General features: G+C 44.3%; 4 protein-coding genes and 1 long non-coding RNA gene across 10 annotated transcripts; 1 reads left to right on the plus strand and 4 right to left on the minus strand.

Annotated features, from left to right (window-relative positions):
• Positions 1-26427: 26427 nt before the first annotated feature.
• On the minus strand, positions 26428-44712 carry ZNF621 (zinc finger protein 621). 4 transcript variants are annotated; one of them, XM_027097163.1, is made up of 5 exons: positions 44194-44712; positions 42385-42470; positions 31455-31639; positions 30768-30875; positions 26428-28681 (listed from the first exon to the last, which is right to left on the minus strand). In XM_027097163.1, exons 1-5 carry the CDS (start codon positions 44293-44295, stop codon positions 27621-27623), a joined length of 1542 nt encoding a protein of 513 aa, XP_026952964.1. In that variant the 5' UTR covers positions 44296-44712; the 3' UTR covers positions 26428-27620. The 4 variants fall into 4 exon arrangements, with proteins under 4 accessions (XP_026952964.1, XP_026952965.1, XP_026952966.1 ...); XM_027097164.1 differs by having other exon boundaries at positions 30768-30872; positions 44194-44697; XM_027097165.1 differs by lacking the exon at positions 44194-44712 and having other exon boundaries at positions 31455-31581; positions 42385-42518.
• On the minus strand, positions 30768-58140 carry ZNF620 (zinc finger protein 620). The gene is given in 11 exon segments (XM_027097167.1): positions 30768-30872; positions 42385-43317; positions 44194-44245; positions 45907-45940; positions 48345-48465; positions 48467-49158; positions 51405-51518; positions 51991-52117; positions 53647-53720; positions 53918-55987; positions 56737-58140. Coding segments are annotated over 6 exon segments (1104 nt in total). The 5' UTR covers positions 53671-53720; positions 53918-55987; positions 56737-58140; the 3' UTR covers positions 30768-30872; positions 42385-43317; positions 44194-44245; positions 45907-45914.
• Positions 58141-61959: 3819 nt separating this feature from the next.
• Positions 61960-73023, minus strand: ZNF619 (zinc finger protein 619). Of its 3 annotated transcripts, XM_027097162.1 has the most exons (5): positions 72819-73023; positions 72185-72267; positions 67120-67233; positions 62715-63529; positions 61960-62546 (listed from the first exon to the last, which is right to left on the minus strand). In XM_027097162.1, the coding sequence occupies exons 2-5, from the start codon at positions 72192-72194 to the stop codon at positions 62085-62087; spliced, it is 1401 nt and encodes a 466-aa protein (XP_026952963.1). In that variant the 5' UTR covers positions 72195-72267; positions 72819-73023; the 3' UTR covers positions 61960-62084. The 3 variants fall into 3 exon arrangements, with proteins under 3 accessions (XP_026952963.1, XP_026952962.1, XP_026952961.1); XM_027097161.1 differs by having other exon boundaries at positions 61960-63529; positions 72828-73023; XM_027097160.1 differs by having other exon boundaries at positions 61960-63529.
• Positions 73024-75483: 2460 nt separating this feature from the next.
• Positions 75484-78907, minus strand: RPL14 (ribosomal protein L14). Its single transcript, XM_027097153.1, has 6 exons — positions 78841-78907; positions 78232-78333; positions 77543-77637; positions 76166-76265; positions 76025-76078; positions 75484-75812 (listed from the first exon to the last, which is right to left on the minus strand). The coding sequence occupies exons 1-6, from the start codon at positions 78841-78843 to the stop codon at positions 75531-75533; spliced, it is 636 nt and encodes a 211-aa protein (XP_026952954.1). The 5' UTR covers positions 78844-78907; the 3' UTR covers positions 75484-75530.
• Positions 78908-83241: 4334 nt separating this feature from the next.
• Positions 83242-87612, plus strand: LOC113615095 (uncharacterized). Its single transcript, XR_003430907.1, has 2 exons — positions 83242-84066; positions 85937-87612. It is a non-coding gene; the product is annotated as an uncharacterized LOC113615095 (long non-coding RNA).
• Positions 87613-111382: the final 23770 nt, after the last annotated feature.

Here is a 111382-nt window from a genome sequence, read left to right on the forward strand (position 1 = left end):
TCCTTCACCTGCTTTCTGGCTGGAATCCTGGAAAAGCCTCTTCTGCCTCCTTCAGATGACCCCTCACCACAAAACAAATGGCTCTGGGAGCAACTCTGCCTCACTCCAGGGAAAATGAAATAAAATTGAAGCCATAGACCAGAGGTTGGCAATTTTTTCTGTAAAGAGCCCGATAGTAAATACCTTAGGCTTCACAGGCCGTGTGGCCTCCGTCACAACTACTCGGTTCTGCTGTTGCCTTGCAAAAGCAGCCCCAGACGGTACGCAAATGATGGGTTTGGCTGCGTGCCCATTAAGCTTTACTTAGAAAAACAGGCCACTGCGGGCAGCCGTTCGCTGACCCCTGCCACAGGCTCTTTGAACTGGGAGTTTAGCAAACATCAGATCCAGCCCCGGATGGCAAGACGAGGACCAGCGCAGACGGTGGGAGGGATTTGTCCAAGGTCCCCCGGGGAGCTAGTGGCAGTGAGACTAGAAATGGATGGCCCACTCCTTGTTTCTACCCCGTGGTTCAGAACTGAAACGTATATGGGTAGGGCTGGATCCTGAGGGCTTCTGTGACTGTTGAAGATAGAGGGTGACATGCTGCCCCAGGAGGAGAAGGAAAGGGGCAGAGCCAAGAGCCAGGCATGGAGACAGTTGTCAGCATTCCCACCTGAGGTCAGCCTCTGAGGAGGCACAATGAGGGGCAACCGAAGGCAGAAGATGGCGCTGACCCATGAGCTCTGGGACCCCATTGTTCTTCAAAGGAAAATGAAAGACGGGCCCCTCCCACTGCCAAGGCCAAGGTGAGGGGCTGAGGGGAGAGGAGGCCCAGTGGCTGAGTGTGCAGAGAATAGCTGAGGAGAGACCCTGGGATCACACCTCCATGATCGGACTGCTTACCTGCACAGGTGTGACCCAATCCTTGCTCTCACAGGCCTCTGCTTTAGGCCTGAAGCCTATTTTGAGCCTCCTTTTTTTTTTTTGGCCACGCCACACGGCTTGTGGGATCTTAGTTCCCCAACCACGGATCGAACCCGGGCCCCGGCAGTGGAAGCGCGGAGTCCTAACCATCAGACTGCCAGAGAAGTCCCATATTTTAAGCCTATTTTGAGACAAACCAGCTGCACACACTCTGACCTGTGGCTTCACATTTTGCAGCCTCTAGGAGAAGTAGGGCCACAGGCCCCAGGAGAAGGTAAGGGGGACTTGGAGCCGTCAGGACCTGTGGCCTCCTCTCTCTCTCAGTGCCCCACTGTCTCGACTCTGCTGCCACATACCACTGGGTTCAGATGGGGACCTCTCAACAGATGCAGGGAAGGGGCACCTCGTTCACAGCAATGACCTTCTGAGAGCTGAGAGACTCCCTCTGGCCCCCAGAGTCTCCTTAGAGCCCCTCAGAATCCTGGGCCCACTCGGCAGCCTCCATCCTTACAATCTCCCAAGTCAAAGCCTCAAGTTTTCAAGAAAGAAATGTTCAGGTTTGGAAAGAGAAGGCAATAGGGACCTTTGGGCCCTAGCAGAGGACTGATTCTATTTGGAATACTGTAACCACCTCAAGGCCAAGGAAAAAGGACCCAAGCATATGACCGGGACCCGAGATGCAGATTTTTTTTAACTCTTGGTATCAACAAGATTTTGGTCTTCAGTCCTCTCAAATTGAATAAAACCTAAGCAGCAGGAGTTATTGTAGATACGTAGAGTAAAGAAAGAAGGGGAAGAAAGAGCTTTGCATCACGTGAATTTTTTGCCACAGAAACTTAATGAGAAACACACCACGTTTCCAGAACCCTCTTTCTAGTCAGGGCTCCCGCTGAGATAAAAGGTCACAAGAAGAGAAGGAGGGAGAGCAGGCGGGAGCTGGGGCTGGGAGCAGGCAGGCACTTTTACTGGAAAACAGGCCCAAATTTCATACACGCTGCTATCGGCCTGAGAGTCTAGACTGATGATTTTCTTTGGATGCCAGATGTGAAGGGCTTTCATAAAGGAATCTCAAACATAACGCATTTAAAAACAAATCGACCCAAGCTGCATTCACTGATGCAATGGAGAACTTTCTATCCCAGACAGCAGGGAAAACACACAGCCTGGTGGGGAAGAGTCCTGAACTCGGCTGTGCATCACATTGCTTCCCCCTGCAGGCCACGAGCGGCAGGGCACCCGGAAGCCAGCCAAGGCTGGGGACCCTGGGCTGAGCCACGCCTCCGCCAGCTGATGGAGACTTTCTGACCATCTGGCCCAAGGTGGCTGGAGAATGGTCCTCTGCAAGGTGCCAGATCATGGCTGGAAGGACTGTGCTGGGCCTGCACCTCGGCATTACATACACCAATCAATCTCATTCAATCTCTAACCTGGCAAGGTGGAGATGTTGCCCCTGTAAAGTACAGGGTCCAAGAAGTTGAGTCATTTGCCCAGTGGGTGCAATTGGTTTATTCAGTACTGGCATTTGACACCAGTGCCCCTTCCCTGACCCTGTGTGCTGAGGCCATCACTGCCGGGATGCCCCTTCTCAGGGAAGATGGAATGATGTAACTGGACCTCCGTCATCCAAACCTGATCAGACCAGCGAGGAGGAAGCTCTGCCTGTGAGGCCCGCAGGGCCAGGCTGGGGGGCTGCACGTCCTGCGGCCTCAGGCTGGGAGTGGCCCAGGATGCTATTCCTGCCTAAGGCTGGAGGTGGGCTCCTTGACCGCACACCCAGCCAGGGCTCAGGGAGGGTTTGTAGAGCAAGGAGTGTCCCGGCCACCCTCTAGCCTCTGGAATCTCCCAACAGCCCTGCACTTCTACTATCTTGGCTGTCTTGGGCTGCTACCCACCCCCCTGCCTTTACACAGGGACTGACTCTGTAAACATCACCCTGAGATTACCCCTGACCAGAGACATCCCACTTGGCGGCAGCTACAAATCACGATGCCAGACACTCGGGATCAGTGACCTTTAGAAGAGGCCGGGCGTGGCAAGGACCCCACAAGTGACTCACGTTTTATCTAGTGTGAAGGACCTCTGCCCCCACCGCCCGCAGGCAGCGCAGCCCTGCTCCGCCCTGCTCCACGCCCTCTGGCTTGCCCGATCCCCGCAGTCATGGGACTAGACACGATGCTCTGGGGAGTGTTTGGTTTCCTGCCAGTGCTGTTGACTCAAGACACTGTGTGGACCCTTGGGCACTCCTTGCTTTTCTGAATCCTCCTAAAGTGGTCCAGTCACCTCTCTGGCCCCATCTCTCCACAGGGCTTCTTCTCTCAAAGGCAGGGCTGCTTGTTGAGCCCAAGACACCCCTGGGCTTTTGCACAAGCCGCTCCTCTGCCTAGAAGCCCTTCTAGCCCTTCATCACTTGCCCGACTCGGGCTTCTTCCCTCCTCTCCTTCCCTTACCCCTTGGGCGGAGCACACACACACACACACACACACACACACACACTCTGAGCTCCACCATGCCACCTCCCCTCGCCTTCCTCTGCTGGCAACATCACCATGCAGTCACCTGACCACTGGTTCGTCTTCCTGTTTCTAGAGGCCGGCTGGAAAGCCCTTAGCAAATATTTGGTGGATTCCCTAATCTCTTTGCATCTGGATGTCACTGCCCTTATGTTCAGGGACCAACCTGCTGAATTGCAAACTGGGACTTGGGACCTGACCATGGACTAAATATTTGCCTTTGGAGTTGTCCTCCAAAGGAGAAGAGGTTTCTTTCCCGGTCCACTCCCTCCCCAGGGCACTTGGGCGGCAGGGAGAGGGGGCCAACTTTATCATCCCTCTATCACTTGACCAGAGGTGCCTGTCGGGTCTGAGGGGGAGCAGCCACTCCAGGGAGGTGTCCCTGAGCCACAGTTCCAGGTCCACCCCTGGCCCGGCTGACCCTTTCGAGCCACCTCTTCCCAGAAGGCTTGGCTGGGGTTATTAGAATGTGCCTCTGGGAGCTGAGGATGGAATGTGCCACAGCGGTGCAGCTCCTTTTGTTTGCTCCTGGAACTGCTGTCTGGAGAATCTGACTGAGAGAGGCCTTGTTCACAGTTCCTGCATAAAATCTAAGGAGAGCTGTATAACGTATCAGTCATTTACACCTTAATGAAAACAAATGAATGCAATCTGGTCATTGAATCCCAGAACCTGAGGATCAAAGGGAGCCTTCAACCAGCACCCTTTCTGTCCACCCTTCTGTCCAGCTGGCTTCCATCCTGTCCATCAGTGCTGCTGCCGTAACTTGATACATTTATAAAACACATCCCCTACCCCCCCCCTTCTCACACCCTTTGCTCTTTCTTAATGAGTTGAAAATTAAAATGCTAACCATGATCCTTGTTAATACAGGTATCTCTCCGTGAAATTACAAAAAACTGAAAAGGCACCAGGTCCAATGAGACCCTCCCTCATCTCCTAGACGAAGCCCTGTGACCTGGGAGGCTGGAAAGGCTGGAGTCTTCCAGGCTCCCAGACCCCCTGGGGTCTTTCAGAGAAGAGAAAGGAGAGAGGGTCCACCTCACTGGCCCACGGTGGGAGGTAACAGCTCTGAGGTGATGAGGAGGCCATCCGCCTCAGGAAGAATGTCCTGTATTTTCTAATTCTCCATGCCCAGAATGACTGCAGTCAACAGGGCCCAAACAGGTCACTGACAAGCATACCTGGAAATGTCACCATCCCTAAAGAGGCCAAGTGGTGCATGGAGGTGGGGAGACCCCTCACCTCATCCACCCTCCCTACAGCAGGACACACACAGAGCAGGGCTCTCCCACCCTGCCTTTCCAGCTCTCCTGCCACCCTCCTCTCTTCCCTTCCATCCCAGGAGGGAGAAGCAGATGGGAGTGAAGTACAGCTGAGCCCAAAGAGGAGTCTTGAGGCTGCAAGTGTGTATAAACAGAGGCGAGAACCACAGGGGAAACTACTTTGAAGTCTCCATCTGGTAACAAATGAAACTGTGGAAGATAAGGCACATGGTTTCCCACTGCAGCAATTTGTCTTTGATCGGAAGAGGCCATCTCGCTTATTGGGGAGGGGGCTAGGTCTTGAAGCCACAAGCCTGGGTTTGAAGACTCCTTCTGCCACTAACTAGCCTGCTGGGGGTCTAGAAGCACTGCCTCACAGGCTATGGGGAGATTTTTGAATGATGAAACACTTAGCACCATGCCTGGCACATGATAAATGCTATCGAGGAGCAGGAAGAAGAGTAAAGAGTGTAACGAAGACTTGGCGCCATAGGTAGAGCTGCAGGAAGCATATGGAGCACCTTATGGTCTGCAAAGCTCTCTGGGTTCTGTTCTTTCACCTGATGCTCCAGGAGGCTCAAGCTGTAATCATCCCCACAGCACAGAGGAGAAAACTGAGGTTTCAAAGTGCCAAGAGACTTGCTTGTCATCCACATGGATTGCCCAATGGAAAGCAAAACAGAACACCAGAAAAGGAGAGTAGGTCTGATAAGGCCATGCAGAATTTCGCCAGCAGAAAATCTAGAAAGCCATTCCTTGCCTATTTGCACCATGCACATTTGGAGTCTTGTGGGTGCAGCGTTGTGTTTACACATCAGGGGTACCATGATCTTTCCAGAGTCCGACTCCAGCTGCGTGTGCTGCGCCCGCCCCCCTGCCGCAGATAAATGCGGACAGGGCAGGTAGGAGAGCCTACGCACGTACTTCCCGTTTCCCTGCTAGTTTCAGGGCATTCAGACCTCATGAGGCCAACTGGACATTCAGCCCAGGGCTTGACAATGCAACAAGGCAGATCTTGGCAGGCCCGCACGTGGATATCACCGTCTTTCATGTGTCCAGGTCTCCCCACCCCCATCACGTTTTCGGTTAGAGATACCAGTACATTCGCGTACCCTCGGTGCAAGCGCAGCCACCGCAAACGCTTCGAGTTGCCCGTTTATGCCTGCATCCGAGCTCCACCTAGTGGCAGGTGTTGGACATGGCGTCCAAGTGTGCATTTTCTTCCGGAGCCATTTGCCTACACTGAGTCATTGAGTGCTAAGTGGACACTTTGAACTCGGCACCCCTGAGGCCCTGGTCCTCTGCGACCCTGTCCATGTAACCTGCCCTGTGCCAACCCCTTAGCTTTAACCATGCCGGGAAGCCTCAAGGCACTAACTGGCTAATTATAAACCCTGTCCAAGACTGCTCAGAGCATCCTCCCTCTTGCTCTCAAAGCCCACAGAGCTCTGTGATGTCCCAAAGGCCTGGCCAGAGCTGAAGTGGCAGCCACCTGACATAGTAGAAAGTATATAAAAGTAAGCATCCAAAGACCTGAGTTCTAATTTCACTGTCTTCACCTGAGAGCTAGGTGGACCCGATAAGTCATCCAAGTGCTTCAAATCCACCTGTCCCCTTCTGTGTAACTAGGATAAGACTCAGCCTCAAGATCACATCAAGTCATGGTGAATGTGCTGAACAAACATATGATATTTCTCTGCAAGAATCCAACAAACAAGCCAAGTGAATTTCTACATGTTTTAAAGAAATAGGTGGCAATCCTTATGCCCTGTTTTTCCTTGCCTTTGTAGATGCTGGTTTCTCAGCCTGGCATGCTCTTTGCCCCACTCCTCTTAGCTAATCCCTCCCTCATACACCCATCACCTCCTCCAGTAAGCCCTCCCTCCTCCCTCCCCTGAACTGAGTACCTCCATCTCTAGCTCGCACAGCACACTGCTATGGCTCTCGTAACACTTAGTTGTCGTCATCTGTTCCTTTTCTCTTCACTTGACTAAACTGCATGCTCTTTCAGCGAGGGGACTGTCTTCTTTACTCTTGTATCCTTGCTGCCCAGCACAGAGTCCAGTATACAGTAGGCTCTCAATCCCGCTTTGTCTTGAATGACTGAAAAAACTGAACGAAATAAACAAATGGGTCATGAGGATGTTCTCTGTAATCCTCCAGAGGCCTTTATGTTTTAGATCTGAAATCCACCTGCCTTTTTATGTATATGTGAGGTAGAGGTAAAGATAGACTTTTTCCCATATAGATATGAGGTTGACCCAATACTTTTATTAAAAAAGACCATCTTGTCCTCACTACATGGCAGGGTCACCTTTGTTATAAATCAGGTGACTGTATATGCGTGCGTCAGTTTCTAGACTTTATTCTGTCCCATTGGTCAGTTATTCAACCAGGTTCCTGAGGCAAAGACCCCATTATAGACATTTTCTATGCAAATAAATAACAAAGTTTATGCCAATGACAATTTTAAGCAGTGCCAGGCCCACTTGGGAGCCCAAGGGGTGGACAGAGCCAGAGGAAGTGGCCAGGCTGTGAGCTCAGGGTAGGTTACAGCCAGCTCTGAGAGTCTGTGCACCTCATGGAACCAAACAAGGGGTGGATTGTCCCTGTAAAAAGAGGGGAAGCAGAAAGGCAAGCCAGGGCCCCAAGTCAGGAGGAACCAGGCATCACCTAAAATCCATGACAAGAGCCGAGGGAATGTATGCACCGCCTGGGGCCGAGTCCACTGGTACCTGCTGCTATGGCATCTGGCTCTCGGCCCTGCAGGCAGCTTTTAGGAAGGCTCTCCTACAGAGCAGCTCAGGGCATCAAGAGGCTTCTGACAGGTGGGGCTGCGAAGGCTGCAGAGAATCAGGGAGGGGAGGATATTGAGAAAGGCCCCAGTTCCTCTTTGACTTCACTTGGGAATCTCAAATGAGTGAAGAGGCTGAGGGGAAGGGAGGGGAGGGGAGGGGAGGGGAGGAGAGGGGGGATCTAATAGCAGGGCACTTGGCCCTCCTAAAGTAGCGGTGCTGCCACAGCGGAATGGGGCCCAGAGTTGCCAGCTCTTCCAGTTTTCCAAGAGAAGCTGAAAATCCAAACTTGCACGCCAGATTTTTAACTATTAGCAGCTAATTATTTTTAATTGTAAACACCGTGAGCGACATAAAACACACCTGCAGGCCATATTTGATCGTATCTGATTGGTATCTGATTGGTTTCTTTGAAATCAATAGAGGAAGAAACAAATTACTTTATCCTTGAGTCCTGGGTATTGTTCAGATATCAGGAGAGTGTGGAGGTGGTGTCCCCTACACACTGAGAAAATTTATTGTGAAAATAAGAAAAATAAATAAATAAACGTGCCCCCCCCTGCTGTGTTACTTTTCCAAGTATAATTGCATTTTAATAATCTGGGGCTAATTTTGAAGGTAATAATTGTTTGATTCTCACTTTGGGTTTGTGTTGATTATTTTAGAAAATGTGTTGAAGCATATTTTATTTTCCAGTCTTGTACCACTTCAATGAAAATTCGTTACCAACAGAGCTTTCTGAACTGAAAAGGAAGAAATCAAACTGTAGGTAAATAAAGTAAACAGGCATGCTAAATAAATAAATTCTTTGTACATGAGGTACCTGGCCCATACTGATGAAATACAAATAAGGGAATATTTCAGCCTTAGAAATAGAACAAAAAACTATGGAAAGAATAAGTAAATGAAATGATACTATGTCAAGGATCATTTGGGACAGCTATGGTGCAGGAGAGAAAGCATTAGAATCATAAGATCTGGTTTAAGTCCAGACTCTGCCCTTCTGGATAAATTACTTAACTTCTGGGTGATAAGATTATATATTCCTGCCCTGTTGGAGTCATTCCTCTGGCCAGTAAAAAGAGCAGAATCGAGTACATTTACACGTAGCTGAAGCTTCAAGAGCTTGTGAAAGCTTTTCTGTGCTTTTCTTTCCTTTTTTTTTTTTTTTTTTTTTTTTGCGATACTCGGGCCTCTCAATGTTGTGGCCTCTCCCGTTGCGGGGCAACAGGCTCCGGACGCGCAGGCTCAGCTGCCATAGCTCACGGGCGCAACCGCTCCGCGGCACGTGGGATCTTCCTGGACCGGGGCACGAACCCGTGTCCCCTGCATCGGCAGGCGGACTCTCAACCACTGCGCCACCAGGGAAGCCCTTCTTTCCTTTTGATACAGTGATCAGCAACATTCCAGGTGGCGGATACTCCATCACCAGAGTTCTATCATGAAAACAATGATGCAGAAGAGGGTCTCAGAGCAACCCACCATGGACTTGAATATGAGCAAGAAATAAACCTTTATTGTCTTAAGCCATTGAAATAGGGTGGGCTACTTGTTACTGCAGCACATTGTACCCCATCTCCACCCCAGTCTGTAAACAGAATCCTTATCTTTAAAGGAAATTTTAAAATACCTACCTTAGAGCATAGTGATGCATGTTACCTCACCCAGCAATGAGGACCCTGAATTACTCATTTTTCTAAGTATACCACATACCTCATGTCCTCTACTCCCCATTATATATTTTACATATAATTATATGTTGATATTTTTGTTATATTGTGTTTCCTGAAGACAGGAATCCTGTCTTTTCATCTATAGATCTCAAATAACAACAACAAAAATCAAGCCATTTCAAGTCGGGCTTTTGCACCCAAAGCAAAATACATCATTCAAGGCACCATAAGAAAGACATCCTAAGCTCATCTTCCTGCTACAGAAAGAGACGGCATTTGGTGGGGGCCGGAAAGAGGCCAAACGCTGAACCGCCCAACCGCAGTGCAGAACTGCAGCCCAGCTTGAAGGGCCAGATGCGAAGGGGAGACCAAAATGAAAGCTATCAACAGAATAAAAGAACACACAGGCAGGAAAACAGCAGGAGGGCTGCAGAGAGAGAGAGAGAGAGAGAGAGAGAGAGAGAGAGGCAGGCACAGGGAAACAGACCAAGAACATGAAATGTGCTATCACTGATTCGCATGTTGGACTGGGCCGATACACACCATTTTTGGAGTAGAAAATGAGAAAGCATGTTTTTTAATGAACAAGAGAAGAGAGTGTGCCGGCAGATTCACGGTAACCTGGGAACAGGGCCAATCTCTTCCAGCCAAAATTAAATCCCCACAAAAAGAGGGGTGGGTATGTGAATAAAGACCCATTTTATTTCTTTATAATTTTATTTTTTATTTTTGTCTGCGTTGGGTGTTCGTTGCTACGCGCAGGCTTTCTCTAGTTGCGGCGAGCAGGGGCTACTCTTTGTTGTGGGGCACGGGCTTCTCACTGCAGTGGCTTCTCTTGTTGTGGAGCACGGGCTCTAGGCGCAGGGGACGTGGGCTCAGTAGTTGTGGCTCGCAGGCTCTAGAGCATGTGGGCTTCTGTAGTTGCAGTGCACGGGCTTAGTAGTTGTGGCACACAAGCTTTGTTGCTCCACGGCATGCATGTAGGATCTCCCTGGGCCAGGGATCGAACCCGTGTCCTGTGCCTTGACAGGCGGATTCTTAAACACTGCGCCACCAGGGAAGTCCTAAAGACCCATCTTAAACAAAGAGAAGAAAAGGTATTTGGGGTTGAGAGATACCGTGTGTCCTAAGGCAGGCTCGTTGAATCTTTAAGCCTAATAAACACACATAAGGAGAATAAATGCTTCTTAACGTATATGGTTCAGCGGCTGGAAGCCCAAGAACAAAAGGCAGAAGGAGCAGAAAACAGGGCATTTTTGCCATCCCAGGTCACTGATGTTGTCACTCATTTATTCCATGTACATTTAGCAAGCCCCAGGCCCCTGGCGTTCATGACCCAACTTGGACCACGGGATGATGTCACCCTCCCTACCTCATTCGTTGTGCCTTTTCTTCCGCAGCACCTCACTAAGGGTTCATAAATGCTTTCCTTCCACTCTGTACCCCTCTGCCTTGGGCAAGCGCCCAACCCCTGTGTTCCTGACCCAGCCTGAACCACAACCCCCAACATGCCCCCCAAGACAGAGGATCAGAAGTATGTCAGAGCATTTGTGTTGATTTCTTTTAGAAGTGATAATATAGGGTCTTTTTAAACTACTTATCTTTTAGAGTTCCCTACTGAAATATTTATTAATGGAATGATATATTTGGAATTTGCTTCAAAATAATATTGGATAATATTACATAGCGATTTTTAAAAACAAACAAATGGATGAATTTCACAGACAATATTGAGTCAAGAAACTACACCCCAAAAGAGTATGATTACCTCTAGATGAAGATCAAAAACAGTCAAAAACAACCTTTTGAGAAACAAGTTAGAATAGTGGTTAGAATGCCTTGCAGGAGATGGGAATAAAGACACAGACCTACTAGAGCATGGACTTGAGGATATGGGGAGGGGAAGGATAAGCTGTGACAAAGTGAGAGAGTGGCATGGACATATATACACCACCAAACGTAAAATAGCTAGCTAGCGGGAAGCAGCCGCATAGCACAGGGAGATCAGCTCGGTGCTTTGTGACCACCTAGAGGGGTGGGATAGGGTGGGTGGGAGGGAGGGAGACGCAAGAGGGAAGAGATATGGGAACATATGTATATGTATAACTGATTCACTTTGTTATAAAGCAGAAATTAACACACCATTGTAAAGCAATTCTACTCCAATAAAGATGTTAAAAAAAAATGCCTTTCAGGGAGTGATGGTGATAGAACTCAGAATAGTACCTACTTCTGGGTGGTGGGTATTGACTGGAAGGGGACAGGAGGGAACTTTCTGGGATGATTGAAATGTTCTACATCTTGTCTTGCTGATGGTACACAGGTGTAGATAATTGTCAAAATTCATCAAGTGCTCAAGATATGTGCTTTTCATTATATACTAATTATATTTCAATAAAAGTAGGTTTTAGTCTCTTGCTATCATAATAGTTATTTTTTAGCTTAAAGAACACTTACTCTGGCCATCGGTTTTCTTCATGACTAACGCTATGGACATTCTCTTTGTACATAAATCTCTGTGCAAGCACACAGGCATTTAATTTTCCTTACCTGTGAAGAAATGAATGAAAATAACTGTACTGTTATTTAGCTATGAGAATAATTCTCTCCAAGAGCCAGAGAAACTTGGAAAAACCCCGCAGGAGTTTGTCACTAACAAATCATCCATTTAGGGATTTTCATTCTGAATTACCACTTTTTCTCATGAGGTATGTCAATGATCCATAACACAGAGGACCAATGAATATAAAATGAATGTTCTCATTTGAGGGGCCAAAATGCACCATATGCAGTGAGCTAGAGAAAGCCCAAACCCAGCTGTCTAGGTGAAGCCAGGGACCTCTCTGCCCTTCACTGTCAGGCACTGGAGGGCATTAGGGTGGAGGTGACCCACACACACCCCTCACAAGTCTAAGGGTTCTTCATGAAGAAATGAAGCTGTTCCCCAGGAAAGAACTTGAGCCTTGGAAGCTAAGCACATTTTGAAAATAAACATTCAGTAACTCAACAGAGAGAAGGAGGATCTTCCCAGTCCTAAGAATAATGTTGGATCACCTAGAGGGTCACCTAAGTCAAGGTTAGCCTGGCTCTGAGTAGGAGACTGAAGACCTAGAAGCTCCGGTCTCAGCCTGAATTTATTCCTTCTTCCTCTGGTGTTGTTTATAGTTTTAAAATATATGGCAGTTGGGACTTCCCTGGTGGCGCAGTGGTTGAGAATCCACCTACTAATGCAAGGGACACGGGTTCGAGCCCTGGTCCAGGAAGATCCCACATGCCATGGAGCAGCAGAGCCTATGCTCCACAACTACTGAGCCTGTGCTCTAGAGCCCGTGAGCCACAACTACTGAGCCCACGTGCCACAACTACTGAAGCCCACATGCCTAGAGCCCGTGCTCCGCAACAAGAGAAGGCACCACAGTGAGAAGACTGTGCACCGCAACGAAGAGTAGCCCCCGCTCGCCGCAACTAAAGGAAGCCCACGCGCAGCAACAAAGACCCAACACAGTAAAAAATAAGTAAATTTTAAAAAAAAATAAGTAAATAAATAAATAAATTTAGTTAAAAAAAATATCTGGCAGCTTTCACCTGATTGGCGTTTTTGTCAGTCTACTGAATTAATTCAGTCTACTGAAGTTTGCTGGCATTCTGCAGCCATTTCACCTGCTGAGGATAATTCAGTAGAATTATAAAACTTGATTCACATTCTGTCTTGTGCTCCACAGATTATACATAGAGAGAGAGATTAAAGATTAGGGAGACGATTCAGGCAAGAAGGGAACAGCATATTTACATAAACCCAAAATATCTCCCACAAAAGTACATATTAACTACAAAAGGAAAAACAGGAATTTAATGGTGGAAAAACCTGACGGACACCACCTTAACCAAATGATCGACATTCATAGCATCAATAATGAAATCAACCCACAATGTATGCCTCATAAGATACACTGAGAAGGACACAATATCAATTCTGGGATATTCTTGGCCAAAATGCATAATCTGAATCTAGTAGCGAGGAAAAGTCATAGAAACCCAAGTTATATGTCAAAGTCATGAGAGACAAAGAAAGGCTGAGGAAGTGTTCCAAATTAAAGGACCCCTGAGAGACATGAAAACTAAATGCAATGTGTGATCCTGGGTTAGAATAAAAATAACTATAAACAACATTAATGGGATAATTGGCGATACTGGAATGTAGACCATAAATTGGAAAATAGTATTGGATCAATGTTAAATTTCCTGAATTTGACAACTATGTTGAGGTTACATAAGAAAATATTCTTGCTCTTGGATATTCCCATGGAAGTGTTTAAGGGACAGGAGGCCTTCAATTTACTCACAAATGGTTCAGAAAAAAAAAGTGTGTGTACACATGTATGTATACACACACACACACACACACACACACACACACACACACACATATACATATGGAGAGAGAGGATGATAAACCAAATATGGAAACTGTTAATACATCATTGGTGAATCTGTGTGAATCTTTTTTCAAATGGGGTAAAAATGAGGGTGGAGATCTGAACAAGGCTCATCCCCTCTCTGGACCACTCTCATACCAGAAAAAGTCAGAAGAATTCTCAGTTGATCCCAATAGCCACAAATTGAACTGGTTTTTGGGTCTATGTGTGTCCAGCTAGAGGACCTAAAATGACTCAGATCACCTTCGTTTTTTTCCCTTTGTTTCCATGGTTAATGTCCTCTCTCACATAACAGTACCACTTTTTTCTTAGAAATGTCACATGCTTAAAATCTAGGCACAAGTAAAATAAAGTTGTAAACAATGCCAAATTTTGCTCCCTTCCTCATCAATAAGGAAAGATTAAACGTGCTACTTCTCACGTTGTTCATTTCCCTTTTGCTTATAACAAGCACTCATCTACTAAGATACATTTGCTTTTTTTTTGGCTGCGTTGGGTCTTCATTGCTGCACGCAGGCTCTCTAGTTGCGGTGAGCAGAGGCTACTCTTCGTTGCGGTGTGCAGGTATCTCATTGCTGTGGCTTCTCTTGGTGCAGAGCACAGGCTGTGGGCGTGCGGGCTTCAGTAGTTGTGGTGCACGGGCTTAGTTCCTCCGCAGCACGTGGGATCTTCCTGGACCAGGGCTCTCAAACCCATGTCCCCTGCATTGGCAGGCGTATTCTTAACGACTGCGCCACCAGGGAAGTCCCTGCTTAATGTTTTAAGATAATCTTTTCTGCATGTCCTTATAGTAATCCTATCATTGTGGGAGCAGTTTGTTCAATATGTAAACAAACTAGGATCTGTAGATATTATTTGTATTTTAATACGTAGTGAGGGCTGTTTTACAATTTATAGCTCATGAATCTCTATATATTTACTGCTTGGTCTTCTGGTGACATTAAGTTACAGCTTGAATTAGGATAAGGGTAATAACTACTTATACAAAGATGCTTTAGTAACTTATTTCTTCATAAAGCACTTATAGAGGGACTTCCCTGGTGGTGCGGTGGTTAAGAATCCACCTGCCAATGCAGGGGACACGGGTTCGATCACTGGTCCAGGAAGATCCCACATGCTGTGGAGCAACTAAGCCCATGCGCCACAACTACTAAGCCTGCACTCTAGAGCCCGCGAGCCACAACTACTGAGCCCTCATGCCACAACTACTGAAGCCCGTGCGCCTAGAGCCCATGCTGTGCAACAAGAGAAGCCACCGCAATGAGAAGCCCGCACACCGCAATGAAGAGTAGCCCCCACTCACCACAACTAGAGAAAGTCCACGTGCAGCAATGAAGACCCAACGCAGCCAAAAATTAATTAATTTTAAAAAATCCTTTATCTAAAAAAAAAAAGCACTTATTGAAAGCCTTCAACATGTCAGGCACTCTGTCAGTTATTTGGAATAAGATAGCTGTACAAGTTAGACATGTCAGCCAATCATGGATTATTTACTTTTCTTATACTAAAAACAAAACAAAACAAAACAAAAAAACACCACAATGGCTGCAAGTTCAAATGAGAAACAACAATTGATGCCTCCTGATCACCATCTTTCAGCACCAGGTTCACAGAGATCTAATCATTCAGTTTGGGTTTCCATGTGAAGAGTGAGTTGGAAAGCCAGAAAAAAGTCCAACAGTCCCACAGCCAAGAACTAGACTAAATATATCAAATCCCAGCCTTGGACAATTCATGGTCAAGCTAACACAGTAGCTCCCAGCTCTCAGTTTGTAAATAATCTTCCCCAAACCAGGGCTCCTTGGAGAAATGGTTGATATCAGGGCTGGGGATGGGAATTATCAGCCAGAAAACACAAAAATGATTAAAGACTAATTAGGACATGGCCAGAGGACACAAAAGCCAGATTGAAAGGGCTCCCAGTGGCCAAATGCGGGATAATTTAAGAATAATAAGAGGAAGAACTATAATTGATTATAATACATTGAATGATAATTTTGTAAAAAAGCATGAGTCCACAGTGATACTTAGAGTAAAAGGGGATAAAAAGATATTTTTTTTTTGGCCACACTGCGTGGCTTGCAGGATCTTAGTTCCCCTACCAAGAAATGAACCTGGGCCATGGCAGTGAAAGCGTGGAGTCCTAAGTACTGGACTGCCAGGGAATTCCCTAAAAAGATTTTCTTTACAGAGGAATACTGGCTAATAAACATAGAAGAAATGATAGAACTGGAAAAGTACTCTCTTGAAATCCCCAGTGACCGATTCAGGAAAAAAATCATTAATGGATTCTAAAACGATTACACAAAAGGTTGTTGGGGAATAAGAAATTTCCATGATGCTGAAGTATCATGCCATAAATTATATAGTGATTTCAACAAGAAAGGTACTTTTACAATGGAAAGATCTAGTGGTCACCACCTTAGTCAAATGGTCAAACTTAGGGTCATTAGTAGTAGGGAGTCTTGGCATTTAGTGCCTCCTGAAATGCAGCATGAAAGACACAACATCACCATCCCAAGTTTTTGCCAGAAATGTTTGCCAGAACCTAATCAAACCTCTAGACAAACTTCCGGGATACAGGAAATAGAGAAGAGAGGAACAAGTCAATCCCCAGAGGAACTAACCATACAAATCAAGACTAGGGGATATTTTACAAGACAATGTTTTTTTTTAAATTAACTACCCTTGTATTAGCACAAAACAAACCAACCCAGCAGCCCCAGGGCCCAAGAATAAGTTAAGACACAGACAGGCAAGGAGTGATTTTCCCAGGCCCAGGTATGGCGCCCCAGGCCTGCGTGGCACAAACTTCCTGAGCAAACTCCCAAGGGGACTGCAAGTTCAAGGATGCTGGAGGGGAGGGTAATGGAGCAAGGTGTGGGTCCAAAAGGGGCCCGCTGTGAACATGAGGACACTAGATCCTGTCTGGCGGCCTTGCCCGGCCATCCCGCCAGTGGCTTACCTCCACAAGTAGGGCCCTTGATGGCAGAGTAGATGAAGCTCACATTAGATTCCTGGGACCAATCACAGGAATCCAGGCAGGAAGAAGGTGGTGCTGGAGACACCTGGAGATGGGCCGCCTCCAGGCCCACACCAGTCAGGATCAGCACTCTTAATTGTGATTTCATAAGGAGGAGAAAATAAACCTGCCCTGGAACTGCTTAAAGCAGACACGGAATAAATGGAAGCTGTTCCTCTCCTGCTCCCCAGTCCCAAGAGCAGGAGCAGGAAGGAGGCCAGCACCACCTGGGGGCTCTTCTGCATCAAAGAGTGTTGAGGTTTCTCTCTAAGAAACAGCTAGCGTTTTAGGTTCGGGTCAGTTGATGTTCCCTGGAGGTCTCTGCCAGCTTGTTTCTCAATGTCTCCATAACAGACCTAGGCTTGGGGGTAGGTAGAAAAATCAAATAGAATGAGCATGTCATCTTTCTGGGGGGATATATGTTGTAAAGAACAGGGTAAATCAGTCAAGGACAAGGCGGAAGACATGATGCAAAGGTTCATCTAATGACTTATCAGAGCTTACTGCGGCATCTTGTGGATGTGGGAGGGTGATTAAGAAAGCGGCTTGTGATTTGCGGTTTTTTTTAGTTTTGTTCTGCTGCTGTCAATCATCAAGAAGTGATGATAATTGTTTTTTCTCTCCCAGGAGAGTAGCCAGGTATCTCACAAACTAAAATCTGGATTTTTCTCTCCTTATGGGTGCAGTTAATAAGTGTTTTTCTTAAAAAAAAAAAAAAAAAAAAAAAAAAAGGAAGAAAAACAAAGAAAAAAAAGAACTGCAAATCGGGAGTTTAGCATGAAAACAATATCTAAAAAAATAGGCATTTGCTGTTAAAAGCATAAATTTGTTGAGGGCATTAACTAGACTGGGGAGAGGATGCAATGCAGGCTTTGTGCTTTTCTGGTTGGAAGGGAAATCTAGAATGAAGATAATTGTTCCCCCAGGATTGGAAAGAGAAATGGTAGGCATGGGGACATGAGTCGTGCATATTCAGAGAGTCTGAGGTGGCAGGACTGCAGGTGAGTTTGTCCACTGGTCCTTGGGAGGACTGAGCCGTAAGCCCTGCAGTGTGGCAATCTCTGGGGATGGCACAAGGTAATGTGTTTACGAAGTCCTCTGGATCATTTTTTTTTTTTTTTTTTTTTTTTTGCGGTACGCAGGCCTCTCACTGTTGTGGCCTCTCCTGTTGTGGAGCACAGGCTCCGGACGCGCAGGCTCAGCGGCCGTGGCTCACGAGCCTAGCCACTCCGTGGCATGTGGGATCTTCCCAGACCGGGGCACGAACCCGTGTCCCCTGCATCGGCAGGCGGACTCTCAACCACTGCGCCACCAGGGAAGCCCCCTCTGGATCATTTTTAACACGTTCAAGTTTGAGAAGAACTGGTCTATAGTATAATTCCATTGGGGGTTTAAAAAACTGTGAGCAAGTACGTGTATACACACTCATACATACGTACGTATATTAAAAAATCATCAGCTAGAATTACAGCACATTGCCATGCCCTGGCTGGTTAAAAAAAAAAAAAAAAGGGGTATGGGCCCAGCATGATCAACTTGTACCAAGCAGCATTTACTCCTTGGAGATGCCCCCTGCTACATGTGGCCAGTGGAAGTAGGGAATGCTGAACAAAATCTGGGTAGAAGGAAGAAAGGGATTGGCTGTTTTTAGGCACCCAACAGTAGCTGCCACATATGTTTATACTGCTCTTCACAGAGTTATTAATTTTAGATAGAATCTGTTGTGTTCTATCTGGTTGTGTTCATTGAGGATGTAATTTTTTACATCTCATTATACTCCCTCATTCTCCCAATATAATTATAACACAAATTTTGGTTATAAAAAACTGTAGTATTTATTTATCATGACTGTAAATATTGTTACTTGATAAGCCAAGGTGTGTTTTATGATTTATGACTACATTTTCTTACTCAACTTTTTGCTTTTCCTGTACTTCACAGTTGCCTGGATTTTTTTTTCTTTTGTAATTTGCTTTGTTTTGTATTACCCCTTATTATTTTTTTCCAAATTGTCTCACAGATCTGTGAAACAATATTTTTTCTGAACACTCAAACACTTCAAGTAATCTATTAGCTCCTTTTTTTTTTTTCCTGGCCATGCCATGCCTCATGTGGCATCTTAGTTCCCCAAGCACGGAATGAACCCGTGCCCCCTGCAGTGGAAGCAGAGTCTTAGCCACTAGACTGCCAGGGAAGTCCCTATCAGTTCCTTTTTTGTTTGTTTGTTTTTCACCTCTCTCTCCCACAATGCTTTATCCTTCTATTCCAGTCTGGACTGGTTACTGTTGCCTTCTTGGGGCTTCCTTTCTCCTTCTCTTGTGCTGGATTTCCAATTTCCTAGATCTTCTATACTCTTTCTACATCACTTTCTCATTTTTCTGAAGCACACATATTCTTGTAACATGATGGTTAAATTACTTAGTCCTTGAATATCCAAAAATACATTTATATTACTTTTTTTATATTTCAAATTTATAGAATGTTTGTAAGAATAAGAATAGTACATAAAACCTGTTACCTTTTACCTACATTCACCTACTATTAACATTTTGCTCCATTTTCTTTAGTATTTGCTTTTTCTTTCTCTCCCTCCTTCTCTCTCTCTCTCTCTCTCTCTCTCGTGGGTGGGTGGGTGGATGGATGGATGGACAGAGATAGATAGATGATCATTTTTTTCTGAAATATTTAAGAGTAATTTGCATACATTGTGGCCCTTTATCCATAAATACTTCAGTGGGTATATTTCCTCAGAATATTCTCTTACATAATAACAATACTTTTATCTTTAGTAAATTTAATATTTTTAAAATTTATTTATTTATTTATTTTTGGCTGCGTTGGGTCTTTGTTACCGTGCACAGGCTTTCTCTAGTTGCGGCGAGCGGGCGCTACTCTTCGTTGCGGTGTTGCTGAAAAATGGGATAGACTAATAACCCACAGAGACAAAGAGAGAATTAGAGTACGTGATTGCACACGGCATAACTGTCTCCTGCCTCTCTGGGACAACAGCACAGACGTCAACTTTTTCAAATGTGAAAAGCAGTGCCATTTACTATTTATAGATTAGCTCCGGAAAAATAATAGAACAGCAAAATAGAACAAAAGGTATAATAGGGGCAGGGTGGGCACATGGCTGTTAGTGCAGGGCTGTTAGCGAACAACCGTTAGCGGTCCCGCTCGGCCATTGGTTGGCATCGCAGGGGCCCCCTCCCCCTCCTCTGTGTAAAAGGAGCCCGAATTCTGACTGAAGGAAGATGGTTCTTTGTCACACTAGTCTGCCATCTTCCCGGTCTGCTAGCTTTCCCATTAAAGCCATTATTCCTTGCATCAACAACTCATCTCCCGATTTATTGGCCTGTTGTGCAGCAAGCTGGACGAGCTTGGACTCAGTATCAAAGGAACCCTTAATTTATGAGAAATGTTCTATTTCTTTTATTTAAAAAAACTGTAGACATCAGCTAAAAAATAATAAATCATGACTGTGTCAACCATGTATGTAGTAGGTGTTCATCAAAGTATTTAAAGCGATTCAAAATGGAAATATCCTAAATGTTCATTAATAAGAGACTGGGTCCATGAAGAAATCCATGCAGTGCAATATTATGTAGCTATTAAACATGACATTATAGATCATTTGTCGACTAGGACATGTGCATGGTATTCTGCTAACTGAAAAAAGGAGTCTATGATACAATATGCATATTACAGAATGCACATTCATTGTGTGTGCTTGTGTGTTTGTGTGTTCACCAAAGTATTAAAAGTGGTGAAATTCAGGCCTAGATACTCTTCTAGGCTAGATTTTTGCTCAAAACATGTATTTCTAATTAGAAAAAAAACTTAAAAAAATTTAAAAGCCATTTTATATGATCAAGAGATTAAAAGTGGAAATAATGTAGACACCTCTTCTCAACTGCTTATAATCAGACGTCTTGTTTATGGGAAATGAGAGAGCTGAGAAGGTACAAGAAAACTGCCCTGTCCCAGCACAGCAGTGGCTATAAAGAGAACCTCCTTCTCTGGAACGGACACAATTTGGCTTCACATTTCTGCTACCTATACATTTGAGACTCAATATTTGCACTTTTGCAATCTAATGGACATCACTCCTTCCATAATTAACCAATTTGCTACTAGTCACTGAAGAACAAATTGCAACTAAGCTGCTAATACTGCCTGCAAAACAACAGCAAGAAAAATATAATCTATCCCATGTAAGTAATTACTTGATACACTGAAAACTCCTGCTATACTTGAGACTGTTTTTCTTAGAAAGTTAAAATCAGAGCTGAAAGGGGGCATCGAAATGCTTCAGTTCTGTCTCTAGCCACTGTGTCCCTTAAGCAAGATCATTTACCATCTCTGGAGTTTCTTTTTATACAAACCTGAGATAGAAAATCTAACTTGGGGACTTCCCTGGTGGTGCAGTGGTTCAGAATCCGCCTGCCAATGCAGGGGACATGGGTTCGATCCCTGGTCCAGGAAGATCCCACATGCCGTGGAGCAACTAAGCCCGTGCGTCACAACTACTGAAGTCCGTGTGCCTAGAGCCCGTGCTCTGCAACAAGCCACTGCAATTAGAAGCCTGTGCACCACAATGAAGAGTGGCAACTACAGAAACACGCGCACAGCAACACAGACCTAACACAGCCAAAAATAAATAAATTTTACAAAAAGATAATCTAACTTGCAGTGCATTGTGCTTTAATATTGCATGGTAAACAGCATGGGGAAAGTATATATTTTTATCATTAGTAAAATCCAAGGTGTCCTTGAGTAGGTGGCAAAGGTGTAAATTGAAAATTCTGACCAACCGAAATTTCCTATAACACCACAAATCTATTGTAACTAGTAGGTAGATTGGTAGAAATGAAATAACATTCATTACTGATTCATTTATGAGAAATATATGAGCCAGCCTTATAATTGGGCTTCATGTAATAAAAGTTTCAAAATGTTTTCTTTAAGCAATATATTCTTTTCTATATTATCTAGCTTTTAAAACAATGTATTTAGGTTACAGCAAATCACATAATTTCTTTCTGGACAGCCATAAAATATTCGTACTGATCTACTTATACGGGTGTTAAGAGAACACATTTTGTAAAGTACTTTGAGAATCATTAATTCAAGATATTTTAGAAACAAAATATCTACTATTGTTTTCAGCAAACAGGGGGTGCTGGACCACTGGTGGGCAGCATTTGGGACTGAGTTCCTGGCATCTGGGACAGAATGAGAGAAGCAGTAAGAGGAGAATAAAGGAGGAAGGAGGGGAGAGGAATAGAAGTATATTTTCTCAGCCTGTGCCACTGATGCTTGATCACACTACACTTTATTTCTCTATAATTCTGTATTTTGTATACATGTGTATAATTTTGCATAAAATGTATTTATTTCTAAACAGTATATTGTTGCTTTAATTCATATAAATCATATTACAGTGTACCTTAGGTTCTGGGGGATTTTGCTTTGTTTTGTTGTTTTGAAGATCAATATATTTAATATCTGGTTGCACAAAATCTCCCACCTTCTTCAAAATTGTCTTAGCTACTGCCCTTTACTCTTCTGTATAAATTTTAGAATCAATTTGTAAGGTTGCATGTGCGTGCGCACACGCACACGCACACGCACGCACACACACACAAACCCCCTAGTAATTTTGATTGGAACTTTTTTTTTTTTTTTTTCGATACTAGGGCCTCTCACTGTTGTAGCCTCTCCCGTTGCGGAGCACAGGCTCCGGACGCGCAGGCCCAGCGGCCGTGGCTCACGGGCCCAGCCGCTCCGCGGCATGTGGGATCTTCCCGGACCGGGGCACGAACCCGTGTCCCCTGCATCGGCAGGCAGACTCTCAACCACTGCGCCACCAGGGAAGCCTGGAACTGCTTTTAATGTATAAATTCACTTGGCAAAAATTGTAATCTTGATATTGACCTTCTCTACGCATGAATATAGTGCATTCTTCAGAGATTTCGGTCATTTTCTATGCCTGTGATGACTATCTGCTACTTTATAGCTGCCCAAAATATTTTGAAAATCCCTTCCCCATTTTAGGATTTCCCCACATTATGAATCTCACTTTCCCAGGTAGAATCCAAAAACTATTTCCCAGAAGCCCTTGCTACTTAGATGTACACATACAACCAATTTCCACTGAGCAGGTACAGCTTCTCAAAAGATGGAAATAAAGGTCATGAGACCATACAGTCAGTATCCTACCAAAATGGTTGTGGGTGTACTTGCTTTTTCTCAGAATATGTAGCAAACCTCCTGGAGGTCTAGCCTCTCTTTTCAGTGGGGTGGGGTGGCAGTCTAGTAGCAGGCACCAGCAGCTGCTGGGTTTCCACTGGAGCCTCTTGGTACTGACCCTCGTCATTTTTCTTGGCATCTATGTGGCATCCCAGCTTGTTTCCTTTTTGGAAATTCTGTAAGCTACCTAGTGGTAGGCAGGAAATCCCTTTCTGCTTAAACGTGTTAAAATGGATTCTGGGGAATTCCCTGGTGGTCCAGTGGATAGGACTCCGTGCTTTCACTGCTATGGGGCTGAGTTCAGTCCCTGGTCGGGGAAACTAAGATCCCACAAACCACATGGTAAGGCCAAAAAAAAAAGAAAAAGATTAATGTTGAACAGAGTGACAGCAGGCCACAAGATAACATCTTCAAGCAACAAGGGCATGTGACCCAGAGGTTCCAGCCTGATGACATAAGATTCAAAGATGGAGGTTTTGGCGAAAAGGGAGAGGTGGAGAATGGCCTGAACCTGGCACAGAGAGAAAGAGGAGGACCCAAGCTATGTGATATTAGGAATGTGGAAGAAATATAACCACCATTTCAGAGGGTGCCTGGGAAGAAACAGCACCCTCAAGGGATGAGGTTTTGATTACAGCGAGAAGGTAAAGGCAATGTTCAGGGATGCTGAGCACGAAGGGACTTTCACTACCAATGGGCCGCCAGCTTCAGAGAGTAGAGTGAAGTTTTCAGGAGTTGGAGAAAGGTAACGCACGAAGACAAAAAGGGGAATTGCAGAGATGTAGAGGATTACATTTGCAAGAGGTGGAGGTTACCCTTGAGTTCCGGGTTCCTTGTGGTGACTGAGATAAACACATAGTACGTGCTGAGAATGTTCTGACAGTCTCAGGACTGTTAACAATGGGAAGGCTGAGACTGCAGGATGGTGGTGGGGTCTGGACCCCTAGGGAGCGAGGCTCTTACTTCATTCCTGCCGCCTGAGGCCTGAGGACAGGGTAGTCTTACTCCAATACGTGGGGCCTCCTCTTAATACGGGCTGATGAAGGCACAAAGCCCTAGACTTCGATTCTGGGAAATCTCCTTGAAGTACTGACATTTCTTTTATGACTTCCTCCTCTCCCATGTCTCTATTCCTCTCTTTACTGCCTACTTAACTATTAGGTCACCTATCCTGGACCTCTTTTTACCACTTTCACCTCTTCTTCTTATACTTTCTGGGTGATTCCCTTGACTTTATTTTCCAATGCTGACACTGAGTGTCTCATTTCTGATATCAACTTTGTTTTCAAGAGTTCTTTTTTGTTCTCTGAATTTTCCTTTTTTTCAGCAATCTATTGTCTCAGGGTTAGTTGCAAACATCTTCTGTAACCTTAGGATGCTAAATTTTCTTCTTACTGCATAGTCTCTTTCAATAGGGCTTTTTCCCCCCCTGCTTCAGCCTTTTTCATATCCTTGGCTTTTTTTCTTATATTTAAAAATGGAGCGTCAAAAAGCTGGTGAGAAGTTCTGCGTGCACAGTTGGCACTTCTGTGTGGAGCTATTTTACTGAGGAATCACTGGTCTCTTCACTTGACTTGATCAGATCTCCCAAAGAAAGTTCTGATTTCCAGCCTAGAAGGTGCACAAGTCTATTAGCAGGTTCTGGATAGAACCAGGAGTAGGTGAGGGGGTGACAGAGAAGGACCTAACATTCAGTGTGGTTCCCCAACATTCAAAATTCCTGCTACACTGCTCCAGAGAAGAGAGAGGTGGGGAAGTGATCGGGAATCTAAGTTCTTCTTAAAGACTTTTAGCCAATTTTCCTGTTCTTCACCCCACCAGCATCCCCTTCTTCCAGAGGTTTCTGAATCTTCAGTTCCTAAGCCTTTCTGGGAATTCTGCCACATGGGGGTGCTGCTCAGCTTCCTGCAATGTGGCTTAGGATTTACCTTTCAGAGCTCTGCTAAAAGTCACAACTCTTTCACCTGATTTTGAGCTTCCATAATGTTGTCATCAGCTTATTTTCATTGTTCTTCTGAGTTTATGCTTTTTAATTTTTAAACTCTTTACTATCTTAGTGGAGTTTCAGGAGGGTGTAAATGCTAACATGTTCAACTGCCATCTTTGCCAAACCCTGGGGACTTCCCTGGTGGTCCAGTGGGAAAGAATCCGCCTTACAACGCAGGGGATGCAGGTTCAATCCCTGGTCAGGGAACTAAGATCCCACATGCCGCGGGGCAACTAGGCCCGTGCGCCACAACTATTGAGCTCGTGCGCCTCAACTAGAGAGCGTGCGTGCTGCAAACTACAGAGCCCACGCGCTCTGGACCCTGCACACCACAACTACAGAGCTCACGCGCCCTGGAGCCTGCACACCGCAACTAGAGAAGAGAAAACCCACATGCCACAACTAGAGAGAAGCCCGTGCCACAACGAAAGATCCCGCCTGCCTCAATGAAGATCCTGTATGCCACAACTAAGACCCAATGCAGCCAAAAATAAATTAAGTAAATAAATAAATAAACAAACACCAAACTCTGCTGTGTATCTTATTTCTAAGTTTATTGGGAAGGGGGCTGGTGGTCTGTTTGCTTGGTTTTTAGTTTTTGGTTAATTTTTTTTGTTTCCCACCACCATCCCGCTGCCCACCCCAACATTCTGAATTGCAAGCCTTCAAACTCACTTTCTAAAGAATGCATCCAAGACTGTAAACATTGCTCCAAGTACCACCTTTCGCCACATCCCCTAGACCCTGCTATGATCTATTCTTACTGTTGTTCAGTTCTAAATCATCTGCAGCTTTCACTTTGCGCTCTCTTTAACCCAAGAGCTAGTTTGAAGTGTACTAACTTTATATAAGAAAAAAATTTTCCTCATTCTTTCATCCAACATGCAAATAAAGCACAAAAACAGCAAAAGGTAACCAATGTCAACCCCACGAACCTTCTGGCAGTGGAGACCTCAAGAACTCTTCATAAGCTACATCAGTTCTCTTTGCCCCTTTTTTTTCCCTACAGAACAAATTTCACTTACTTTTCTCTTTTCTTCTAAAACTCTCACCACCTAAACTACTTTTAGAGGTTTCTCTCCTGAAGATCACTGTGAAATAGGGCAAGCCCTTTATCAAGGTACACCCCCCAGGCATATGCTGCTCAAGGTACCTCTCTCAAAGTGTGGTCCACACTAAAGGTCTGGGCATCACCATGGATATCCAAAATCAGAATCTCTGAGAGTTTGGCCAGAAAATTACTCTTTTTACACCAGCTTATTCGGACACATGGTAAAGTTTAAGAACCACTAATGTAAAGGTTTTTCTGTTAACTGCAATGGAGACACATGTAGACAGCAAAAGCAACTTTAAAAAAATGTTATGGCCCCTTCCATCAACATTTAAGGATTTACTTTATATTAGCGCTAATACAGGCAGACCTCAGAGATACTTCTGGTTCAGTTCCAGACCACCACAATAAAGCAAATATAGCAAGAAAGCAAGCCACACAAATATTTTGGTTTCCCAGTGCATATAAAAGTTGTTTACACTATAGTCTATGAAATATGTAATAGCATTGTCTAAAAAAAAGAACATACCTTAATTAAAAAATACTTTATTGCTAAAAACTCTTAACCATTATCCAACAATGCAGTTTTGTCACAAACCTTCAATTTGTAAAAAACAAGTGATCTGCGAAATGGATAAAGTGAAGCGCAATAAAACAAGGTGTGCCTGTAATGCATAACTCAAGTTCTTTTTCCAGGAATTACTTCACACAGTCCTTTGCACAGTTATAAAAGATTCTCACCTAAGGTCAAAAGCAAGAGCAATCCAAAATTCCACTTCACTAACCTGTCACGTAAGCTTAACCACTGACCCGTTACATAGCCCTCTTTATTCCTAAAATACAATTTTGCAGGCATATTCAGATTTCCCCCAAATCGGCTGCTCCTATTTCTTTAGTAATTTGCCAAAGTTCATGTTTACAATTTGGAGAAAAGTCAATGTAGAAACCAGTGCTTGCAAACAGGAAACCAGAATGCACACCAAGAAAAATTTATGCAACAGATGGAGCAAAGATGAATGCCTTGGTGTATATTTACTTAGGAAACCAAAGTTACAAGGAAACATCTAGATATCAGAGCAAAACCAAAGATTAAAAACTTCATGTTTAAAGACATGATTGCTATTCATCATATAAATGATTGTTATCACTGTATGTTTTCTTTTTTTTTAAACTGGTTATTTCAAATGATCTTTTGCAGAGACGTACAAGATCCTCAATGATCTGTGTCAATGGCAACCCAACTTCAACTGCATGAATACACCACACCTTCACCCACTGAACAATCTGCATTCATTTCTAAAGGCCATGGTTGGAAGCTCATTCCAATTCTCAACTCTGACAGGTCTTAAATGCCTCCTCTGTTTCTCCCAGGCTGCTTCTCTCTAATCACAGGGGCCTAATACAGGGATGTCCTCTCTCTCAAACGTCCCTAATTCACCAAAGCGTCCTATTAGCACTTCGACCACCAGCAGCCCCACAATGCAGACACAGCCGTTACTGTTCAAGTCTGAAAGGGACCAAAATGAAGGTCAAGTATTTCCATTTTCTACCCAGAAATAAACAGAAAATATCATACAAGCACAGTCTTTAAATATATCTCGATTACAATGGCGCTTATGCCAAAACAGCCGTAACACATGTACGGTGTAAAAGCCACAAATCAAGCTTAAGTTAGGTTGGAGATCTGCTGTGTGTAACAGCCAGAGAAGTGCCAAGACAGAGCTCACGAGGGGTGAAGAGAAGGGGTCAGAATAACTGGGGAAGGCTTCACAGTGGGAGGAAAACCCTGGAAGACTCGTACTATTTGGACAGGAGAAGAAGGGACTCCAGAGGCAGGCAGCAGCATTAACACGGGCCTAGAGGCAGGAATGAGGACGGCGTGTGGCAAGGCCAGTGAAGGCATGGCCACAGCCGGAGCAGAGCAGGGACCCTGGAAAGGCATGTTAGCTAAGGCTGAAGAGGGGCCCTGGGGACACAGCAGGGATGGCCCGAGAGCCTTGCCAGGCTTCTTCTCCCCGGGGTGCAATTTCTGATGCTGAACAAAGCTGCCATACCACTTGAAGGCTTTCCCACATGCCTGACACTCATAAGGCTTCTCTCCGGTGTGAACTCTCTGATGTTGAATGGAAGCAATCTTCTGGGTGAACGCCTTGCCACACTCCTTACACTGGTAGGGTTTCTCCCCGGTGTGAATTCTCTGGTGGGCGATAAACAGTGACCTACACCCAAAAGCTTTCCAACATTCCTTACATTTATAGAGTTTCTCCCCAGTGTGTAGCCTGTGATGCTGAAGGTAGGCTGCGCTCCGACGGAAGGCCTTGCCGCACTCCTTACACTCATAGGGCTTCTCACCCGTGTGGATCCGCTGATGCTGGGTCAAGGCTGTGTTGGAGCTCAGACCTTTGCCACACTCCTTACATTCATAGGGTCCTGCGCCAATGTGATTTTTCTCGTGTACGATACAGTCATAGCTGGACTTGAAAGCTTTGCCACATTCCTTACATTTGAAGGGCTTCTCCCCAGTGTGGCTCATCTGATGCCGAATGAGCTTTGAGTTATATCTGAAGATCTTCCCACATTCTTTACACTCGTAGAACTTCATTCCACCTCGAAGTATTAGATTGGGATTCAGACTGAAAGTCTGCCATGGTGCCTTGCTTTTAAAATCAAAGTGCTGAGACACGTTTCTGAAAAGCCCTCCCACTGGCATGCTGTGCACCTCTGTTTCTTCAGGGGCTTCCTGCTTTACCACTGGCTCTTCTGTCTTAGTCCAGGACTCACCACCTGACCAAAGAAACCACAAGTGTTCCTCGTTACTGAACTGGAAGGGAAACAGGATCCAGTGTTCCTGATTTTCTCTCGTAGGAAGTGATTTTTAAAAAACATACCAATAAGATGGCTACAAGCATCCATAAAGGAGGATGAGAGAGAAAAAGAAAAACAATAACATATAACTGGAGAAGTGACGACACTGGAACCAGTCCAGGAAGTGCCTCTTATAAGGAAGGGCTGGGGAATGAACCAGGGCAGGTGAAATGTGCAGAATGAGAATGGGAAGGGGACTTCCCTGGCTGTCCAGTGGTTAGGACGCCATGCTTCCACTGCAGGGGGCTCAGATTCAATCCCTGGTTGGGGAACTAAGGTCCCGCAAGCGATGCGGCACAGCCAGTTAAAAAAGGGGATGGGGGTAAGGAAAAGAGGCAGGAGGGGAAAAAAAGAAAAAAGAGTGGGAGAGGTGAGAGGAATCAGCAAGAAATGGAAACAGGTTTTAAAAGAGAGAGAGGGAGATCTCGAAGAAGGGAAAAGACACCCATTAGATGAGCGGCTGAGCAGTGCGGTAACACACACAGAGAAACAATGGATCCCAATGCCCCACCTGGAAGCCAGGAAACCACCCATATTCCGAATTCTAAATAATGGCCTGATAATTCTACTTTTTTTTTTTTTTTTTGCGGTACGCGGGCCTCTCACTGTTGTGGCCTCTCCCGTTGCAGAGCACAGGCTCCAGACGCGCAGGCTGAGCGGCCAGGGCTCACGGGCCCAGCCGCTCCACAGCATGTGGGATCTTCCCGGACCGGGGCACGAACCCATGTCCCCTGCATCGGCAGGCAGACTCTCAACTACTGCGCCACCAGGGAAGCCCTGATAATTCTACTTTTAAATATTCCACATAGGTGTTCCAGTGGTTAGGACTCTGTGTTCTCACTGCTGAGGGCCAAGGTTCAGTCCCTGGTCGGGGAACTAAGATCCCACAAGCCACACAGCACGGCCAAAAAAAAAAAAAAAAATCCACATAATATTCTGGGATAAAACATTAGTTCTTTCAGAAAGTCAGCCAGAACACAAGTTGATCGAAGAGCTGTAGGCTACTGTGGTATTACTGCTAAAGGAACCACTATTTACAACGTTGCAGTATGTGTGAGAAATGAGGCCTGGAAACTTTCTTCCTAAAAGAAAGAAAATCCAAGTAAACAAAAGCTCCCAGGACTGGTAAGCAGTCTCTGGGAAATTTTAGGGTGGGTGGGTGTATTGGGTGTGGTATTGGGGGAATATTCTTGCCCTTTCCTCTATAGCCCTATAGAAAACAAATACATCGTAAACCTCACGATTATGACATCAGGAACTTTTAAATACTAAACATGATTTAAACACTAAAGAGGCAAATAAAATCACAGCTATGGCACAGATAAATCAGTTTGACCCACAGAATAATATTTTCCTTAAAAGTATGGATGAAACCCTACTTCTTTGCCATGAAAACTGGCATAGGGCTTCCCTGGTGGCGCAGTGGTTGAGCATCTGCCTGCCGATGCAGAGGACACGGGTTCGAGCCCTGGTCTGGGAAGATCCCACATGCCGCGGAGCAACTGGGCCCGTGAGCCACAACTACTGAGCCTGCGCATCTGGAGCTTGTGCTCCACAACAAGAGAGGCCGCGATAGTGAGAGGCCCGCGCACCGCGATGAAGAGTGGCCCCCGCTCGCCACAACTAGAGAAAGCCCGCGAAAAGAAACGAAGACCCAACACAGCCAAAAATAAATAAATAAATAAATAAATAAAAAAAAAAAAAAAAAAAAAAAACTGGCATAAAATTAAATATTTTCCCTGGTAAAGTGAGAAAAGAGGTGGTTTCAGAGGTAGTGGGTCACAGCTTTTCCGTGGGAGGATAGCCATGTGGATGTGGACAGCGTGCAGCTATGCACTCCTAGGGACTGGTCCTTCCGGGCTCAGAGCGGGAGCTCAACAGAGGTCAGAGAGTGTACTGAGTACTACCTTATAAAAACTACAGGGAGCTTTGTTCTCTGCTGCAGGAGAAATATTTCTAGTAAACCAGGAAGGCAAACCAGAAAGCACTAGGTCCTCTTACTCACCTGGACAGATGCCTCTCAAAATCTCTGCTTCCCAGGGATCTGGGCCCCATGGTGCTTCCCCTCTCTCCAGCTGGGAGATCAGAACAGGTGTAGGGAATGGAAGTGCTTCTCCAGCAAGAAAGAGAGAGAGACAAATTGAGGGGAGACATCCAGAGCTGTTCCTGAGATCTCTCTGCCCACCCCATCGTGGGCTAGTTGGGGAGGGGAGAAGTGGACTGCCCAGGGGACCAATGGGCCACCAGGGGTTCTGAGGAAGGGGTCCAAACTGTGCTCCAAGGTATGGCCAGGGAGACAGTGATTCTCCTCAGGGAGAAAGTGCAAGCTCACCCTGACTCAGAAGAAAGGAAATCCCTCCAGGAAGGATGTATGTACTGATATCCTGGGAGGCTCCTCCACACAGGAGAGGGCCCACATCCCACAACACTGGAAGGATGGAGGAACAGAGGTCTCCCGGGGGTACCCGGGAGAATCCTCTCCCTTAGGGTCCAGAACCACGCTCTTCCCTGGGAAGTAATGAAGTCCAATTTCAAAGCCAAAGGGAACCTGAGATTTCCCCACTCAGCATCTCCAAAGGCTGATGAGTGCAGAACTCCCCTCTGGAGCCATCAAACCTAAGGACTACTAGAATCCCCAAGATATCTGAGAAGACGTAAAACTATCACAGAGGGCCAATGAGAGAGACCTTACCCAGGGAAGCCACATTTGCATAATTCTCCAGCATCACCTCCCTGTACAGGGCCTTCTGCACAGGCTCCAGGCTGGCCCACTGGTTCTGGGTAAAGTACACGGCCACATCCTCAAAGGTCACTGGCTCCTGAAACAACAGGTTCCTGCTGAAGCCTTGAGCGAGGGCCAGAAGGGGGCAGTCTGAGCTGCAGGGAAGAGATGGACCTGCCAGGGTCTGTGACTCTGAGCCCCGTGGAAGGTTTGCTCTATGGACAAGAGCATTCAGCACCCCAGCCAGAGGCCAGCCCTCAGCCAGTGTTCCCACCTCCAAACTCAGAACACCAATGCTCTCCCACCTACTCAGCTCTGGGGCTCCAAACTGTCATCCTAACCTCATAACTTGGCATCTGGGGCTCTCCTGCCTGGTAACTGCATCAACCCCTATGTTCATTTCTCCATGGATCTGTCCCTCTAGCACCTGCTGCCCTCATGTACTCTTAACCTGTCACCTAATTTTCTGTACACCAACCACTCTCTGTCTCCCCTCAGCCGAAGTACATATGCATGGCCGCATGTACTCCCTGCCCCAGCTTCTCCTGGCCTTCCCCAACAGCTTCCACTACGCGCAGAGGAGCCACTCCTTAGGAATAGTCCCAGTGCAGCTACATGTAAAAAAGTGAAATTAGAACATTCTTTAACACCATACACTAAAATAAACTCAAAATGGATTAAAGACCTAAATGTAAGACCAGATACTATAAAACTCTTAGAGGAAAACATAGGCAGAACACTCTCTGACATAAATCACAGCAAGATCTTTTCTGATCGTCTCCTGAAGTAATGGAAATAAAAACAAAAATAAACAAATGAGACCTAACTAAACTCAAAAGCTTTTGCACAGCAAAGGAAACCATAAACAAAACAAAAAGACAACCCACAGAATGGGAGAAAATATTTGCAAACGATGTGACCAACAAGGGATTAATCTCCAAAATTTACAAAAAGCTCATGAAACTCAATGTTAAAAAAACAAACAACCCAATCCAAAAATGGGCAAAAGACCTAAATAGACATTTCTCCAAAGAAGACATACAGATGGCCAAGAGGCACATGAAAAGATGCTCAGCACCTCTGATTATTAGAGAAACGCAAATCAATACTACAATGAGATTCACCTCATACCAATCAGAATGGCCATTAACAAAAAATCTACTAACAATAAATGCTGAAGAGGGTGTGGACAGAAAGGAACCCACTACACTGCTGGTGGGAATGTAAATTTGTAACAGCCACTATGGAGAACAGTATGGAGGTTCCTTAAAAAACTAAAAATAGAGCTACCAATGATCCAGCAATCCCACTCCTGGGCATATCTGGAGAAAAACATGGTTCGAAAGGACACATGCACCCCAATGTTCACTGCAGCACTGTTTACAATAGCCAAGACATGGAAGCAATCTAAATGTCCATTGAGAGAAGAATGAATAAAGAACATGTGGTACATATATACAATGGAATATTACTCAGCCATTAAAAAGAATGAAATAGTGCCATTTGCAGCAACATGGATGGACCTGGAGATTATCATACTAAGTGAAGTAAGTTAGACAGAGAAAGCCAAATACCATATGATATTGCTTATATGCAGAATCTAAAAAAAAAAAAAGATACAAATTAACTTATTTACAAAACAGAAACAGACTCACAGACTTAGAGAATGAACTTATGGTTACCAGGGGACTGGCAGTGGGGGGAAGGGATGGATTGGGAGTTTGGGATTGACATGTACACACTGCTATATTTAAAACAGATATCCAACAAGGACCCAATGTATAGCACAGGGAACTCTGCTCAATATTCTGTAATAACCTAAATGCGAAAAGAATTTGAAAAGGAAAAGATACTTGTATATGTATAACAGAATCACTTTGCTGTACACCTGAAACTAACACAACATCGTTAATCAACTATACTCCATAATAAAATAAAAATTAGGAAGCATCAGGAAGATGGTGGTGTGGGAAGATGCAGAGTTTGCCTCCCCCCACAACTAGGGCGCCTGCCAGACGCTGGTGGGGGACCCTGATGCCCAAGGAGATGGGAATAAGCCCCAAGTGAACCGGTAGGACGTGGGGGTACTGAGCGGGAAGGAGAGGTGGAGGCTAGATAGGACCGGCAGCCCTGAGGGTGGCTGAGAGGCGGGAGGGGGTCCCATGACTAGTGGGACCCTCAGGGGCTCGGATCATGGGGAGCACACCCAGCATTTCCCCTGCCCAATCTCCAGGACCAGAGGAGCAAGAGAGGGGCGAAGGGCGTTTGCACCACCCACTCGGGCCCACGGAGACTGCTAAGTTCCCAGGCTGATTCCCCAGCCCTCCAAAGCCCACTCCAGGCCGCATCGGTCCTGGGGAGGGAGACCAGGGAGAACAGGAGAGGCAGGCGGGAGGGGCCCTCTGGGTCTGGAGGAGCAGGAGAGGAGCGAGGACATTTGTCCTGCCCACTCGGGCCCAGGATGCCTGCTGAGCTCCCAAGCGGGGTCACCCACCCTCTGAAACCAGAGGTGGGGGGTACACCTGGGCCCCTTCCGTTCTGTTGAGCCTAAGCCCCACCCCCCACCTCTGTCAGGGCCTTTTCCAGCCCTGTGGGTCCTAAGCATAGGCCCTGCCCACCACCCAAACCTCGCCCCTGCTTAGGCCATGCCTTCCAGAGCCAAGGCCTTTTCCATCTTTTTTTTTTTCCTACACCTTGTTTTTACTATTATGGTTCTGTTTTACCTTCTGGTTGTTGTTTCATCTATATTTTTATTTTTATATTTTTTCTAACATATCTGTTAGCTTCCTAGTTTAATTTTATTTTTTACTTTGTTACTGTTCTTTTTCTTTTTTCTTTTTTTTTTTTTTTTTGCAGCACCCTGCACAGCTTGCGGGATCTTGCTTCACGAGCTGGGGGTCGGGCTGAAGCTCCTGCGGTGGGAGCTCCGAGTCTGAACCACTGGGCTAACAGAGAACCTCAGACCCCAGGGAATAGTCATCGCAGTGAGGTCTCCCAGAGGTCCTCATCTTGGCACCAAGACCCAGCTCTACCTAACAGCCTACAAACTCCAGTGTTGGAAGCCTCAGGCCAAACGACCAGTGAGACAGGAACACAATTCCACTCACAAAAAAAAAGGAAAATAAAAAAAGGAGATGGCAGAAAAATATGTCACACATGAAGGAACAATGTAAAAACCTACAAGACCAAATAAATGAAGAGGAAATAGGCAATCTACCTGAAAAAGAATTCAGAGTAATGATAGTAAAGATGATCCAGAATCTCAGAAATAGAATGGAGGCAAGGACTGAGAAAATACAAGAACTGTTTAACAAAGATCTAGAACAACTAAAGAACAAACAAACAGAGGTGAACAACACAATAACTGAAATTAAAAATACACTAAAAGGAATCAATAACAGAATAACTGAGGCAGAAGAATGAATAAGTGAGCTGGAAGACAAAATGGTGGAAATAAACTGCCAAGGAGCACAATAAAGAAAAAAGAATGAAAAGAATTGAAGACAATCTCAGAGACTTCTAGGACAACACTAAACACACCAACATTCGAATTATAGGGGTCCCAGAAGAAGAAGAGGAAAAGAAAGGGTCTGAGAAAATATTTGAAGAGATTATAGTCAAAAACTTCCCTAACATGGGAAAGGAAATAGTCACCCAAGTCCAGGAAGCAGAGAGTCCCATACAGGATAAACCCTAGGAAAAATACACCAAGACACATATTAATCAAACTAACAAAAATTAAATTCAAAGAAAAAAAAATTAAAAGCAGCAAGGGAAAAGCAACAAATAACATACAAGGGAATCACCATAAGGTTATCAACTGATTTTTCAGCAGAAACTCTGCAGACCAGAAGAGAGTGGCACGATAAACTTAAAGTGATGAAAGAGAAAAATCTACAACCAAGATTACTCTACTCAGCAAGGAACTCATTCAGATTCGACAGAGAAATCAAAAGCTTTTCAGACAAGCAAAAGCTAGGAGAATTCAGTACCACCAAACCAACTTTACAACAAATGCTAAAGAAACTTCTCTAGGCGGGAAACACAAGAGGAGAATAAGACCCACAGGACAGAAAGCCCAGAGTTAAGCCCAAGCACATATGGTCACTTAATTTATGACAAAGGAGGCAAGAACATACAATGGAGAAAAGACAGCCTCTTCAATAAGTGGTGCTGGGAAAACTGGACAGCTACATGTAAAAGAATGAAATTAGGACACTCCCTAACACCATACACAACAATAAACTCCAAATGGATTAAAGACTTAAATGCAAGACCGGACACTATAAAACTCTTAGAGGAAAACATAGGAAAAACACTCCGACATAAACCACAGCAAGATCTTTTTTGACCCACCTCCTAGAGTAATGGAAAGAAAAACAAAAATAAACAAAATGGGACCTAATTAAACTTAAAAGGTTTGGCACAGTGGTGCCACACAGTGGCACAGTGGTGCCACACAGTGTGCCACACTTCCCTGGTGGCACAGTGGTTGAGAGTCCACCTGCCGATGCAGGGGACATGGGTTCGTACCCCGGTCTGGGAAGATCCCACATGCCACGGAGCGGCTGGGCCCGTGAGCCATGGCCACTGAGCCTGCGCGTCCGGAGCCTGTGCTCCGCAACGGGAGAGGCCACAACAGTGAGAGGCCCGTGTACTGCAAAAAAAAAAAAAAAGGTTTTGCACAGCAAAGGAACCCATAAACAAGATGAAAAGACAACCCTCCAAATGGGAGAAAATATTTGCAAACGAAACAATGGACAAAGGATTAATCTCCAAAATATACAAACAGCTCATGGAGCTCAATATCAAAAAAACAAACAATTCAATTAAAAAATGGGCAGAAGACCTAAGTAGATATTTCACCAAAGAAGACATACAGATGGCCTAGAGACACATGAAAAGATGCTCAACATTACTAATTATTAGAGAAATGCAAATCAAAACTCCAATGAGGTATCACCTCACACTGGTCAGAATGGCCATTATCAAAAACTCTAGAAACAATAAATGCTGGAAAGTGGCTTCTCTTGTTGTGGAGCACAGGCTCTAGGCACATGGGCTTCAGTTGTGGCACGTGGGCTCAGGAGTTGTGGCTTGCAGGCTCTAGAGTGCAGGCTCAGTAGTTGTGGCGCATGGGCTTAGGTACTCCGTGACATGTGGGATCTTCCCGGACCAGGGCTCGAACCCGTGTCCCCTGCACTGGCAGGCGGATTCTTAATCACTGCGCCACCAGGAAGCCCCATTGGGTGGGTACTTTTAAATCTTGTCTTTGGGACTTCCCTGGTGGTCTAGTGGTTAAGACTTCGCCTTCCAACGCAGTGAGTGTGGGTTCAATCCCTGGTCAGGGAGCTAAAATCCAACAAGCCTCATGGCCAGAAAACCAAAAACATAAAACAGAAGCAATATTGTAACAAATTCAATAAAGACTTTAAAAATGGTCCACATCAAAAAAATCTTGTCTTTCATTTACTCTTTACAACATATATATGAAGTCAGAGTTGTTACTCCCGTTTTTCAAAGGATGAAACTAAGATTCAGAAAAATTCATTACTTTGCCCAAGATCACACAGCCAGGAAGTGACACAGCTGGGACTTCAACCCAAACCTGTCAAACAGCAAACCTGGGCTCTTCCCACATAGCATGCTGCCTCCGACACGGGGCTCATGAACTTCTTCGAACACATAGCTAACCCCTGAACCTCATCATAACCTGCTGTTGCCCCATCTTTGGAGAACACCTTTTCAAACCCAACTTCCAAAATTACCTATCAAGCCATCTTTACTGTGCTCCCTCCAGGCCACGTGGGGCCCCTCCCCCAATCTACACTGAGGGATCAGCTAGCTATTTCAAAACCGCACACACCATCCTAGAAGCCAGAGCCTCTGCATCTTCCATGAGATGTAGGAGCAGTTTCTAACGGTGTCCACTGGCTACCTTCTCTGCTTCTATAGACAGCACAATGCAGACCACAGAGATTGGGCTCAGCCTGGAGGGGTTTCCTGCCTTCTGCACCTTCTCACCTTCATGACCCCACAGATGATTCCGTCTCCTAGGAGATTCTCACCACCCTATGCAGTCCAATGAAAAGGAAGACACCTACCCACAGGGGCTCAGCTAAGCCCCTTACTCTTTGAGTGTCCCAGTCTCTCCTGGCAGCCTGTGCAATGGAGTCAGCAGAGGGGACAGGGAGAAGGGAATGCTCTCACAACTGCTCCTGGGGGAAGCAGGGAAGAAACATACCCCAAGCATAAATGCTGGCAACTTAAACTGCTCCCAGCCACTCTACTGGCACTACACTCAGGTCTTTCTTAGGGGGTCCTTTTTAAACAAAAACTAAGGAACTCAGTTCAAAAGGAAACGTTGAGAGAAGAACAAATTTAGAAACTTCTCAAAGGGAGAGTTGACCCTTAAGCTGGGCAATGACGAGGCTCAAAGGGCCCCCCAAATAGCTTGAGCCCCAAATCCAAACATCAGACAGAACCATGATGTCCTGTGAGTAATCACTGCTTCAACAACAAGGCATTAAAGGGCTTCTGACGACAGCGACCACAGGCTCACAGGTAAACCAAAGTTCACCTCTGCGTGCAAGCAAGTCAAACCTCACTCCCTCACATCTTCAGAGCTGTTCTCACAACTTTCTCCACCCAGTACCATCTTCCTCCCCAAATTGTTCTTCCCATCTGCTGTCAAATAACCCCAGGTATCATGAGTCCAAAAAAATGCCTATTATTAAAGGAGAACTTACTTTTTCAAGACAGTTAGGTTGTTGATACATTCTTCTTCCTCCTATGGATGGTCCCTATGTACCTCAACTTATTTTAATTTTCTCCACAGTATTTTTCATCATCTGACAAATTATACTTTTATTGTCTATCTCCCCCCACCAGGTTGTAAGTCATGAGGCAAGGATTCTGTTTTGTTCATTATTGGTTTACTAGCACACAGTACATTTGCCTGGCAGATGCAAGATGATTAATATGAATTTGCTTAAAGAATTAATTTCAAAAATGGTTTGATCACCAATAAAAATTTTTATACTTATGAAGAAGGTCAGAAAACAACAGCAAATACCACCTTAACAGTGAAGTGCCAGAGCACATCCATTAAAGTTGATAATTTACCAGGCACTGAGGTTCTACTTTCTGTGAAAGACTGGAGGAGGAGCATAAATATAGGAAAGAAACATAAACATCTTTGCCTGCAGATGAAATAGCTATCTGCCTAAAAAATATCCAAGACGCAGGAGAATAAACAAAAAACATTTAAAACTGACAAAATAATTCATTAAGTTAGTTAGATATAGGATAAGTGAACAAAAAAGATTACCTTTCCTAAATACCACCATAAACAATTAGAAGACAAAAAAAGAGAAAATAAGACGCCATTCATATGAAAAGAGCTAAGAACCAACCTAACAAAAACCTGCAAAACCAAGACAAGATAACTAAATGTTTATTAAAATAAATAAAAGAGGAACTGAATAAATTGAAACATACAGTGTTTCTGAATGGGAAGAATCAAACTTGTAAAGAAGTCAATTACCCCAATTTTGCCTAGGAATTCAAAACAATCCACTCCCCCACCAAAAAATCAATGAGATTTATACAGGGGTAGGGGATCATTTTGAGTAATCTGAAAAAAGTAAGTGTGAAAGACTAGCTGAGAAGGTTTTGAAGGAAATACATTTTTGAAAGAAATGATGAGGGGGAATTAAACCCTACCTTAAAAGGACAATACTTCAAGAAAACGAGACTACAAGCCATAGATAGTGAGAAAATATTTTAAAAGACATAATAAAGGACTATTATCCCAAGTATATAGAAAACTCTTAAAACTCAATAAGAAAATGAACAACCCGATTCAAAAAATGGGCAAAAGACCTGAACAGATAACTCACCAAAGAAGTTATACAGATGGCAAACAGGTATATGAAAAGATGCTATACAACAGCGGTCCCTAACCAGGGACCAGCTTCGTGGAAGACAATTTTTCCACAGACTGGACGGGGGTGTTGGGGGTGGTTCAGGCGGTAATGTGAGCGATGGGGAGCAGCCGATGAAGCTTCGCTTGATCGCCGCTTACCTTCTGCTGTGCAGCCTGGTTCCTAACAGGACCAGTCCAGTACCGGTCCTTGGCCTCAGGGTTGGGGACCCCTGCTCTACAACATATGTCTTCAGGCAAATGCAAATTAAATCAATGAGATACCACTACACATCTAGTAGAATGGCCAAAATCCAAGACACTGACAATACCAAATGCTGACAAGGATGTGGAGCAACATAAACGCTCATTCATTGCTGGCAGGAATACAAACTGGTGTGGCCACTCTGGAAGACGTTTAACAGCTTCTTACAAAACTAAACATACTCTTACCATATGATCCAGCAATCATGCTCCTTGGTATCTTCCCAATGAGTTGAAAACTTACGTCCACACAAAAACCTGCACAAGGATGTTTATAGCAGCTTTATTCATAATTGCCAAAACGTGGAAGCAACCAAGATGTCCTTCAGTAGGTGAATGGAGAAATAAACTGTGGTACAATCAGTCAATGGAATATTACTCAGCACTAAAACGAAATAAGCTATCAAGCCATGAAAAGTCACACAAGACCTTAAATGAATACTGCTAAATGAATAAAACCAAAATGAAAAGGTATGATACCAACTACACAACATTCTGGAAAAGGCAAAAAGATCAATAGTTGCCAGGAAGGGAGGGCAGAACACAGAGGATTTTTAGAGCCTTTGAAGAGGCTCTGTATGATACTACAATAATAGTAGGGGACATGGGTTCGAGCCCTGGCCAGGAAGATCTCTCATGCCGTGGAGCAACTAAGCCCGTGCGCCACAACCACTGAGCCTGCACTCTAGAGCCCACGAGCCACAACTATTGAAGGCCGTCTGCCACAACTACTGAAGCTTGTGCTCCTACAGCCTGTGCTCCAAAACAAGAGAAGCCACTGCAATGAGAAGGCCTCGCACTGCAACAAAGAGTAGCCCCCACTCACTGCAACTAGAGAAAGCCCGCGTGCAGCAATGAAGACCCAACGCAGCCAAAGAATAAATTAAATAAATAAACTAAATCTACTAAAAAAAAGAGTGAACCCTAATGCAAGCTACGGACTTTATGTGACTATGATGTGTCAATGTAGGATCATCAATTGTAACTAATGTACCACTCTGATAATGATGGAGGCTCTGCATGTGTGGAGCCAGGAAGCATATGGGGACTCTGTGCTTTTTGCTCAATTTTGCTATGAACCTAAAACTTCTCTAAAAAAATAAAGTCTACTAAAAAAGAAAGGGAAAGGGGCAGGGAGCGCAATACTTAATCTCTTACCTGGACTGCAACATCATCCTGACTCACACTCTTCGGCAACCAATGCACCACTACAGGCTGAAAACCTTTTTAATATATAAATCCATCCCTTTCAACTCCCCTGCTTAAAATCCTTTAGTGTCTTTCTACTGAACCCAGAATAGAAACCAAAATCTTCACAGTGACCTCCAAGCCATGTGCCTAGCTGTCCCACCTCACAATGAACTACTTCCTCTGACCTCTCCCTGTCTCCAGAGTACACCCAGCTTTCTCTCCCAGCCCAGGGCCGATGCATTTGCTGTCCTCTCTGGAAAGTTCTTCTTTACTTCTTTCTCCAGTAGTTTCCAAGACTATTTCTACCTCATCCTTGAGGTCTCAACGTCATGTGACCACTTCCATGAGGGCGTCCCTGACCACTACCTTCAAAGGTAGCTTCTTTGGGGCTTCTCAAATTTGAGAAGGTGCGTAAGAATCACCTGGAGAGCTTGTTACAACAGATTCCTGACCCCACTTACCCTACCCTCCTCACCAATCTGACTCCAAGTCTAGAGTGGGACTAACAATTTGCAATTCTAATGAGCACCCAGGTGATCCTGATGCTGCCCACCTATGGACCACACTTTTACGAAGCACTGTACTTTAGCAACAGGTAATTATGGTAACTTATTTGTTTTTGGTAAAAGTACCCTCCATGAGAAAAGGGAACCTGTCTGCATTATTCAGTACTATGCACCTAGCATTTAGAAAGCACATATGGAAAAAACAATGCTGGTCTCTCTGGGATACATCTACTACTTGTGGAGCAATCTCTTCAATAAAGAATTTCTCTGGGGCTTCCCTGGTGGCACAGCGGTTAAGAATCCGCCTGCCAATGCAGGGGACACGGGTTCGAGCCCTGGTCCGGTAAGATCCCACATGTCGCGGAGCAGCTGAGCCCGTGCGCCACAACTACTGAGCCTGCGCTCTAGAGCCTGTGAGCCACAACTACTGAGCCCACGTGCCACAACTACTGAAGCCCGTGCACTTAGAGCCCATGCTTCGCAACAAGAGAGGCCACTGCAATGAGAAGCCCGCGCACCACAACGAAGAGTAGCCCCCACTCGACGCGACTAAAGAAAGCCCGCACACAGCAACGATGACCCAACGCAGCCAAAAATAAATTATTTATTTATTTATTAAAAAAAAAAAGAATTTCTCTGATCTCGGCAGGCAACCTTTTTTTTTTTAAATCCCACATTCCTAATTTATCCCCCACCCCAACTCATTTCCCCTTTGGAAGGCTGTTTCCTGTATCTGTGCTGGCAACTTTTATTTGTAGAACATGATCTGGATTTCCACATTCAAGGGGAATTTCTTGGCTTGGGTCCCCCTTTTTCCACTTAAACCTATTCATCCAAACTCATCACTCTGTACACACAAGACTCTTATTTCCTCCACCACGTATTTACAACCATAGCCCTTGGGATGGACTCAAGAGGGAAACCATAGCCTGGCCAAGTTAGGCCTTCTTGGTCCTTTCCTGATTACCTGATAGCTAATGTGATTTTTAAAAGACTGAAAAGAAGCTCAGCTCACCTGAGGCCAAGTGGTTTGGAGCATGGCTGATGTTCCCTGGCTCCGTGCACTGTCTTCTGGGTTTGGAAGAGCAAGAACCTTAAAAGCTAAGAGAAGAAGAGCCATGAGTGCAATAGGCCCTGTGCTACGTCACCCACAGCCGCCTACAGTCTTCCGTCTTTTCCTTTCGAGCACTGGCAGGAGGCTCTATCAGCCCTGCTCTGGCTGATCGCCCCAAACCCTCATAAATTGCACTGCCTGGTCCTCGGGACAATCCATCACCTGCCTGCTCTGCCCAAGAGCGTTCCGGGGCCCTTTCACATTGAGCGGACCTAGGGATCCAAGACGAATCCCGTCCCTACAGTGCTGGGTCTGAACAAACAGAAACCTAAAAAAGCGCTTAGAGGGACCATGACATTGACCCCAAAAAGGGTGCCTTTGGAGAAAGGAGACGGGGTAGCTGGATCTGGATTGAGCTAAAATACTCAAGTGTTCCAGTGGGTGACAATGACAGGAGACCCCAACGGGTTCTCCACCCAAGGAAGCAGGAGACCCCAAATATCAGAAACTTCGGTACCGGGCACGGGAGGCAGTTGGGCCAACTTCTTTAGGACAAAAAAGAGGATCACGCCTCGGTGGGCAAGGGACTTGACCAGGGCTCTAGGAGGCCCTGCAGCCACCTCGGCGGCTGCTGCGAGGCCCAGACACCCGAGCACCGGGTCAGAGAGGCGAGTTCAGGGGCGGGGTGCTGACGAATCGCTAAGGAAAGCGAGGAAGCTGGCGCCGGACGAGACTAGCAGGAAGAACTCGCCTGAACCAAGCCTGTTACCCTCAAAACCCCAAGAGGTGAGTCTCCGAAAGCCGATACGGAACCGAGCACGGGCGTCGAACGCCCCTCTAGGCCGTCCGGAAGCAGCCCATCTCTGTGGTCCCCGCGGCGCGGCCTCACGTGACCTTAGGGGGCGGGAATAAGGGCGGGCTCTTGCCCGTGACGTCGTTTGCGGGCGCCGCACCGCTGTGCTAGCGGCGGGTGCCTCCGCCCCTGTGCTTCAATCGCTGAGCCGATTGAGGGCGGGCTGTGAGGGTGCAGATGTCACTTTGCTCTACTCAGATCTCGGCCTCTAGACCTAGGTGGGGCCCCAGTTAACCGACTGCCCCATCAGCTGTCGGCCGCCTTTATTCCCTGGGTCACGTGGAGCCTGGGCTGTGCAGGGGTGGGGAGAATGGCTTCTGTTGTGTCATCTCCTAGAGGCCCACGCCAGGCATCCTGCTTGGGTTCTAGGCTGGGCAGCCATTAGGAGAACCATGGTTCCCATCTACCTTTTTTTTTTTTTTTTTTTTTTCTCGGTACGCGGGCCTCTCACTGTTGTGGCCTTTCCCGTTGCGGAGCACAGGCTCCGGACGCGTAGGCTCACCGGCCATGGCTCACGGGCCTAGCCGCTCCGCGGCATGTGGGATCTTCCCGCACCGGGGCATGAACCCGTGTCCCCTGCATCGGCAGGCGGACTCTCAACCACTGCGCCACCAGGGAAGCCCCCATCTACCTTTTTAAGGCCCTCTCCCTTCCTAGGACCTAGGCGTGTGTGGGACCTTTTAGGGCAGATTCATTTAACAACCAAAATAACAGTGACTTAAGGTTGCCAGGCATCCTGTATATACAAGTCCTATATTAAATGATTTTGTCCTGTATTGACTTTGGCAGGATGCCCTAAATGTCCTGTGTTTAGCTTTTTTCAATCGAGTACAAAAATTCTGTAGTTGACAGCTATTCCGCCTAGTTAACTGGCAAGTAACTTAAATTTCAACACTGGCTGAAAAAAACAATCATACCTCCACAAATGAAGATCTGGATAATCCCTTACAGTCTCTCCGGCAGGTTTGTCTGAGGAAAGGAAGTGGGGGGGGGGGAGCGGCGGCTGAGAATTGAAACATTAAAAGGACTGTTTTTCAGATTCAAGAAACGAAAAGACTGTTCTTTTACCAAAGTTCCAAGCCACGAACGAGTAATTGCCCTTAAGACAGCCAATGACAGTGACAGTCTCACTTTGGTGACCCCTGCAACTATGCTTCTGAGAGTTATCAAATCAATGGCAGCCCCAATCTTCAGAACATGAGCCAATCAGTGACAAATGCCCTTGAAAGCTAGCCAATCAATGACAGTCCTACCCACTGGACAACAGCTAATTAGCAAATGCCTCACTACAGTGACGATGCTTCTGAAAATCAATGCGTCAACAGTAGCCTTACTTTAGTGACCACTTCTTGCCAGTGTGGTTGCCAACATGAACAGACTTTTTCTTTGACCACTGATAGGTCTACTGAACACAGTTCCATATATATGGTTCCTACTCACCAAGCACTTCAGAGCTAAAAGGCGAAATTGGCCTCCCACTGCTAGAAGACAGAATGACCCTAGATATCTGTATACATGACTCTATCCCAGGAGTTACTTACTATACAGTAAAAATTACAAGATATTGTTGAAATTAATAAAAATCTAAATAAATGGAGAGATTTACCATGTTCACAAATCAAAAGAGTCTATATAATTAAGATGTCAATTATACCAAAATTGATCTATAGATTCAATACAATCTCAATCAAAATCCCAGGATATATTTTGTAGAAATTGACAAACTGATTCTAACATTCATATGGAAATGCAAAGGACCTGGAAATGCCAAAACAACAGAAAACAAAGTAGGAGGACTAACAATGTATGACTTTGATACTTAGAAAAACTATAGTAATTAATGCAGTGTGTTAATGGCAACAAGATGGACAAACAGATCAACAAACAGGAACAAAACAGAATCTAGAACTAGACCCACACATATATGGACAATGGTGCTGGAAAGGAAGGGAGCGTGAGAGAGAGGGAGGAAGGAACTTGGATCCATACCTCATGCCCTATACAAAGTTTAATTGAAAATAGATGACAGAACTAAATGTAAAATCTAAAACTACAAAACTCCTAGAAGGAAAAATAGGAAAAAGCCTTTGTAAAATTGGGCAAGGCAAAGATTTCTTTAAAATGCCACTAAAAGCACAATCCATAAAGGAACAAACTGATAAATTAGACCTCATCAATATCAAAAGCTTCTGCTCTTCAAAAGATATTGTTAAGAGAATGAAAAGGCAGACCACAGGCTGGAAGAAAATGTTTGGAAATCACATATATGAAAAAGGACCTGTATCTATAATATATAAAAACCTCTCAAAGATCAATAAAAAGAAAAGCCAGTAAAAACATAGGCAAAACATATAAACAGAGACTTTACCAAAGAAGACAAAATGGAAGGCAAATAAGCACATGAAAACATGCTCAACATCAATAGTCATTAGGGAAAGCAAATTAAAACCTTAATGAGATAGCATTACACACTTATTATAATAGCTAAAATTAAAAATGCTAACAATCTCAAGTGTAGGCAAAGATGTATTAGAAATGGAACTCTCACACAATGCTGGTAGGAAGGTAAAGTGGCACAACTTCTTGGTAAAACAATCTGAAGATACTTAAAAAGTTAAATATACACATACCTTATGACTCAGCCATTCCACTTCTGGTGTTTACCTAAGAGAAATAAAAGTGTACATCCTTACAAAGACTTGAACACAAATGTTCACAGCAGCTTTATTTGTAATAGCCAAAAACTGGAAATAACCCAAATGCCCATCAAGAGGTGAACGGACAAATAGATGGTGGTATATCAATAGTAGACTACTACTCAGCAATAGAAAGGAATGAACCACTGATATTATGCAACATGGATGAATCTCAAAATAATTATACTGAGTGGAGTTCCCTTAAGGTCTAGTGGTTAGGATTTGGAAAAAAAAAAAAAAAATGCTGAGAAAGACACCAGACCAAAAAGAATACATACAAGGTGTTAACATTTGTATAAAATCCTAGAAAAGGAAAGCTAATCCAAAGTGACAGAAGGAATTCCCTGGATGTCTGGTGGTTAGGACTCCATGCTTTCACTGCCAAGGGCCCAAGTTCAATCCCTGGTCATGGAACTAAGATCCCACAAGCCGCAAGGCACAGACAAAGCAAGAAACAGGAACAAAAAACCCCCACAGTGACAGAAAGCAGATCAGTGTTTGCTTGGGGAGAGCCAAGAGGGAGGGATTACAAAGGGGCATAAGAGAAGTTTCGGGTGTTATGGCTATGTTTATTATCTTGATTGTGGTGATTGTTTCACTGGTATATACATAAGTCAAAACTTATCAACGACATTATGATAACACTTTTGTTTATTATGCTCCAGTCACTGTTCTAACTACTTCTATGTGTATTAATGCAGTTAATCCTCAGCACAATCCTGTGAGGTAGACGGTCATCCCTATTTTACAGATAAGGAAATTAGCGCAGTTTCCGTAACTTAACCAAGGTCACACGCCTGCGTTCATACCAAAGTTGGCCTGGCTCCGAATGATTAACCACTACCCTCTGCTTCCTGCAGTGGGCAAAGTCAAGCTGTCTGCACGAGTGGATGGTACAACAGAACATATTTACTTCTCTTGTAACCACAGGTAACAGAAAATAATGGTGGCTTCTTCCAGATCATAAAAAATAACCAGATGAAATTGCAAGGGAATGTTTGCTGATGGGTGGTCACTTGGAACAGTAATGAGATGGTCAAATTTAAGACAAATAGGGCCTTGCATCTCATTCAAAGGGTACAAACACCCCATTTTTGCAAAGGCATAGACTACAACTGAGTAGCAAAGAGTCACTGCAGAGTCAGAAGTAGTGAGGGTGGGCACTGTACCCAAGGTAGGTCTCTGGAAGTCTGCACCCTATTAGGACTGTCCTTCCAAGATGCAGATGGCTCCACACAGACAGGGCCCCTCTGTTTTTGTGTTTAAGAGACTTCCAATATACAGATTTTAATAGAGGGTCCACATAACTTGCCTTTTCTTAACACTTGTTTAGGGTTGCACATCTGAGAAAGGATGCAGGGGAGATAAAATTTTAAGAGGTACAAGGTCTGAAATGTCTTTATTCTATAACCACACTTGAGGGTATAAAATTCTGGCGGAAATCATTTCCCTTAGAATGTCAAAGGCATACACCATTGTCATCTAACTGTCAAGGTTGCTGTTGAGAAATCCAATGCTATTCTTACTCCTGATCTTTTGTTTTCCCTCTCTAGAAACGTTTTAACATCTTCTCTTTAAACCTGGTGCTTTGATCATTCACAGTGATGGTCTTTGATGTAGGTTTCCCCCCAATCCATCTTGCTGGGCACTTGGTGTATCCTTTCAATCTGAAAACCTTCCTTTGATGTTTTTAAGTTTGGGGGTTTGTTTCTTGTCTTTTCTAACTGTAAAGAGAGTTCATCTTGGGGAAACAAGGGTTAAGAGAACCTGAGGAAAGTTTCATGATGCAAGCTGAGAGTCTGAATTAAACATCTTAGTGGGACAGGCCAGAGGAGCACGCGTTGCAGTTATGCAGAGAGAAGCAGCATATGTTTAAGAATTAGCACAGTTAGGGACTTCCCTGGTGGTCCAGTGGTTAGGAATCCACCTTCCAACGCAGGGGAAGCGGGTTCGATCCCTGGTCAGGGAACAAAGATCCCACATGCCACAGGGCAACTAAGCCTGTGAGCTACAACTAATGAGCCCGCACACTCTGGAGCCCACGCCACAACTAGAGAGAAGCTGGTGCGACACAACGAAAGATCCTGCATGCTGCAATTAAGACCCCATGCAGCCATAAATAAATAAATAAATAAATAAATAAATAAATAAATAAATAAATAAATAGAATTAGCACAGTTCAGAAAATGCAGTGATGACACTGATCAAAGGCATGAAGATGGGGAGAAACAAGAAGAGGCACTGTGAGCCTAGCTGTGGAGAGTGCTACTCTTGGACAGATGTCTTCTGCACGTGGAGTTTCTGATGCAGGATGAACCTTCCACACCAGCTAAAGGTTTTCCCACACACCTTACACTCATAAGGTTTCTCACCAGTGCGGCCACGCTCAAGCTGAACCAGGGTGATTTTCTGATTGAACGCCTTCCCACACTCCTTACATTTAAAAGGTTTCTCCCCAGTGTGCATTCGCTGATGGAGGATGAAACTTGAGCTAACAGCTGGAAGTTTTCCAACATTCGTCGCACTCATGGAGCTTCTCTCCAGTGTGGAACCTCTGGTGCTGGAGGAAGACGGGGCTGCAGCTGAAGGCCTTGCCGCACTCCCGACACTCATAAGGCTTTTCTCCAGTGTGGATTCTCTGATGCTGAATCAAGGCCATGTCTGAACTGAGACCTTTCCCACATTCTTTGCATTTAAATGGTTTCTTCCCAGTGTGGATTACCTGATGCCGGATAAGTAAGGAATTATATCTGAAGTATTTTCCACATTCTTTGCATTCAAAAGACTTTTCACCAGTGTGACATCTCTGATGTCTGTGGAAGTCTGCCATCTGAATGAAGCATCTGTCACATTTTCCACACTTATAAGATAGCTGACCGCTAGAAATTGTCTGATTTGTAGTGAGTTGTGTGCTAACACTAATGTATTTTCCCAGTTTCTCACACTTCTCCCCGCTCTCCACAGCACAGGCCTCCTGATGCCTGGTTGACCCATCTGTGAAATCTCTCCTCTTTGACTTTGTCCTCTTCACCATCCCGTGGCTGTGCTGTTCTAGGTGGCTCCTGAAGCCAAGGTGCTGGGGAACATTCCCTGGCAGCCCTCCTAATGTCAGTCCGTGGGACTCTGCTTCTTTGGAAATGTGTTCTTTTGGCGTTGATTCTTCCTTGTCATTTCTGGTCTCCCCGCCTGATATCATAAAAAGAAAATACAAGTGTCAGCCCCCAATATCACAAAAAGAAAATACTTATGCTAAAGAGGGAATAGGTTCAAGTGGTTCTGATTTGCCCTGAGTAAGGGGATATTTTCCAATATGTACACCAAATGATCAAAGACCACCACGCAGCAGAGCCCCACAAGTGGAACTCTGTGAAAGAGGCCAGGGAGGCCAGCAAGGCCAGGAGCATTCCCGTAAAGAGCGTGAAGACTGGAAAACAGCAGAGTCTGTTCACTAGGGCAGAAGGACCAATTGCTGTCTCCCAAGTGGATCGGATGGATCAGTGCAGATGTAAAGAAGTGATGAATGGAGAGCCCGAGGTGAGAGACCACTGAGAGTGGAGAAGAAGGGGCAGTCGAACAGCTCAAGTCCCACAAAAGGTCCCACAGGCTGAAATTCCTTAAGAGCTGCTTATTTTTTTAAATGTTATCCATGTCATAATCTTTGAGAGAGACCCAACCTCTGTCATCAAGTTGGCTCTAGTAAAGCAGCAGGCTCCTAGGCAGTGGCTGAGGGGACCATGCAGGGCAAACACCACAGCATCCAGAGGAAGGGGAAGATGTGCAGGCTTGCCTCTAAAAGAAAAGAGCACTGGACATGTGAAGAACCCTTCCAAGGATGGACATCAGTCCTAGAGACAACCATGTAACGATCGTTGTCCTTTTTCCTAAAACTCTATACAGGATGCACATACAGTCTAACACAACAATATGGAATGTGAAATCCTAAACTAACTAAAAAAGAAAAACTAATATAATCATCAGCACTGGGCCAGAGAAAAACCTCATGTGTTTACAAGCAAACTGTTTAGAAAATATTTTTTAACCCAGACAACCTGAAGTCTTGGGGTCATATCCAGAAAAGCACACAAGGCTGGAGCGGGGAGGCGGTGGGGAGCGATGTGCATTATTTTTTTTTAATATTTATTTATTTGGCAGCACCGGGTCTTAGTTGTGGCACACGGGATCTTGGTTGCGGCATGCGAGATCTTTTAGTTGCAGCATGCGGGATGTTTAGTTGTGGCATGCAAACTCTTAGTTGCGGCATGTGGGATCTAGTTCCCTGAGCAGGGATCAAACCCAGGCCCCCTGCATTGGGAGCACGGAGTCTTAGCCACTGGACCACGAGGGAAGTCCTGCGATGTGCATTATTAATGGACATTTTCTGTAAAGAGTCTGAAGAGCACAGGAAATTTTAACAGGCAGAGAATGGGTGAAGCAGAATAACAAAGGCAAAAAAAAAAAATATATATATATATATATATACACATACATATATATATATATATATATACTATGTTGTTATTTCTAATTTTCATATCAATACCTCTCAAAATGAGGAAGCCATTCACCTTTCATTTACAAGTTTTGCTTCAAAAGTTCATCTATTAAAAAATTCATATATATATATATATATATATATATATATTTATTTTTATTTATTTAGGCAGCACTGGGTCTTAGTTGCGGCACGGGGGATCTTCATTGCGTCATGCAGACTTCTTAGTTGCGGCATGCGGACTCTTAATTGCGGCATGCATGTGGGATCTAGTTCCCCAACCAGGGGTCTAACCGAGGCCCCCTGCATTGGGAGTGCGGAGTCTTACCCACTGGATCACCAGGGAGGTATCCATATACTTTTAAGTGTCCATGGAGGGAAGATGAAACAAGAACGGCAGGATATAGGTGGACTTTTGAGGTGAGGGGTACACTGGGTGCATTTGGCTGGTGTCTACATATGTGTGAAAATTTCCATTATAAAAATAAATTTTTAATATTTGTTAAGTTAGTGTTTGGGAACACATACTTCAATTTCCCATACAAATAATGTACCCTATGCATACGTAGATTGCCAGACAGGCCCCCAGAAGTCTATTTTCCTCATAAGGTGGCTGACATCCTCATCTTTGCAAAAACAAACTGATGGAAAAATAAAATGTTTCCACATGACAGGGATGATAAGAGCTGCTCAGACAGTGTCCCTTGGCAGTGAGGTGGAGAGGCAAATGTGAACACGCAAAGAAATCTTGCAGCCACACCCTTTTTGGAAGAGAAGGGCCCTTCCTCACTTGAGGGAGGCAACCACTATAAATGCAGAACACCACATGTAACGATTCCAGAGGAATGAAAACAGTCTCACAAGAGAAGAAACACTGTGAATATTGAAATGTGAAAACAAGAAAGCAGGCTACGCAAAAAAGGTAGGGTCTCATACTCACCTGGACAGACTCCTCTGAGGGCCTCCCTGCCCACGGGTTCTCAGGGATCGAGGCCCCATGGCAGTTCCCCTCACTCCAGCTGAGAGACCAGAACAGGTCTGGTGAACGAAAAAGCTGCCCAGGGAGAAAGAAACAGGAAAACAAAGGTAGAGGAAATCATGAAGCAAGGTCACCTCTCAGCCCTCTTTTTCTCCAGTGAGCCAGGTGGGGAGAAACAAAGTGAAGTCAGCCTGTGCATCTTAGAGGACAGAAAATTCCCACAACGCAGGGCAGAGTCTTGGAATAATCCTCTACTCAAGTTCCGAATATTCAGAGAACTTGAAGACGGAGGCAAAGGCTCTGGTGAGCTCCTGACAGCTCTTCATTTCCCTCCATGCATGGGGCAGAGTCCCTCCCACGGTTAGAGGATAGTGATTTCAAAACCTGGGAACCCAGGGCTCTCCCAACCCAGTAGCCTCTGGGGAGCTCAGCCTCCAGAGCAACTGCCCACAAGGGTTATTAGAGACCCCACAAAGTCAAAGTAAGAAAGAAGGCAGGATGCTCAAAGGGCAGAGGCAGAGAAGAGCAGGGAGAAAAGATATCTCACCCAGGGAAGCCACATTTGCATAATTCTCCAGCATCACCTCCCTGTACAAGGCCCTCTGCACAGGATCCAGGATGACCCATTCATTCTGGGTGAAGTACACAGTCACATCCTCAAAGGTCACTGGCTCCTGAAACAAGAGGTTCTTGCTCCAGCCCTGTGTGAGGGCAGAGGAGCCTAAGTAAAGGGCAGAGACTCACTGGGGCTGGTTTTATTGCCGAGGACAGCTGTCCAGTGCTCAAGCCCCCTACACCCCTCTCCGCAGGGGCCAGCCCTCAGCCAGCATTGCCCTCATCAATAGGGAAGCCCTAGACTCACTGCATCCCTTGTGGTCATCCCCAGCGAACAGCCCTTCCTTCACCTGCTGATCTCTGTGTCGACTCTGCTGTGTCCTGCTCTGTGTGCCTATGGTCCCTCTGGCTCCTCTCCCCTACGTGGGTTTTGTGTGAACATGCACAGGGGAAATCTGTATAAACACAGCCCACAGAACTTTTGTACTGATCTCTACTCCCTCCCTAATCCCGCTAAGGTCACTGGAACACAAAGGCCCAAAAGGAGAAGAGTCAAATCAGACTAGAGGTATTAACAGAATTTTGAAAGGCAGAGAAAGGATAAATGGTAACTGACACAGAAGAGAAGGGAAAGCTGAATCTTAACTGCTGGTGCAGGAGGAAGCAAACAAAAAGGAGCCTGATTCACACCACAGAACAAAGGATGAGCTCTGGATATTTTTAAAGTGTGAACTGCTTTTTTGTAACTTGGCAAAATATTCTTTTTTCTTTGAGTTTTTATTTATTTAAAAGGAAGTTTGTTTTTTGTTTGGGGTTTTTTTTTTTTTTTCTGATTGAAGTATAGTTGATTTATAACTTGGTAACACATTCTGTTTCAAAGCACCAGGGAGGAGAGAGGACCCCCAGAGTATATAGGGAATGAATGAAAAATACCTACACAAAAGCACATCACTGAGAAGCCTCAGAAAAAGAGACTTAAAAAAAGATCCTAAAGGCTTTCAGAGAAGGAAAACAACACACACATGAAGACTTGGGAGTCGAGATGGCAAAGTAAAACGAGTCATGTTTTTTAAATGCTGAGGAAAAACTTGCACTTCTTATCTAGATGGAGTCAAAGAGAACAGATTTATACTCCTGCCTGAACCAAAATAAGACAAATTACATAAAACAATGGTTTTCAAGATACTGGGTATGAGGCAATGAAGGACAGCAATTCCTGAGAGATGGGAAGCAGAGAGGTGAGCCCTGGGATTCTACAAAAACACTACTGGAATTGCTTTATCCAAGCAAAGACTTTTTCAAACTTGTGGACAGAAGTGAAAAGGGTCTTCCTTGTATGCTGTGATGCAGATTTCCACTTTTTAGTTTATTTCCATTTTTCAGCCCAAACTGCCAAATCTATCCCAATCAATCCCCCACACTCACTTGTTTTTTCCATCTTGATTATGTCTTAGTTTGGGAATTCTCATTTCTCCACTCCCCTTAACTCCTCCCCTTCCCCAAACACACCCGACAATGACAGATGCACAACGGAAGCCACAGGCCTGGACCTGGATCTGGGTGCAGAGCTGACACCTGCTCTCTTGACATCAAAAGGGTGAGAGGGCAGGGAAGGGGAGCCACAGAGGCTGAAAAGATGCTCGCTCACTGGGCGCCAGGTGATCTGGAGCATGGCAGGCGTCTCTGCTTCGCACACTGCCCTCCAGGTCCTGAGATGTGACACTGAAAGGAAAATACAGAGGTACGGGTAAGAGTGATGCTGCCTCGCACCCTGCAAATACCTTCTGTCCGCCTCGGCCCCTTTCCATTCCGCTACCCCCTCACCACAAAGGCAAAGGGTTTGGAGAACCCGGTACCACACCCGGGAAAGCGAATCTGTTACCCGGACACCGGCACCCGCATCCCAGGAAGCCACTAACCCCGCACAGTGCAAGCGAAGAGAAAGCATGGGACTGCAGCCAGCCTCTGGGAAAGCTTCCAACAGGTTCAGTGGCAAGTGCGGTAACCGTCTCCCCTCCTCTCTAGGAACCTGGGAAATTTCCCATCTCTGTGGTTCCCTATCGCAGCCGCAGCCATCCAGCCCCTACTTTGGGAGATGGCAAAGGACAGAGCTGCTGGCCGGAGGCTCGGGTCCCGCAGCGGCCCCATTCGGTAGCTCCTCCGGGGGATGTAGGCCGGCTGGCTCAAGCCACAGAATGGTTTCAATCCTGGGAATTACCTAGGGTTCTCTGGCGTTCACTACTTCTGGTTGCCCTTCCAGGTACTGAGGGGACCATTGCTCCACATATGCCCAAGAGGCCTGGGTTCTGTGGCTACACCAATGTGGGAGGATTGGAAATTGGAAGAGTGGAGCCCATCACTTCAACCGCCAGATGTGTATGGGTTGAGAGCATAGAGCACCTGGTCCAAAAACCTGGCCGCTGTACCACTTACTAGCTGTGGGACCAGCAGCAAGTTGCCTTGCCTGTTTCATTGTTAAATGGGTATGATGGAGGTACCAACCACAAAGGGCTGTTGAAGTATAATAATTAAATGAATTCATGGACTGACAAAGTGTTCACAGTAGTGCCTGGCACGTAATAAGTGCTTACAAGTTTGTGTTGTTTATAGAGATACAAGTGCTGCTTGGGCTCCAATGTGTGACACAGTGTAGGGAAACAGCTATTAACATTTAGCCTTAGAGCCCTTTCCCACCATATACCCGGATGTGTGTGCCAGGCCCAACCTGGAGAAATTCAGTGCTTCTACCCAGAAAGGTTTTAATTACAAAGGCATCTTCAATTAGTTCAACTACATGACAGAGGGCCTGCACAGTAACAGGAATGGCTTCTCTTCTGTGACCACAGGTGCTACAGTATCCAGAGACTTTCCTCTGCTGTCTCAAATGCCCAATGATGGGGGCCTTTCACACACCGTGTAACCAGTCTCCTGCACTTAGGCATCTGCTGCACATTGCTCCAGCCCAGCTCCCTTTTGTAACTATACATATAAATAGATATTGAAACCAAACAGAATCATCTAGACAGCAACCGCAATCCAAAAGGAAGAACTAATATTTTTTTAAATACATTAAACAAATGTATTACTTTGTTGCAATCAATTCATATTCATTAATTAAACTTCCTTGCACTAGTCACTTAAATAGTCTTTATATAATAGCTAAGATTTATGGGAGCTTAATAGGTGCTAGAAACTGTGCTAAGGCTCTGTAAGCATCATCACTTTTCATTTTCACTTCTGAGACTGGTACTGTTACTTTCCTCATTTTACAACTGAGGAAACTGAAGCCAAAGAGGTTTAGAAGTAATCCGAGGCCACACAGCTAGAAAAGCCCATTAACCAATACCCGTGCAGTTTCTCCTGGGAGCTGGGAAGCATTTTAAACACCATGGAAACATGACACAGAATTCTCTGGCTCCACACCCCACAGCCTCTGCTGCACTACTCAGTCCTCCTTTATTTCCCCAATAATTGTTGGAACTGCCTAATGTCATCGGTTTTGCAGTCCTCCTCCTGCCCCTCCTAGATTCATGCCCTACTCATCTAGCATCCCCAGGGTGTCTTCCAAATTCTTCTAAGTTCCATGGCCTCCAAGGACAGTTGCAAACTACTAGCACAGGAGACCTGCCTCTTGGTAGACTTCATCTGTAGAAACTGATGTGGATTTGTAGCTCCCAGAAAATTTTACTGGCAGTGCTTCCAACGCATGCAATTAAATGGATCTTCTGAAAATCATGTCCTCTCTGTAGACAAAGGTAACTCCCACTGGGGATAATCTCATCTCACCTCAAACCACTTTTCCCCAAACACACCCTCACCCGCATAGACACACATCCACAGCTGCCTGGCAAAGGGGAACCCAAGTCAGGCCCGAGTCTGGCATAGACTTCTCTGAGAGCTGATCTAAGAAAAGCTGTCAGGAAGCCGGCTCACCTGGGACCACGCTGTCTGAAGCATGGCTGCCGTCCCCTGGCTTCCTGCACTGCTCTCTGATTTCGGAAGAGGAAGAGTCTCAGATCTAAGGAGAAAAGAGCTCCAAGGGAAACTGCCCCTCTCTCGCAGCCCGTACATGCATTACTCCCCTTCACATCTCTCACCACCATCCCTGGGCTCCCTTAACTCTTAGGACAATGACTGCCCTACCACTCCATGGCAGCCCGGCCCCTCCCCTCACCCACAGAGTTATAACTGCTCCATCCACTTGCTGGCAAGGCACAAGGCTTCTCAAAATATACCACAACACTACATTATCCAGAACTGAGTCTCGGCTAGAGGAGAATCCTGGCCTCAGTGACTGCTTGGGTTGAAACAGAAAATTTTTACTGAATATGTCCTGTGACCCTGACCAGTAACAAAGATTCTGTCCTTGACCAGACTCTTGCCAGGCTCCCCTGAGCCCCTTCTCTGCTAGGCCTTCAAACACTGGCCTATGAAGACATGAACAAGACATTAACATCGTCTCTAACAGTTCAAGGCCACATCCCTAGGATGACCCTACCCCCTCTTAGAGGGTCTGCTTGAGAAAATTCAAGGTTGTCTAAAGAATATAGTGCTTGTTCCACCCAACTCCTGAAGATAGGGCCTCTGTCTCCCAGTCTCTGTGGGAGGGGGTAGGAGCCTAACATCCATAAGCGCCAGTTAGCAAACCCAGACGGGTTTCACTTGACTTCCCTGCTTTACTGAGTCTCCACTCGCCCCCTCTCTACTCTCTCATTCTCCCTTTCAAAGACCGGGTCACCTCTGTACAAGTCGAAGCTGAGTTCAGTTCACCCTGGACACTTTGACACGATGACCAAGAGAGGTCTCCTCTGGAAAGAAAGGGGGCGCCTGGACCGAGAGGGGCTACAGCACAAAATGCTGGTGGAGGCTTGGCAGCGGGTCAAACAGGAAAAAGAGATGCTCAAGTGGACCGGTGGGTGATGCTGGGCGCACGCCCGCTCGGAGCGGCGGGAAGCAGGCGACGCCAACATCTCCAGCCGCCAACGAAGAAGGCGGGCACAGAAAGCCCTTCGGAGGAAGACGAACGAACCCGTCACCGCGGGCAGGGGCGCGGGCCTCTTCGGCCAGGCTCTTCCAGGTCAAGGCTCTCAAGCCAGCCAAGACCACGAATGCGCCGAGCCACCTCGCCTCCGAGGCCGGGATCACCCCGGCGGAGGGTTAGCACAACGGTCCACTCTCCCGCCGGAGGGCGGGCTCCCCCAGCCAGCGCCGAGCCGGAAGGACGGCGGGAGCCCACCCTCCGCTCTAGGAAGCCCGGAGGTTTCCTCTCGGTGGTGCCGGTCCAGGGCGCTTACGTGACCCTCCCGCTTCGCCGGGCCCTATCTCCGCAAGTTGGAGATGGCCAGTGGCGGCAGCGACGGTCTTGTGGCAACCCTGCCTGCCTAGATCTCAGCGGCTGGCTGCAGATGGGGCCGCAGCAGGGCTGGTGCAACTGTGATCGAAAAGCGGGGATTCTTGGCCTCCAGGATGTGACATCATATATGGAAACAAATGTTTGTATCTCTTCTTAATCCCTCCCTATTCCTGGGACACAGTCCAAGGGTGGACTGGTAAAGATTAACCTAACAGTCTGAAGTTGGCTCAATCGCTGTTCCTTCTAACTTGATAACAAGGCAAAATTTCACATACTAAGTGCTAACTTTCCCGGAGAAGGCTAGAAACTAGAGAATTAGCTCGATTTCACACTATAAATGCTGAGGACTGTCAGCGGAGCGCATTACAATTTAAACTGAACCGTAGGAGCAGACAGAAGTTTGCCTCACAGCTTGCCTAATCTCTGTTATGTGTAGGGTACAGGAAGTGCACAGAATGAGATCTCCCTGGAGGTGCTGCTTAGAAGTCTCAGCTTGGCGGGATGAGGGCAGGGGCGGGGGCAGTTAAGGGAGATGCAGGGAATACCCTGCTGGAGGCTTATTCCTTCAGGAGGTGTGGCAGTGGTAGCTAGATTAAGGGAGAAATCACGCAGCCACATTGTTTTTCTGATCAACAACCCAGCTTCCACTCTGGAGTGACTGTGAACAGAGAAGGAAAAGTGGGAGAACTATAACCAGAAATGAACTAGATGGAGAGCTATAACCAGGGAGCCAGCCTTGCCACTGCTGGGTCAACTACACACATACACCCCAAAGGAAAAGGCCCAAGAGCCACAGAGATTCACCCTCACTCAACCCATGGCCAGAAGTACCTGTCTACCCCAAACACAGAGCACAGAGGAAATCAGAGGGGTTATCACTTCACATAACCCCACCAGCAAATCCACCCCCAAACTAGCCAGTCACAAGCCAACAACACACGAAAGTCTGAATGCACAGACCGAGCTTACTGTGAGCCAGGAAACGTTAATGGAGGATGATCAACACATCCAATGGAAGACTAGCAAAGATAAATTGCCCAGGGCTTCCCTGGTGGCCCAGTGGTTGAGAGTCCGCCTGCCGATGCAGGGGACACGGGTTCGTGCCCCGGTCTGGGAAGATCCCACATGCCGCGGAGCGGCTGGGCCCGTGAGCCGTGGCCGCTGAGCCTGCGCGTCCGGAGCCTGTGCTCCGCAACGGGAGAGGCTACAGCAGTGAGAGGCCCGCGTACCGAAAAAAAAATAAATAAATAAATTGCCCAAAGATTCCAGGCTGTAGGGAAAAAAATATCCTGAAGTTATGTTCATTGCCAGGAGACATGGAGCAATAGAAATGAGGGAAAAGATCGTAATCGAAGAAGTCAGCAACAGATACCTTTTGGATATTTGCCCCCTTACCACAGGGTGGGGCCCCAGCAGCCTCATTACACTGTATGAACCACCCCCCCAACCCCCCACCAGAGGAGAGTAGGCCAGAAGTGAACACCGAAACTGGGCAATTCAGACTCTCCTAGGAATTTGGAATTAAATCTGGGAGAGTCTCAATTCGGGCAGGTCCCTGGAGTGGAGTTGTAAACTGTGGGACCTGTGGCAACTTCTGCCTTGTGCCTGGGGGTGAAGAAAATAGGAATTCCAAGAGGGGAGAGGAGATGGGAAGCGAGGAGCCTGCTGACACTGAGCCCGACTGTGCCGCCTGTGGTTCTGATTGCTTGGGTTTCCAGCCCCCGGACCTCCTGGCTGCAATCTTGCCCTCGGATGTCAGGATGCACACAGGAGTCCTTATAATAAATTAAGTATATTTTAGTTAATTCAAGTAGGTCTCTGCTATTCTGAAACAGAGTCCTACATAACGTACTAAGCCAAGTCACTGGTAAAGGTAAAAGTTTCAAAACTGAATTAACTCAGGTAAAATGACACCCACATACCTTTCCAGAGGGAAGCAGGCAGTCCTCATGCAAATTGGGGGGCGTGGGGCAGTCAGCTGGTTATAATGTTATTTCACTTTCAGAGAAAATAGAAACTCCTGAAAGAATACTAAGTTATTTTTTTTAATTTATTTAATTTACTTTTGGCTGCATTGGGTCTTCATTGCTGTGCATGGGCTTTCTCTAGTTGCGGTGAGGTCTACTCTTCGTTGCGCTGTGCGGGTTTCTCAGTGTGGTGACTTCTCTTTTTGTGGAGCACGGGCTCTAGGCATCCAGCCTCAGTAGTTGTGGTGCACGGGCTTAGTTGCTCTGTGGCATGTGGGATCTTCCCGGACCAGGGCTAGAACCTGTGTCCCCTGCATTGGCAGACGGATTCTTAACCACTACACCACCAGGGAAGCCCCAGAACACTAAGTTATGTGTGAGTTTATTTTTACACGTGTCCTTTCTGTGAGCTACATTATGGCCCTTTTCAAAAAAACTCCTGAGTGTCTAATTAAGTGCCAGACACCTGGCAATGCTGGTCCCTGCATCAGAAAGGACAGCACATCGCTCACCTTTCAGCACCTAGTAGGTCCTGTGGAGGCTGTGTAATAACATTCAATTAACAACAGGAAAAAGCTCTAAATGCCTGTTGAATTAATGAATAAAGGAAGAAATAAATGAGAAAATAAAAGTCACCAAAGTCAGAAACCCATAAATCTCTTTGTTGTGAGCACTCAAAAGCCACTTTCAGCCCAGAGCAGATCTGTTTACTTTTCCCTCACTCCTTGTTTTCTTCTCATAGTATAATCTGCTCCCTTCCAAACTATATTTAGAAGTTCCCCTTTTCTGAAGTTTGGCTAGTTTAGAGTCTCTCACCCCCACCCTTCCTTGCTATAATCCTCCCAGGTGCCCTTCCTTGCTATAATCCTCCCAGGTGCCCTTCCTTGCTATAATCCTCCCAGGAGCCCCTTCCTGTTTAATGGTGTTTTAGGAAAATAAATAGGACAAAATTTACATAGTTACCCACATATATATACACACATACATATACACACATATTACATATAAATATATATTATTATGTTTTTGACACACACATATATATGTGTGCATGTGTCAGAAATATGTGTGATAAAGAAACCACAGTTATTGTCATTTTCCTATATTTTGACTGCTTTTCGTAACAATGATTCTGGATGAGGCATCTTTGCATATTCTGGAAGCTCTGACCACAGCTGGGTAAGTAAGTTTGGTTTCTGCCTTTTAGTCTGCTGAATTCTATGTATTGCACAAACTTTATCAAGGAATGAAAATAAAGAAAATATTCTTAACATCCTGCCAACCTTTTAACTTTCTCCCTGTGCTGAGGGAGCTTTTTGGGGTAATAGAACTTTTCTGTATCTTGGTTACACAAATGTATTCAGTTGTCAAAACTCACCAAACTGTGTACTTTAAAAGGGTGAATTTTACTGTCTATAAAGTATATCTCAATAAGCCTGACCAAAACCAAAACCAAAACCAAAACCACCCTTCTTTGCCCTCCCTTAGAGACAATTTTATGGTGTTATAATGACAATGTATATATCCTTTTCTTAGTACTTATCCCCATGTAATTATTTAAAGTACCCTTCCACGTCACTACACTGTCCTGAAGCAGTGATTCTGAGAAAGGTCAGGGCCTCTAACCACTGGATGGACAGTGTGGCCAAGCCAGTGAGATCATAACATCTGGTAAGATTAGCGACCTTTAAACTCTTCTCTCTGGTGTTACCAAAGTCGTTCATTAGGAAATTAATTCAAAAGCACCAGCCCTCACAAATGAATGATAGGGGACGTGGAGTAGGTGTGATAACAGGCTGAGGCACGCATGGTAACTGATCAGGAATGAGCTCTCTTCTAAGGCAGGAGCTACAGCAAGTCACTGTTGGGTTTCTCTTCTCCTTCCCTCTGGTGTTCCCCAGAGTGATGCCAACAGCATCACCCCATGTATAATTTAGATATACACCCAGGCACCTGCCCTCAATTGCACAAGCCCAAGTCACTTTTTGTACCTACATAGTTGAGTGGACACTAAAAGTAAACAATGATATGGATGAGAACAGCAAAGAAACCCAAACAGAAAAAGCACATCCCCTTTCAATCATATTCTTGTCGCTGATTATTTCCTTGCACTATAGCTTAGTTACACAAGATCCTCATAATGGTCATTATCAAGGTAATAGAAAACCCAAGGCTCAGATTCCCCACAACGAAATTTGCTACTGGCCCCACCAAATGGCCCTCCTTAAATACTGAAGGTAATCATTGGATACTTTTTCTGATTACTTCCTCCCACAGACTCTGCGTTTTCCCTACTTGTTGAATTAGTATGGCTCATCTCATTGTAATGACATCCTCCTAAAGCCCAAAATGTTCTGCCAACTCTTCCAACCCTAGTAACCCCAGAAGGCAGGAGCAGACTGATGGTAGGCCAAAACTGGGCATGATAAAGAGCAAATACTACAAGGAGTTCCCTGGTGGGCTAGGGGTTAGGATTCCTGGCTTTCACTGCTGTGGTCCGGGTTCAATCCCTGGTCAGGGAACTGAGATCCTGCAAACTGTGAGGCATGCCCCCCCCCCCAAAAATATATATATACTACCGTTTGCTACCTGGGGGATAGAAGAGGGTAATCAAACACGGTCCTTATGCATGAAACTTAAATGGAGCTGGGAAAACAATAATGATTTACTTATGGAAGACCAGAAGAGTATCATTAAAGACATGACCAGGAGACCAGAGGAAAGTCTGCTACCCTAGGGACAATGGAGTTGAGAACATGAGGGAGCTCAGGGGGAATGAGATAAAGGGTTCAGGCTATGAGGGGATGACTTCCCAGGAGAAGCAAGATCCTGAAAGAAATGAATGATTTGGACAGGTGAAGACTTGGCCATTTCAGATGAGGGGAGCAGCATGAAGAGAGGCACAGAGGAAGGAAGCAGCACTGCACATGGAGAAGACGGGGGAGACCCTGGCATGGCTGGGGCAGGGCTCGCATGTTGGGGAGGTGGAGCAGAGAGGACTGAAGTGGGGCAGTGGGGCTTAACAAGGGACGGCCCTGTAACTTGGGCAGGTTTCTTCCTAGTATGCAGTTTCTGATGCTGAATGAAACTTGCGCTCCATTTGAAAGATTTCCCGCACACCTTACACTCGTAAGGTTTCTCCCCAGTGTGAACTCGCTGGTGCTGAACCAGGGTGATTTTCTGATTGAACGCCTTCCCACACTCCTGGCATTCATAAGGTTTCTCCCCGGTGTGGATTCTCTGATGTATTATAAAGCGTGAGCTACAACTGAAAGTTTTCCAACATTCATGACACTTATAGAGTTTTTCCCCAGTGTGGAACCTCTGGTGTTGGAGAAATACCGAACCCTGGCAGAAAGCCTTGCCGCACTCTTTACATTTGTAAGGTTTCTCCCCAGTGTGGATTCTCTGATGCTGAATCAGGACTGAATTCGAGCTGAAGCTTTTCCCACACTCCTTACATTCGTACGGCTTCTCCCCAATGTGGACTCGCTCATGGATGATGCAGTCATAGCTACACTGAAAGGCCTTCCCACATTCCTTATATTTAAAGGGTTTCTCCCCAGTGTGGATTCGATGATGCCGGATAAGTTTTGAGTTGTAGCTGAAGGTTTTCCCACAGTCCCTACATTCATAGGGTTTCTCTCCCCCATGGAGTTTCTGATGCTGAAGGAGGTGGGAGTTTTGACTGAAGCCTTGTCCACATTCCTGGCACGGGTACGGTTTCTCCCCAGTGTGGATTTTCTGGTGCCGTGACAGTTTTGAGTTATATCTGAAGGCTTTCCCACATTCTTTGCATTTGTAGGGCTTCTCATTCGTGTGAATTCTCTGATGCTGGTGAAGGTCTGAACGTTGGTTGAAATATCTGCCACACTCACCACATTTATAAAATACCTGTTCTCCAGGGCGGCCCTGCTTTGCAATGAGATGTGTGTGGACACCACATCTTCCTTCCAGTTGTCTGGCTATTTCTCCTCTTTCAACAGTGGAAGATGTATGATCCTGGACTGGCAAATCTGTGAAATCGCCATTCTTTGAGTTCGTTTTCTTCCCCATGTCATACAGCTTCAGCTTCTCTAAGCTGTTCTCAAAGTGAGGGTGCTGGGGAACATCCACCAGCACTACCTCCATTATCGGTCTGTGTGACTCTGGTCCTTTAGAAATGCTCAGCTCTGGAGTTTGCCCTCCATTCTCAGTCTTGGTTTTACAACCTAGCATGATAAAAAGAAAACATAATATAACTGAATCACATTGCTGTACACCTGAAACTAACACAACATTGTTAATCAACTATACTCCAATATAAAGTAAAAATTAAAATAAATAAATACACACACACACACAGAGAAAGTGAAGGGATGGAAAAAGATATTCCATGCAAATGGAAACAAAAAGAAAGCTGAAGTAGCAATACTCATACCAGCTGGAGTAGCAATACTCATACCAGAGAGAATATAGTTTAAAACAAAGACTGACAAAAAAACAAAGAAGGGCATTACATAAAGATAAAGGTATCAAAGAAAAAAAAAGAAAAGAAAAAAGAAAACATAACAGTCACTTATTTATGCTAGAAGGAGAAAGGGATTAAGCAGTACTAGCTTGCCCGGGACATATATACTTTTTGGAGGGAGACATAGCCTCCTGATGGTGCCCTGAAGTAACAGTTAAAAATACTGGAGGTGGGGCTTCCCTGGTGGCGCAGTGGTTGAGAGTCCGCCTGCCGATGCAGGGGACACGGGTTCGTGTCCCAGTCCGGGAAGATCCCACATGCCGCGGAGTGGCTAGGCCCGTGAGCCATGGCCGCTGAGCCTGCGCGTCTGGAGCCTGTGCTCCGCAACGGGAGAGGCTACAACAGTGAGAGGCCCACATACCGAAAAAAAAAAAAAAAATACTGGAGGTGGAGAAGTAAAGCAATGCCATTAAGACAACAAAACCAGTGCAGACAGCAGAAACTGTTAATGGAGACGAATGGAAGAAGAAAAATGGGAATGGGGTGGAGAAATTGCTGGAATGGAAAGGAATTAAGAAAAGTAGAGGGAGGGAATTCCCTGGTGGTTCAGTAGTTAGAACTCAGCGCTTTCACTGCTGTGGGCCTGGGTTCAATCCCTTGGTTAGGGAACTAAGATCCTGCAAGCCACACAGAGCAGCCAAAAAAAAAGGGAAAGCAGAGAGAGCTGAGGTAGAGGAAGGACATATTTGAATTACAGCAAAGAGCGCTGGGTAAGCAGCTCTCATGCCACACAGCATCCAGAGGGCTGGGAGATGCTGTCCACAACAGTGGATCTCAAGGCCCTGTCAGGGCAAGAAAGTCCAAATGCTTTAGAGTATTCTGTAATCTTTAAGGAGATGTGCTCTATAGCAAGTCTGACTGGGGCAAAAACGGTTTGTAACACTGCCGGTTGTGAGGGGTTCATAAAAGGACCGCAGTTTCAAAACCTATGTGCTGTCCTCTGGGAGAGAGACTTACCCATGAAAGGAAAAAAGACATGGCTAGTCAAGACCCTTCTAGGACTGGAGAAGGCAACTGGCGGGCAAGGGGGACCCACACTCTCACTGGTGGCACTACAACAGGGAAGCCGTTTTTGCCTTTTCAGGCACCAAAAGTGAAACTTCTAGCTTAGTGTTTCTTGAGTTATTTTGATCATGACTCACTCAGTACACACATGCTTCCACACAAAAACGTATACACTCGTAGAAAACTGAAACAGAAACAAAAGTTTCGCAGAATGATACCCTTAAGAGTAATGAACGTATGACAGATTTTATACAAGCTTGGTCTATTTTATTTAAGCCTAGCACAGTCTAGTCTAATTTTTAAATGCTGAGCACAACTCATTGAGGAGTTGCAACCCAGAATTTTAAAAACACAGTTCAAGATTCTCAAGAACAGTGGTCCTCAAAGTGTGGTTCCAGGACCATCATTATCTGGGAGCTTGTTATAAATTCAGATTCTCAGGCCCTACCCCAATCTGCCAAATTAGGCTCTCTGGAGGTGGTGTCCAGCAGTCTGTGTTTTAACAAGCCCTGCAAGTGATTCTGATGCACACTAGGGTTTGAAACCCACTGATCTAGAAACTAAAAGAGGCAGTTGGAGGCTGTTTTTTCATGGTTTTAGGCTGTACTGTCTGATTAGGTGGTCACTAGCCACATGTGGCTACCTAAATTTAAATTAATTAAAATGGAACGAAATTAAAAATTCAGTTCCTCAGCTGCATTAGCCATATTTCAGGTGCTCATGTGGCTAATGGCTACCATATTGGAGAGTGCAGATATGTAACACTTGCATCACTGTAGAAAGCTTTACTGGACAATGCTGGTTTAAAGCTGCTGGCAGGCGAACTAAATAATGTGTAGCTGTGGTAAAGGGAGACACTGACAATTGCAGGTGGGTCCCTGGGAAAGGGTTTCATCAAGGTGACCTGAAGTGCTGGAGTCAACCTAAAGGTACTGATGAAAACAGAGTGTGGGTGAGTAATAAAGGGGCATTTGGTTTACAGAGGTTCTGAATAGCATTAGCGATTGAGAGAGTATAAGAACAGGGCCAATTGAATGAGAAAGGCTATACACCAAATCTCTGGATGGTTCTTTACATTTACTTCAATTCAATATCTTTCAAGAAAGGAAACCACTCATTCCCAATCATGCTTTCTGCAAACCAACCAATACTTCAAATTAATAGAATGAAAGAAGAGAATTGTATGATCATCTCAATAGATATAGAAAAAGCATTTCACAAAATTCAACATCCATACACGATAAAAACTCTTAACAAATTAGGCACAGAAAGAACATATCTCAACATAATAAATGCCATAAATGACATGCCCACAGCTAACATCATATTCAAGGGTGAAACGTTGAAAGCTTTTCCTCTAAGATCAGGAATAAGACAAGGGTGCCCACTCTCACCACTCCTATTCAATACAATACTGGAAATCCTAGCTAGAGAAAACAGGCAAGAAAAAGAAATAAAAGGTACCAGAAATGGAAAGGAAGAAACAAAATTGTCTCTATTTGCAGATAACATGATTTTATATATAGAAAATTCTAAAGACTCAACAAAAAATTGTTAGATCTAATCAATGAATTCAGTAAAGTTGCAGGATATAAAATTAACATACAAAAATCTGAATAATTTCTATACACTAACAATTAGTTTTCTGAGAAATAACGGAATTGATCCCATTTACAACAGCATCAAAAACAATAAAATACTTAGGAACAAATTTAACCAAGGGAGTGAAAGATATCTACTCGGAAAACTACAAGATATTGAGGGAAAAAAAATCAAAGAAGACACAAATAAATGGAAAGATATCCTGTGTTCATGAACTGGAAGAACTAATATTGTTAAAATGTCAATACTACCAAAAGTCATCTATAGACTCAATGCAATCCCTATCAAGATGCCAATAGCATTTTTTACAGAAGTAGAAAAAACACTCCCCAAAATAAACAGGCTTTCTTCCAAAAGCTAATTTATAACTTAGTGTTCAGGAATTCATAAACATTCCGTTCTCCTGTACAGTTTCACACACACCCATATAAAATATTCCTACAGAAACAAGTTCTTACTATATTCTGTTTATATTCTTACGTTGACCAATAGAAACTTATTTTCACTACAAAAGGTTTGAAATCCTTTAGTTTTACAAAGAAAAATGACAGAAAATGAAATGTTTGGACTCGTCTTTTCCAGTTTGGGTCTGAAGCTCCAGCAAGGGAACCTTTTTCATGTTAAATCATTAAAAGACCGAAGGAGGCAAAGCTGAAGAGGAACATGGTAGGTTCTCCTGCTTACCTGTGCAGACACCTCTCACCTCTCTCCTGATGGGTGTCCAGGGATCCAGGCCCCCTGGTGCTTCCCCTCGCTCCAGCTGGAATATCAGATCTGGTTTGGGGAACGGAAATGTTGCTGAAGGAGAAAGAAAAGGAACAGGAAGCTGAGGAGAGTCTCCTCTGACCCCTTTCAGCCCACCCTCTGCTTTGCCAGGTGGAAAAAGAAGTGATGTCCTAGGAGATGAAGTGAGGCAAGTATGGAGAGATTCTGGGGTGTAAGGAGGGCTCAAACTGTTTTGCTCAGGAGGAAGTTTATTCTGGCTCTGAGAACAAAGGAAGTTCCCACTGTCATTGGAAGTGTGTATGGGGGAGCCCCAGGAGACTCTCACACAGAGGAGATGGGGTCAGAGTCTCCTCCAGGGAACTGAAAGAGTGAAGGAACAAACATGGAACCTTCTCAGTGCTCTGTGCCCAGAGCAAAGCCCCTCCCAGGAGAGTTCCCACAGGGAAAGGGGGGAAGTCTTTTTTTGGCCACACCTTGCAGCTTGTGGGAATCTTAGTTTCCTGACCAGGGGCTGAACCCGTGCCCTCAGCAGTAAAAGCGTGGAGTCCTAACCACTGGACCGCCAGGGAATTCCCGAGAAGTCTCGTTTAAAACCAAAGTGGCGACTTCCCTGGTGGTCCAGTAGCTAGGACTCCACGCTCCCAATGCAGGGGGCCTGGGTTCGGTCCCTGTTCAGGGAACTAGATCCCACATGCTGCAACTAAGAGTTCACATGTCACAACTGAAGATTTCACGTGCAACTAAAGATCACGCATGCTGCAACTAAAGATCCTGCATGCCACAACTGAAGATCTCGCATGCCGCAACTAAGACCTGGCACAGACAAATAAATAATAATTAAAAAAAAAAAAAAAACCAAAGTAAACCCAGATCTTTCTCCAGCAGCTACTCCTACAACTGGGGATTGGGGAGCTCAGCTCATGGAGCATCAATCCTGGTAGTATTAGAGATCCCAGATCCATTAAGGAGGAAACCAGGAGCCCACAATGGCAAAAGCTGAGTTTTAGGAAGGAAGGAGGACTCACCCAAGGAAGATACGTTTGCATAATTCTCCAGCATCACCTCCCTATACAGGGTCCTCTGCACAGAGTCCAGGCTGGCCCATTGGTTCTGGGTGAAGTACACGGCCACGTCCTCAAAGCTCACTGATTCCTGAAACAACAGGTTCCTGCTCAAGCCCTGGATGGGACAGAGGGAGTGGCCTGAACTCCAGGGAAGGGAGGAATCTCCTGGAGTCCCTGGCTCTGAGCCCTAGGGAGGGTGTGTACTGGAAAGAAGAGCCACACAGCACCCCAGTCAGGCACAGCCCTCAGCCAGCATCCCCATTTTCAATGTGCTTGCCTCTGGGGTCCCACTACTGTCATCCCAAGCACACAGTGCAGCACCTACTGTTGTCTGCCTGGTGATCACAGCAACCCTGCGTCTGGTTCCATGGGCTGGGTCCATCTTTCTGGCATGTTTTCTAAAATGACCACAGCAGGTATCTTTTGCCCAGGCTCCACCCATTCTGAAGCCCCCATCAGGGCCTCCCACTCAGTTCCTCTCTGGACGGCCCCCTCCATATCTTTTAGTATAGACAGAGGGGCGATTCTTCCTCTTCCCAACATCTTGCCTTATTAGGAAGCTGTTTGTCCTATGAAGGCAATGTCACCTTCTCCTTTCCTAACACATCTGACTCCAGGGACAGAAAGGCAGTCTCCATTCTTCAACATGGACCTGTCCCTGATCACCTAAGCTCTGTCCGACCTGCCAACACTGTCCTCTTCACCAGGTGTGTCTCTTCCTGCCTCTCACTGGGGCCGTTTCCACCTTCCCAAGGTAGAAGGAAAGTCATAGCTTGTTTAGGCCATTGTGCCTTGTCCCGTGTCAGTTACTTTCACATCAATGAGCTCAATCCTTAGAACACATCTGTGAAGTCAGAATTATTATTCCCATTTCTAGATGATGCGGATCAGTGATAGTAAGCACTTTCAAATAGACAAAAGTGAGACCTCTTTATCTGAGTATTTATTACAAGGCTGAATAAGGAAGCAAAAATTTCAAAAGGAACTGACCACTTACATAAATTAGTCCTACTATAATATCTCTCCCTGAATCACACTGTCCCCTATCCCAGTCTGTCATGACAACAACCGTCTCTTTGTTCTTAGTCCCTTATGGGTGGAAGAAATAACCAAAGAAGTATCGGAGCCATCCGATACTTTACACGCCATCATTGTAAAGATTGGTTCAGACAAGAACCATCGCTGGATGCTAAATCTAGGCGGAAATTTTGATGAGAAGCAGGATATGTGCATGCTCTTAAATGTTTCCCAACGGATTTATCAGTTGCAAGGGGAAAATAATAACTGTACAGTGAAGAAATCAGATAACACCTTGACCGGGAAATCTCAACATGGCTAGTGTGACTGATGAACTGGATTTCTCATTTTAATTTAAATAGGCACCTGTAGCTAGTGGCTCCCTTACTGAACCGTGGAGAGAACAGACACTTTGCTGATCCTGAATGTAATATTCTGTCTTTACTTCCTTGAGAGTCAACAGCTGAGACCATGGTCCTGACCTTCTTCCTTCACATTATGGCTTCCACCCTCCTCTCCTCTCTAATTATCGACGCATCCTTCGTTCTTTGTTCTCTGCAACATTCAGCTTCTCAACATCCGGCTCCATCTCTCATCACTCTGCTTTGGTCCTTTGCTAGTACTTCCTCCTTCTCCATTATTAAATCAACAGCGTTGCAGATTCCTCTCTGTGGGAAGCAGATAACAGAGCAGCACAGCATAACGGCTAACAGCACAGACTTTAGAGCTGTGCTTCTCAATGGGGGGCGGGGTGGGGGTGCTACTGTGCTCAACAGGGAATATGTGGCAATGTCTGGAGATGGATTTAGTTGTCACAACTGTCGGGTGGTGGTGATGCTACTGGCACCTAGTGGGTAGAGGCCAGGGACGGATGTTACTGTGGGGGACACAGGAGGGTCCCCCACAGCAAAGGGTTACCTGGCCCAAAATGTCAACAGTGCTGAGGTTGACAAACCCTGCTCTAGAGCCAGACTCCCTAGGTTCAAATCCCATCCCTACAGCCATTAACTGTATGAACTTAGATGAGACACTTAACTTTTTGTGCCTCAGTTTCTTCATTTGGAAAACTGGGATAATAGCAGTACCTAGCTTATGGGGCTTTTGTAAGGATGGAATGAATTAATATGTGTAAAGCAAACATCACCTGGCACATGATGTTATATAAATCTCAGCACTTATTACAACCACAGATGAGATTAGGGGAACTTCCTAAAAGATTCCAAATAACAAATGTTTCTCATAGAGACTGGAGCAAAGGCTGACAGTTATAACTATCCATCTATCTATCTATCTATCTCACATCTGAGAGGTCCTAAAAGAGAGCAACTCAGCTGAGAGGTTTGAGTTTTTAGCATCTCTTCTAGCTGGAATGCACATGACAGCTGGAAATCAAGCGGCCACCTTGGATCATGAAGTAACCTTTGGCATGAGAGCCAGTGCTAGGACAGTGGAGCAGAAAGACGGAAAGAACATGGAGGACTTCCCTGGTGGCACAGTGGTTAAGAATCTGCCTGCCAATGCAGGGGACATGGGTTCGAGCCCTGGTCTGGGAAGATCCCACCTGCTGCCGAGCAACTAAGCCCGTGACCCACAACTACTGAGCCTGCACTCGAGAGCCTGCGAGCCAGAACTACTGAGCCTACATGCCACAACTACTGAAGCCTGCGTGCCTAGAGCCCGTGCTCTGCAACAAGAGAAGCCACCGCAATGAGAAGCCCGCACACCACAACGAAGAATAGTCCCCACTCGCTGCAACTAGAGAAAGCCCGCACGCAGCAAGGAGGAACCAGCACAACCGAAAATAAATAATTAATTTTAAAAACGAAAGTAATTTATTAAAAAAATAAAGGACCTGGATGTGTGATGACAATGGAGCTGCCACACTAGCCCTAGGCTGCCTCTCCCAGACTTCTTTGCTGTGAGAGAGAAGCTTCTATCTTGTTTAAGCGACTATCGCTTGGGGTTCTCTTAGTGGAACATAATCCCCCATGACTACTATAGTCCAGATAAAGCACTTGGAGAGAACAGACTGTCCCCAAAGATGTTTAAACATTTCCTGACACAGAACTAATGTTGGCTTAAGTGCTGAAACAGAAGTGGATGGTCCAGTGTCCAGAAAAATGAACCAAGTACACATTGCTCTTAAATTTCTGGGATGGACCTTTCTCATTATATGATACATCCATTACATGATATACCCAGCTTTCTCATTACATGATGTAGGACTCTGGAGAAAAATTTACTGAAATTATCCTGTACCACTAAGAAAACTCTGGAGGGAAAACTTCCTCCAATGCTGCATGAATTTGTGCCAACAATGGATACAGCCTCTTACGCAGGTTAAGCTGCAGTCTTTGCAATGGGCTAGAGGCACTGGCTTCAGCTCCAAACTCAGCATTCCTCCAAGAATTCACCTCCTTCATCGATCCACACCCTCCAATGCTCCCTGTTTGGGCTTCATTGTACCCTGACTCCGTGGTCTGCAGAGTAAACTCCTCTTATGGGCGTGCCTGTTTAATCTTAGGAGGCAGCCTTCCTCTGTGTATTGTCATGCAGACTGGCACTCCTCAAATTTTAACTTGCCCATTAATTCCCCAGATTGTACAAATGTATCTTCTGATTCAGGAGATCTGAGGTTCTGCCTTTCTAATGAGCCCCCCAGTGAGACCAAAGCTGCTCATCTGTGCACCGTACTTGCAGTTTGCATGGACATAGATTCTCAGTTTCTAGGAGAATTTCTTGGCCGGTGCTCCCCTCTTTCCCAACCTGATCCTCCCAAGTTTATCCTACTCTCCCTCATCAACTCCCGTAACACACTCCTTTGCCATACTCTTTGATGGATGCAAAGCTAAGCACAGGACTGTCCAAGGCAGGCTATGGGTCCTGCAAAGCCCTTTCATATCTGTTTTGAATATGGAAAGCTGGAAGAAAGCTCAGCTCACTTGGGACCATTTCTGGAGCATGGCTGATGACCCCTGGCTTCGTGCGGTGCCCTCTCTGTTTGGAAAAGCAAGAACCTGCAGAGCTAAGAGGGGAAAGAACCACAATGAGACTGACCCTGTGTTGTTTCCCACACTTGCCACCTCTTCCTCCCTCAGTCTCCTCGCCACTATCCTTGGAAACATACTCTTAGGACACTGTGGATGGCCTCACTGCACCCTTGCTAGGGATTCATTGTGTGCTGCAACTGCTCCTTTGTACACTCTACAAATTTGCCTGGTGAGGATGTAAATTCCTAGAAAGAATCTCTGAAGCAAGAGTCAAGGACTGCAGTGTATTCATGGTTTTTAAGAATATCCCTGACCCACTGTGAATGCATTATTAAGTAGTCTGCACTGAATGCTTCTACTGATCATGAATGGCAGACTCTAAACAAGCTCCTGGAGAGAAAGTAGGGTAAAAGGGGTCCGTGGACCTCTGCACCGGCTGCGGAAAAAAATGCAAGGGGTGTTCTGACCCCGGGAGGAAAAGCTAAGACGCTCAACGTCCCAGTGGGCGATGCGGACCGGAGACCACATCCACATCTGGACACTCCACCCTGGGAAGCAGGCGACCCCAAACGTCACCTGACCCCACCTTGAGTACCGCGAATCAGAGGAGATCCGGCCGGCTCTTCGAGGCAGGAAGGTCTATCGCGCCTCTCCAGCAGAAGGCTGGGACCAGGCTCGTGGCGCCCCGAGGGCCCCTCCGCAGCGAGTGCCAGGCCCTGACGCCCGAGCTCCGGATGGGGAGGGCTGGGCCACTAGGGAGCAGGGTCACGTAATCCCCAGACGCTCGCTGAGCGCCGGCAGCCCAGCCGAACAGAGCCAAGGCGGAAGCGCTCCCGGCCGGCGCCCTGGGCGCCTCTCTAGGAAGCCGGGAGGCTGGCCCTTCTCCATGGTTCCCCCAAGCCAGACCTCAGCCGCTGCTCCCGCAGCGCCTCTTCCCTATGGCTGCTCACCCCAAGTTGACGATCACTTACTTCCTCAAGGAGTTACCACTTGTGATGACATTATATTTCTTGTGATGCTTCGAGTTCTGGCGCTAAGATTTGCTAGCAGCAACTTAACCTAATGAATGTAAAGCCCCATTCTCCCACTTTAGTGGCTGATGGCCTGGACTGTGACCTAAAGTCATGAAGTCAGGGGTCTGACTATCCAGGTTCAAATCCTGTCTCCACCATTTATTCACTGTATGGCCTTGTGCGAATTACTAACCTTTTCGTCAGTTTTTCAGTTGAGAATGGTAATAGTTTCAAACTCATAAATTCAATGGATTAACTGAGTCAATTCATGCAAAGCATAACAACTTCTGGTTCTAAACTATCACACAGATACAGGCTGTAATACTGTGATTTAAGAAATACATATTTGGGGAATTCCCTGGTGGTCCAGTGGTTACGACTCCTCGCTTCCACTGCAGGGGCGCAGGTTCATCCCTCATTGGGGAACTAAGATACCACATGCCACGCGGCCAAAAAATTTAAAAATTAAACAAATTAAATTAAAAAAAAGAAATGTTTGGTCTTCACTTCTGACACAAGAAGTTTCTAAAATCCTTGGAGTCTCCGGAGTAGTGAGACTGCCTTTGTGTTTGCTGGTAAGTCAGCAGCTGGGGGCTCCTAACTTCGGGGGTGACAGTTGGGGGGTCCTCGTCACCAGAGGAATCCACCAGGGGATTGGGACCACGTGGCTTGAATGCTAACCCCTACCGCCTGGAGCAGAGAGGGGCTGGAGATCTAGCTAATCACCAATGGCCAATATTTTAACAAACATGCCTACCTAATGAACCTCCATAAAAACTCTCAAGGGATGGGGGGCTCAGAGAGCGTCCAGGATGAATACATGAAGGTGCTGGCGGGGTGGTAAGCTAGTGAGGGCAGGGAAGCTGTATGCCCCTTCCTCCCACACCTTGACCCATGCACTTCCACTTGGCTGTTCCCTAGTTTTATCTTTTGTGACAAACTGGTAACGTATTTCCCAGTTCTGCAATGAGCCTTAGCTCTAATAAACTGTTAAAACCTAAGGAAGGAGTCATGGGAACTCCAATTTTCAGCTGCACAGTGAGAAGTACAGGAGGCCTGGGACTTGCAATTGACGTCTGAAGTCGGGGCAGACCCCTTAACCTGAGGCTCACCTGGGTAGTTATGGGTCAGAATTTAACTGAAGTGTGGAGAATTACAGAAATGGTGTGGGGGGAAAAGCAAAACAAAAAAACCCATACATTCGCTATCAGATGTGCTGTAAAAACTCATAAGCACACAATAAAAATACTTTGACAAGCAAGCATTCAAAAGTTTATTACTCATGAATGCTACCTGGAATACTAGAGAATGCAGTTCATGAAACTTAAAAAAAAAAAAAAAATCCAAGAAAAGGTGGGACAGAAGCACTAGTGGTAAACCAAGAGACTAGTAGAAGACATCACTTATTTACATTAACATCAAGACTACCAAATGGCATCACCATTGCCACTTTATTTTGGACTCTTGTCAAGGTAAGGAATACGGCCAAGCTTGACACCATCTGACCTTCCCACTCTTGTTGCCTGGTTTCATTCAGTTCAACAGCACACGATCTGAATCTCAGGTATCACTCCATTTAAAAACACCCTATGGCTTCTTACACCCCACCTGCCCAACACAGACCCAACAACTGGCTTCCGGGTCCGGTGTCCTCTGGCCAGTCCTCTATATTCCTGAGGTTCATACCACCCTTCCCCTTACACCATCTTTCTTTTGGGTGGAAGCTGAAGATTCAACTTTAGACAACCCCCTCAGACAAGGACAGGTAACCCAAAATTGCCTGTATTTCCTCTATCACAGAAACTATTACACTGTTTCACCTGCCTATTAATACCACCAAGCAAAAAGGAGCTGTTCTCCTTGTCCCAGTGAGGCTCAGAAGCCAGCTTTTGATTAGAAATGATTGGGAACCAGAATCTTTAAGGAACCAATGTATAATGTATTTGTTTTCCTAGTTTATTTTTATAAGAAAATTTACTAAACTCGAGCATCAAAAGCAGCTGGGATTTTACTTATTTACGGGAAATATATTTGTACAAGGGAAAAAAAATTAACCCAGTGGTCTAATTATCACGATTTCCCATGAGAACATTACTTATGACTTTGTGTGATGACTTTGAGTCTGGGCAGAGTGGGACTAAGGAACTGATTCTCCAATGACAACATTAACAACCCTACCATCAATCTGCCTCATAATCCCGGCCCCAGTAACAGACTTTAATCCATACATTAAACAGATTTGCCAGCATGTCAAAAAGAACCTTTATTCTGTTTATAACAGCCTCTTATGCTTTCTTGCCACATGCCTTTGGAGCAGGTGCTTTCTGGGCTGGAGCTTTCTGACACTTCTGAGCCTTTGGAGGAGGTGCTGCCTTCTGGCCTGCAGCTTTCTGGGCAGTAACCTTCTGGGCTGGAGCCTTCTTACCCGTAGCAGTCATCTTTTTTGCTGGAACCTTTGCAGCAGCTGCTGTAGCTGCCCCCTTAGCAGCAAGTGCTTTCTTGGGAGAAGCCTTCAGGAGAGCTGCCTTTTGAAGTTTCTTAACTTCAAGCTTGATTAGTCTGTTCCTCTGAAAAATTTCAATAGAAATGTTTATCATATATGCATACAAAACACATATCCATCTTATATGTGTGGAATATGTATGTATAGAAGACAACCCTTATGATGTCTAAGACTCCTATAAGTCAACTTTGGTCTGTAAGCTTAGGCAAGCAGAATTAACCAGACAAACTAGTTTAGGGTTAGAATACAACAATCCTGAATTAATTAAAAACTTACCATTTTCCTTGCCTTCATGACTTTATAACGATCAAAATCTGTCATCTTGGCTTTCTGTTAAAAAAAAAAAAAAATCTCTGTCATACCACCTTCTAATCTTCCCCAGAGAAGGTCCAAATTCAAATGACTCTAAATCATTACCTTTTCTCTGGCTTCAATCTTCTTGGCCCACCTTGTGGCTGCCCACTTTGCATTGATATCTGCCTTCTCCCAGGCTTTTCGGACATACTTCTGGCGGGCACTAGAAAGAGCCAATACCATAGATTAAGAAATCATCTTTGGGACATTCCTGGTGGCCCAGTGGCTAAGACTCCGCGCTCCCAATGCAGGGGGCCCAGGTTCGATTCCTGCTCAGGGAACTAGATCCCACACGCATGCTGCAGCTAACACCTAGTATGGCCAAAAAATAAAATAAATAAACAGATAGATATCATCTTTGAAACCACACAGATCCAAGGACAGCTTTTCATCCTCTGAAAAAGCACAATTTATACCCTTCAAATTAAAAAGCATAACGAAAATGCCAAAAGAACCCTTCTCATTTTTTCTACTTCCAGTTCTAGTTGTCTCCATAGAAAACACACCACCTGGCACAATGTATCAATATCTTTTACTTGTTGGAACGGTGTTCACTAAGCCAGGATATCTTATAATCTCAAACAAAATTTTAATAAAAATATGCAAACCATTCCACTTTCTGGGTTTAAAAATCACCTGATCATGTATACAATATCACTCAACTAGTGGATGTGTAGAAAGCATTTTCCTTTTCATAAAGAATGATGTAAAGTAAATCGTTATGCCTTATGCTTTTATTTTGTACAATAACGCTTATAAAGATTTGTGTTCAAACACCATAAAATGGGATTATAATCATTTTGAAATTCCTTTCAAATATCAAAACCCACTATGCTTAGAAAATAAACTAGCAATATGTCACAGCACATGTTCCATTGCAAACAACTGTCACTGCACAGCAACACACCATAGTGTTTAACTTCTATAACCTAAATCATGTCAAGAATCACAGAATGCCTTAATCCCTTACAAACAACTGGGAATAGAACCTCTTTGTGGCTGTCATAAGGAGATGATGTATATTAAATACTTAATAGCCGACACATACAAAAAGCTCAACTAATGATAGAGTTGCAAGAGACAATCGGTAGTTTTGTTCTGAAGCTAAAATGGACTAACGTATGTTGGGGGAACCACATATACAGGGAGGCTTTTGTTGTGTAAAACCTGAAAGAAAGGGGAACAAGAGAAAAAGGATGGGAAATCTGGATAGAGAGAAAGCCAGAGAACTACCAGACCACAGGGAATTTTAGAAGTAAATAATGCCTGTCCACTTCTACGATGTAAATCCCTCTTCTAAACTGCTCTCACTTTCACACTGCTTACTATGTTCTCAAGAGAAAAACAACAAAATAGCAAAAACATTTCTAAATTAAACTAAGCATGCTTTTGCTAGCATTAACAAAACTAGGGGAGGGGTGACGGTTGGTGGATAGTTACCTGTGTGGGAACTTAAGGATGAAGTCAGTGAGCTGCATGCATTTGAAAGGCATAGCCTGCCTCCTTACTTGAGTGCAAGGTCCATCCACCAAAGCCTAGAAGACGTAAAATCAAGGATCTCAGTGTAAAAAGGTAACAGCATTCAAAATGCAAATATTCTACATATTATTCCTTTCAGAATCATCAAATCCTTATATTTAAATGCTTTTCTTTAAAGGTTAAAAAGACTTAGCAACACCAGCACAGCATAAAACCCAACTACATATAATTTAAAATCTTTAATCCTTGCATTCCCAACAAATAACTTTATGATTATTCACAGCCTTTGGTCAATCCCTCAGTTGTGGTGCTCTAATAGTGACAATAGCAAATAATGGCTTTCTGTGTGCCTGGCTTTGTTCTAAACTTGCTTTAAACATAATAACTGATTTAAACCTCACCTATGTTTTAGCCCATAATTAGTTAAAAACTCTGCCTAGCTGAAGGAGCATAAGTATTACTCAAACCCAGCAGTACCCACCAATTCAAGTCTGTACTCCTAACCCCTATCTGCGTTGGGTTTCCTAAAATAAAGCTACCACCCATAGTACTCCTATCCTAAGACGGCTGTTGGGACAATTACCATTATCATCTACACTGCATACCATCCACTGCCATGTGAAGCTGTGACACTCCTCCTTTGCACTTACCCTGTTCTGATCAATAACATCTACAATCGCGACCAGCCTCCCGGCATGAGGCCCAAAGGAGACGTAAGCCACCCGGCCAACCTCCACGAAGCGCCTGAACACCTAAAATTGAGAGGTGAGGGAGAGAAAATGATTAAACATACTCCCTAGTTTGTAAGGCTTTGCAGCTTAAAGGCAGGGTGGCTAACAACAGGGAAAAAGAATGTTGAGGGTAACACGCCCAGGTGCCATGGAACTTAGACGAAATCCGCAAAGGCGGCGGCAAAAGCCAAGTTCTCGCTGGCCTACGGGGCCTGCACGGCCGGATCACCAGCCCCATCCCGGCTTGGCCCCAGCGGCCGGGCCAAGCGACTAGGCACACCAGCGGTCCTACGCAGGCGGCCGAAGCGCGCACGCGTGGCCCAGGCAGCGCCAGGCCTACCGGGCCCCACACGCGCTCGTCGGGCGCGCATCCGGAAAGCTGCCAACTCCATGTCCTGCCCAACCGAGGACCCTCACCGCGCGCTACCTAAGACCCACTGGGCGCCATTCCGCGCCTCCACTCCCCAACCCAAGTAGAGATGGAACAGCATGGCAGGCAGACCCGGAGCCCACGACCGGGACACTCACCATATTGGCGGCGTTAGGCGAAAAGGAAGAAAGCCCACTCTACTGTGCGCATGTGTAGAAGGCCGCCCCGCCCCTGCGATGCACGAGACGCCGACGTGGGCACCGATTGGTTGGGATGTTCGCCCGTACGCGCACGCATGCTCACTGGGAAAACAAGCCGGAGGTCGCCGGAGCGTGCGGAGGCCGCGCTCCTTTTCCCGGACTGGAATTGCTGGATTGGCTTAGTTGATACCGCGGGTAATTGTCCCCAAGTGGTAACATTTTACCATTGCTTTATCTTTTAATCCTTTTTTTTTTGAACCATTTGAGAGGAAATTGCAGACATGATGTTCCTTTATCTCTACACACTTAAATGTGATATTTCCTAAAAACAAGGACATTATTCTACATAATCAGTTCAGTGGTCGAACTCATTAAATTAATAATAACATAGTGTTTGGAGGTTTTTTTGGCTACGGCACAGCTTGAGGGATCTTATTTCACGACCAGTGATCGAACCCGGCCCGGCAGTGAAATCCCAGAATCCTCATCAGCCAGGGAATTCCTACATAGTCTATTATTTAATCTGCACTCCTTATTCAAATATTATCAGTTGTTCCATTTATGTCATTTCCAGCAAATGAAAAAAAGTCTTCCTGGTCTATGATCTCATGAAGCGTTACAATTTGTATTTAGTTATCACGTCTAGTCTTAAAATCCATAGTAAATCTTTTCTTGTCTTTCATAGTACTGACATTTAAAAATACAGGCTAGTTGTTTTGTAGACGGTCTCTCAATGTGGATTTGTTGTAGTTTTCATCATGATTAGATTCAGATTATACATTTTTTGGTAGAAATGCCGTGCCCTTGATGCATCACATCAGAACACCCGCAGGATATATCTTTGTCCCAATATGGCAATGTTAACTTTCATCCTTAAGGTGTTGATCATTGTGCTGACAATTCCCAGATGTATTTCAGTCCTTTCCTCTAAGCTCTCTGCCAGTGTATATTCCCAGGACTGTTCTAGCAGCTTTCTAAGTGACCTGCCTTCTCCATTGCTCCCTTTACTCTGTTCTCTGCTCACCAGTTAGAGGGATCTTTTTAAAAAGTAAATTGGATCACATCACTTCCTTTGTGTGTGTGTGTGTGTGTGTGTGTGTGTTTGTTTGTTTGTTTTAACATCTTTGTTGGGGTATAATTGCTTTACAATGGTGTGTTAGTTTCTGCTTTATAACAAAGTGAATCAGTTATACATATACATATGTTTTCATATCTCTTCCCCTCTTACATCACTTTCTTTTTAAAGTACTTCAGGGAATTCCCTGGTGGTCCAGTGGTTAGGGCTCCACACTTCCACTGCAGGGGGCACAGGTTTGATCCCTGGTGGGGGAACTAAGATCCTGCAAGCCGCGCTGCGCAGCCAAATGAAAAGACAACCCACAGAATAGGAGAAAATATTTGCACATCAAATATCTGATAAGGGACTTGTGTCAAGAATATGTCTAAATAAATAAATAAGTAAATACATAAAATATTTTAGTGGCTTTCTACAGTATTTAGAATAAAATCTAAACTCCTTACCCTGGCCTACAAGGCCCTGCATCATGTGTTCCTATATCCCAACACATCTTATGCCATCCCTCCCTCACCACTGTGCTTCTTCAGCCACACTGATCTTGACCAGGCCACCAAGAACTGTCTTGTGCTGTGACTTTTGTACATGGTGTCTCCCCTGCCAGGAATGCCCTTCCCTCTTCATACTCATTGAATAGCAGTAGCAACTTCCGTCTTGTATTTTTTTCTAGATACCTCTTCTGAGACTTAACCTGACTACCTCATAAAAAAATTGCAGTTGTTCTACTTCTCCCTTTTCTAGCTCAGCTTTTTGTTTTCCTTAGAGCTATCATCATAATGGCAATTGTTCGACTGATTTTTCCATTCATTTAGGTTGTAGTTTTGTGCCAATTGACATAAGTTCCATAAAAGCAGAACCTTGAAATCTTTTCTTGGTACAGTACCTGAATAGGGAGGGGCTCAGTAATTGGGTAGTCTTTAGGCCTTGGTATCCTGCTTTATAATTTATAAAGCAGAAGGCGTGAATAAAAATATTCATAGCAGCACTTTCTTGGTAACAGCCCCAAACTAGAAACTACCCAAAGGCCATAAACAAGAGAATGGATAAATTGTGGAAGTTTGCAGTGATGGAGTCAACAGCAACTACATGGGAACAGCATGGATGAATTTATACCCAACACTGGGAAAAATAAACCAGACAGAGTATATACTCTGTGATTTCATTTATAGAAAATTCAAAACAGGCAAAATAATCTATGATATTAGAAGTAGTCACTTTTACTCCTGGTGCAGTCAGCAATGGCTGGAGGGGGAAGGGGGGTTTCTGAGCTGCTGGAGAGTTTCTTCCTCTGGGTGTTAGTTACACAGAGTGTGTTCAGCTTGTGAACTTTCAAATCTCTACCTTTATGATTTGCACATTTCTTTCCCCCAAATGTGTTTCCTGGCTGTACAACCAGAGAATCTTGATTTGCAGGTCTGCGGAGGGTCAAGAATCTGCATGTAATAAACAAGCTCCCCAAGTGGTTCATTGAACACAGTTTGGGAAAGACTGGGATTCTCCAGTTACAGAATTATTTTTCTAGAGTTCACTAAATGGTTATGTCACACTGGTTTAAAGTCCTCCAAAAGTCCATTTTTATCACCTAATCTACAGGATGAAGTCCAAACTCCTTAGCCATTCAAGGCCTTGCATAATCTCACCCCAACCCCCCTTCCTAGCTTCTTCTCTCTGGCCGTTCTGCGCCCCTCACCCCTAATCCCGCTATAGCTACGTTTCATGGCTTTTCATGCAGTCAGCCCCCCTCTTCCTAGAATGTGCTCCCCATCTTTCTCCCTGAAAAATGACAGTGCATCCTTGAAGAAGCATCTTTTTTTTTGAAAGGAAACCAGGATTTTCTTTTCTTTTTTTTTGGTACGCGGGCCTCTCACTGTTGTGGCCTCTCCCGTTGCGGAGTACAGGCTCCGGACGCGCAGGCCCAGTGGCCATGGCTCATGGGCCTAGTCGCTCCGTGGCATGTGGGATCTTCCCGGACCGGGGCACGAACCCGTGTCCCCTGCATCGGCAGGCGGACTCTCAACCACTGCGCCAACGGGGAAGCCCTTCTTTTCTTTTAAAATTTATTTTATTTTTTAATTTTATTTTTGGCTGCATTAGGTCTTTGTTGTTGTGCACAGGCTATCTCCAGTTGTGGTGAGTGGGGATACTCTTCGTTGCAGTGCACGGGCTTCTCATTGGGTGACTTCTCTTTGTTGCGGAGCACAGGCTCTAGGCGCGCAGGCTTCAGTAGTTGTGGCACGTGGGTTCAGTAGTTGTGGCTCTCGGGCTCTGGAGCACAGGCTCAGTAGTTGTGGCGCATGGGTTTAGTTGCTCCGCGGCATGTGGGATTTTCCTGGACCACGGCTTGAACTCATGTCCCCTGCACTGGCAGGCCGATTCTTAACCACTGCGCCACCCGGGAAGCCCATCCTTGAAGAAGCATCTTTTTTTTTTTTAAAAAAAGGGCACACGGGTTCGAGCCCTGGTCCGGGAAGATCCCACATGCCGCGGAGCAACTAAGCCCGTGTGCTACAACTGTGCCTGCGCTCCAGAGGCCGTGAGCCACAACTACGGAAGCCCACGCCCCTAGAGCCCATGCTCCACAATAAGAGAAGCCACCGCGATGAGAAGCCCGCGCACCGCAACGAAGAGTAGCCCCCCGCTCGTCGCAACTAGAGAAAGCCCTCACACAGCAACAAAGACCCAACGTAGCCAAAAATAAAAATAAATAAATTTAAAAATATATATTTATTTATTTGGCTGCACCAGGTCTTAGTTGTGGCATGCGGGATCTTCGTTGCTGCATGCAGGATCTTTAGTTGCAGCATGCTAACTCTTAGTTGCAGCATGTGGGATCTAGATTCCTGACCAGGGATGGAACCCGGGCCCCTTGCATTGGGATCGCGGAGTTTTAGCCACTGGACCACCAGGGAGGTCCCTGAAGAAGCATCTTAAGACACCTTTCAAAGCAGCCCCAGGCGGTTTTCAGAGTTCTTCAAAGCTTCATTATAATGGCAAGATAATTCTCCAAGCAAGCCTCTTCTACCTCGCTACATCGCCGGCGTCCAGTAATAAGCAAAAACATCTTAAGCACCTATATGGTTCAAACGCAAGAGAACCAGACAAAGCACACGCCCAGGTCTGGTTGGCCGGCTACGCCCCTTCCAGGACGCCCAACCGGCTCGTCCAATCACCGGGAGGAAGGGCAAGTCGGGGACGACGCCAGGATCCAAGATGGCGTCCTGGCCCCACCCGTTATTTCGCGGGGCCTCTCCCTGCGGAGCCACGCCCCTGCCGTACGCCGTCCCTACGTGTCCAATCACTGAGAGGAAAGGCGGGTCAAGGTCCGTGCCTGCTACAAAGATGGCGACCGCGGAACGCTCTAGAGCTTCAGTCTTTCGTCAGCTGTTGGCGTGAGCTGTGTTGGAAATTATGTTCCCCTGAAGCCGCGCGCCGCAGCGCCTGTCTGTGGCAAGAAGTGGATGTGAAGGGCAGGGCGGACGTCCTGCTTCGGGTTTCAGCGTTGAGGCTCCGAGCAGAGGGGTAGCGCTGATGTCGTCTCCAGGCCGGGCGATGCGGGGGAGGGCAGCAGCTCGCCCCCTTCCCCGCTGTTTCCAGAATCCCTGCGGGTGTCAGCGTGGCCAGAGCTGTCCACCTGTAGACACTGGACCCCAGTATACCTGTCAGCTTCAGCTGAGTAGATGTATCTCGGGTTTTTTTTTTTTTTTCCCCTCAGTCATGAGGGATGGAGGCTTCAGTTTAGCAGACAAACTGTCTGGGGCCCAAAAGAGAAAAAAGTCTCAGCCTGTTCAAGAAGTGAAGCAAAAGCTACGCAGAACCCTGACATCTTTGTTCCTGTAACCTTTCTGAGTTATGAACCAATTCCGGTTATGATGGAACTGGCATGGCCGTCATATGTATGCCTACCTGGCATGATATATTTAGGAATGAAAAATGCCCGTTACTTCTGTGAAGTGAAGAAACTGCACAACCTAAAAGTTGAGAATTTTTTTATTTGGTGGCTTTTCTGAGGACCTAAGCCAGGAAGACAGCCTCTCAAATCGCTTTGGGGGACTGCTCCAAAGAGGCAAGGGAGGAGCCAGGATATATACGAGTTTTCCAGCAAAAACCAGGTAGTGGAACATCAAAAGATTACTGTTAATAAAACCAAAAACAACTATACCCCAATTGGAAAAAAAAAAAAAAAAAGAACAGACATTGCAAGTTAGTGAATTTAGGGCTTTTCTGTGTATGGGCAGTTGCAAGAGTCTGGGCTCATTGAAATTATTCCTTTGATATGCACCTTAGCTATCTAGGACCAATATACTGTTCTTTTTTCCATCCTGAATCCCCTCAGAGTGCACAGTTGGGATGGCTTTAGTGGTTGATGGGTTGATGGCCGCAATAGCCTTTGTTGACTGATATGTCAGGCAACATTTTTCATTCACACATCTATTTTCAAAATTTTCATCTTAGGAGCCTGGAAGCTGAACATGACAGGGTCCAAGCCCAATCAACCTAAGACCACTAAGAAGAGAGAGGGTTATAGGATTGTGGGGAGATGTGAAGTTTAGATGAAATTTAAATGAAACACTGTTTTGATAGACTCAAAGGAAAGTAGGACTTTCTAAAGTGGTCAACATCAGCCCTAGACAGCAAAATGAACCCATGGTCCTGTTTCTTTGAAAATGTTGTCCAGAAACCCCTTTTCTGAAGCTTTGCCCCTGGGTTGTAAATTGAAACTTTCATTCATACTGATAAAATGTAAAACATCAAAGTTTCTGAGAATCTTTGATTTTAGAGAACAAAGTTTCTCAATAAGTAAGAAATCAGTAGTTACTCAAAGAAGAGGGTTATTATGACCCTTCATAGATGTAGCATTCATTGGCAGAAATATTGTTTCCTGTTAACTTTACAGTTGTCTTTATTTATATCTGTTTTTCCTGCCCAGTGACTAGCCATGCAGGTTTTACTTTCTCAGTCAGAGCTAACTTTTAAAAAAAATATATTTATTTATTTATTTATTTTGGCTGTGCCGGATATTAGTTGCATCACGTGGACTTAGTTGCAGCATGTGGGATCTAGTTCCCCCACTAGGGGTTGAACCCAGGCCCCCTGCGTTGGGAGCTCAGAGTCTTACCCACTGGACCACCAGGGAAGTCCCCAGAGCTAATTTTTACTTAACAAATGTTGACGATATAGCAGGAAGGTACCCTGAGGGTTTCATCAATGGGGAAATTTTAGATCTTTTCTGTTGCAAAGCAGGAGGTAAACTCACCACAGGTGATGACATAAACTTGGATGAGCAAGATGTCCATCATGAGGAGAACATTGGCCTATTAAATCACAGGAACCTGAGTGAGATCAAATGAAGCTTACTTAGCAAGCCAGTGGTTGCTCACTTCCAACTTCAAGTTCCCAAAGAGGTTGATGGACCCTGAAATGGGTCAGGACTCTTGGGATGCAGTGCCCAGTTTCTTTCAGTAGTGCAAGTTTGTCTAATACTCCAAATGCCTGGATGGGGTATTTTGTGATTTGTCTTTTCTGTTTAATAACCAAGGAGTTAGTGTTGGTTTCTGTGCCAATACAAATTGGTCCAGTGTCAAGAAAAGATTTCAGGAAATATGGTGATAGAACAAGGGGATTAGCAGATGCTAACTATTATACATAGAATGGATAAGCAACAAGGTCCTATTGTATAGCACAGGGAACTATCACTTTGCTGTACAGCAGAAGTTAACACAACACTGTAAATCAACTATACTTCAATAAAATAATTTTAAAAAATACTTGGGAAACATATCAGATCTAAGGAACATGGTGAGGCCACAGCAAAGTTGGTGGCTTTTGTTGCCTTTGAGTATTAGAAGCTGTTGACAAACAGTTGTCATGCTCTAAAATAGATCATTAAACTCCTCATTTTCTGTGGAACACAGAATATTCTGTTGCATAGAAGGCTCACTAACACCAAGGTTACATATGCATTCTCACATTATATTACAGAACTGGAGCCAGTTTTGAAAGAGAAAATTAGCTACGTACCACATGGTGCTCGAAATAGCTGAAGAAATGCAGAATGAACTAACAGGCTAACAGGCCTCCAAACCCAGAACAAGTTCCCGGAGCTGGTAAAAGCAGCCGAATTCTTGAGTGTGATCATAGATGGGAACACTGGTATCTCTTCCAAAGAAAATCTCTCCCTCTTTGCCGTTTTCACCAGACTGAAGAAGGTAAGTGGAGTTTTATTTAATATCTGATTGATTTCGTAGAGGCTGTTGACATGACTGAGAATCTCCCGACAGAATGCTTCTTGCAGAGAATAGCAGTCTGCGGTTTACCAAAGGAATTACTGCAGGGTTTCTGTGATCAGAGGGTGATTCCATGAATGGCCAGCTGGAAGGATTTGTTCTTGGCTTCTAAGATGCAGGAGCTGGACTCAGCTATTATTTGGTCCTGTGCAGTGGAGCCAGTCACCAAACTTCTAGACGCTGTGGGCAAAGTCATGGTACGCTAAAGGCATTCTCAGAGCACTTCACAGCTCAGCTGGGTTTGCTGCAGGCATTCCTGAGTGAAGGGGGTGAACACTGGGAGGAGGAAGAGGAGTGGGATGTTGTGATTTATAAGGAAAATATATATGTGGTCATCCAGATGGCCAGAACCCTTGGAATTTCCTAAATGTTCAGAGTGGTAAAGGTGTCTCTTGTTGTGTTAATGAGGTGACTTTTAGAAGTAGGATGGGGGTGGGTTGCCAGGAAAGAACCAACTCTGTGATTAGAGGGTTGGAACTTTCAGTCCCACCCCCTGATTTTCAGGAAGAGGGGAGAGGAGCCTGAGATTGACTCAGTTGCCATTGGCCAATGATTTAGTCAATTGTAGGTATGTAATGAAGCCTCTATGAAAACCCAGAAGGACAGCTTTTGGTCCCATTTTTGGAGAGCTTCCACGTGGAGAGCGACAGTGCTTCCTCATGCTCATATGAGGACCCCATGCTCTAAGAGGCCAGAAGTGCCTTTGTTGGGTACCTCGCCGTATGTCTTTTCATCTGGCAGTTAATTTGTATCCTTTAATATCCTTTTATAATAAATCAGTCATCTGGTGAGTACATGGGTTTTCCTGAGTTCTGTGAGTCGTTTTAGCAGGTCATTTGGACCCGAGGAGGATGTCCTGGGAACCTCTGATTTGTAGCCAGTTGGTCAGAAGCACAGGTAAGGACCTGGGCTTGCGACTGGCGTCTGAAGTGAAGGGTGGTCTTGTGAGACTGAGCCCTTTACCTGGGTAGCTAGTGTCAGAACTGAGCTGATTTCTCAGACACCTCCTGGTGTCTAAGGATTTCTTGTTGGTGTGGGGAAGCCTCCACACACACACATGTTGGAATTGATTCTGGGAACCCTTTTCAAGGAGGAACAGAGTAGTATCAGAGAAAATACCAGGTGGACAGCATCTCAGTGTCTGTGTCTTTTCAAGGCTAAGTGTACAGTCATCCTCAAAGTTTTGCAGGAAATAGGCACGCACAGGGTGCTGAAAGACCTTTTTTTATTCCATCACCAAGTTTGACTTCCTAGTGATGATGGTGTGTTGAATAAACCCTTTCAAACACCAACTCCTTGCCTCAGGACATGCAGCAGGCTGATACTGACCTCCTTGACTTGTTTAATGAAGCCACCTTGTAATCCAGAGGTTCCTGAAAATGAAGGACAGTGAGACCCAGGCTTGATGTCCTTGTACAATGAAGTAAAGCATGGGAAGAGAAAAATTTCCTCCTACTCTGCCCATGTTTTGTGGCCAAAAATTTCCCCACAGTGTCTTCACAGCCACAGGCCTCCAGGAGAGCCCCAGAAAGGCCTTGTTCGTTCCCCTTCTGAACCATGTCATTTTTGAAGTGCAGGAACAGCAAAGTTCTTGCTGTGATTAATTTCTTAGTCCCTCATTCCAAGCAATCTGTGTTTGCTGGAGAATGGTGAGGCCGAGGTGTCACTGTATGAGGCTTTCAAGGGATATATACTCCCTACATGGCCAGGTGTAAAGCACAGCTGGAGAGGTAGATGGCTGGGTAGATGGATGTTCCCAGGCAAGAGCAACCAAATAATAGCGTTGCTGCACTGTAACACTTGAACCTCATCTCCTACCCCAGCATTAATGCAGCTCTCTCCATTCTGGCCACTATTTTGGCCACTATACCTGTCTATGTCCCGCCTGGAGGGTGGAGAGTATCAGAATCTGAAAGAAGCACTCTGGAAGGAAGCAAGAGCTTGCCTGGGCTGCCCCTGACATGTATTCCTCAGGACAGCTGATATGCATGAGGTCTTGGATGACTTTGACCCATATTCACACTGACCGTGGTTGGAATGTTTTCTGAGTTGCTGAATATACGGGTACTTGGAACTTGCCCCAGGGCAAACGTGTCAGCTGAACGTGTTTTTGGGATTTGCTGTCTGTTTTATAAGATTGTTTTAGGGAATTCCCTGGTGGTCCAGTGGTTAGGACTGCATGCTTTCACTGCTGTGGCCGGGGTTCAATCCCTGGTCGGGGAACTAAGATCCCACAAGCTGCGCAGTGCGGTCAAAAAAAAAAAAGTTTTAAAAAGGCTTTCCAGTAAATGGAGTTTGTACTTGTACTAGGGGAAGTAGTTTTACCAAGGAAATGGCAATTCCTCGGTTCTTGTCCTCCCGAAGAAAAGAATGCAATCGAGAGATGTAGAGCAGTTTTTAAGCAGCACGAGTTTTATTAAGCAAAATGAAAGTATGTTCCCGGGAAAGGAGAGCAGGCTGTCTGGAAACCAGAAGCAGCCTCGCAATGGGAATAGGGTTGGGTTTTTTAGGGTGGTGGTCCCTCCCTGTGTCCTGTTATTTGACAAGTTGATTGACTGACAGCTTTAGCTTATATAACTTTTCTCCTGTGCGCAGGCGCTTACCCAAGTGAAACCCACGGGGTTGGGGGTGTGTGCAAAACTGCAATGTTAATTTATTACAAATATGGCATCATGAACCCCAGGTTACTTTGTGCTACTTTTTAGTTTTTGGTGCACCTGCGTCAGCCTGTGCTGCTCGTTTTATCTTGCTTGATCCTGATGAGGCTGGAAACTTAGTGCTCCTTGACCACAAAATGGAGGATCTCTGGGTGTGTTCTGATCACCAGTGTCCAGGTGGGGGGAGGGAACGATGACCCTGTCCAGGACGGGGTGGGGACCTGCTCATGTCTGACTAACTACTTAACAGTAGATTCTGCAAAACTTTAGTGCAGTTAGGTTGAGAGAAAATAGCATAAGAGGCAGGCAGGGGTGTTCAATACATTTGAAATCCAATCACTGTGGTTCAGTAAAGAAAACAAGTTGTGTGCAGATCTCTTAAATGCAAGTGGCCTTTTAAATTTTCTTTACCTTCTGTTATTAGAACATGAAACTTTGCAGAGAAACCTTGGGTAGAAACTCAGGCACACTTGTTAAAAAGGCAACAGTATCTAGTATAGAATCATTAGTACAGTCAAGGAATCCTTTTTTTGGAACCTGACACAGGGGAGAGGGAGGAAAAGTGAGACCTTTAGGGAGAAGGGAAGAGATAGAGAAAAAAGAAGGGCATGCCTGTGGCGTGGCAAGGAGTGGGCAGACACATTCAGTCGTTGCTTCTGGTTCTCTGGCAGAAACACAGGCTGTTGAGTCCTCTCTGGGTTCACCCCTGCCCCCTGGCAGTGTGATGTTGGTCTGAGTTACTTAATCTCTTAATCTCCTTTCCTCTGTGAAATGGGGTTTAAAAGCTTTCTCTATTTCCCTAAACATTGTTGGTAGGGTGAATTTAGATAGGGGATGTGAAAAATAATTTGTAATTATAAGACTGTATATGTGTTTAACTACCCTGGTGCTGAAAGGTTTGTAATGAGACCATGTTTTTTGATTAATTTATTTAGCAAACGCTTATGAACACATAACGATCATAGCTCTTATTTGTTGGACATATTTTTTTGTGCCAAACCCTGTGCTAAGTAGGCCCTGTGGGCAATAAGACATGCCCTGCCCTCAAAAAACTCTATCCTGGGACGACTCTTTGCTCTAGCCTCTGATAGCTCAGTGCTGCAGCCTGGGATGAATTCACCTGACTGGACCCTGTATCCTAGCTTGGGACTGCCTTTCCCTCTGGAGAGTTGGATCTGGTTTACTCTTGCCTTTGTGCTCATTTGAGCCTGGGAATGAGGGCTTTTCCTCAGTGTGGGCTGGCAGAACTCTGGCAGAGACGGACAAGAGTGTCCTTTATGATGGCTGTGTTGAACCAACTGTAGAATGAATTTACCTCAGAAGGTCAGGCTTTCTGCTAGATGAAGGGGTGATAGAGATGTAGGGGGAATTTGTGGGAAGGAGTAGAGTGTTGGTTGGGATCCCAGAACAAGGTTGGTGCTCCTGCACCAGTGGACAGGGTCACTTCTGAAAAAGTAAAGGGACAAAGATACATGGGATGACCTTTAGCTCCAGTGAGAGTACTCATGATACCTTGGCTGGCTCAATACTTAAATACCTTGGAATTCTATGACCTACTGTGTCCTCTCATTGATTCCTTACAAGACAAAGTTCCCATGAGGTGGGGAAATGACTCTAACAGGAGACCATATGTTATTGTCAAAAGACAGTTTTATCATGTTCCCAATACTTAATGTCTGTGAATCTGGGCAAGTCATTTGCCTTCTCTAAACCTCAGTTTCCCTTGTGGTAAAATAAAGGTGAAAAATGTCAACTTCCAAGGGCTGTTAGGACTAAAAGGAATAATCTATATCAGGAATCAGCAAACTTTCCTTGTAAAGGGCGTCATAGTGAATATGTTAGAATTTTTGGCCATAGAATCTCAGCCACAACTATTCATCTCATTCGTTTTAGTGCAAAAGCAGCCATAGATAACACAAAAATGAATGGGTGTGGCTCTGCTCCTATAAGCTATTTACCAAAACAGGCAGTGGCTGGAATTAACCCATGGGCCATGGTCTGCCAACCCCTGGTCTAGATGAGGTCCTTAACCTATCACAGAATCCATCTTCAATTAGTCTCTGTAATGTATTGAATAATTAAGAGCTCTAATTAAGAGCTTCTTAAAAAAATGTGTTCTAAGAGCTTTTTAAATAATTAATTAATTAATTAATTAATTTTTGGCTATGTTGGGTCTTCGTTGCTGCGCTCAGGCTTTCTCTAGTTGCAGCAAGCCGGGGCTACTCTTCGTTGTGGTGTGCAGGCTTCTCATTGTGGTGGCTTCTCTTGTTGTGGAGCACGGGCTCTAGGTGCACGGGCTTCAGTAGTTGTGGCACATGGGCTCTAGAGCGCAGGCTCAGTAGTTGTGGCACATAGGCTTAGTTGCTCCGTGGCATGTGGGATCTTTCCAGACCAGGGCTCGAACCCATGTACCCTACATTGGTAGGCGGATTCTTAACCACTGCACCACCAGGGAAGCCCTGAAGACTGGTTTTAGAATTCTTTTGTCTTTTCGCTCCTTTTCCCCATTCCTTTCTCTCCTCTCCTCTTTTTAAATTGAGGTATAGTTGATTTACAATGTTGTGCTAATTTCTGCTGTACAGCAAAGTGATTCAGTTATACATATATATATATACACATTCTTTTTAAAATATATATATTTATTTATTTGTTTATTTTATTTTTGGCTGCGTTGGGTCTTCATTGACGCGCTCGGGCTTTCTCTAGTTGCGGCAAGCAGGGGCTATTCTTTGTTGCGGTGCACGGGCTTCTCATTGCGGTGGCTTCTCTTGTTGCAGAGCATGGGCTCTAGGTGCGTGGGCTTCACTAGTTACAGCACACGGGCTCAGTAGTTGTGGCTCACAGGCTCTAGAGCGCAGGCTCAATAGTTGTGGCGCATGGGCTTAGTTGCTCTGCGGCATGTGGGATCTTCCCAGACCAGGGCTTGAACCTGTGTCTCCTGCATTGGCAGGTGGATTCTTAACCACTGTGCCACCAGAGAAGTCCCTATATATACATTCATTTTTTTAATGTTCTTTTCCAGCATTGTTTATCATAGGATACTGAATATAATTTTCTGTGCTATACAGTAGGACTTTGTTGTTTATCTATTCCATATGTAATAGCTTACATCTGCTAACCCCAACCTCCGACTCCATTTCCCCCCCAACTCCTCCGCCTTGGCGACCACAAGTCTGTTCTCTACATCCGTGAGTCTGTTTCTGTTTTGTAAGTATGTTCCTTTGTGTCATATTTTAGATTCACATATAAGTGGTATCATATGGTATTTGTCTTTCTCTTTCTGACTTACTTCACTTAGTATGATACTCTCTAGTTGCATCCATGTTGTTGCAAATGGCATTATTTCATTCTTTTTAATGGCTGAGTAGTATTCCATCGTATATATGTACCACATCTTCTTTATGCATTCATCTGTCGATGGACATTTAGGTTATTTCCATGTCTTGGCTATTGTGAATAGTGCCGCTATGAACATAGGGGTGCATGTATCTTTTTTTTTAATAGATCTTTATTGGAGTATAATTGCATCACAATACTGTGTTAGTTTCTGTTGCACAACAAAGCGAATCACCATATGCATACACATGTCCCCATATTCCCTCCCCCTTAAGCCTCCCTCCCATCCCCCCATCCCACCCTTCTAGGTCATCACAAAGCACCGAGCCAACCTCCCTGTGCTATGCTGCTGCTTCCCACTAGCCAAATACTTGGCATTCAGTAGTGTATATATGTCAATGCTACTCTCACTTTGCCCCACCTTCACCCTTCCATCCCATGTCCTCAAGTCCATTTTCTATGTCTACCTCTTTATTCCTGCCCTGCGACTAGGTTCATCAGTACCTTTTTTTTTAGATCCCATATATATGTGTTAGGATATGGTATTTGTTTTTCTCTTTCTGACTTACTTCACCCTGTATGACAGACTCTGGGTTCATCCACTTCACTACAAATAACTCAATTTCGATTCTTTTTATGGCTGAGTAGTATTCCATTTTATATATGTGCCACATCTTCTTTAGCCATTCATCTGTCTATGGACAGTTAGGTTGCTGCCATGTCCTGGCTGCAATGAACATTGTGGTACATGTCTCTTTTTGAATTATGGTTTTCTCAGGGTATATGCCTGGTAGTGGGATTGCTGGGTCATATGGTAGTTATATTTTTAGTTTTTTTAAGGAACCTCCATACTGTTCTCCATAGTGGCTGTATCAATTTACATTCCCACCAACAGTGCAGGAGGGTTCCCTTTTCACCACACCCTTTCCAGCATTTATTGTTTCTAGATTTTTTGATGATGGCCATTCTGACTGGTGTGAAATGATATCTCATTGTAGTTTTGATTTGTATTTCTCTAATGATTAATGACGTTGAGCATTCTTTCATGTTTTGTTTGTTGGCAGTGTGTATATCTTCTTTGGAGAAATGTCTATTTAGGTTTTCTGCCCATTTTTGGATTGGGTTGTTTGTTTTTTTGTTATTGAGCTGCATGAGCTGCTTGTAAATTTTGGAAATTAATCCTTTGTCAGTTGCTTGATTTGCAAATATTTTCTCCCATTCTGAGGGTTGTCTTTTGGTCTTGTTTATGGTTTCCTTTGCTGTGCAAAAGCTTTGAAGTTTCATTAGGTTCCATTTGTTTATTTTTGTTTTTATTTTCATTTCTCTAGGAGGTGGGTCAAAAAGGATCTTGCTGTGATTTATGTCATAGAGTGTTCTGCCTATGTTTTACTCTAAGAGTTTGATAGTTTCTGGCCTTACATTTAGGTCTTTCCATTTTGAGCTTATTTTTGTGTATGGTATTAGGGAGTGATCTAATCTCATACTTTTACATGTACCTGTCCTGTTTGCCCAGCATCACTTATTGAAGAGGCTGTCCTTTCTCCACTGTACATTCCTGCCTCCTTTATTAAACATAAGGTGACCATATGTGCGTGGGTTTATCTCTGGGCTTTCTATCCTGTTCCATTGATCTATCTTTCTGTTTTTGTGCCAGTACCATACTGTCTTGATTACTGTAGCTTTGTAGTATAGTCTGAAATCAGGGAGCCTGATTCCTCCAGCTTCGTTTTTCATTCTCAATATTGCTTTGGCTATTCGGGGTGTTTTGTGTTTCCATACAAATTGTGAAGTTTTTTGTTCTAGTTCTGTGAAAAATGCCAGGGGTAGTTTGATAGGGATTGCATTGAATCTGTAGATTGCTTTGGGTAGTAGAGTCATTTTCACAATGTTGATTCTTCCAATCCAAGAACATGGTATATCTCTCCATCTATTTGTATCATCTTTAATTTCTTTCATCACTGTCTTATAATTTTCTGCATACAGGTCTTTTGTCTCCTTAGGTAGGTTTATTCCTAGATATTTCATTCTTTTTGTTACAATGGTAAATGGGAGTGTTTTCTTGATTTTACTTTCAGATTTTTCATCATTAGTGTGTAGGAATGCCAGAGATTTCTGTGCATTAATTTTGTATCCTGCTACTTTACGAAATTCATTGATTAGCTCTAGTAGTTTTCTGGTAGCATCTTTAGGATTCTCTATGTATAGTATCATGTGATCTGCAAACAGTGACAGCTTTACTTCTTTTCCTATTTGGATTCCTTTTATTTCCTTTTCTTCTCTGATTGCTGCGGCTCAAACTTCCAAAACTATGTTGAATAAGAGTGGTGAGAGTGGGCAACCTTGTCTTGTTCCTGATCTTAGTGGAAATGCTTTCAGTTTTTCACCATTGAGGACGATGTTGGCTGTGGGTTTGTCATATATGGCCTTTATTATGTTGAGGAAAGTTCCCTCTATGCCTACTTTCTGCAGGGTTTTTATCATAACTGGGTGTTGAATTTTGTCAAAAGTTTTCTCTGCATCTATTGAGATGATCATATGGGTTTTCTCCTTCAATTTGTTAATATGGTGTATCACATTGATTGATTTGCGTATATTGAAGAATCCTTGCATTCTGGAATAAATCCCCCTTGATCATGGTGTATGATCCTTTTAATGTGCTGTTGGATTCTGTTTGCTAGTATTTTGTTGAGGATTTTTGCATCTATGTTCATCAGTGATATTGGCCTGTAGTTTTCTTTCTTTGTGACATCCTTGTTTGGTTTTGGTATCAAGGTGATGGTGGCCTCGTAGAATGAGGTTGGGAGTGTTCCTCCCTCTGCTATATTTAAGAAGAGTTTGAGAAGGATAGTTGTTAGCTCTTTTCTAAATATTTGATAGAATTCGCCTGTGAAGCCATCTGGTCCTGGACTTTTGTTTGTTGGAAGATTTTTAATCACAGTTTCAGTTTCAGTGCTTGTGATTGGTCTGTTCATATTTTCTGTTTCTTCCTGATTCAGTCTTGGCAGGTTGTGCATTTCTAAGAATTTGTCCATTTCTTCCAGGTTGTCCATTTTATTGGCATAGAGTTGCTTGTAGTAATCTCTCATGATCTTTTGTATTTCTGCAGTGTCAGTTGTTACTTCTGCTTTTTCATTTCTAATTCTATTGATTTGAGTCTTCTCCCTTTTTTTCTTGATGAGTCTGGCTAATGGTTTATCAATTTTGTTTATCTTCTCAGAGAACCAGCTTTTAGTTCTATTGATCTTTGCTATCATTTCCTTCATTTCTTTTTCATTTATTTCTGATCTGATTTGTATGATTACTTTTCTTCTGCTAACTTTGGGGTTTTTTTTGTTCTTCTTTCTCTAATTGCTTTAGGTGAAAGGTTAGGTTGTTTATTCAAGCTGTTTCCTGTTTCTTACGGTAGGATTGTATTGCTATAAACTTCCCTCTTAGGACTGCTTTTGCTGCATCCCATAGGTTTTGGGTCGTCATGTCTCCATTGTCATTTGTTTCTCGGTATTTTTTTATTTCCTCTTTGATTTCTTCAGTGATCACTTTGTTATTTAGTAGTGTATTGTTTAGCCTCCATGTGTTTGTATTTTTTACAGATCTTTTCCTGTAATTGATATCTAGTTTCATAGCGTTGTGGTCGGAAAAGATACTTGATACAATTTCAATTTTCCTAAATTTACCAAGGCTTGATTTGTGACCCAAGATATGATCTATCCTGGAGAATGTTCCATGAGCACTTGAGAAAAATGTGTATTCTGTAGTTTTTGGATGGAATGTCCTATAAATATCAATTAAGTCCATCTTGTTTAATGTATCATTTAAAGCTTGTGTTTCCTTGTTTATTTTCATTTTGGATCACCTGTCCATTGGTGAATGTGGGGTGTTAAAGTCCCCTACTATGAATGTGTTGCTGTCGATTTCCCCTTTTATGGCTGTTAGTATTTGCCTTATGTATTGAGGTGCTCCTATGTTGGGTGCATAAATATTTACAATTGTTATATCTTCTTCTTGGATTGATCCCTTGATCATTATGTAGTGTCCTTCTTTGTCTCTTGTAATAGTCTTTATTTTAAAGTCTATTATGTCTGATATGAGAATTGCTACTCCAGCTTTCTTTCGGTTTCCATTTGCATGGAATATCTTTTTGCATCCCCTTACTATCAGTCTGTATGTGTCTCTAGGTCTGAAGTGGGTCTCTTGTAGACAGCAAATATATGGGTCTTGTTTTTGTATCCATTCAGCCAACCTGTGTCTTTTGGTGGGAGCATTTAGTCCATTTACATTTAAGGTAATTATCGATATGTATGTTCCTATTCCCATTTTCTTAATTGTTTTGGGTTTGTTATTATAGGTCTTTTCCTTCTCTTGTGTTTCTTGCCTAGAGAAGTTCCTTTAGCAGTTGTTGTAGATCTGGTTTGGTGGTGTTGAACTCTCTCAGCTTTTGCTTGTCTGTAAAGGTTTTAATTTCTCTGTCGTATCTGAATGAGATGCTTGCTGGGTAGAGCAATCTTGGTTGCAGGTTTTTCTCCTTCATCACTTTAGATATGTTCTGCCAGTCCCTTCTGGCTTGCAGAGTTTCTGCTGAAGGATCAGCTGTTAACCTTATGGGGATTCCCTTGTGTGTTATTTGTTGTTTTTCCCTTGCTGCTTTTAATATGTTTTCTTCGTATTTAATTTTTGACAGTTTGACTAATATGTGTCTTGGCGTATTTCTCCTTGGATTTATCCTGTATGGGACTCTCTGTGTTTCCTGGACTTGATTAACTATTTCCTTTCTTATATTAGGGAAGTTTTCAACTATAATCTCTTCAAATATTTTCTCAGTCCCTTTCTTTTTCTCTTCTTCTTCTGGAACCCCTATAATTTGAATGTTGGTGCATTTAATGTTGTCCCAGAGGTCTCTGAGACTGTCCTCAGTTCTTTTCCTTCTTTTTTCTTTATTCTGCTCTGCAGTAGTTATTTCCACTATTTTATCTTCCAGGTCACTTATCTGTTCTTCTGCCTCAGTTATTCTGCTATTGATCCCATCTAGAGTATTTTTAATTTCATTTATTGTGTTGTTCATCGTTGCTTGTTTCATCTTTAGTTCTTCTAGGTCCTTGTTAAATGTTTCTTGCATTTTCTCTATCCTATTTCCAAGATTTTGGATCATCTTTACTATCATTATTCTGAATTCTTTTTCAGGTAGACTGCCTATTTCCTCTTCATTTGTTAGGTCTGGTGGGTTTTTATCTTGCTCCTTCAACTGCTGTGTGTTTTTCTGTCTTCTCATTTTGCTTATCTTACTGTGTTTGGGGTCTCCTTTTTGCAGGCTGCAGGTTCGTAATTCCCGTTGTTTTTGGTGTCTGTCCCCAGTGGCTAAGGTTGGTTCAGTGGGTTGTGTAGGCTTCCTGGTGGAGGGGACTAGTGCCTGTGTTCTGGTGGATGAGGCTGGATCTTGTCTTTCTGGTGGGCAAGTCCACGTCTGTTGGTGTGTTTTGGGGTGTCTGTGGACTTATTATGATTTTAGGCAGCCTCTGTGCTAAGGGGTGGGGTTGTGTTCCTGTCTTGCTAGTTGTTTGGCATAGGGTGTCCAGCACTTTAGCTTGCTGGTCGTTGAGTGAAGCTGGCTGCTGGTGTTGAGATGGAGATCTCTGGGAGAGTTTCACCGTTTGATATTATGTGGAGCTGGGAGGTCTCTTGTGGACCAGTGTCCTGAAGTTGGCTCTCCCACCTCAGAGGTACAGCACTGACTCCTGGCTGCAGCACCAAGAGCCTTTCATCCACACGGCTCAGAATAAAAGGGAGAAAAAGTAGAAAGAAAGAATTAATAGAAGAAGAAAGAAAGAAAGAAAGAAAGAAAGAAAAAGAAAGGGAGGGAGGGAGGAAGGAAGGAAGGAGAGAAGGAAGGAAAAAAGAAAGAAAGAAGATAAAGTAAAATAAAATAAAGTAAGATAAAATAAAGTTATTAAAATAAAAAATAATTAAGAAGAAAAATTTAAAAAAAAATAATGGACGGATAGAACCCTAGGACAAATGGTGGAAGCAAAGCTATACAGACAAAATCTCACACAGAAACATATACATACACACTCACGAAAAGAGGAAAAGGGGAAAAAATCATCAATCTTGCTCTCAAAGTCCACCTCCTCAATTTGGGATGATTCGTTGTCTATTCAATGTATTCCATAGATGCAGGGTACATCAAGTTGATTGTGGAGCTTTAATCCGCTTCTTCTGAGGCTGCCGGGAGAGATTTCCCTTTCTCTTCTTTGTTGTCACAGCTCCCAGGGACTCAGCTTTGGATTTGGCCCCGCCTCTGCGTGTAGGTCGCCGGAGGGCGTCTGTTCTTAGCGCAGACAGGACGGGCTTAAAGGAGCAGCTGCTTTGGGGACTCTGGCTCACTCAGGCCGGGGGTAGGGAGAGGTACGGAGTGCAGGGCGAGCCTGCGGCGGCAGAGGCCAGCGGGACGTTGCACCAGCCTGAGGTGCGCCATGCGTTCTCCCGGGGAAGTTGTCCCTGGATCCCGGGACCCTGGCAGTGGCGGGCTATAGAGGCTCCCCGCAAGGGGCGTGTGGATAGTGACCTGTGCTGGCACAGAGGCTTCTTGGTGGCGGCAGCAATAGCCTTAGCGTCTCATGCCCGTCTCTGGGGTCCGCGCTTTTAGCCGCGGCTCGCGCCCGTCTCTGGAGCTCCTTTAAGCAGCGCTCTTAATCCCCTCTCCTCGCGCACCAGGAAACAAAGAGGGAAGAAAAAGTCTCTTGTCTCTTCAGCAGGTCCAGACTTTTCCTTGGACTCCCTCCCGGCTAGCCATGGTGCAGTAACCCCTTCAGGCTGTGTTCACGCTGCCAACCCCAGTCCTCTCCTGGCGCTCCGACCGAAGCACGAGCCTCCAGCTCCCAGACCTGCCCGCGCCGGCGGGTGAGCAGACAAGCCTCTCGGGCTGGTGAGTGCCGGTCGGCACCGATCCTCTGTGCAGGAATCTCTCTGCTTTGCCATCCGCACCCGTTTCTGTGCTCTCCTCCATGTCTCCGAAGCTTTCCCCCTCCGCCACCCGCAGTCTCCGCCCTCCCACTGGTGCAGGTCCCATCCCTATCCTTTTGTCTCTGTTTATTCTTTTGCCCTACCGAGGTATGTGGGGAGTTTCTTGCCTTTTGGGAGGTCTGAGGTTTTCTGCCAGCGTTCAGTTGGTGTTCTGTAGGAGTTGTTCCACGTGTAGATGTATTTCTGGTGTATCTGTGGGGAGGAAGGTGATCTCCGCGTCTTACTCTTCCGCCATCTTAACAACCCCCCACCCCCTCTAGTGGTTTTAAGTGTAGGGTTAGATTGTTTATTTGAGATTTTTCTTGTTTCTTGAGATGAGATTGTATTGCCATAAACTTCCCTTTTAGAACTGCTTTTGCTGCATCCCATAGGTTTTGGGTTGTCGTGTTTTCATTGTCATTTGTTTCTATGTAGTTTTTAATTTCTTCTTTGATTTCTTCAGTGATCTGGTTATTTAGTAGTGCACTGTTTAGCCCCCATGTATTTGTGTTTTTTACAGTTTTTTTTTCCTGTAATTGATTTCCAATCTCATAATGTTGTGGTCAGAAAAGATACTTGATACAATTTCAATTTTCTTAAATTTTCTGAGGCTTTATTTGTAACCCAAGATGTGATCTATCCTGGAGAATGTTCCATGTGCACTTGAGAAGAAAGTGTATTCTGCCACTTTTGGGTGGAATGTTCTATAAATATCAATTAGATCTATCTGGTCTATTGTGTCATTTAAAGCTTGTGTTTCCTTAATTTTTTTTTGTTTGGATGATTTGTCCATTGGTGTGAGTGGGGTGTTAAAAGTTGCCTACCATTATTGTGTTAACTGATGATTTCTACTTTCATGGTTGTTAACATTTGCCTTGTGTATTGAGGTGCTCCTATGTTGGGTGCATAAACATTTATAACTGTTATATCTTCTTCTTGGATTGATTCCCTTGATCATTATGTAGTGTCCTTCCTTATCTCTTGTAACAGTCTTTAAAGTCTATTTCATCTGATATGAGTATTGCTACTATTAATTTGATTTCCATTTGCATGGAATATATTTTTCCATTTGCATGATTTCCATTTGCATGGAATTTGATTTCCATTTGCATGGAATATATTTTTCCATCCCTTCACTTTCAGTCTATATGTGTTCGTAGGTCTGAAGTGGGTCTCTTGTAGACAGTATATATATGGGTCTTGTTTTTGTATCCATTCAGCTAGTGTGTGTCTTTTGGTTAGGGCATTTAATCCATTTACATTCAAGGTGTTTATCGATATGTATGTTCCTTACCATTTTCTTAATTGCTTTGGGTTTGTTTTTGTGGGTCTTTTTCTTCTCTTTTGTTTCCCGCCTAGAGAAGTTTCTTTAGCATTTGTTGTAAAGCTAGTTTGGTGGTGCTGAATTCTGTTAGCTTTTGCTTGTCTGAAAACCTTTTGACTTCTCTATTGAATCTGAATGAGATCCTTGCGGGGGTAGAGTAATCTTGGTTGTAGGTTTTTCTCTTTCATCACATTAAGTATATCCTGCCACTCCCTTCTGGCCTGCAGAGTTTCTGATGAAAAATCAGCTGATAACCTTATGGGGATTCCTTTGTATGTTATTTTTTGTTTTCCTTTGCTGCTTTTAATATTTTTTCTTTGAATTTAATTCTTGTTAGTTTGATTAATATATGTCTTGGTGTGTTTTTCCTGGGGTTCATCCTGTATGGGACTCTCTGTGCTTCCTGGACTTGGGTGACTATTTCCTTTCTCATGTTAGGCAAGTTTTTGACTATAATCTCTTCAAATATTTTCTTAGACCCTTTCTTTTTCTCTTCTTCTTCTGGGACCCCTATAATTCGAATGTTGGTGCGTTTAGTGTTGTCACAGAGGTCTCTGAGATTGTCTTCAATTCTTTTCATTCTTTTTTCTTTATTCTGTTCCTCGGCAGTTATTTCCACCATTTTGTCTTCCAGCTCACTTATTCGTTCTTCTGTCAATGGACGTTTAGGTTGTTTCCATGTCTTGGTTATTGTGAATAGTGCCTCTATGAACATAGGAGTGCATGTATCTTTTTGGATTAGAGTTTTGTCTGGATATATGCCCAGGAGAGGGATTGCTGGATCATACGGTAATTCTGTTTTTGGTTTTCTGAGGAACCTCCATACTGTTTTCCGTAATAGCTGTACCCACTTACATTCTCACCAACAGTGTAGGAGGGTTCCCTTTTCTCCATGTCCTTTCCAGCATTTGTTATTTGTAGAGTTTTTAATGATGGCCATTCTGGCTGGTGTGAGACCATTCCTTTGTCTTTTCTCTACTTTCTGAGGGTTTACCTCAATGTTATCTTCCAACCCTTCTAGTTAGCTTTTTTTTAACGTCTGCTATCAGGTTTTTAATTTTCAAGAGTTATTTTTTCTGAATCCCACCTACCTTTTTAAAAAATTTGTCACAGGACTTCCTGGTGATCCAGTGGTTAAGAATCCCCCTTGCAGTGCAGGGGATGTGGGTTCCATCCCTGGTCAGGGAACTAAGATCCCACATGCCACAGGGCAGCTAAGCCCGTGCACGCTGCAACTACTGAGTCCGCATGCCACAACTAGAGAGCCCAAGCGCTCTGGAGCCTGCACACTGCAACAAAAGATTCCCTCATGCCGCAATGAAGATCTGATGCAGCCAAATAAGTAAATAAATACATTTAAAAAAATTTATTTATTTTATTTATTTACTTTTGGCTGCATTGGTTCTTTGTCGCTGTGCACAGGCTTTCTCTAGTTGTGGCGAGCTGGGTCTACTCTTTGTTGTGGTGCAGGGGCTTCTCATTGCGGTGGCTTCTCTTGTTGCGGAGCACGGGCTCTAGGTGCACAGGCTTCAACAGTTGTGATGCACGGGCTCAGTAGTTGTGGCTCGCAGGCTCTAGAGCGCAGGCTCAGTAGTTGTGGCACACGGGCTTAGTTGCTCCATGGCATGTGGGCTTTTCCCAGACCAAGGCCCAAACCCATGTCCCCTGCATTGACAGGCACATTCTTAACCACTGCGCCACCAGGGAAGTCGTAATAAATACATATATATATATATACACATATATATATATATATTTTTTGTGGTACGTGGGCCTCTCACTGTTGTGGCCTCTCCCGTTGCGGAGCACAGGCTCCGGACGCGCAGGCTCAGTGGCCATGGCTCACGGGTCCAGCCGCTCCATGGCATGTGGGATCTTCCCGGACTGGGGCACGAACCCATGTCCCCTGCATTGGCAGGCGGACTCTCAACCACTGTACCACCAGGGAAGCCCATAAATACATATTTTTAAAAAATTGTTGCTATTTCGTAGAAGCAATATCTTCTTTTATTTCTCTGAGGATATTAATCAAAATTTCCTTTTTTGTTTAAAATTTTCTGTTCCATGCATAGTTTATATTTCTTTCAATTCACTTTCTCCTGTTAATTTGTTTTGTTCTTTATCCTTATATTCCAGCTAATAGATGTCAATTGGCAGGCTATTAGATATATAAATCTGGAGTCAGTGGGAGAGGTCAGAGGATACAAATTTTATCAACCTCTTATAGCTGTTGAGAATATTAGCACAGAGCCAGGAATATAATTAGACTACAAATGTTAGATGTTACTTTTATTTTACTATTTAGTGACTGCATACAGCACATAGATGAACATAATTAACTTAACCAGTCCTCTGTCCTCTATTGTTACCAGCACTGAGCCTTTTTTCCTCAGTTTTTACTATAAACAGGAATGAACACCTTTTTGAAAACAGCTTTATTCATATATTTTAAAACTGTTATTATGGAAAATTTCAATCATATACAAAAGTATAGAAAATGATATAATGAACTCCTGTGTACCCATCACCTAGTTTCAATAATTACCCCTTTATGGTCAGTCATCCAAACATGTTCATGTTTAATGAAAAGTTTTGTTTTATTGATAGTATACAGTCATCCCTTGGTATCCATGGGGGATTGGTTCCAGGACCTCCACAGATACCAAAATCTGCAAAGGTTCAAGTACCTTTTAAAAAATGATGTAGTATTTGCATATAACTTACATACACATCTTCCTGTATGTATACTGTAAATTATCCCTAGATTACTTATAATAACCTAACACAATGTAAATGCTATGTAAATGGTTGTAAATACATTTGACCCTTAAACAACATGAGTTTGAACTGCAGGGGTATACTTATATTTGAATATTTTTAAATAGTGAATACTACAGTACCGCACGATTCACAGTTGGTTGAATCCATAGCTTGGGACGTCAAATTTGCAATAATCATGAATGTGGAGGGCCAACTCTAAGTTACACAGTACTCAGATTTTCCACTGCTCGGAGGGTTGGGACCCCTAAGCCTAGGGTTGTTGAAGGGTCACCTGTTCTATGTAAATCATTAATAGCACATGTCTAATTCAAATTTGCTTTTTGGAACTTTCTGGAATTTTGTTTTTCCTGAATATTTTTGATCTGAGATTGGTGAAATCCGAAGGGTGTTGGAACCTGCAGATATGGAGAGCTGACTGTATATAGATTTTATACCAGTGCTGTCCAATAGAAACATAATGTAAACCACAAATGCAAGCCACAGTTATAATTAAAAATGTTACTTAAATGTGATTTAAAATTTTCTAGTAGCTACATTTGAAAAAGAAAAGAAATAGGTGAAATTAATTTTAATGATATATTTTATTTTTCCAGTATATCCAAAATATTATTTCAATATATAACCAGTATGCAAGTTATTAATGACATATTTTACCTTTTCTTTTTGGTATCAAGTCTTCAAAATCTAGTATGTAGGGACTTCCCTGGTGGTTCAGTGGTTAAGACTCTCTGCTCCCAATGCAGGGGGCCAGGGTTCAATCTCCGGTCAGGGAACTAGATCCTGCATGCTACAACAAAGATCCTGTGCATGGCAGTGAAGGTCCTGCGTACCACAACTAAGACCCGGTGCAACCAAATAAATAAATATTTTTTAAAAAATCCAGTGTGTGTTATACATTTATAGCACATTTAAATGGGACTATGTACTTAGTGGCTTCCATATGAGAAAATGTATACATACCCGCAAAATATTATTTTGAAGTAAGTATTATCAATATATCCATAAACACTTCAGTATGTATCACTAATAATAATGTTCACATTAAAAAATTTCCTTAGTATAAATTTCTAGAAGTTAGAAATTGTTGGGTTGCTCATTTAAAATCTTGCAGCTTGGGGCTTCCCTAGTGGTACAGTGGTTGAGAGTCCGCCTGCCGATGCAGGGGACATGGGTTCGTGCCCCAGTCTGGGAAGATCCCACATGCTGCAGAGCGGCTAGGCCCGTGAGCCATGGCCGCTGAGCCTGCGCGTCCGGAGCCTGTGCTCCGCAATGGGAGAGGCCACGGCAGTGAGAGGCCCGCGTACCGCAGGAAAAAAAAAAATCTTGCAGCATATTACCAATAATTTTCCAGAATGTTGACACCAATTTACATCCCATCAGGAGTGCTTGATGGAGCCCACATCACCCCTGACAACACACCAGGAGTGTGTTTTTATCCCTGACCATGGTTCTGAAATCCAGAGAAAAGCAATATGACTTTCCCCCTGAAGAAAGGTCAGTTCTAAGTTCTAAGATGATTCAGAGGTGAGTTTTAGGCAGACAAGAACAAAGGAACAAAATCAGCGGCCTCTTAGAATATCACTTTTTTTTTTTTTTTAAGGAAAGAATAGGGCAAAGGACAAAAGGTAGAGGGGTGGTAAGAATAACAACAGACAGACTCTGGGTAAAGATGTATGATAGAACCCAAACATCTAATTGTATTCTTTCCTGACACTCCAGTAAAAGTAAAATAAGGCTCTGCTTAGATACTTGACAGTCCTTGTTTATCATCTCATTTTTAAGCGTGGGTAGGATAAAAAGGTGATGTAAGTTCTGAGTTGTTGACTCAAGCTTCACTATCGGATGACCTGACTGTGGAACTCCAGATGTCAGCACATTTTGTCCTTTCTCCTGGGCTGTTTGGGTTCCCCTTATATAGAAAACTCTTCTAAAGGCCTGTTTGGAGGGAGAGTTAGCCAGAACCTGAGGGTTGATGGGGTTAGTGGGCTTGAGGTCTAAACACTGAATATGCTCTGGTTCTCTAAATCCTACTGTTTTGGGTATGACACCTCCAACCTCAACTGTAACTTGTGCTTTCCAGTCCTCTTCCTGAGTTAGGGAGAGGTAGTCATCCATTAGCAAAGAATGGGAGAAGGGATTAGGGAGCTACTAATTCTTAAGCAACTTTAAACTGTTTTAATCTTTAATCTTTTGATCATCCTTATTTTATACCCACCAACCCAGCTTCCAGCTGTACATGATACCATGAACTCCTGAGCTTTCTGAAGATGCTGCTGTTTAAAATGGTTGATTCTCAATTTCCTCATTGATTTAGGATTAGGCTTTCTTGGTTTGCTAACCCATTAACCCTGGTCCATCAGCTTTTTATGTGTCAAATATGTTGTTGCCATTTTCTTCCCTCCTGTTCTCCCATGCTTGTGGATTTGTGCTGGTAGAAGCAGACTTTTAAAAAGCAGTCTGGATCCTAACCTCCTCCTTATTAAACTCTCTCCCTCTGCTGCATTCACTGCTCAGTTAATGGCAACCCCATATTTCCAGTTGCTCAGGCAAAAATTTTGGAATAATCCTAGACTCCTTCCCTCTCTCACCCCACATACACACATCAGCAAATCCTGTGGGCTCTATTTTCAAATACATGCAGGATCTAACGGTTGCTCAGAGCCTCTAGCATTACCACCCTGGTCTATACTACCAGCATCTTTTGTCTGGGTGATTCTAATAGGCTACCAATTGGTTTTCTTGTTTCTGCCCTTGCCCCTTTCACTTTATTTTTGTCACTGCAGCTAGAGAGTAAATCCTCTAAACCAGAAGCCAGATAGATGTCCCTCCTTTGTTCAAAACCCCCTAATGACTGTATCTTGCATAGTCTACTTCCTGCTAACTCTCTGACCTCATTTCCCACATCTTCTACTTTTTCATTCGGCTCCAATCACTTTGGCCTCCTCTCTGTACCTTGTGCTCCTACCGCAGGGCCTTTGCATATGCCGTTTCCTTTCCTTAGAATGCTCTTCTAACAAATATTCAAATGGCTGACATCTTCACTTTCTTCAAGTCTTTGTTCAAATGTCACCTTATCAGAAAAGACTTTGCTGACTTATTTGTGTGAAGTAGCAATCCCTGCACTCCCTATCCCCTTTACTATGCTTCATTTTTCTCTGGATTAGTTGTGACCCCCTATACAATATGTATTTAGTTTCTTAGTGTCAGTTTCCTCCACAGATGTCAGTTCATGATGGCAAGGACTTTGTCTATTTTGTTTATTAGTGTAGCCACGGCACCAAGAACAGGATCTGGCTCACAGGACGCTCACAATATTAGCTGAATGAATGAATATGTTAAAAGAAACTGAGCAATAGAGAGACTAAGAAGTTTAGACCAAGGTCACTCAGCAACAAATAGCAGAACTGGGATTCAAACCAGGTTTCTGTGATGTCAGAGCCTGAGTTATTAATCATTTTGTTTGATATTTGGGAAGAAGTTTTAATGAGATGTGTAACTGCTAATGGTATAATGCTATGAAAGAAGTAGATATAAAGATGTAACTCTAGCATGACCTTAACTATGTGAAAACGTATAGAGAAAAAAGATCCAGAAAGAAAGATATCATATATAAAGCAGAGTTTCTGAGTGCTTTTAAAGTATATTTTAAAACCCTCTTATTGTAGAAAATTGTGAAATACACAAAGCAGATAGAAACTATAGCAAACCTCCATGTACCCATCACCCCAGCCTCAAGGACCATCAAACCATGGACTAGTCCTGTCCCATCTGCATTCTCCCTTCCATGTTATTTTGAATCAATTCACAGATGTGATGGTCAGTTTTATGTTTCACCTTGGCTAGACTACAGTCCTCCATTATTCATTAACCTAATGTGATTAAAACCATAATCAGTCATTTTTAAGTAAGGGAGGTTATCCTACGTAATCTAGGTGAGGCTGCCCTGTGAGTTTCATACTTGCCTCACTAGCCCCAACAATCACATAATCCAATTTCTTTCAAAAACAATTTCTTATGAAATTGAAATTATATATATCAATGTATCTCCTATTGGTTCTATTTCTCGGATTAAATCCTGACTGCTGTACTGCACATACATCATTTCATCTGAAGTAGTTTAGCAAGTTTCTAAACAGTAAGGATTCTTGAAAAAAATCCACAATACCATTATCTTACCTAAACAAAACTTAACAGCAATTCATTGATAATATCAAATGTTTAAATTTCGAATTGTCTCATTATTTTATAAAATTAAAAAAAAACCTTTTTTTTGGCCACACCACATGGCATGTGGGATCTTAGTTCCCTGGACAGAAATCGAACCTGTGCTCCCTGCAGTGGAAGCACAGAGTCTTAACCACTGGACCACCAGGGAAGTCCCTGAAAATGTTTTTGAACTATGAGTTTTTTTCAGCATTTTAGTTATGGAGAGAAAAAAAGTGCACAACCAGGAAGGATTTTCTCCATGGCTCCAGCAGGGGGTGGCAGTGTCTCGTGTTTCAAGAGGAAAGTAACTTGTATCATTTCTCTCCCAGCCTTAGTCTCCCCGCCCAGGGCTTACTTAGCACATGATACACTTTTGGTAAATGTATGATGAGTGAATAAATAAATGGGTGAAGGAAATACTTTTTTATACTTTTATTCATTGGCTATACTCTGTGCCAGGTACTAGCTGAGTGCTAAATTTTCTCTTTTAAAAAAATTTACCATGAGGTACCTATTATCCCCATTATACATGAAAAAATCTAAGGGTCAAAGAGATTGAAAGACTTTGTGAAGATCATAGAGGTAGCAAGTAGCAAATCCTTGAGTTACCCCAGATCTATATTTTATTTGTAAATGCCATATAGGACATACAGAAAGCATATGAATGGTTGAAAAAAGAGAACACCTGTAACTATACCCAGTTATAGACATCACTGTCACCCCAGAAGTCTTGTTGTTATGGACTGAATGCTTGTATGCCACCAATACTCGTATGCTGAAAGCATACCCCTAGTGTGGTAGTGTTTGGGTATGGGGCCTTTGGGAGGTAATTAGGATTAGATGAGGTTATGAGGGGGGTCCACTGATGATGACGGGATTAGTTCCCTTATAAAAAGAGAGCGCTCACTCTCCCTTTCTGCATAAGCAAAGAGGGAAGGTCAGTGAGAAGGTAGCTGTATACAAACCAGAGAGCTCTCACCAGTACCTGAATTGGCCAGCACCTTGATCCTGGACTTCCCAGTTTCCAGCACAGTGAGAAAATAAATTTCCGTTGTTTAAGCAACCAAGTCTATGGTAGTTTATTATGGCAGCCCTAGCCAACTATGACATCTGTTTATCTCTTTCCAAACACAACCCCTATCTTCCTCCAAATTTAAGAGTAATAATTTCCTTGCTTTTCCTTAGAGTTTACCTTCTTTGTTTAGTTTTACCTGTTTTTGAACTTTATATAAATGGAATTATTCTATCTATCTACCTACCTACTTTATGACTTGCTTTTTAACCTCAACATTATGTTTGTAGGATCCATCCACATTGAGCATATATTTGTAGTTCTTACGTTTTTATGCTGTATGGTATTTTCTAGTACAAATATATTACTATTTATTCTTCCATTTTATGGAATGGGCATCTTGGTTGCTGGTAAGAACATTCTTAGGCATGTATCCTAATGTACATTAGAACACACATCTCAAAGGTATATATACCTTGGCCTGGAATTTCTGGGCTATCTGGTATGCATATCTTCAACATTATTAGACAATAGCACAGTTTCCCAGAGTGGTTGCACTAATTTACATTCCCACCTGCTGTAAGAGAGTTCCATTTTTCTATACTTTCACTAACACTTGGTATTGTCAGGCTTTTATATTTTGCCAGACTAATGGGTATATTGTGCTATCTTGTTATAGTTTTAATTTGCATTACCCTTATCTATTTAATGAGATTGAGCACCTTTTTATATTTATTGGACATTTAGATTTCTTCTTTTGTAAAATGTCTTTTCAAGCCTTTTGCCCACTGAGAAAAACTGGATCATCTGCCTTCTTCTCACTGATTTATAGCTCTTCATACAATCTGGTCCTTTATCCGTTATATATGTTGTAAATACCTTCTTCCACTCTATGGCTTGTCCTTTTACTCTTTTAATGGTGTATTTTGTTGAACAGAAGTTCTTAATCTAATGTAATCAACCATACCCAGTATTCTCTTATGGTTAATGCTTTTTATATAGTGTTTGAGAAACCCTTCCCTTATTCAAGATCTTAAATTTTTTCCCCCCATTCTATCCTAAAACCTTTGTAGGTTTATCTTTCACACTTATGTCTTTCACACTTACTACCTGGGAATGATTTTTGAAAATGTAAGAGGAAGGGGTTGAATTTCCTTTTTTCTCCATATGGAAATCCAATTGTCCCACATTTTTCACTACTGCTGTGATGTGACATCTCTGTCATAAATCATGCAGTTGTATGTGAATGGGTATGTTGGACTACAAAATTCTAAAGTCGAACTCCTAAGTGCCACGATACTGCCTTTGTCTGTGAAAGGAAATATGATGGACATAATGCATTTTAGACTTAACTAGAATCTCAACTCACAATCTCCATCTCCAAAAGTGCTTCCAGCTGGTGATGCTGGCATGTTATTTTACCTCTGAGCCCATGTTTTTCTTGCATGGTTATTGTAAGGAAGAGGCACAATTTGTGACACCTAATCATTTTATCATTACTACATATTTCAAATGTAAGCACTTGCTCTGTTTGGAGCCTTGGGGCTTGGAGTTCTGTAGTTTTATTAATTTTCTATGGCTGTGTTACAAGTGGCCACAAACTTAGTGGCCTACAACAGCACCCATTTCTGACCTTGCAACTCTGAAGTTCAGAAGTATGGGTGGGTTCTCTGCTTAGGGGCTCACAGGCTGAAATGAACATGTCAGCTGGGTCAATCTCTTATTTTGAGGCTCTGGGGAGACCTGCTTCCAAGTTCATTTAGGTTGTTGACTGAACCCTGTTCTTTGAAGTTGTAGGACAGAGGTCCCTCTTCCTTGCTGGATGTCAGCCAGGGGTTGCTCTTAGTTCCTAGGGGCTGCTCTCAGGCCCTTTCTACCTAGCGTTCTCCATCTTCAAGTTAGCAATAGTCAAATCCTCCTCATGCTTTGAATATGACTTCCTTTTCTGGAGAAAATACTCTGCCTTTAACGAGCTCATGTGATACGATTAGGCCTACCTGGATAATCTCTCCATTTTAAGGTCAACTGATTAATATCTGCACATCCCTTGTGCCATGTAATGATGTAATCTCAGGAGTAACACCAGAGGGTGTTACTTAGACTTTTGCCTACCATAGTAGTGCCAGATACATTACTTAGCCTGCAGATCTCGAGATGGTCTGTCTGAAAAGAATTCTTTGGTGTATGTCAGAAAACTCAAAATACTTCATCAGTTCGTTCCAAATTCCCAAATTGGCTAGAAATGTTGACTACAACTCGTCTTCATGGAGCTTTGACCCTCTTTCCTGCACAGACATATCTTTTTATTTGCAAACTCTTGGTGACTTGGATGCTATTTTATCTGATATCTCTAGAGCTTACTGCCCACCCTTCAGTCATTTATGGAACCATCAATCAACAAATATGTTGAGTATATAATACAGTCATAGCACTTATCCAAATCTGAGATCACACTTGGCAAGGTGTCAGGCCCATAGTAGGTATTTCTTAAATATCTGTTGAATGAATGTGTGAGTGATGAATTGCCCTTATGTAGCCTACTGTGTATTTTAGAATAAGCTATATGCACACACAAAGATAAGCAACAATATAAGAATTTATGTAGTTAGTTTTTTAAAAGCAGTCCAAGAGATAGATCATTGTGTGTGTGTGTGTGTGTGTGTGTGTGTGTGCGCGCGTGTGCACATTTGTGTTTAAGGAATGCTTTGTGGAAGAAGTAGAGCTAGGATTGGGCCTTTAGAAATATGATTATTTGGATGGGTGGGAGGATGACCCACAGTCTAGGTAGGAAGAACTGTGTGAACAAAGGTGCACTTTGGGATGGGAGCA

The sequence above is a fragment of the Aethalodelphis obliquidens genome, unplaced genomic scaffold (genome assembly GCF_003676395.1).
Source record: "Aethalodelphis obliquidens isolate GAN/ISIS:26980383/991018 unplaced genomic scaffold, ASM367639v1 scaffold112, whole genome shotgun sequence".
NCBI classification, from domain to species: Eukaryota; Metazoa; Chordata; class Mammalia; order Artiodactyla; family Delphinidae; genus Aethalodelphis; species Aethalodelphis obliquidens.

What these genes read in the sequence shown, in the direction of transcription:
- ZNF619 (XM_027097161.1), bottom strand. An exon ending in GGTGAGAGGTGTCTGCACAG is followed by an intron (nt 63,530 to 67,119) that starts GTAAGCAGGAGA and finishes TTATCATGCTAG; the next exon opens with GTTGTAAAACCAAGACTGAG.
- RPL14 (XM_027097153.1), bottom strand. An exon ending in ATGTTATTGATCAGAACAGG is followed by an intron (nt 77,638 to 78,231) that starts GTAAGTGCAAAG and finishes TACGTCTTCTAG; the next exon opens with GCTTTGGTGGATGGACCTTG. An exon ending in ATCCTTAAGTTCCCACACAG is followed by an intron (nt 76,266 to 77,542) that starts GTAACTATCCAC and finishes GGCTCTTTCTAG; the next exon opens with TGCCCGCCAGAAGTATGTCC.
- ZNF621 (XM_027097163.1), bottom strand. Translation starts at nt 44,295, where the DNA reads ATGTTTCAATTCTCAGCCGCCGCTCCCCCCCCCCCACTTCCTTTCCTC. An exon ending in TGCAAATGTGGCTTCCCTGG is followed by an intron (nt 30,876 to 31,454) that starts GTAAGGTCTCTC and finishes TTCTTGCTGGAG; the next exon opens with AAGCACTTCCATTCCCTACA. An exon ending in TTTGAGAGGCATCTGTCCAG is followed by an intron (nt 28,682 to 30,767) that starts GTGAGTAAGAGG and finishes TTCTTTGGTCAG; the next exon opens with GTGGTGAGTCCTGGACTAAG.